Genomic DNA, 125,762 nt, shown 5'->3' with positions numbered 1-125,762 from the left:
AGTGCAACACTGCTAACAAGCTTTGACTTGTGAGGGACATCTAGTCAGGTTTGGGGGGACAGGAGCCTTGTTAAAGACGTGAAGATATTGCTTCTCAATAGAGAGGGGCATATATAATTTAAGGTACGACGGCTATGCAAAAGGCCAAACCTATTGACTTTGCCAACACTTTTTTTTTTATAACATGAAGTTATCTCTCCATGTGCCGAGCGGTCAAGTGGATTACGTAATATTTGGCACCTTCAGCCTTTTTTCTTAGCCAACAGATCCTTGAATTCTGGAAAGGTTTTTTGTTGTTGTTTTTTTTACAATTCGAAGCTTAGACACTTGAGTGAAGCATTGACCATGCACCTTCCCAAAACCCCAGGACTGGCTGGAATGGAATTCATCACTATGTGTGCCTTTGTGCACACTGAGCTCACCTGGTGCACACCCAGCTCGCCTGGTGCACACCTAGGCACACCCAGCTCGCCTGGTGCACACCCAGCTCGCCTGGTGCACACCCAGCTCGCCTGGTGCACACCCAGCTCGCCTGGTGCTCACCCAACTCACCTGGTGGCACCCAGCTCACCTGGTGCGCACCCAGCTCACCAGGTGCACACCAAGCTCGTCTGGTGCACACCTAGCTTGTCTGGTGCACACCGAGCTCGTCTGGTGCACACCGAGCTCGTCTGGTGCACACCGAGCTCGTCTGGTGCACACCGAGCTCGTCCGGTGCACACAAAGCTGTAGCCACCAGCCCCCATAGGACTTCATTCCCGTCATCATCTTGCACAACATACTGTACCCACTTCTACCCATCACACTGGACTCTGATAAAAAGGCATGGTGGGAAAATAAAATAATAAGGGAGGACGATTTGTGGGCAAAACTACTTTGCACGGCAAAAAACACCAACTCAAGTGCGTTTTGGAGAATATTAAATGGGCTAAACCACCCGCAAACCCAACTACTTCAAGCGTACAAGAAGCCGATTGGGCCACACTAATAACAGGGAGAGTCACAGACGCAGCACCTCTGAAACACCTAGAATGGAGACAGAGGACACACGTGTCGCCCAAGGAGTGCGAGGACCAACTAATCAACAACAGGAGGGCCTCACAAACAACGAACAGCTCCCCAACCTGTGGACAACCGACATTGCACAACATAGAAGAAGCGTACTTGAGAGAAGAATGGAGGGCAGTGCAAGCACCATGAATGGGCCAACGGCCTACACTGGACTACGTAGAAGAGGCACAATCGAGTGGGAGCTATAAGACAGCCGACGCATTCGGACATCCAGGCTTCAGCCAGGAAGACGTAAAAAGAACACTTAGGAAGAGCCGTAGTAGCAGGGCCCAAGATCCAACTGGCATCCCCCCAATAATTTATGAATCTGATGCAGACTTCTGGGGTGGAACACTAAAAAAAACAGTTTGATGAAGTAGAGAGAGAATGTCAAATTCCGTCAAGCTGGCAAGGCTCAGTAATTACACCGATTTTCAAAGTTAGAGATAGAACATCCCCAGGGAGCTACAGGCTGATAGCAGTTTTGGACGTGGACGCGAAGTACTATGCCTCACTACTCTTGGAAGATCTGACTACTTGGTCTGACAGCACAAAGAGAATCCAGCATTATCAAACAGGCTTCAGGAAAGGGTGGGGGACAACCAGTGGCGTCACTGGGGTTGGTGTCACCCGGTGCGGGTAACTCATGGTGTCACCCCCTCATGACTTACCGCATGGACCACCTCTGTCGGAAAAGTACAGTGCTAGGTACTGTCTTACTCCCTCTAGCTCCCTCTCTCTGTCTAGTTCACTCTCTCTGTCTTACTCCCTCTAGCTCCCTCTATCTCCCTCTCTCTGTCTTACTCCCTCTAGCTCCCTCTCTCTCTGTCTTACTCCCTCTAGCTCCCTCTCTCTCTGTCTTACTCCCTCTAGCTCCCTCTCTCTGTCTTGCTCCCTCTAGCTCCCTCTCTCCCTCTCTTACTCCTTCTAGCTCCCTCTCTCTCTGTCTTACTCCCTCTTGCTCCCTCTCTCTCTGTCTTACTCCCTCTAGCTCCCTCTCTCTGTCTTACTCTCTCTAGTTCCCACTCTCTCTCTTACTCCCTCTAGCTCCCGCTCTCTCTTACTCCCTCTAGCTCCCTCTCTCTCTCTTACTCTCTCTAGCTCCCTCTCTCTCTGTCTTGCTCCCTCTAGCTCCCTCTCTCTGTCTTACTCCCTCTAGCTTCCTCTCACTCTGTCTTACTCCCTCTAGCCCCCTCTCTCTTACTCCCTCTAGCTCCCTCTCTCTCTTACTCCCTCTAGCCCCCTCTCTCTCTGTCTTGCTCCCTCTAGCTCTCTCTCTCTCTGTCTTGCTCCCTCTAGCTCCCTCTCTCTCTTACTCCCTCTAGCTCCCTCTCTCTGTCAAGAGCCCTCTAGCTCACTCTCTCTGTCTTACTCCCTTTCTCTATCTAGCTCCCTCTCTCTCTGTCTTGCTCCCTCTAGCTCCCTCTGTCTCCCTCTCTCTGTCTTACTCCCTCTAGCTCCCTCTCTCTGCGTCTTACTCCCTCTAGCTCCATCTCTCTGTCTAGCTCCCTCTAGCTCCCTCTCCCTCTGTCTTGCTCCCTCTCTCTCTATCTTAATCCCTCTAGCTCCCTCTCTGTCTAGCTCCCTCTCTCCATGTCTTACTCCCTCTGTCTCCCTCCCTGTCTTACTCCCTCTAGCTCCCTCTCTCTCTGTCTTACTCCCTATAGCTCCCTCTCTCTCTGTCTTACTCCCTCTAGCTCGCTCTCTGTCTTGCTCCCTCTAGCTCCCTCTCTCTCTGTCTTGCTCCCTATAGCTCCCTCTCTCTCTGTCTTACTCCCTCTAGCTCCCTCTCTCTCCGGCTTGGTCCCTCTAGCTCCCTCTCTCTGTCTTGCTCCCTCTAGCTCCCTCTCTCTCTTACTCCCTCTAGCTCCCTCTCTCTCTGTCTTGCTTGCTCTAGCTCCCTCTCTCTCTATCCTACTCCCTCTAGCTCCCTCTCTGTCTAGCTCCCTCTCTCGCTGTCTTACTCTCTCTAGATCCCTCTCTCTCTGTCTTACTCCCTCTAGCTCCCTCTCTCTGTCTAGCTCCCTCTAGCTCCCTCTCTCTTGCTCCCTCTAGCTCCCTCTGTCTCACTCTCTCTCGGTCTTACTCCCTCTAGCTCCCTCTCTCTCTGTCTTACTCCCTCTAGCTCCCTCTCTCTCTGTCGTACTCCCTCTAGCTCCTCTCTCTGTCTTCCTCCCTCTAGCTCCCTCTCTCTCTGTCTTACTCCCTTTAGCTCCCTCTCGCTCTATCTTACTCCCTCTAGCTCGCTCTCTCTGTCTAGCTCCTTCTCTCTCTGTCTTGCTCCCTCTAGCTCCCTCTGACTCCCTCTCTCTCTGTCTTACTCCCTCTAGCTCCCCCTCTCTGTCTAGCTCCCTCCAGTTCCCTCTCTCTCTGTCTTACTCCCTCTAGCTCCCTCTCTCTAGCTCCCTCGAGCTCCCTCGAGCTCCCTCTCTCTGTCTAGCTCCCTCGAGCTCCCTCTGTCTCTGTCTAGCTCCCTCTCTCTCTCTGTCTTACTCCCTCTAGCTCCCTCTGTCTCCCTCTCTCTCTGTCTTACTCCCTCTAGCGCCCTCTCTGTCTTGCTCCCTCTCTCTTATTCCCTTTAGCTCCCTCTCTCTCTGTCTTGCTCCCTCTCTATCTTGCTCCCTCTAGCTCCCTCTCCCTCTATTGTACTCCCTCTAGCTCCCTCTCTCTGTCTAGCTCCCTCTCTCTCTGTCTTACTTCCTCTAGCTACCTCCGTCTCCCTCTCTCTGTCTTACTCCCTCTAGCTCCCTCTCTCTCTGTCTTTCTTACTCTAGCTCCCTCTCTCTCTGTCTTTCTCACTCTAACTCTCTCTCTCTGTCATCTTACTCCCTCTAGCTCCCTCTCTCTCGCACATTAAACCGGGGGGGGGGGGCAGGACCCCCCCCCCCTTTTACACTCTCTGCCGCTTTCATGTGGTTTCTCTTTTAAAGCTTTTCAAGATGCAAAAAGAAATCTGTGTACAAGGCACCAGCGAGTTTGTAGACGTGAGAATTTTACGATATGAAACAGCTAAAGTAAAAGCTAATTTCCAAGCGGTTAATAACCCCTCCCCGGCCCCCCCTCTTTAGCACCGTGTCTTTTTCCATATAAATGGCGGGGGCCCCTCCTTACTACACTTTTCAACCTTTAACTAATGATAACATTTCAATTCGAATAGGTGAGAAAATATCTGTTCGCTTTTGTTTTTAAAGCGGATCGAGTCTCTCCGAGGCCTTCGGGTGCGTTGCAGGGGGTGCCATGTACAGAGGCCTGCTGGGTGGGGGGAGCGCAACCAGATGGTGTCACCCCCATGTGAGGGTGTCACCCGGTGCGGTCCGCACCCCCCGCACCCCCCTAGTGACGCCGCAGGGGACAACAACAAATATTTTATCACTCTCACTGATAGCTGATAAATACATCTAAAGAAAACAACAGCGGCATCTCTGTTTCATCGACCTAAAGGCAGCCTTCGACAGCGTGGACCGTAACATTCTATAGGGAAAACTGCGCAGTTGGAACATCCTGGATAAAATACTCGGAGAAATATTGCTCTTATACTCCAACACATGGATGAGAGTAAAACTAGGAGATGGCGCAAGCCTATCATGGAAGGTTAGAACCAGCAAAGGGCTCAAGCAAGGTTGTGTCCTGCCCCCCCCCCCCATCTTTTCATGGCATAGCTCGCACCAAAGCTCAACAAGGTCCCATCCAATCCACCTAAACTCAGTACTCTACCCCTAACCCACCTATCCTACACGGACAATGTAGTTTTGATGAGCCTTACCAAGATTGGCTTACAAAGGTAAATTGCGGGAATGTCAGAATTTATAGCCAATAATAACTTAGAGATAAACAGCACAAAAAGCAAAACAATGCTTATCACTAGACGATGGACTGCCAATCAACAATTCCAACTGGAGGGCAAAAGGTTAGAAGTAGTACCCAACAACAAGTACCTGGGGTTCTACTTTGATAACTGGCACAACCATCAGCAGCAAAAAGGCTACATTTCTCAGAGAGCAAATGCCTTATCATTTGCCTTCAGGTCCTTATCAGAAAAGGTGAAGGGCCATTATTCAAACCCCTACTGGCAACAATAAAAGCCAAAACGCTACCTACGCTATCCTACGGCAGCACAGCTCTCCATGGGAAAGACGCAGACCTACTTAACAAAGCACAAGTGGCAATCTACAAAACAGTCTTTCAAATCCATCAGGATGCTTCACCAGCGCAGACCAGATTAGAATTTGGGGTAACAAACGAAACGCTGGGAAGGAAGTATGCAACCATCAAGCAATGGTACAGCTTGAAACAAAGCATAGCAGTCTCGGAACTGAATGAGGCTCTGTGGGACAAAATAAAGGAAGACGCAAAGTTCCCTTACAACCAATACCTAAAAAAGGTTCTAACAGAGAACTCTGGGAAATCAATCTGCCCTACCCGGCCTTTAAGCGATATATAAATAAATCAGCAAAGCTCCACTCGCTGCTAGCAGACAAAACCACCTTTAGCACCTGAACACATGCCTGGATGGAAATATCTAATTACAAATCGCTAACCCCAGCACCATACTTAACTATTACGTTCTTGGCCCACAGAAAACTACAACTAATGGCCCTACGTCTAGGTACATTTCCATCCACCATGGACCAGCCATCTTGGTTCCACAACGGGCCTAAAGACTGTAGACTATGAGGGAGCAGTAAAGAGGGCCTTGTCCACCTTGACTGTATTTGTCCGAACTTATCCCAAGCACGAGTCACTTTCCTAAAAAAAAGCCATGAATGCTAGAGGCATAAGAACATGCAGATCAGCAATTATGGCGACCTTGGACTCAACTGACACTCCATTGAATTGCCAACTAATAAAGTTCCTCTTAGCTCATGCACAAGCACTAAAAAGAAACCCTGTGCCCAGGTCGCAAAAAGGAAACAAGACGGCCAACTCAGAAGCAGACCGTACTCCCGAACACAACGCAGAATAATATCAGAACATTGGGAGGAACAATTTACAGAGGCTAATTAATGCTCCAGACTTACTAAACTGTATAATATACACGTTAAAATGTCTATTTTAAAAAAAAAACATACATACATAATTATAATAGAAACAAAAGGCTTTTACCATTTTTAGGAAAAGAAAAAGTGGGAAAAATAATAACTTCTTTTAATCGCAGCACTCGGTTTTAGTAAATGTATTGTAATGGTTTTATTAACTGAAACAAAAAACTTTTGATTGATTGACTCTGATAATGAACATTATCATGTGCTTCCTATGCGTATGCATGTGGGACTACATGAAAATGGGTCTCTGCAGGTGTGCTGTCTGTGTAAAAGCACACGTGTTCTATGTGTAAACCTACACAGCATGTCTCAGTGTGCATGATTCGTGTGCACGCGTGGATCTATGCTGCATGTTTCAGTGTGCAAGCTCTATGGGCACGCTTGAACCTACACTGTATGCCTCCGTGTGCATGCTGTGTGTGCACTCGTGGATCTATGCAGCATGTTTCAGTGTGCAAGCTCTATGGGCACGCTTGAACCTACACTGTATGCCTCAGTGTGCATGCTTTGTGTGCACGCGTGGATCTATGCTGCATGTTTCAGTGTGCAAGCTCTATGGGCACGCTTGAACCTACACTGTATGCCTCCGTGTGCATGCTGTGTGTGCACTCGTGGATCTATGCAGCATGTTTCAGTGTGCAAGCTCTATGGGCACGCTTGAACCTACACTGTATGCCTCAGCATGCATGCTTTGTGTGCACGTGTGAACCAACAATGCATATCGAAGCGTGCATGCTCTGTGACGACATTTGAACGTATGCCAAATGTCTCAGCACGCATGCTCTGTGTGCATGCGTGAACCAACACTGCATGCCTCAGGGTGCATGCTTGGTGTGCACACGCAAACCTACCTTGCATATGTCAGCATACATGCTCAGCCTGAATGTGTGAACCTATGCTGACTGAATGTTTCACGTCCATGCTCAGCCTGCATGTGTAAACTTATTCTGCATGTTTTACCGTACATGCTGTGTGCCCGAGTGAATCTCTGCTGCAAGTCTCTTTGAACATGCTCTGTCTGCACGCGTGAACCTATGTTGCATGTCTCAGCATACGTGCTCTGCGCACAAGTGTGAGTCTATGTTGCAAGTCTCAGTATAAATGTACAGTGCACATGCTTGAACCCACGCTGCATGTCTCGGCGTACATGCTCTGTGCGCACGTGTGAACATACGTTGTATGTCTCAGCGTACATGCGCTTTGCGCATGTCTGAACCTATGTTGCATGTCTCACCATAAATGTTCTGTGTGCACGCTTGAACCTAAGATGCATGTCAGTGTACATGCTCTGTGTGCACGCTTGAACCTACGATGCATGTCACAGTGTACATGCTCTGTGTGCACGCTTCAACCTACAATGCATGTCACAGTGTACATGCTCTGTGTGCACGCTTGAACATATGCTGCATGTCTCACTGTACATGCTCGATGCAAAATCCATGCTTGTTAGCTAATCAATGTGTCCCAAATAATCGGCCTTCAGTGGCCCCGGATAGGAGCAGTGGTGCCACAGGACAGAAACTCCCTGATGAACAGCTGAGACCACAGAAAAATAAACTGCATATTACATAAGGTCACATCAACTCTTAATGGTTTACACCACACTACAACAGCTGGCAAATCCACCACAGCGCTTTACATTGTCTCTAGCGAGCATGTTATTTGTTGGGGTTATTTACTTAAAGGTAAATGCATTCAGTAAACTAAGTTTACAAAGGGAGTGTCCAAAGTGACCAGTCCTCTGAGAAACAATGTGATGGCCCATGATATGTTTGTAGGGCTCAGGCTCTGCAGGGGTAGGCAGCAATGCAGTATTAAAGCCAAATAATGCACACTGATGCAAAGGACACAGAGGTGGGGTAGATTAAACAGATGCTATGAACTCAGGTGTATTTGTTCCCCTGTCATATGAAGCTTGGTGAGTGGGTGGAGCCGCAGAGGAGTGACAGTGTCCCACGTGCAGAAATAAGGCTGAAGAGGCTGGCTGAAGGAGGTAGAAGGGAAGGTGACAAGCTGGCATCTGTCTTCCACGTTGTAAAATGTGATACTTCCAGCCTCAAAGTTCAGAAAAACTCCCACAACCCGCGGGCGCTGTCGTGGACACAGAGGAGTGCCAGGGTAAGCTGTGGTCAGTGCCCGGTACCCATCCCACAGGCCAATCGCCCACACCCCGTTTTCAGGAGAGGGTTCAAAAACCCCTTTCCTCCTCACAGATTCATAACACACTCCAAGGATCCACTCCCTCATCTCCCCCACCTCAACCTCCCAGTAGTGAATCCCTGAGGTTAATCTTGGGAGTCCCAGGACACAAGGGGCATCGAAGCGCTCTGGAGAATCCGGCAGTCCCAGGGTGGCGCGTCCCATTATAACACTCCTGCGGTCCTCTGAGAGGCTGAGGTTGGGATGGGAGGAGTCAGGGTCCAGCACCACACCATCTAGAACAGAGAGGAAAAGAGACACCATCAGAGGAGCAGCAAACCTTCACACTATCAATCACCCAGCATCAAACCATCTACAGCCGAGAGGAAAACAAACACCATCAGAGGAGCAGCAAACCTTCAAATCATCAATCACCACACCATCTACAGCAGAGAGGAAAAGAGACACCATCAGAGGAGCAGCAAACCGTCAAACCATTAATCACCCTAACACGTCATGTACAGCAGAGTAGAAAAGAGACATCAGAAGAGCAGCAAACCTTCACACCATCAATCACCCTAACACACCATCTACTGCAGTGAGTAAAAGAGGCACAATCAAAGGAGCGGCAAACCATCACACCATCAATCACCCTAACACGTCATGTACAGCAGAGTAGAAAAGAGATAGCAGAGGAGCAGCAAACCTTCACACCATCAATCACCCTAACACACCATCTACTGCAGTGAGTAAAAGAGACACCATCAGCGGAGCAGCAAATCTTCACACCATCAATTACTCAGCATCAAACCATCTACAGCTGGGAGGAAAACAAACACCATCAGAGGATCAGCAAACCTTCACACCATCAAACACCCTAATACGTCATGTACAGCAGAGAAGAAAAGAGACACCATCAGAGGAGCAGCAAACCTTCACACCATCAATTACTCAGCATCACAAAATCAACAGCAGAGAGGAAAATGTAGACCAGAGGAGCAGAAAACCTCCACACCATCAATCACCCTAACACAGCATCTACAGCAGTGAGTAAAAGAGACACCATCAGAGGAGCAGCAAACCGTCAAACCATCAATCACCCTAACACGTCATGTACAGCAGAGAAGAAAAGAGACACTATCAGAGGAGCAGCAAACCTTCCCACCATCAATTACCCAGCATCACACAATCCAGAGCAGAGAGGAAAACAGACACCAGAGAAGCAGCAAACCTCAAAACATTAATCACCCTAACACACCATCTGCAGCAGTGAGGTAAAGAGATTCCATAGGGGGAGCAGCAAACCGTCAACCCATCAATCACCCTAACAGGTCATGTACAGCAGAGAAGAACAGACACCATCAGAGGAGCAGCAAACCTTCACTCCATCAATTACCCAGCACAACACCATCTGCAGCAGAGAGGAAAGAGACACCAGAGGAGCAGAAAACCTTCACACCATCAATCACCCTAACACACCATCAACCGCAGTGAGTAAAAGAGACACCATCAGAGGAGCAGCAAAGTCACATCATCAATCGCCCTAACACGTCATGTACAGCAGAGAAGAAAAGAGACACCATCAGAGGAACAGCAAACCTTCACACCATCAATTACCCACCATCAAACCATCTACAGCTGAGAGGAAAACAAACACCATCAGAGGAGCAGCAAACCTTCACACCATCAATCACCACACCATCTACAGCAGAGAGGAAAAGAGGCACCATCAGAGGAGCAGCAAACCGTCAAACCATCAATCACCGTAACACGTCATGTACAGCAGAGTAGAAAAGAGACATCAGAGGAGCAGCAAACCTTCACTCCAATTACCCAGCACAACACCATCTGCAGCAGAGAGGAAAGAGACACCAGAAAAACAGCAAACCTCAAACCATCATTCACCAAAACACGAGGCATATCACAAACTCTTCAAATCATCGCTCCAGCCAATAATGACTAACTCACTCTCCAAAAGCCTGGATTATAAACTCATGAAACTTCATAAACATATCATGAGCTTGAATGTCCAAAAATGGTCTAGTGCATTTTCAGTAGATCTGTGGATCTACCCTGAGGCCAAAATATTGCATGAATAAAGGATTTCATGGCAGAAGTTTGTATTCTGGTATACAGAGAACGCGAAGTTAGACAAGGCTTCCATGTGAAGAGAGAGGCGCTCATGGATTTGTACTCGTTTGGGGGGAATTCTGGGAAATAATTGTAAATGGATATGAGAAATCAGTAACAGTGTATGAGATAAATTGAACCAAGCATCCCCGAAACAAACATCACCGAAACTCAGAACCTTGGAGGAAAAGTCCTTGTTTTCTAAATGTAATTCAGCAAAAACTATAGGAACCTTTCTGGCCCTACAACGCTCAAAGACCTCAGGCTTGTTTCAGGATTTTCTTTAAAATGGGAATAGATCTAGTATTTTGGCAACTCCACCTTGGCAGTCTATAATATTTTTTTTGTATTTGTTTTTTATGTTATGAATGTTTTCAGGTTCAGGATATTTGACCTGTTTGTAGAATTGTTTTCACTAATATAGATGCTTTCTTTTATAAACAATGTATAGATAATGTATGAGAAAATGAATTTACATTATCTTAGGCATGTACAATTCTGACATCTAACACTCATGAACATCTTGGAAAACTAGCAAGTTGTATTAACCTCTTAGCTGCGTCGAACGTTCAGCATCCAGTGCTGAACGTTCAAATAACGAGCGCTGGCCCGTTGGCCAATGGTCGTGCGCAGCACTGGCAAGGTAGTGCTCGCGACGACCGTTGGCCGACGGCAGCGCTTAAGGGGTTAGCACATTAATTGTTTTGTATTGTCCACACACTTTATATTTACTGTAGCACAGTATAAAAAGCGTGTGGTTTAGCAAGTGGCTCAAGATCAGACCGCTGTGACAGGAGATGCTGTAATTTATGGGACGTGAGATCTGATGTTCACTGTTGGCGTGGGAATGTCCCTTACATGCTGTGCAGCCATGCAGGAGACATTCTAAGTGTGTTTCTGCCCAGAGTGCCCAACTACGTGTATCCTGTATTTTGATATTGGCCCTAGCCTCACATTCCTCTAGTGTGTGAGCAGAGGCTTAGGCTTGTCACTTGACACAAGTGCGGCTCTGGACCTGTCCTGTGACCCGCTGGGTCGCACCTAGCACACATCATTTGACTAATGTTCCTTTCATGGGTTTAGCACTTAGTGTTCTGGAATCCACTCTTGTGACCATATGTCTTTATTTATCTGTGTCATTGGAGTGGAGGCCTACTGGCTCACTCATGTAATGTGACACTTGAAGGTGCTTACCGAGATCCCAGCGGTAGCTTCCCAAGTACATGTGGTGCTTGTTTGTGTAAGTGGCCTGTGTGGTTTATGCATCTGCGCATGCGTGCGATCCAGTAATGGAGGCTTGTGAGATCCATTTTTTATGTCCCTGGCAAGGTGTTTACACAGGATAGGTTGGAGTTTGCATTCCCAGACGGTGGAAGTGTATTACTGACATCCCTGAAGCTGGAGGGAGAAGACCTAGACATGAAGGGAAGAAAGATATCAAAAGGCTCCTTCAGAACATCAGTAAGGCCCTATTCAGAGCATGGAGCTGCTGATTAGTCTTCTTGAAACTTTGCACTTTGGCAGCTAGTGATGGTGAAGGGTGGGTATGCAGGCTCTGCTGAGCAAGAGGACCCCTTCGGAAGACAAGCATTTTGTCTTTTCTTGCTCATCCATTCATTATGGCTAATGGCAGCCAGGTCCAGAAGGCCCAAACCTCTTTGTGCCTCTGTTGTGGGTTTGCAAGGATGGAGATTACTTGCAGTGAGAAGCATCACTCTACACAAAGGCTGTGTCTGATGGGCAGCCTGCAGAGGACTCTTGAAAGAAGATCTACCCCTACCGACCTCTGCTAGTATGGACAGTGGATACACATCTCCAGTCTGTGATTCACTGCGTAAAAAGTGGAATCCACTGACCCATATTTCTTTTCATTTCCAAGATCTCTATGATCAAGGAAGGGAGTACTCATGGCAACCAGAGCTGATAACTTCGGATAGTAAGCTTTCAAAATGTACGGGAACATCACCTTAGTCTACCCCTGGCTGCAAAAACTGTTCACCGCTCTTGAAGTCCCTAGATGCCACCCTGCCTATAGGGAGAGAGATAAATATTGCCAATTCTGCAAGAAGAGAGACTGTTCAGGAACAGTGAGGTGCAATGTGACCCCGCTGTGGGGTCTGCCATGAGAGGAACACTACGGAGAGCAATTGGTGCATGCCATAGTTATTAGAAATCTTTAATGACAGGTAATTAAAAATGTATCAATTTCCTACAAAAGTAGAAATGGCCAGTAATTTCAAATAGTTAAAGTGAAGAAGATGGAATTACAAGCAGGATGATAAAGCTTTAAAGTTGAATACAATCAACAATGTCTGTGTTTACTCATTCTTTTTAGAGAACAATGATCTAGTTGCAGCATTTGTCTACTCGTGATATGAAAATAGGCAACCTGTATTTCCAACGGTAAATGAGCTGTAGATGAAGCATTTTGTGTCAACCAATTTTCTGGGACGATCACAAGGAAATTTTTTATTGACTTATTGTGACACCGCCAACTTGATTTCATTCATTTATAGACCTCAATCAATCAATCAATCAATCATTTGTAAAGCACACTACATACCCACTCGAGTCTCAAGGCGCTGGGGGGTGGGGGGGGGGGGGGCGCTACTGATCGAACAGCCAGGTCTTGAGTATCCTCCTGAAGGTCAGCGGGTCTTGGGTCTGTCGTAGGCTCAGTGGGAGGGTGTTCCATGTCTTGGTGAGCGTGGGAGAAGGATCTTCCACCGGTGGTTGTTCTTTGGATGCACAGGACGGTGGCGAGTGAGAGGTCGGCGGAGCGTAGTTGGCACTTGGGGATGTAGAAGGAGAGCAGTCTGTTGAGGTAGGCTGGGCCAGTCTTGTAGGCTGCCTTGTGTGTGTGGTTGAGGAGCTTGAAGGATATCCTCTTGTTGATGGGGAGTCAGTGCAGGTTTCTCAGGTGGGGGGTGATGTGGGGGGTGATGTGGCCGTGCCGTGGTACGTCTTTCTTGTATCTGTCGGGATCTCTCTGTAGATCTTGCGGAGCATGCAGAGGGTGTTGAAGCAGGAGGAGGAGACGGTGTTGACTAGCTTGTCATTGAGAGCGTTGATTTGAGGATGATTCCCAGGTTGCGTGCGTGGTCGGTGGGTGTCGGGTCTTCCCAAAGTGCCATCGGCCACCAGGAGACATCCCAGGCTGAAGGGTTGGAGCGGAGGATGAGGACCTCTGTCTTGTCCGAGTTTAGCTGCAGACAGCTGGTCTTCATATAGATGGCGACGGCCTTCATTCCTTTGAGAAGGTTGGCTTTGGCGGTGATGGGGTCCTTGGTGAGGGAGAGGATCAGTTGAGTGTCATTGGCGTAGGAGATTATGTTGAGGTCATGCTGTCGGGCTACGTGTGCGAGCGTGGCCATGTAAATGTTGAATGGTGCATAAAGAACTAAAAAGGTACGTGGAGACCAACAATATCTTGCACCCTCAACAATCGGGTTTTAGATCTAGCCATTCCACAGAAACAGCCTTGATCGAGCTCTCCGACTCCATGAAAATCTTGCAGGACCAAGGAAAGAATGCCGTTCTAATCCTATTAGACCTCACAGACGGCATTCGACACCATCTCCCATACAATACTGATAGGGAGACTTAGAGATGTCGGAATCTCAGGGGTAGTATTGTCCTGGATTATTTCTTTTCTGACGGAGAGATCACAAACTATCGCCTTAGGCCCCTTCCTATCCAAGGAAAAAAAGATCTCGTCAGGAGTTCCTCAGGGCTCTATTTTGAGCCCGCTCCTATTCAATATTTACATGATCCCTCTCATTGCCCTCATTAAATCATACGGCATACTTGTTACATCGTATGCCGATGATACTCAGCTCATTGTTCCCCTGGAGAAGAACTCTACCACTGCTGAGCAAAACCTTAAGAATTGTTTGAAGGATGTGTTTCTCTGGATGGACAAAAACCATCTTAAATGCAATGTCAGTAAAACAGAGATTCTTCCTATGGGAAAACCACAACATTTCTGTCCCAGTAAATAGTGGCCTGAAGACTCTCCTGCTCCCCCACAAACCGTGACATCAACAAGAAACTTGGGGGTCTTATTTGACACCGAACTTTCATTTGACCAACACGTGAGGAATGTCGCAGGAAGCTGCTTTAGCATCATCAAATCATTAAAGAAATTCTTTGACTTCCTGCCCATCGACTCACGAAAAGCCGTCACTGTAGCCCTAATTCTCGCACGCTTGGACTACTGCAATGGCCTGATGGCTGGCATTAAGAAAACAACCCTAAAAAAACTCCAAAGTGTACAACACGCGGCAGCCAGACTGGTCCTTAAATTGCCAAGAAAATCCTCAGCGTCAGCTGCCCTAAAAACTTTACATTGGCTACCCCTCCACAAGAGGATTGTATTTAAAATCCTGATTGTTGCCTTTCGAGCTTTTCACGGTACTAGCCCGAAGTATCTTATTAAGCGTTTCCCCCATTACATTCCAACCAGGACATTACGATCAGCAGGAGAAAACCTCATTAAATTGACCAAATTCAACCTCAAAACCAAGGGGGTAAAACCCTAACCTTCTTATCCTCCAAGGCCTGGAATGCAATGCCCAAACATCTCAGACGACTCACTCAGGAAAAACAGTTCAGGAAACATCTGAAAACCTGGATCTTCAATCTTCCTGACGAGTACGTATTGACAGCCATTTAACTCTAACCCGCAATTGTTTGCACTCTGTTCTATTAGCGCCAAGATGCTCCTTCCGGAGCGATAGTTGCGCTCTACAAATTTCCAATACAAATACAAATACAAACAGTGTTGGGGTAAGAGAGGATCCCTGGGGTATGCCTCAGATGATCTCGGAGGCTTTGGAACAGAATGGGGGGAGGCGGACGCTCTGGGTTCTACCGGAGAGGAAGGAGGTGGTCCAATCCAGAGCCTTGTCTCGGATTCCTGCGACGTGGAGGCGTGCGCGTAGTGTGCGGTAGCAGACGGTGTCGAAGGCGGCAGAGAGGTCTAGGAGGATGAGTGATGCGGTCTTGCCGTTGTCCTGCAGGGTCCTGATGTCATCGGTGGCGGCGATGAGGGCAGTCTTGTGGCTGTGGATGCTGCGGAACCCTGACAGGGAAAGGTCCAGGATTCTGTTTTCTTCGAGGTATTGGGTTAGCTGTCTGTTGACGGTTTTCTCGATGACCTTGGCCGGGAAGGGGAGCAGAGAGATGGGCCGGAAGTTCTTGAGGTCTCTTGGGTCTGCCTTAGGTTTTTTGAGTACTTCAGCCATACATGTTCCACCTCTGTGAGGGTCCTAAAACAGAAGGAGAACCAACTGCATATTATCTGCATAGTTCTGGAACGCAACATCACACTTCAACAACAGCTGGTTAGAGGCTGAACTTATACATTAAAAAAAAACTAAACACGTCAGGAGCCCTTAGGGATTCTATGTTGCACAATGATGGCTTTTTCAATTTCATATCCAAAGAGGACATTAGCTTTTCTGTTAGATGGTTGGGTTTCCACCCAGCACCGTGACTTTTAGAAACTTCATCCACTGCAGCAATGCTGGGAAGAAGAGTTGGATGAGTAATGCTAGGAGGCTTTTCTCAGTTAGTTCTTCAGTCATCAGTAATTCTAGCAAGCTTCCCTCTGTTGGTTCTTCAGTCATCAGTAATTCTAGCAAGCTTCCCTCTGTTGGTTCTTCCGTGATCAGTAATTCTAGCAAGCTTCTCTCAGTAGATTCCTCACTCATGAGTAATTCTAGAAAGCTTCTCTCAGTTGGTTCCTCACTCATGAGTAATTCTAGGAGGCTTCTCTCTGTTCGTTCCTCACTCATGAGTAATTCTACGAGGCTTCTCTCTGTTCGTTCCTCACTCATGAGTAATTCTACGAGGCTTCTCTCTGTTTGTTCCTCACTCATATGTAATTCTAGGAGGCTTTGCTCGTCAATAACACTATGAAGCTTCTCTCAGTTGGTTCCTCACTCATGAGTAATTCTACGAGGTATCTCTCGGTTGGATCTGCAGTCATCAGTACTTCTAGGAAGCTTCTCTCGGTTGGTTCTTCAGTCATCAGTAATTCTAGGAAGCTTCTCTCGGTTGGTTCTTCAGTTATCAGTAATTCTCAGAAGCTGCTCTCGGTTGGTACCTCACTCATGAGTAAGCATGGGCGGAAAATCCGTTACGCTCGCGGATTTTGCGGATTTTCAGTAAATTCGCAATCCGCGAACGCTCGCAAATTTACCGAAAATCCGCAAATTTGCACGCAGCGGATTTTTTTTTCTTGCTGATACAATTTTGCTGCGTGCGGTGTAAGTTCGCAATTGCGAACATGTAGGTGCGGCGGGCAGCAACAATCTCGCACTCGCGAAATTAAAAAATTTGCAATTATGCACAAGAAATCCACTAGCAAGCAGCATAGACCTTCTGAAAATGATGATTTTTATCAGAATAACTCCTCAGGTTGACATTTGCCTGCCCTTTTTTGGATTTGAGGCCTTTTGACTTTCTTTGGATCACTTTTGGATTAGAAATAAACTTTCACAAGTAAGTTTGTTTGGGGCATTACATTTCCTGTTCTGCAGAAAAACGAGTTTTGCTAAACTGAAAGCACTCAGCAGCAGGTGCAAAAATTCAAATTCATCATTAGTAACCATTCCCTGTAGTGCTTACTGACTGGGGCCCCTCCAGAGTTCAGTTGCTAGTTGCAACAATTGTATGACCCTGCTCTGACCCTCACAGCCGGATCATAGAATAGCTACAAGTAGGCCACAAAGGTCCTGGGAAAAAAAATTGCACTGCAACAGAAAGCAAATTACAGATAAGGAAGCAGGTGCAGACTGGAATTTTAAAACAGAGACACACCTGCTGCACCAATGGAAGCAACACTCCTGAAAATTACTTTATTGTAGTCTTGTTGCAAACTCAGCACCGACCTGCAGTAAGACTATCACATCACCTTTCTACTGTGCAAATGGATTACAGATCAGTCTTGGGCGTTACAATGCTCATGTTCACAGCAAGCATGAAGTACGAAAAACAACTCCAACGAGAAGAACAGCAGCCAGTTAAACAAAAATAACGGATGATCAGATTTTTATCTTTCTCTGTTAGAAACATTCCCTGAAAATTGGAGACCTGATTCCCAAAAGTATTTCCGCATCAGAGATTTAAATGGGTCCACAAATATCCAAATTCACAAGTGCAATTTCACGTAAGTGATTAACAAAATGTGAATTTGTACTTGTAATTTCATTCAAATACCTCAAAAAACTATACAAAAAGACAGAAATAAGTATACCTCAAACAAATACACACATTATGAAATCATTTCTTTAGTTTACAAACTAAACATATATAGAAAACGACATTTTGATTATAATGGTAATGTTGGAGTTTTTCAAAATTTGGGAGCAATATACTAGGCAATATACTAGGCCACTGCATCTTTAACCACCCACCCATTGCATGGCCTGCGCGGCCAATGAAAATACCTATGCAACTCCCAACCATAACACTTGTACAAGTGTGACTCTTCAGATTATTTCAAGCCCAAAAAGCTATAAGAATGGCATGGGTGTCAGGAATTCATTGTTTTTAATGTATATTGAATTAATAAACAGCTGTTCTGCTCACCTCTAAATTACACAGACAGAGCCACCATGTGGAAGACGGTCAGTGCCAGTGTGCCCAATTAGGTGACAGTGCAGCTCACCGGAAACCACCTGCTCAAATTAGGCACTGGTGCTAAGGTTACAGGGGAGAGGGACGTTGGTTCAAGAAGGTGTGGAAGAACAAAGGGGAGATGTGAAAGATGAATGGGGACCGGAGAGGTGTAAGATACAAATAGACAAACATTTGAATGGAGAGACTTGATGTGAATGAGAAGTGCTGAGGGGCATGGGAGGTGACTGGGCCAGAGAGGCCATGGGATAAATGCGAGAGACTGTTGGAGATGAGGGCAGTGAAAAGGCAGGATGGCAAGAGGTGATTAAAGGTGAAGTGAGAGGTTGAATGGGGAGAGTTCAGAAGTTGTAAAAAGGGGTGAAAGAAAATGGCCTTCAAAGTGAGAGAGGGATCCGGGGTTGGGAGAGAAGAGAGGGATGGAAGGGAGAGGGTGAGAGGAAAGGGGCATGGATAAACTGTTTATCTCTACACTAAACCGCCAGGGTTTTAAGGGACCCCTGCTTCTCCCTGCCAGGGACAGGTGAGCTTCTATTGTGGAGCACGTATTCCTGTGGAGTGGAAGGCCCTTCACAAAGGTTTACTAGAAATCTTTCTGATGTTAATTGCTGTATTTTGGTTATAAACTGGTACTTATGGGGTGAAATCTTTCCTCACTGTTATGTGTGTAAACAATGTCAAAATAACTACGCAATGCTATCCCAAAATATACGCAGCATCACAACATTATTTACATTTTCTTCCCACACAATTTAGTCAAGCCTGTGGTGTACTCTGGTCTTCACCTGCCTCATAATTCCAGTAGCCCTGCTTACAGGTTTAGAATTTTTTGTCTGGAGGGGGTCCTTACACCTTAAAATGTTGACAGGGGGGTCTCGGCATCCAAAAGTTTGAAGACCTCTGAGCTAGGGGGACGGGTATCCTAGTTAGGAGTTCCCTCCCCCTGGAATTAGATGATACAATTCTGGATGACAGGGGACGCTATGCCGCCATCACGGGTAGGTGGGAAGAGAAGACGATCTCCTTACTCTCTGTGTATGTTCCGCCAGGCCTGCAAACAATGACCTTTACTGATTTGGGGAGAATAGTGTTGGGACTCCCTGAGGGCATTTTTGTTATGGGCGGAGATTTTAACTGGGTTGTCTGTGGTAGGGAGGACCGCAGCCCTCCCAGGGATCCTGCGAGATCGCAGTCTTGGTTGGGTGACTTCTTGGAGACACTGGGTCTGGTGGATTGCTGGAGACTGATGCACCCGTGACAGGCACAATACACTTTTTACTCAGGTGCACATGGTAGCCTAGCTAGGCTTGATTATGTCCTCATGCTGGCGGCTCAGGCCGTCTCGGTGAGGGAGATTAGGCACTTGGCCAGGGGTATCTCGGACCACTCCCCACTGTGGCTTTCTATTGATATACAGTTGGGCGCCGAAGGTCAAGTGGCCCCGATCAATCCCTGGCATCTTCGTAACCCTAAGACCCGGGCTGGCTTGGTCAAGTCTATAGACCATTATTTTGCCGAAAACGTGGGGTCTGTGTCCTCCTCAATCTCTTTGTGGGAAGCCTTCAAGACGGTAATCCTTGGTCAGGCACTGTTGTTGATTGCTTGTGCAAAGAAAAGAAAGAATGAGGAGGTGGTACGGCTGTAGGCCGAAATAACTGAGCTGGAGGGAGAATTGGAGTCTAGTATAACACATGATAAGTTGCACGTTCTTAACCTCAAACAACTTGACTATAGGGCCTTGGGGACTGATGCCGCTAAAGCTATGAATCGTGAGCAGCAGGGACGGCTGTATGATGTTGGAGACAAAGGGGGAAGCTGGTTGCCTGGTTGGATAGAAAGGAGAGATTGAGTCATGTGGTTCCCGTGATTGAGAGAATGGATGGAGTGCGAGTTGTGGACGCTGTGGAGATAGTGGAATGTTTCGCTGAACACTTTCAAAAGGTATATGCGCCAGTCTCAGACAGGCCAGAAGAAGACTCGCATTTGTTGCTACGAGATATTGCACTGCCTTGTCTATCCGATTCTTATAGAGAGCTGATGGATGCAGAGTTTTCCGACGATGAAGTAGCACTCGCCATCCGCTCCATCCACTCCGGAAAAGCTATGGGTCCGAATGGTATCTCCATCGAGCTCTACAAGCTACGACCAGACAGAATGGCGCCGTATCTCCGTTGGATGTTTTTGGAGTCGCGAGACGTTGGTTTCCTTCCCCGGGATCAACGACTTGCATCCATTGTCATGATCCATAAGGAAGGGAAACCTCGGGACCGATGTACGTCTTACAGGCCAATATCACTTTTAAATGCAGAACCTAAAATTTTAGCAAAACTGCTGGCGAACCGACTGATAAAGGTGATCAGCGATTTGATACATCCAGATCAGTCAGGGTTTATCCCGCATCGCAATACCGCATTGAACCTGCGTCGTCTTCATGGCGTCCTGGCGAGAGCGGAGTTGCTGCGTGAACCGGCCATCTTGGTCTCCTTGAATGCCACGAAGGCCTTCGACACAGTGGAATGGCCATACCCGTGGGCTGCTCTTGCAAAGTTTAGTTTTGGCCCAGGGTTTATTAGCTGGGTTAAACTCCTTTATGAGGAACCAATGGCCCAGGTTGTGGTGAACGGTAGGGTCTCGGAGTCCTTTGATCTCGGGAGGGACACGCGGCAGGGGGTGCCCATTGTCTCCATTGCTCTTCGCCCTTGCCTTGGAACCCCTAGCCGCTTGGCTGCGGTGGGAGCCATCACTTAATGGTATAAGGTGGACCCCTGATTTCGAAGATCGAATATCACTCTACGCGGATAATATTTTGCTTTACCTCACACCCCCCCGGAAGTCATTAACAGTATTGTTTGACGTGCTTAACTCATTCGGGAAGAATTCTGGTCTGGTGATTACCTGGATTAAATCCTGTGTTTATGTCCTTACTGGAGATGTGCCCCCCCTGCCGTGGGTTTGCCCGATACAGGTATCACAGATTGGTTTTAAATATTTGGGGATCTTCATCTCACTGGACCCTGCTGTCCGATATGAGCGTAACTTACTTCCCCAGCTCCGGCAGCTGAAATCTGACGTGGCGGGCTGGTGTGGCCTGCCGTTGTCCCATCTTGGGAGGGCGGCCCTTTTTAAGATGATGTCTTTGCCACGGTTTTTATACGCCCTTCAAAACACGCTTGATCTCGTACCGGCGAGTTATTTCCGTGAGGAAGAGAGTTTACAGAGGCAGGGGCGGGCATCCTCGTATCGCCCTGGCTAAATTGACATTGCCTTGGTACGACGGGGGCATCGCACTACCGGATATCAGGCGCTATTACTGGGCATCTCAATTGTGCGCAATCAATCACGCAATGTATGGCCCCATGCCAAATCCCATGTTTGAAATGGATAAGTGGCAGTTGCCAGGTGGAGATTACAACAAGGCGCTCTACGCTAAATCGGTTGAAAGGAAGCTATTAGGACCCACTAAGATTGCAGTACGAGTGTGGCATAGTGTGAACGCAGCAATGGAGTGGTCGGATAAATTGACCCGGGCGACCCCGCTCTACGTCGCTGAAAGATTGGGTAGCTTATGGAAAATGAAGGGCTTTGAGAAGTGGGATCTCATCGGTATTTGTAGGGTTGGAGATCTTTGGATTAAAGATAGGATAAAGACCTTTGAGGAGCTACAGTTGGAATATGAGCTTAGTGACAAGGAGTTTTTTCGCTATATGCAAATCCGCCATGCGCTGTGCTCGGTTTTTCCGGACGGTGTCGCGATTCCGAAATCTTCCCCTCTCGAAGATCGGGTACTGGATGGACATATTCCGGACAGCACCATTTCTTTGATATATAAAAAACGAATTAACGACCGTACGGATTTACTTATGCAACTCCGGGAGGCTTGGACCAGCGATGGGCTGGAATTGGATGATGAGGATTGGCAGGCTGCGATATCCTCTCCTAAAGAGGTCACGATCCCGGCCCGTCTCCGGCTGGTGCAACTCAAGATCCTACAGCGGATTTATATAACGGGCCCCCGTCTACTCCGTATGGGTTATTCTGTGGATGAATTGTGTAAGCGTGGGTGTGGTTCAATGGGTACTTTCCTTCATATCATATGGGAATGCCCGGAAGTGGTTGTGTTTTGGAACTGTGTACATGCAGTTATGGAAGAGGTTACAGGAGTTTCGTTGTTGCCCGAAGCCCGGCGTTGCCTGCTGAATGTCTGGGAAGAGAATGATTACAATGTTGCACAGACTCAATGGGCTACCCTTGGGAACATGATAGGTAAGAGGGACATAGCACAATTGTGGGGGTCCCAAAGAGCACCCACGGTCACAGCTTGGAAGGAAAACATGGACTGATGCATGTTTCGGGAAAAAACGGTGTATGTCGCTCGTGGCAGACCGAGGAAATGGGGTAAAATTTGGAACCAATGGAATTCATACCGGGGGAGGTGTGTACTCCCCCTTTTGTAGATAGTCCGGAAATGTCGCAGTCTCCCTAGCCGAGCATTCCTTGTACTGTTTAGGTCTTTGCAGACACGGTAGTCTACTATCTCTCTGCACCCCCCACTCTCTCTCTTTCCTTCATTTAATATTGAAACGAAAATTGTCTAATGGCGTGGTTTCTTTACCCCCCTGGAGCAGACACCCATCGATATCACTTATCTTGCCTTGTTAGTTCTTGTTTATTTATTGTTTATATTTAGATTTATATATAAAATAGAATACAAAACCTTAATTTCATCCTGTGTGTATATCCTATGCCTAATAGGAACTGTATGCTGAATCGCTGCCGAACCCCTGGGTTGTCGGCTGAAGAGCTGTATTCTACAATACCATATTTACCTATAACTTAAGTGGCGGCTGGCTCCAGTGGTTGTAGGCCTATGAATGTACTATTGCTGAAATGAACAATAAAGGTTTTTCACAAAAAAAAAGTTTTTCTTTTTTCCAGAAGCCTAATCCACTTCTAAACTCATTTATCAATTCAGACACACTTTGCAAATTAGCATATGTGTTTCGCAAATATAAAAAAAAAGCTTTTAGACTGTCGCATTTCCTTTGATTTATAAATCTTAGGGTCTTCTGGACACCTTTGATTAAAATACCAGACATCCTATGGCTACACCTGTGAGTGAGATGTCAGACATTCTGTGGCTACACCTGTGATGGAGCTCCCAGATATCCTGTGGCTACACCGGTGAATGAGAGACAAAATATCCTATGCTCCACTTATTTGAAGTCTTTGGGAATCGCAGGAGGGGGGTGGGAGCCTGGTGTATCATAAGGAATAGTGAGCCTTACCTGCAAATAGACTGCTCCGGCGCCACTCTGGAAATGAAAGAGGAAATGAGACGATCAAACCAGGAAAACAAAAATCACCTTTCGAAATATAAAATGCACAATCACGGTTAAATGACACAAACAGGTGGAGCAGAGACAAATGTCTGTACATGAAGAAAGCTTTCTTGGAGATGTTTGTTATATATGTCACAGCAGGAGACCTGAAATCCGACCCTGGCTTCCCCAGTGAACTAACCGCCTGATTTATATCTTGGCGGTATCAGTACCCTGTTGCAACAGTGACAGAGTACCTATATGGTCTAATTTGGCAGACCATAGGTTTGGTTACATCGGGCACTACTCCGTCACCGCTATAGCCAAAGTTCTTCGATGGCCCTACAGCGTAAGGGCTGTTGGAGAAATTAGGATGGGCGGAGATATAGTCACTTTTTTGTTTTTTTACTGTCTGTCACCACCAGAAAAACCCTGGTGTGATGGACGGTAAAATAGAAAAAACGCCTCCCCCACCCCTTTCCATGGCAGGCATTTATATTTTTATTTTTAAAAAGTAAATCCTGTAAGGTAGCCCAATGTCATCCTATGGGATAGGTAAGCCTTACAGTAGCGGAAAACGAATTTAGGAGTTTTTCTCTAAGTGGAAATGTAAAATGTAGCATGTCCCACTTTTTAAATACAATGCACTCTGGCCTCTGGGCTGTTCAGGGCTGACCTTAGCAGTGGTATATGTATGAAAAAGGAAGGTTTAGGCATGGAAAAAGGTTGATGTTGCCAGGGCGAAATATCTATGATAGACCTGAGACATGTTTAAGTGCTACTTTATTGTGTGGTACAATGAGTGCTGCAGGCCCACTAGTAGCATTTGATTTACAGGCCCAGGCCCTGGACACACGCAGTAGCATATACTGGGGAGATATAAGTAAAGTAAGTGTGCCAATAAGGTGTAACCCACTTTTACCATGTTTTAGGCAGAGTGCACTGCACATTAGCACTGGTTAGCAGAGGTAAAGTGCACATAGCCCTAGATATCAACAAAAACAAAGTTCAGAAAAAAGGAGGGGTGAAGGCAAAACATTTGGGGGAAGACCACACAAAGGATGTTAGGTGTCACACTCCGTTGTGTTTAGATCTTCAACAGCTAGGCAAGGCTTGTGTTTTGGATCAGCCACTACCTTTCAGCCCCTACCACACGGTTTCAAAGTGGCCTACCTTGATCACCTGTACCTCAGGTTTACCACCCTCCTTCTGCAAAGAACTGAGAGGAAATCCCTGCAACAGGGGTCTCTCTCCTCACAGGCTTTGCTAGCGCATCCTCAAAGGGCATCAGGTTGCTAGTTTGACCAGTGGTAGCCTACTGTGAGTGGCCCCACATCTCTAGTCTGAGGTAGGCTTATATTTCCTACCTGTCCAGGGTGTGCATTGTTACTTGTTTTGAACGGTATCTACAATGCACCACACTTGTCTCTGGAATGTGCTTTGCTTCACTGTTCTGAGGAGTCAGGTCTGAGGAAGCAAGTTTTGGCATGGGGATGGTATGTGACAGTGGTCGTTGTGTTAGAAGTATTGTAGGTGTGTATTTAAGTGTATGTATGGCAGGGTGTGGCGAGCAGGTGTAGCATTTGTAGATTCCAGACGTGTACATTTAGAGCGGTCTTTGTAGATGGGGGGTGGATGAGGATGAGCATGAGGATGTGGATGTGGGTGGGGTGGGGGATGTATGTTAGCAAGACCACTGAACTACCTGGTTGGTAGCACTGCTCTCCCCATGCAGCTCCACCATTGTGGGACTGCCCTGGAGACCAAGCTCTGTGTCAGGTAGGTGTTGGAGGCCCTCCTCCACCCGCAGGCTCCTTCCTGTGCCTCATCCATGGTGGTCAAATGAAAGAGCACCCTGCTCTTCTTTTATTCTGCAATGTTTTCGGGTTTCTGTGCCTGTTTTTTTTCTTTTTTCTCTTTGATTGCCCTTTTCTCTTTTACTCCTCTGTTTTGCCCTCTCTGTTTTGCTCCTTCTGTTTTCTCTCTATTGCGTTTTCCTGCACTCCCTGCTGTGCTGCCCCTGTTGCCCCTCCCCCCCAGCATCTTGCTCCCGCTCACGCCTCCCAGCTGACCACCCTCCTCCCAACCCCTACTTAATGGCAGCCGCTGCACGACAGGAAGATCAAGAGCAAGATCACTGTCAGCTCTCGTCATTGAGCAACACTCAAGGCTCAATCTCCTGCAGACACTGCTGCCGCACCTTCACCCAGCAGCAGGACCCAGCCCACCGGACATCAGTGCACATAAGTGACTGAACTTCATCCTCCTCAATGTACGCTCGCTGCAGCACAGACACGCCATAGAAATCTGGGACCTCCTTAGCTCTCACGCATCCAACGTTGCCTTCCTCACAGAGACCTGGACCAATGCCAGCTCAGCACACTGCCATCCCCGATGGATACAAGATCCTGAGAAAATACCACCCCACCTGCCGAGGATGAGGAATCTCCATCATCCACAAAGCTCCCTCTGCATGACAACCAGCAATCAAGAGGATGCCTCGCCCCACATGTAACACATCCACTTTCAGATCCAGACCAACTCCAAAACGACGCTCCACGGAACCCTCGTGCACAGACCACCTAGCCCTCACTCTTCGTTCACCAACATCATTGCTGACCTCATTGCACCCCATGCCCTCGTCTCCAGAGACTACATACAACTCACAGACCTAAACTTCCACCTGGACAACCACAATGACCCCAACACCACCGCCCTCCTAGAGAACCTCACCAACATAGGACTGAAGCAACCTGTCTCCGCCCCCCACTCACACAGCAGGCACACACTCGACCCCATCTTTACAGGACATCCATTCCTTCTTAAGTAAACACACCACACACAAGCATGCAACGTCCCTCCCTCCCAAGACCTCCACAATAGACTCAGCTCCTTTTTTCACCTCAAGATCAAGACAAGGTACGATAACTTTGACGCCCAAGACCTCTACACTGCCTCAAACCCCACTCCCAGCAATGCCACCCAACAGACTCTACTTACTTGGACCCCACTCAAGACAGAAGAAACCTTAAAGACCATGAAGAGCATCCACTCCAGAGCACCTTCAGACCCCTGCCCACCCCATATCTTCCACAGGGCCGCCATAGCCATCGCACCTGGTCTACGTCGAACGATTAACTGTTCCCTCGAGACCGCAACATTCCCAGACAACTGGAAGCATGCTGAAGTCAAACACCTCCTAAAGAAACCCTCCAAAGACCCGACGGACCTCAAGAACTTCAGGCCCACTGCTTTCTTTCATAGCCAAGGTCATTGAAAAGGCCGTCACCACCCAGCTAGAATACTTCATCGAAGCCGACAACATCCTAGACTCCTCCAAATCTGGATTCTGCAGCAACCACAGCACCAAGACCGCCCTCCTCGCTGCCACAGACATCTGTGCCCTCCTCGAACAGGGCCAAATAACAGCCCTTACACTCCTGGACCTATCAGCAACCTTTGACACTGTCTCCCACCGCATACTAGCCACCAGACTCCACGACGCTGGCATCCAAGGAAATGCCCTAGAATGGATATGCTCATTCATCACAGGCAGAACACAGAGAGTAAGGCTCCAGCCCTACCGATCAGAACCAACAGAGACCAGATACGGAGTACCCCAGGGATCCTTCCTCAGACCTACCCTCTTAAACGTCTACATGGCCCCCCTGGCAACCATCATCAGAAACCAAAGATTCAACATAGTTTCCTGTGCCTATGACACCCAGCTCATCCTATCCCTCGCCAAGGAACCTGACAATCTCCAGGCACAACTTCCAAGAAGGGATGAAAGCAGTTGCAACCAGGATGAAGAACAGCTGCCTGAAACTTACCGCAGAGAAAACAGAAGTCTTCGTCCTCAGCTCCATTCCCTCCATATGATACGACACCTGGTGGCCTCCCGCCCTCAGAAACCCACCCACCTTAGCAGACCACACAAGTAACCTCAGCATCATACTGGACTCATAGCTCACTATAAACAGCCAGATCACACTGTTTCCTCCGCATGTTTCAACACCTTCCGCATACTCCGGGAAACCTTCAAATGGATACCCGCCGATTCCAGAAAAATGGTCAAACATGCCCTCATCATCAGCAGTCTGGACTATGGCAATGTGCTCTTTGCCGGAATCAACAACAAACTTCTCTGCAAGCTCCAGACCGTTCAGAATGTTGCAGCCATACTGATCCTCAACATCCCCTGGCACAACCACGTCATCCAACACCTCGACGATCTCCACTGGCTCCCCATCGAAAGAAGAATAACTTTCCAACTGCTCACACATGCCTTCAAGACCCTCCACAACATTGCACCGCAATACTTCAACAACCATCATTCCTTCCATGCCGCCAAGAGAAACCTCAGTTCAGCCAACCTCTCCTTAGCCACCATCCCACACTCCTACTGGAGCAGAGCGGGTTGAATGTCATTCTTCTACATCGCAGCCATGACCTGGAACAACCTCTTGCTCCACCCCTGGCAAAGCCTGACACTGCAGCAATTCAGAAAAGACCTCAAGACCTGGCTCTTTTAATGACCCCAACGGAGCCACCCCCATCCCCCCCAGCTCCTTGAGGCCCTTATGGGTGAGAAGAGCGCTTCACAAACCCCTGATTGATTGATTGATTGATTGATTAATTGATTGATTGATTGATTGATTGATTGATTGCATGTGCGGGTGGGGTGGATGTGAATATGGGGGTGGAGTGTAAAATAATGTGGGGTGGGGGTGGCTGTGGATGTGGGGGTGGATGTTGGGGTAAATGTGGTGTGGATGGGGATGTAGATGAGGATGTGGGGGTAGTTTGGATGAGAATGTGGAGGTGGATGTGGGGGATGAGGATTTGGGGTGGATGTGGATATAGGGGTGGATGTGGGGGTGAATGTGGATGTTGGGGTGGATGTGTTGGTGGGTTGGAGGAGGATGTGGATGTAGATGTGGGGTAGATGTGGGATTGAATGTGGATATGGGGATATGGATGTGGGGGTGGATGTCGGGGGATGTGGAACAGGGGGTGGATGTGGCAGTGGAAACGGATGTGAGGGCAGTAGTGTATCCTGCTTGATTAGACAGTGAGCTGGTCTGCACCCTGCAGCTTCGTGGTTACGTTCAGTGATGCAGTGATAGATTCAGGTGTCGTCACCCATGTTCTGATGCAGGTAAGAGCTGCAGGAGGGTATGGCCACATGGATCAATGGAGAATGTGTAGATGTTAGTGGCAGGAGGTAGAACTACAATAGAGAGAGGTGGGTGTAACGTTGAGACTATTACGCGGTGACCTTTGGCATCTGGTGGCTGTGAATAATTCAAAAACAATCCATGGTTGGGTGAGTCATCATGGACACATGTAGGGTGCCACCACCGACAGAGGCTGACCTTGGAGTGCTTATCTACATGGGTTTGGAAACATGCTCCCAGAGAGGGCATTCCTACTAGGATGAGGGTCAAGCCAGAAGACAGGTTTATGGAATTACCAGAAAGAGAGGTGGAGATTTGGAAAGAGGTATGTCCGTTTTCAGCCTCTTGCCAAGCGCGAACAGCAAAAAAGCGCATTATATAGACAATAAAACAGTATGATCAGTTGTGTTTCGAGAGTGCACTTTGCACATAGCTCTATGAGGCAGTTTACTGGTTGTAGGGGTCAGTTTACTGTAAGGATCAGAGATTCGTCCCTGGTCCATTCCAAGACAAGCCTGCTGGTCTGTATTTAGGGTTCGTTGTTTCAGGGGCATCAGTTCCTTCGACTCTGAGAAGATGTGGTCTAGGACTGGGAGCAGGGTGGAAGTGGAACAAGTTGTGTAGCTCTTTTTCGAGACCAAGTGATGGAGCAGATGTGTCTGGAGAGTGTGGGCCAGAGTTTGTTGATTCTCAGAGTAAGGTTCCTCCTCTGGGTGGGTTGTACAACGAGCAGGGATGCTGTGGTATTCGATTGGAGACCCCGGGAGTGGAAACATCTGATGGGCTTGGGTTCCAGATTTCATTCCTTAAAAACTGAAACACCCAGATAGTTTACTTCAATTTTCTGTGTGTATTTGATGTTTAAGAGCTGCTCAGTGCTGGATAAAATGACTCACCTTGCCTGCCTTCGCACGATGCTGGCAAGGAACCAGTAAACATGTGAAAGACCAGCATTGAGGCTAGATATGCTTTTCCCAGTGCCTCAAAACAGTTTAGGATATGTTTAATAAAATGCTTATTCTGCATTGAGTGAGCATCTTCACATTACAATACGTGCTTGATCCGGGTACCACGAGGATGCTGCTCTTCGGGAAGGACCAGCTTGGGACGAGGCTCCGTACTATGCCCCATGCACTTCAGGTGGACAAAGCTGCTATCGAACCTGTCTGGGTAAATAAACATCTCTTTCCTGACAATCCTTCCATCAATTATATATGTATATATATATATATATATAGTGTCCACAAATGACATGATGTCCCAGCATCTCATGGGTTCATGACAAAGTCTAGGCCATGCCCCTCACCCACTATCCACACAGAAAGGCTTGGTTCAGATCTGAAGACCTCCTCACCCACCCTTTGAGTGTCACTGGCACATGTTGGCATCACATAGACTCGGTCTTGCTATGATGTCCACCTGGTCCCAGATTCATGACAATGCTCAAGTGGTGTCCACCATGCGGCAGGTGCACACAGGGTCTCAGCAGCTATTGCAATTAAGTTCATGGACGGGTTTTACTCACCCAAGGATTCGATGATACTTTTCTGAATCTCAGCAGATTCTTCACTGAAGTAGCGCAGGATTTTCGCATGCTCCTTCGAACCTAGTCGCTGCTTGATGTCCTTCAGCGTTTGAAATCTAAAGGAGAGAGAAACAGATGCCACAACATGAAACCATCGACATGGAGGTGAGAGAAGGAAGGCACAAGGGGGCCACTCTGGCAGGTGGCAGAAAGATGGCACAAGGGTGCACCCTGACAGGTGGCAGAAGGATGGCACTAGGGGGCACTCTGGAAGGTGGCAGAAGGGTGGCACAAGGGTACCACTCTGGCAGGTGATAGGATGGCACAAGGGTGCACCCTGACAGGTAGCAGAAGGATGGCACTAGGGGGCACCCTGACAGGTGGCAGAAGGATGGCACTAGGGTGCACCCTGACATGTGGCAGAAGGATGGCGCTAGGGGGCACCCTGAGAGGTGGCAGAAGGATGGCACTAGGGTGCACCCTGACAGGTGGCAGAAGGATGTCACTAGAAGGCACTCTGGAAGGTGGTAGAAGGGTGGCACTAGGGGGCACTCTGGAAGGTGGCAGAAGGGTGGCACTAGGGGGCACTCTGGAAGGTGGCACACGGGTGGCACAAGGGTACCACTCTATCAGGTGAAAGGATGGCACAAGGGCACCACTGTGGATACAGGAGTTTAATCTGAGATGGTGAGTTAATCTCCCCAGGGTAAGGAAGAGGAGGAGGCTCCAGTCCAATCACATGATCTAAAGCCAAGCTGGACCTTTCAACATTGGAACATTTGCAGTAACTATTTCAACTTTTTAAAACGCGTAACATCTTTTTTTAAGTTGGACATGCTTGTTTTAAAGGACATAAAAGATAATTCAAGAATTTAAACATGTTTGACAATAAATACCTTTTAAAATGTGAGTGAAAAAGAGAATAAGTACAAATAGTAAAAATTTCCCGAATGTGATATTGTTTTTGAAAGTTATAATCTGCCACCTTAGTCGACAAAGCTGTTTCTTGGTACGAGTCTGGATCAAATATGGAAAAATTCCACTTACGCACGCAAATTCTAATCTTCAATACCTCTCACAATATGGTTCTGAGGTAACGTATTCACTTGGAAATGCAAATTGACCACTGTCTTGCGGTGTCTCCGCTTTACCTGGGTGGGATTTAATCCATATTTTTTTGCCAGATTCTTTCCTTACTAGTTCTAGTTGGATATGCTGATACTTAATTGGAAGGAGAAAGAGACTGTTTTGATGGCAAGGCTGGCTAACTTGTTCATTCGGTAAACAGCAGTCATGTCTTGAATTCCACAGCTTATGCTACACAAAACCACAAACAAATAAGTAAATCAGTTCCTACCTGCGCAGAGCTCTCTGCATGTCCTAGAGGTAGAACAAAAACACAACAGAAAAGCATTAGTTACCTCCCGGTCACTTGTAATCATCCCACACACATTTCAGTCCTGATCAGCCTCTGTGAGACCCATGTGGGAGAGAGTGTTATTGTAGACTAGGTTTTACATGTCTTCCGGCTTGCGGTCTCAACACACCTGTCTCACTCACCACAACCTTCCTATCCTGAGGACGCCCCGACCCATGAGTTGAAGGTAGGCTTAGAATGCGGAGTTCTGGCTTACACGCAGCGGAATGAAGACGTGTACTACTGCTCTCTGTGTGTGGCGTGGTTATTGGCGAGTACCTGGGCTGGTCGGATGCTACACCATCCACACCAGGTGAGGCTAGAAGGGTTCATGAATGAGGAAGTAGATCCCATGTACAAAGACAGATCCCTCACTTCTGAGGGTTTGTTGCCCTGTAGATGCTCTGAAGTCACTTCAATCACTGATCGAGAGTTGTGTTCTACGAGCAAAGGGCGAATATTAAACATCAGCCCTAGTCATGCAAGTCAGCCTCAGAAAGCGCCTTGGTAAAGTGCTGTCCAAGCGCCGACACGTGCCGTGGAAGTCCAGTAGACACCAGCCCAAAAAGGACTTTAAGACCCCTTTGAATCTGATCAGGCTTTTTTTCCTCTTGAAACAAAGCAAGTGATTGCGGAAATTATTGTCCATGTGCACTTGACATCAACACCCAGAGGAACAAGCGAATCAACAACAAGAGCATCATACAGGGTAAAAAAGAGAAAGAGGTAAGTCTCTCCACCAAGAGCCAGCAGGCGCGCCTCTAAAAAAGACAGATCCCTCTCGACCAATCAGATTTTCTCTCTTGAAAGCTACTAGGGTGATGGAAAAGGGGGTGCAGCCGTCCATTTAGACTTCATGAAACGGAGTTAAGCAGCTGAGGCAGTACTGCACGAGAGGCTTAGCGACAACCTACCTCATTCCAGGCACCACTATTCCTGCCTTTTAAATATTGATAACTTGGCTTGTAACAACCTGGGTGAAATACAGTATGTGTTGAAGCTGTGCCTCATTCCCACCCTAGGTGGTCGCACACTCCCCCTGTTTATATGCGATTGTAGGGCTTACAAATGACCACTGAACTGTAATGTGAAGTATTCTAGCAGAGGAGTAAGCACCTTTAACACAGGTATTGAGGCAACAGCCGAACAAAGACGGATGCAGAGATATCTCAGTTACCTTAGTTCATTCTTAGACTGATTTACATTTGAACTTCTGTTGTCTTTTCTTCTGAAAGCTCTGGTGTGAGATGAAATGGATGTCCAACAAGGTGGTTAATCAATGAGTGATGGATAATCAATGAGGAGTCCTTGAGGAGCAATTGTAATACTGTACATTGACCAACAAGCAGTGCACATGCACCACTGAATGGTACCTTCCAAGGAAGGCTTCCTCCAGGACCCCTAGTAGCAGGAGCTCAATGAGGAGGCTTAACCGCATCGCTGCAGCGGCTTTTCCCGCTGTGTGCGGCAAAATTCAAAGAGCCGTGTTACATGACGAGCTCAGCTCGTCATCAGCACACAACCACTGTGGCTGATGACGAGCTGGGCTCGTCATCCGCAGCGAAGAGGTTAAAGTTCTGTGCACGGACACGGTTACTGCCCCGGACCTGTGTCAATAAATCACACTCCAGGCTCTGCCATGAAAAATCATGTACCCCCACATACACAAGAGCTAAGCTGACCTACGCCAAGTAGAAACTGGAGCAGAGCAGGTTACCATTACTGTGAGAAGTTCTTTTCACCCAGGGAGATACCATGATCTTTGCTTTTTAAACCCTGAGGTGTTGTACTTCTTCTGTAGAGTACTAAACATTACTTGGAAGTAAAAAGACTTTAGTAATTATATTGTCATAAAAAATAGAATGCTTCTTCACTCTCTCAAGCTCAGTTAGATGGAATTGTTCTGATGTTGGACGTGGCCATTTCTGCAGGGTAATCCTCAAACATTTCCCTTTACCTTCCACTTTTTTTTTTGCTTAACTTGTTTTTGCCAAACTTAGGACTGGTTAGCAGTAGTAAAGTGCACAAAGTGCTTGTGTTCTCTCCTTTAAACATGGTAGCATTGGCTTATCCTCAACTGCATATTTAATTTCATTAGAAGTCCCTGGTAAAAGTGGTACTGCATGTACCCAAGGCCAGCCAATTAAATTCTACAAATGGGTATGCAGCACTTATTGTGCCACCCGCTTACGTAGTCTCTTTAAACATGTCTCAGGCCCTCCATTGCAGCCTGTGTTTGCAGTTTTGAACTACCAGATCGACCTGGCAAAATATATTATTTTGCCATGCCCATAAATTGCTTTTTAATACATATGTCACCCCTAGGGTAGGCTCTAAAGATCCCACAGGGAAGGGTGCAGTGTTTAAGACTTGGGATTTTAAGTTTTACATGTCCTGGTAGTGAAAAGCCCTGAAATTCATTTTTCAGTACTGCAAGGGATACCTCTCCCTTAGGAGAACATTGGAGATACCTTAATAAATGTAATAATCTTTAATTTCCAAATAGGCGTAAGTAATCAATTCAGGTTTGGTGTCTTTGGAACTGTAATGACAATTCCTGTCTGATGGTAAAGTCAGATTTTAAATTGCAATTTTGAAAATGCCACTTGTAGAAAGTTGGCAGATATTTTCTTGCTTAGCAATTTTGTGTCTGTAGACTTTCCCTAGCCCACATGCCAGAGTGCAGCTGATAGTCGAGCTGTGTGTATTCTTCCTAGACTGCCACACACAATAGAAGTATTAAGTGTTTCTTGATGGGCCATCACCGGCAGTATGGGTAGGCGGAGCCGGGCACAGTCCTACTTACACTCGAATAGGCTGTGTCCTGCATACACACAAAGGGCTGATTCCCCCCAGTAGTTAGTCTGGAGCCAGGGCATGGATCGCAGGATGCCTGGGGACTTCAAAGGTAAACTGCTAAATGCTTGTCCCACTTGAAAGGCAGAACTGGGTATATATATTGGACCTCAGAAACCACCTCGGTTAGTATACTTCTGGACCTGTGAAAGCTGGAAGCATGCCGAAATCAACGCCCTCCTCAAGAAGCCCAAGGCCGACCCCAAGGACCTCAAAAACTTCCGGCCCATCTCCCTGTTCCCGGCAAAGGTTATCGAGAAAATCATCAACATGCAATTGGCCCGCCACCTGGAAGACAACATCTTGGACCCGTCCAAGTCCAGATATAGACGAAACCACAGCACCGATACAGCCCTCATCGCCGCCACAGACGACATCAGGCATCAACTAGACAACAGCGAAACATCAGCCCTCATCCTTCTGGACCTGTCAGCCGCCTTCGACACGGTCTGCCATCGCACTCTAAAGACACGCTTCCTAGAAGCCGGAATCCAAGAGAAGGACCTGACTGGACCACGTCCTTCCTCTCAGGCAGAACCCAGAGCGTCCGCCTCCCACCCTTCCGATCCGAAGCCACCGACATCATCTGCGGCGTCCCCCAAGGCTCATCTTTCAGCCCAACGCTGTTCAACATCTACATGGCCCCCCTCGCACAAGTGGCCCGCCATCACCACCTCAACATCATCTCCACGAGGGAATGAAGGCCATCGCCGATGGAGGTCCTCAACCTCGGACCCACCCCCTCAGCCTGGGATGACTCCTCGTGGTCGACCACACTGGGAACAGCACCAACGCCCACTGACCATGCACGCAACCTAGGATTTATCCTCGACTCTTCCCTCTCCATGTCTAAGCAGGTCAACGCCGTCTCCTCCTCCTGCTACAACACCCTGCGCATGCTCCGCAGGATCTACAAGTGGATCCCGACCGAAACAAGAAGAAAGGTGACACAGGCCATCGTCAGCACAAGACTGGACTACGGCAACGCACTCTACGCAGGAATCCCAGCCAAACACCTACGACGACTACAACGCATCCAAAACGACTCCGCCCGACTGATCGTCAACGCCCCCCACTGCAGCCACATCACCCCCCACCTGAGAGACCTACACTGGCTCCCCGTCGACAAGAGGATCACCTTCAAGCTCCTCACCCATGCACACAAAGCACTCCACAAAGCCGGACCACCCTACCTGAACAGCAGACTCGGCTTCTACACCCCCACCGCCAGCTCCGCTCCACCAGCCTCGCCCTCGCTGCTGTCCCCGCATCCAACGAACGACCTCCGGCGGCAGATCCTTCTCCTACCTAGCTGCCAAGACCTGGAACACCCTCCGTACCCACATACGGCAGACCCAAGACCTACTCGCCTTCAGAAGACTCCTCAAGACCTGGCTCTTCGAGCAGTAGCAGCACCCCCCTCCCCTCAGCGCCTTGAGACCCTCACGGGTAAGTAGTGCGCTTTAAAAGTACTCTGATTGATTGATTGATTGATTGAATACTCTGCAATGAAGGACTGCTGTGCTGCTTTGAGGACTGCCACTCTGCTGGACTGCTGCTATGAAGGGCTGCTGCCTTCTGCCCTCTTGCCTGGGTGAGAAGGACTGGACCTGAATCTCTTAAAACCAGCACCCCCAATGATTTCCTCGCAGACCTCTTCAGACTAAACTCAGACTAGTTATCCAGACAAACAAAAGGGATGATTTGTGAATTCTCAAAAGTAGTAAATGTGCACCCATATGTAGGTGTACTTTTAAGGGTGCAGAGTTACAGCTTTTATAATGAATTGGGTCCATAGTCTAATTAGCCCAAAACCTAAGTCTATAATATTCACATTCATATCCCATCAAATAATAACCCAGTAACCTTAAGTTTAAATCTAGAGAAATATAGCCAAACACCTTAAAACTTTGGTCAAACAAGTCCATGTACAATTTCAACAAAAGACAATATAGAGTGTTGCCAAGTCATCCTGGGTGCCCAATGCACCCTTTTCTTTTGTATTATGGTGCACTATGTATCAGGGTACACTTACAATTGGCATGACCTATCCTATAAGTCCTTAGTAGATAATAGGGCAGAGTGATTACAGCTCCTGAGTCATTTTAAAAGGAGCCTTCTAATATAATGTATTGTATGTAAAGTTTAACAAACTACTGGTTTAAATTAACCCTATTTCACTACTACTTCTACTACTCATACCCTGCCATGGGTGGGGGATGGGGGGGAGCGGGGAGGTGGGAAGTATACTTGCTATATGAAGGATCAGGGGACACCGGCAGAGGCTTACGGTTCCCAAGTCAGCAGTGGAGACACCATCACATTGTTCCCCACTGCCCTCTCTTTCTATATTTATGTGGCATCTACAACAGTGTGTTCACTTGTGCAGAAGGTGAAGTGGCACCGGGGGCAGAATCTTGAGGAACCCACTGAGCAGCACTTTATTTTAATATTCAAACAGCAGTCAGGTAGCTTTCCTTGCTTGCACTGGAACGCTTAACCCCCATCCTGCACCACCGAGAGATCCCCCTGACCCGCACGGGACCCATCCTTCACCACTGTGCGTGCTCCCAATCCCCCGTGAACCCCATCCTGCCCCACGAGCCTGCCCCCAATCCCGGTGAACTCCATCCTGCACCACCTAGAGAGTCCCTGATCCCCTGTAAACCCACCCTGCACCACCAAGCGTGCTCATCGATCCCCGACAACCCCATCCTGCACCACTGAGCGTGCCCCTGATCCATTGTGAACCCCACCCTGCACCATAGAGCTTGCTCCGGATCCCCGTGAACCCCATCCTGCATCACCAAGTGTGCCCCCGATCCCATGTGAACCCCATCCTGCACCACTGAGCGTGCCCCTGATCCCGAGAATACCATCTTGCACCACGGAGCCTGCCCCTGATCCCTGTGAATCCAATCCTGCACCAGAGAGCATGCCCGATCCCCTGTGAATCCGATCCTGCACCACTGAGTATGCCCCCGATCCCCTGTGAACCCCATCCTGCACCACAGAGTGTACCCTGATCCCGGTGAACCCCATTCTGCACCACTGAGTGTGCCCCTGATTCCCTGTGAACCCCATCCTGCAAAACCAAGCCTGCTTCCCGATTCCCATGAACCTCATCCTGCCCCACCAAACGTGCTCCCTATGAACCCCATCCTGTACCACCGATGGTCCCCCCAATCCCTGTGATCCCATCCTGCACCACCGAGCATGTCCCCGATCCCTGTGAACCCTATCCTGAACCACCTAGAGAGCCCCCGATCCCCTGCAAACCCACTCTGTACCACCGAGCATGCCCATCAATTCCAGAGAATCCCACCCTGCACCACCGAGCATGCCCATCAATCCCAGAGAATCCCATCTTGCAGCACAGAGCGTGCCCATCAATTCCAGAGAATCCCACCCTGCACCACCGAGCATGCCCATCAATTCCAGAGAATCCCCTCCTGCACCACTGAGCATGCCCATCAATCCCAGAGAATCCCATCTTGCAGCACAGAGCGTGCCCATCAATTCCAGAGAATCCCATCCTGCACCACTGAGCGTGTGCATCAATCCCCGAGCACCCCATCCTGCACCACTGAGCGTGCCCCTGATCCCGGTGAACCCCATCCTGCAAAACCAAGCATGCTTCCCGATTTCCATGAACCTCATCCTGCCCCACCAAACGTGCTCCCCATGAACCCCATCCTGTACCACTGATGGTCCCCCCAATCCCTGTGATCCCATCATGCACCACCGAGCGTGTCCCCGATCCCCGTGAACCCTATCCTGAACCACCTAGAGAGCCCCCGATCCCCTGCAAACCCACCCTGCACCACCGAGCATGCCCATCAATTCCAGAGAATCCCACCCTGCACCACCGAGCATGCCCATCAATCCCAGAGAATCCCATCCTGCACCACTGAGCGTGCCCCGATCCCCTGTGAACCCCATCCTGCACAACCAAGGGTGCCCCTCAATCCCCAATGGACCCCACCCTGCACCACTGAGCGTGCTCCCCAATCCCCATCCTGCACCAATGAGCGTGCTCCCCGATCCCATGAACCCTATTTTGTACCACAGATTGTGCCCCAATCACTGTGAGCCCCATAATAATAATCCACATTTGTAAAGCGCGAACAATCACCCTTAAGGGTCTCTAGGCACTGGGGGCCGTCGGGAAGATTAAGCCTGCTATTGCCCAGAGTCACATGGTGCCGGGCTAATCTGCCACCGGAGATCGAACCGTGAGCCCCGAGGTTCCGGAGTCAGTCACCCTGGCCACTACGCCACACCTCTTCCCATCCTGCACAACCAAGCGTGCCCCTCAACCCCCTGTCAACCCCATCCTGCACCACTAAGCATGCTCCCCGATTCCCTGTGAACTCCATCCTGCACCACCTAGTGTATCCCTAATCCCCTGTAAACCCATCCTGCACCACCGAGCATGCCCCCGATTACGGTGCACATCTTTTGTGCGATGAAGATGTAAAGTCCCTTCCCTTACCTTCTCCAGGTCCACCCCGGGCTGCTGATGCTTCTCCTCCATCCCTGTGATCAGCCTCTGGACAGAGGACCGCTTCTCCTTCAGCTGGACCGCCTTCTCAAGTCTCATCTTTAAAATCTCCTCTTTTTCCCTTTCCAGTCTGCTCAAAACACGCATTTTCTCCTTCTCCAGGTACAGCCGAAGTTCCTCAAACTCACAGATGATTCGGTCTCTCTGGTGCTGAACTTTTAGCTTAAAATACAAACAAAAATGAGAACAGTCACTGCCATCTGTCAAGGACCTCACAGTGATGGGTCTTGACTGTGGTGCAAAAGAGGGTCTTGAACTAATACAAACACGTCCTAATAGATCACAGAAATCAACACACAGGAAAGGAAAAGAAAAGATTGGTATATCACAGGGAAAAACACTTCAGAAAAGCTTTTATAGGAATAAGAAGTCATCCCACATAGATCCTAAAGCACATGGCCAGAGTCAAATAACAGTCAGATAGGATACTGTTAGTGCATCATTACAAATAAGATACATAGTTTACTCCTCCGTGTAGCATTAACCGAAAACCCAGCTCTTCCTAGGTTGCTTCACAAGTTGCCATGGTGATTATGTGCAATGATGCACTAACAGGATTTACTCATCTGACTGGTATTGGACTCTGACCATGTGCTTTAGGGTCTAGGTGCTCTATTCTGTTTTGTTTCTTTTTGTCTCTGCTTCTTGAGAAAATATCAACCCTGAAGAAGGGCAGAGCCCGATATGCACTGGAATAACTAAATATCAGGCATCAATGGGGGGGATTACATGGGGTCCTTAATACATTTGGTTTTGATTTCATTTTGGAATTTATATAGCGCACAATTGCCCTGGAGCGTCTAGGCGCTTTGGGGAGGAGAAAGCCGGAAGTGGTGCATTAGTTTGAGAACAGCCATGTTTTTAATAGTTTTCTGAAACCGAGCAGTGTTGGGTAGCTTTTGTTGTTTGGCTGGAGCAAGTTCCATAGCCTCACAGTGCCCAGTACAAAGCTTCCTCCTCCCCAGCTGGCTTTCTTAAATGTAGGTGTCTGGAGGAGCATGGTTTGCGCGGAGCGTAGTTGTCTTGATGGATGGTACCCAGTGAGGTGTTGTTGAAACTACGCACCCATGGATGAAATTCAAGGTATCACAGCGATGAATTACACTTCTTGAAAGATCACGCTCACGGTTGAAGAGTGTTTACTTGAAAAGGCACTGCTTGAAGTTCTGAGAAGCGACTGATGTACAGATCCTGGTTGGGGACTCAGTGATGCGCCACAGGGGCGGGCGCACTCCCAGCTTGCGAGGTGCTGCATTATTCTAGGAGTGCATTGTCAACCAACCTTGAATGGGAAGTAACACCAAAAAAGCACTGCTCTACTGGAGTCGGTGAACCCTGAAATGTCCAACTCCCTGTTAGCAGAAGTGCAAAGAGAGCGCAGTGATTGCTATTTGCACCACAAGTGCATGAATGTTACCTAATTAATGTATATGATAAGAGGATATGGTATTACATCTGGAGCTGCCGACTGTGGTACAGGGGAACCTGGCTCGCGCTTGGCATCGGATGAACATCCTGCGGTTCTTGACAAACCACTCAAGCTCCCTGGGCCTAAACAAATGAATGTGTCCTTGTGTAATGTAACTGATGCTTTAGTAAAGCTCTCCCATACTTTGAGTGGAGTTGCGCCACGTAAAACTGTAAAAAAACTATTCTAATTTTCACTGATTTTCAGCCAATTCACAAAGGCATTTATGGTTACGTAAGAGAACTCCAATTTCCTTAGTCAAAAATGCCTATGCGACTAGGCCCCTAGATGACTAAGAAGAGAGGTAAACCTTAGTCTAGCCAGGGGCTTGTTTCAATGCAATACATACAGGTACAAGACGGCTCATCGACATTTCCTCAGGCCTGCTGAAATTATGGGATTTTGTGGGTGCTGCATTTTCTGCAAAGACATGGTTTTGCCACATAATCCATCATTTGGTATATTATTTGCGCATTTACCCTAAACAAAAAAGTTCTAACTCAAGCAGATCAAAAGTTACCTAAGATCCAGCAACATCAGCTGTTGCACAGTGAAAGACCCTTCACAAAGATGGACTGTCCCCCTTGGTTTGCTCGTTTGTGAATTTGGGTGTCACAGTGGTACTAATGAGGTACAACCCTCGCCCGGGTAATACAAGCAGAAACAGTTCATCACATCACACAATGTGTCTTTTCTTGACACATCATTTAGTCAACCCTGAGGGTACAATTCACTTACAGGTGTTACTCTTAGTAACTGCTGTGTTATTGTGAATCTTGTATTCACTGGTGAGGAGTGGTGCTGATAGCTGCTCAGGTGAACACTGGCCGTACCGCCCATAATGTGTGTGTATCTGATTAGGACTTCCTCCTGTCAATCAATGGCCCTAGAGAGAGAGGAGACCGCACTAGTCCCTGTCGAAATGTAAACTCACTAGAAGTACAATCTCGGAGAATCATGAATGTAAGAAAGATAGGGGCCCCACTCGTATTGTTCTACCAACGTCAGAGCCAGAGAAGACGTGAGCCCTAATCATAGGGAGAGATGGGAAAAGAAGTGGTAAGACCCTTCTTAGGACAAGAACCCTCAGTCGCCCAAAGGTGACGTGCTTCATCACAGGGTTCCCTCTTCACACCAGGGCTGCAAGGTCCTGGGTGTGGGCTACAACTCTTCTGGAAGGTACCTAAGATGGGCCAAGTGAGGGACACGGTGCAGGAAACATTCTTATAGATTAAAACTGGCTCTGGGGGGCCACACATATTCATTATATGGTCTCCCAGGACAGGGTTAAAAGGAAAGAGGACGAGGGGTTATCAACAAATACACCCCTAAGTTAGCCAGGCGCAGCCTTCTTTGCCAGAGAGCAAAGAAGAAGGCAGCCTCTGTGTTCAGGCGCTTACTTAACATGTACATTAATTAACATTTCCACCCACAATGCTCGAGGCCACAGAACTCAGTTCCCATACTCCTTCTACATTAGTAAACATTGCCTCACTCACCTCTAGCTCTGCTGCTTGCAAACTCTCCTCATCCTGGAATCCCTTCAGCTCCTCCATCAGATCTATTTTCAAGTTTTTCAGATGGACATCAATTGTTTTCTAAGGAAAGAAAATAACACAATTGCATTCAAGGGGGCATGTGCTGTTGAGGCGGATGTGGCGGTCACAAATCACACCCTCCCCTGCAGTTATCGGTGCTTCTCCTCCCCATCCCTGATTCTGTCATGTCATTCGTCCCCTTCCTCCAGCTCTCCATCCCTCCCCCTGCTTTGTTCACTTCCTTCAGCCTTATGATAGGATCATATAAACTAGTTTATATGATCCTAAAAGTATTACTCCCCCCAAAGGCAGTAACAGTCCTGGCATCTTTGGTGTGATTTCCCCTGTCTTTTTGCTTCTGACCTCCTGTTTTTGACGGTGCGCTGCATTTTGTTTTTGCTGGTTTTAGGGCTCTGGGCACTTTACCACTGCCGATCAGTGCTAAAGTGCATGTGCTCCCTGTCTACATTGTAATAATAATCGATTCCTCCAAGACTGGCAAATTTGATTCACTAATAAGTCTCAAGTACAACGCGCTGTGTGTGCCAAGGGCCTGCAATGCAAAAGCTACTAGGGGGCCTACAACACTTATTGCTTAGTCCAAATATCCGTGCACAAAAGTAACATTTAAAATGTGAAAAACTTTTTCCCATCATAATTCTAATGTATACATAGTCGGAATGTAAGCAAGAAAAAAAAACCTTTTTTTCGACACACCCAAGCCCAAACGTTGGATCTTAAAAAATCTTTGTAAAGCCCATTAAAACAACGAGAATTGGCAACACTATTCTCTGACACCAAGAATCAGACCAGTAACATATATGTTATGCACTGTCAATAGACTGCTATGTAAAGGACTGTTATAAAATGGAATGTTGAACCTTGCCAAAAAATGAATGTTTCTGGAAAATCTTGTCTAAATCGGCATGTCTACTAAATGTCTGACATCACCTATTCTCAGAATATGTTGTCATGATGATGTTTTTACAAATTGTAATGCTAAAAAACCTACATTTTTCAAAAAGTTGAAAAATTTGAAAATTATATATTTTTTTACAGATTGAAATATTCCAGAAATCTATTTTATCACATATTCGAAATGATGTATACTAGAGAACCTAACAGAATGCAAAAAAGAAATTGAATCTAGGTATTATACTTCTTTTTGAAAAACACATATGGTGTATTGTATACACTATTGGCTCTGGGTGTTTCATTATCTTATTGTTCTCTTTCGTCCTGTTTTTTTTTTCTTCTTCTCCCTTTTCTCTAATTTCCTAAAGACCAAACAAATACGCCACTCTTCTACGATTAATGAATTCTGATAAATACTGTTGCTCCTTTAAACCTCACTCCCTTAGCCATAATTTGCACTTGTCTCTGGACTTTCAGTATAATTTACACCATCACTAAAACAGAACTGGCTTTGCTCTGTTGGTCCTACCTCTTAATTACTTCTTTTGCACTTTTCGGGCTTTTTCCTGCACTTAACTGACTCTTTTTTGGGGTCACCATCTTCAATTACTGCCTCTCTCTTAAACACACATTTTCTCTTTACAGCCTTGAGAAAGCCCTGGCGCAAACCGCCACAGAGGGCGAAACACGTGTCGGCTGTCAATGTTCAATTCTGCACCAATAAAATTCAATTTTTTCTAAAAACTGGAGCGACCTCATCATTTGAGTGACAATTGGAATCAATGATTACAGGATTCAACCTTAAAATAATACGTATACTAAACTGGAAATCATACTCTCTTTCCCCCAAAAACCACCCACATGAGTAGCCCTTTAAACATGTCTCAGACCTGCCACTGTAGTGTCTGTGTGTGCAGGTTTAAATGTCCATTTAGACCTCCCAAGTTCACGCACTTGCCTGTCCCTAACCTTCCCTTTCAGTACATGTAAGGTACCCCTAAGGTAAGCCCTAGGTAGCCCCGTAGGCAGGGTCCAGTGTATTTAAAGAGTTGGACATGTACTGCTGTATTTTACATGTCCTGGAGGTAAAATGCTGCTGATCCCATTTTTTCACTAAAGCAAGGCGTATCTCTCCCATAAATTAGCATTAGAGCATTTGCAAATATACGTTCCAATTGGGAGCTTATGGAAAATTGGACTTTGAAGACTATGGACTCAATTTAAAAATATATCTGTTAGTTGGTTTGTAAATTGCAGGCCTGAAAATGCCACTTTTATAAAGTTGGCATTTCCCTACTTTAACCATTATTTGTCTCTGCCTGTCTGCTGAATACACATCTGTGTTAGGATGACCGTTGGGCTGTTTGTGCATTCACTCTAGACAGTCACACAAAGGGAGCTGAGATGTGCTCTGGGTACCTTGATGGCCCTTTACCCGGCTGATGGGCCTTCCTGAGTTAGAGTGGTCGGGGGAGTTGTCACCGACAGCTGAATAAGGCTGTGCCTGTCCTCAAACAAAGCAGTTGTCGTGCCTTGGAGTGTATCTGAAGCCAGAGCAGGGAAAGGAAGAGTTTGGTGCACTACAAAGAATTTCCTTTGAAGTTTGCCTACTTTGAAGGCTGACATGGGTATAAGTCCTGGGCCTCTGATATCATGTACTCAGAACTCTTCGGAGTTGAGGACATTCTTCCAGGAATAGGAGCTGGATAAGGTGTCAGGAGGGATTGACACTTTGCTGTTTGCTTTGCTGTATTGACCTGACTGTGCATGAGTTTTGAGCACCGCTTCACCAACGTACTTGACGCACTGCTCTGATGCAGCGCCCGCTTGGCCCCTGGGGTATCGACGCATTGTGACTGGATTTTCGACGCATCTTCTCTGGGCACTGATTTCTTCATCGGCACCACACAGTTGTAAGGAACCAATGACTCGTGTCTGCAAATGACATATCACTTCCCCTGACTAGAAGTAAGGAACCGAAGCCTCACTTCCATTGTAGCGGTATTATTATTATTATTATTATTACATTTTATAAAGCGCGTAGTCACCCGTAAGTATCCCAGCGCTAAGATCCATACATCTAAGGGTCAGTGGGGTAAGGGGGGGGGAGTCGAATTAGGGAAAGAGGTGAGTTTTCAACCGCTTCCTGAATCGGAGATAGTCTGGTTCTGTTCTAAGGTCGCGGGGTAACGAGTTCCAAAGGCAGGCAGTGTGGACAGAGAAGCGCCTTCCACCCGTACGCGCCTTCTTAACTCTAGGGATGTGATAAGATATTCCTGATCGTATCGTAAGGATCTTGGGGCTTTGTAGGGTCTGATAAATTTTCTTAAAATAGGGGGGCCTTTGTCTTGTAGAAGTCTGTGAGCCAGACATAGGGCCTTGAACTTCACTCGTTCTCTCACTGGGAGCCAGTGGAGGAGCTTCAAGGCTGGTTTGGCCGAAGCTCTGGCAGGGGTATTGGTGAGAATCCGGGCCGCAGAATTCTGGATCAATTGTAATTTGTTCAAGGTTGCCTCAGGGGCGCCTAGATAGACGGTGTTACTGTAATCCAACCTTGATAAAATAAGGCCTTGATTAACAGTTTTTGGGAGGTATGAGGAAGTAGAGGCAGAATCTTCCTGATCGACTTAAGGAGTCCAAAGCACGTCCCAGCCACTTTTTTGGCTTGTGTCTTGAAAGACAGATCTTTTTCAAGCCAAATACCCAGGCTTTTAATCTCGGACTTCGGGTCAGGAGGCGCACCCAGACAGGGGGGCCAGATGTTCTGTGAAAGGGATATCACCTTCTGGCCAAGGAGGAGAATGTCTGTCTTTGAACCGTTAAGTTTCAAAGATGAGCTGTTCATCCATCCTTGTAATTGCGTCAGACAGTTGTATAAGTCCGCTGGTTCTTGACTTGGGTGAGATAAGGACACCACTAATTGAGTGTCATCGGCGTAGCTGACGATACTCACTCCAAACGGGTTGACAAACTCCTCCAATGGGGACATGTAGACATTGAATAATGTCGGGCTCAGGGAAGAGCCCTGAGGCACGCCGCATTGGAGGGGTGTTTCGGGGGAGCGGGTGTCATTCTCCCAGATCTGAAAAGAGCGTTGGCCCAGGAAAGAAGTGAGCCAGGTCAGCGCGGTTCCCTCCACACCGATATTCCTGAGTCGGTGAATAAGGAGCTGGTGGTTAACGGTGTCGAAGGCCGCACTGAGGTCCAGGAGGATCACTGCCACTGATCCCCCCGCGTCCAGAAGTGCTCGGGCCTCCTCCACCGCTGCGAGAAGGGCGATGTCAGTGCCCTGCCCTGGGTGGAATCCAGTCTGCGAGCTTTTAAGCAGATTGTTGATTTCCAAATATTGTGAGTTTTTTGTTCACAAGCTTTTCAGCAATCTTACTGGTTCCGGGGAGAAGGGAGATTGGCCTGTAGTTGGCCAAGTTCGAGGGATCCAGGGAGGGCTTTTTCAATAGCGCCTTGACAACCGCCGCCTTCCAGCTGGAGGGGACAACTCCCTGTTGCAGTGAGGCGTCAATGAGGGGGGGGAAGATGGTAGGTGCTACTTTCTTAAGGATGCGTAGCGGAGCGGGGTCCCTAGGAGATCGGCTTTTGATGGTGTCTAGCGTGCTTTCGACCTCTTCGACAGTCACTGATCCCCAGGAAGTTAGACGGGGAGAAGTGGGAGTAGTGTTGATTTCTTTTTCCTCGCTCAAGTTGGTGGATGGGATGGAGGCAAGGATTTTCTGGATCTTCTCCTCGAAGAAGTTGGCCAGTTTACGGCATTTTTCCTCATCTGCTTTGGGGTCTGGTGGAGTTCTAAGTCCAGAGTCTGGGACCTTTAGAAGTTCTTTTAAAATAGTAAAAGATTCCTTGCTGGAGCAAGAGGAGTTTTCTATCCTTTCTTGGAAGAATATACTTTTAGTCTTACGAAGAGCGGTCTTGTAATTTTGTAATGAGGTTTGGTAGGCATCCTTCTTGACAGTTGACTTATCCTTCCTCCAGGAGCGCTCCGTTCTTTTACATTCCTTTCGTAAAAGATTGAGCTCCGGAGTGTACCAAGGGGCAGGGCTCACTCTTTTGGTATGCTTGAGGGTGGTAGTTTTGGGAAGGAGTTTGTCCAAAGAGGATGTAAGCCAAGAGTTGAACTGTTTATCGGCGTTGACTGGATCGGTGGAGAAGGCAGGGATAGAATTCGTAAGAATGGTGGTCCATTCGCCTGGTACAAGTTTGTGCCAGCGCCGGTCAGTGACCCGGGTTTTGGGGTGTTGGGTGGGTGATATGAAGAAATACCAAGAGATGGGGATTAAGAAGTGGTCTGTCCAGGGAAGTGGAAGGGGGGGGGGCCAGTGGTGATGTCCGTGATGTTGGTAAGGACAGGATCCAGAAGGTGCCCCTTGTCGTGGGTAGGTCCTGTATTGACTAGCCGAATGTTAAATGACATAAGGTCAAGAAGGAGATCAGACGCTGTTAGATCTGTAGGGTCTGATAGGTGGAGATTGAGGTCGCCCACGAGGAGGAAGTTGGGGGAGGAGGTAGCTATCTGTGACACAGTGTCAACAAGAGCATTAAGGAATTTCCCTGGTGTTCCCGGGGGGCGGTAGATCAGCAGCCCTGAGAGGGAGTGTGCCGGGGATGTTTGAAGAGCGAAGTGGCAGCTTTCACAGTCTTCAATGTTGGAATTACTGGTTCTACAGGCAAGGTGTTCTCTGTGGATTATCGCAAGGCCACCTCCTCTGCCCCAAGGTCTATGAAGAGTTTGAATGAGGTATCCTGGGGGTAGGGCGTTGACAATATCAGAATCTGACCAAACAGAGAGCCAGGTTTCTGTAAGAAACAGCACGTCCAAACCTTGGTCCTGTATCAGCAAGTTAGTTTCGTGAGCATGCTTAGGGAGGGACCGACAATTAAGAAGGCCCATCTGTAGTCCAGGATTGCCAGTGGTCATAGCGACTGGGTTACAGCGTTCACAGTTGGTAGAAGGGTTTACCTTCTACGTAGATGTAGCGACACTCCTGATTTTTTTCCGGGTGGAGAGCCCGGAGCATGTCACTTGTATATACCAAACGGTCATTTGGTGAAACGGGCAGAGTCCCTAGGCCTGGGTCCGGCTGGGCCCGGACGGGCCCACACGGGCTTGCCTTAGGCACGCCCGCTGCGCCCGTCCGCTGCGCGTACGTGAAGTGCACATTTTTTTGTAGGCGGAGGGGGCGTGGCCTCGGGCAAGTGGGCGTGGCCACAAGACCGGCTCACTCGCTGATGGTGGAGAAGAACTAGGCGATCCCGCTGCAGCGTTTAGCTCTGCTGCGCGGCGGTGGAAAGGTAGGCGTAATGTCCCAGTCACAGTTCAGTCAAGGGAGGGAGGTGGGTTTTTAAAAACAATTCTAAACACACAAATTGTTAAAAATACAAAGCGCAACTTTCTCGTTTTAAGTGCTCCCGGCTGTGCCTCAGGAGTAAGATCTAACCGGAGCTCGCATTCAGCTCGGTTTATGTAGGCGGAGGGGGCGTGGCCTCGAGCGAGTGGGCGTGGCCACAAGACCGGCTCACTCGCTGATGGCGGAGAAGAACTAGGCGATCCCTCTGCAGCATTTAGCTCTGCTGCGCGGCGGTGGAAAGGTAGGCGTAATGTCCCAGTCACAGTTCAGTCAAGGGAGGGAGGTGGGTTTTTAAAAACAATTCTAAACACACAAATTGTTCAAAATACAAAGCACAACTTTCTTGTTTTAAGTGCTCCCGGCTGTGCCTCAGGAGTAAGATCTACCCGGAGCTCGCATTCAGCTCGGTTTATGTAGGCGGAGGGGGCGTGGCCTCGAGCGAGTGGGCGTGGCCACAAGACCGGCTCACTCGCTGATGGCGGAGAAGAACTAGGTAATCCCGCTGCAGCGTTTAGCTCTGCTGCGCGGCGGTGGAAAGGTAGGCGTAATGTCCCAGTCACAGTTCAGTCAAGGGAGGGAGGTGGGTATAGAACCAACGCCTCACCTCCACTGTAGCAGTATGGAACAGATGCATCACCTGCTTATTCTATGCTTATCCTCCCCTGCGCCTTGTCTCATCTTTGATACATTTAAGGTACTTTGTCTTAAACAGACGCATCCATTGATTTCTATGGACTAAACTTTCCTACCCTTCTCACATTGCCTCTGAGATAAATCTGACTTCTCATGCTAAGATATTAAGGGGTGAGCAGGGTTGATCTTAGGTGTGTAATCCCTTTACGCTGACTAGAGTGGGGGTCCCTATTTGGACAGAGTGCAAACCACTCAAACTAGAGACCCCATTTCTAACATTATGCAAGGAGTATAGATGCATAAAACAGAGTAGATCACAACTCGATGCCCCGTGCACCTAATATTTATATACATAAGGACAAGTTTCAGGCTTTCAGCTCTCATCAGCCAGGATAGTAGGATTTCAGTGGCATGGAGAGCATACCCGTCCCACTCGGGGTGACAAATGCAAAAACAACTGTCGATGGACAGAATGCAGAACAATGTCATACATTCACCCCAGTACAGAGATCTGGGCCTAAATCCATCGTTTTTTTGCTCACCATGCCATTCCAGTTTGGACCCAGCAATATGCAAATCAGTCTTGACCTTGTGCCTCATGGGAACAGTCCAGACCGAACTGGCAGGCCAGGTCCTCCCTGGACCAGAAACCAGCATACTAGGACCGGTTTGGGGCTTTCAGCCCTCATCAGCCAGGACAGCTTGACTCCAGTGGCATGGAGAGTTCACTGTGGTCAAGTTTGACATCAATAGAAAATTAAATGTCACCCCTACCCTCTGTGGTAAAACAGAAGGTAATGCATGCCCTGTAAGAGGCATGGACCCATGGGTGGTTAACCAACATACCTTCTCTTCCAGGACATCTTCTGAGGAGGGAAGCGCGCTGTGAGATGTGTGATCTTGTGGCACCGGACCCATGTCACGTGATGCAGTCAGGGGACCACCTTCCGCGACATCACCCACCTCCTTCCCAAGTCCTGAGCCGAGCTCGTTTCTGCTCACTGAGCAAGCATTGCTGTTGTTGTTCCCTGCGTCCGCCATAAAAGCAAAATGGCTTTTATAGGAACTCTGCAGCCAATGTGCCGAGTGATCTAGAAAGAGCCCAAGAGAAAAACATGAGCAAATGCACCAAAAAGAAAAGCCCTAACAAACAGGGCGCCGAAGGAACTCTGGCAAAAGAGGGGTTCATGGCGACAAATGCAAATCCATTTACAATGCAATACAGAGAAACATGTGACTTACATAACAAAGCATCAGCAGCAGCTTTAGGAGGCAGCATTTCTCTTGGTTTTTGTCTGGACACTTGTAGTGTTAAAATACAAACACACGTGAAGATTCTGCGAGCATTCATTATTTATGGCATCTTTTCACCAGAAGTTAAATGACAACTTTAGGGTACATTGTATCAATTCATTTCTTTGCACAGCTTCCTTCCTGTGTGTATCACGTTGAGGAAGCTTTGGATAATCTATACTACTATTATAAAGAGAGAACTTGCACCTTTTGGCCAGGTAAACTCGGGAACCACAGCACCAATCACAACACCCAATAGAGCGTTGGAAAGGGCAGTTGCAGCAGAAGGACATAGGCTATGCAGACGCCCACCATATACATTTAAAATGTAAAAGAACCGTGCCAGCAAAGTAGTCCCTTGTGGGCGTGTCTGCATTGTGCTGTGGGTGTGTGCTGGGGGCGTGATAATCGCTGGGGGCATTCCATCACGATTGTTGTTTTTTCTTCCCAGGTTCTATACATTCCTGCTCCCTTTAAATAGTAATTCATTGGTGGTCCCATTCTCTTAGAACCACCCCAAGCACAGTTATGGACAAAAATACAACTAAAAGGCCCTGCAAAGCATTATGGGATAAGCTTAGCATAATTTTTAGCATTCATGAAAGGGTTTCAATGTTTTTGAATTTTACTCATCAGGGACATCTTGGGACGACGAGGTGAACTGCAGCTTGATGTATAATATTTGAAATGCTATTGCATTTGCATCATCAGGGACATCTAGGGACATGAGGTGAACTGCAGCTTGATGTGTAATATTTTAAATGTGATTGCATTTGCCTCAAGAGGGACATCTAGGGACGGCCAGGTGAACTGCAGCTTGATATATAATATTTTAAATGCTATTGCATTTGCATCATTAGGGACATCTAGAGACATGAGGTGAACTGCAGCTTGATGTGTAATATTTTAAATGCTATTGCATTTGCCTCATCAGGGACATCTAGGGGCGACGAGGTGGACTGCAGCTTGATGTATAATATTTTAAATGCTATTACATTTGCCTCATCAGGGACATCTAGGGACCATGAGGTGAACTGCAGCTTGATGTATAATATTTTAAATGCTATTGCATTTGCCTCTTGGGGACAACTGGGGAGAACAAGGTGAACTGCAGCTCTTTGTAGAATTATTTAGATACTATAATATTCACTTCCCACTGCTAATCTCGTCCCATAATGGTTTGCAGGGGCTTGATCTCAAAATCATCACCTCTCTCACTGCTTGCTGGAAGCTAATTTCACTTTTGTGAAATGACTATATGCATTTTAGCATGTAGAAATACTTGTTATTTTACCTTGAATATATGAGGTTTCTGTTTTAAGAATTGAAATCTGACGGAACGAAATATTGCGGATTTATTGTACCAAGTTCGGGCCAATTCCGCCCACCCCTACTTTAAATACCCCTGCACCCCATAATCATAACCCACCCTTACTCTATAAAATACCCCAACACCCTTAAACACTAACCCATCTTAACCCTATAAATATACCCTGTACCCCAAAACCCAAACCTATCCCTAAACCCTAAAAATACCCCTGTACCCCAAAACCAAAACATAGCCCTGAACCCTATAAATACCCCTGTACCTCAAAACCCAAACATACCCCTGAACTCTAAAAATACCCCTGTACCCCAAAACCCAAACCTACCCCTGAACCCTAAAATACCCCTGTACCCCAAAACCCAAACCTAGCCCATAACCCTTAAAATACCCCTATACCCCAAAACCCAAACCTACCCCATAACCCTAAAAATACCCCTGTATCCCAAAACTCAAACCTAGCCCAGAACCTTAAAATACCCCTGTATCCCAAAACCAAACCTAGCCCTGAACCCTAAAAATACCCCTGTACCCCAAAACCCAAACCTAGCCCTGAACCCTTAAAATACCCCTGTACCCCAAAACCCAAACCTACCCCTGAACCCTAAAAATACCCCTATACCCCAAAACCCAAACCTAGCCCTGAACCCTAAAAATACCCCTGTGCCCCATAACCCAAAACTATATCTGAACCATTAAAATACCGAAACACCCCAAACCATATACCTCAGTACCCCAAAACATATACCCCTATACCCATACTTGCCTTATCCAAACATTTTTTAAAAACATGCTTTTACCATTCATGCATTTACAACAAATTTCTTTGTAAATGTATGCGGGGTAAAAGCATATAAAATGTAATGCCATGCATTATAATGGCATTGCGGAGTCATGGTACTTTTGGAATGAAAGTATGCGGAGTCATGGTATGCGGAAAGAAAGTTGCGGTATAATGGGTGTTTACCCTCCCCCGGTAAGTACATTGGTGGCACGGCTGCCCACATCTCCAGCAACATACTCATATTTTTTACCACCGATTTGAAAAATGCACAGGTCTCTCTCACTGATGGCCAGCACCGACATACACTTTTAGACACACCTCCTGCCACAAGTTCTAGAATTGCGAACTTTAGAGCTGGGGAGCTACGTTCGAAAATTCGGCATCAGCTCAACATCCTGTGATTCCAGGCAAATCGCTTTGTCTCCCCGTGCCTACCACAAATGAATGTGTTCTTCTGTAATGTAAATTGTGCTCATGCCATGTTGTTGAGTTTGCAATATATAATATTGCAAGGAAAATAAAGTAGGGAAACTCGAGTTCACACACTACTGAACGCGCACTTTTAAGTGCATCAGCAGGGCACTGTGAATCGGAGCGTTTCACAGGCCTGTCACAGATTAGAAATGCTATCAAAACAAAATCCAACAAAACAATATACTACTGGCCGGCAGCAATTCATACCCGGACAACGTCGGGACGGGCTGCTAGTAAACAATACAAGCATTTACTTCTGCCGACACACCGTGCACTCTTGACCCAGGAACAGATTCATCTGGTTTAGAAGGAAAAGAAGCCACAGAGCAGCAATGACCGGCAGAGGGAATGGAAGTCACAATATATTGCTGTTTTAGAGAGAGATGGATGCGTGTGCATTTGTTCTGCATGTTTTAAGGGCCTACAAAGTTTAGCACCATGAAAATCACATCTAATAGGTTGTTGATGAGTGAATTTGCTTCCTTTCCTGTGCACTGGCAGAGGCAGGTGGAGGGGCTGTCTCTCCCTTTCCTGCCCCCTCTTGTGCCCTCAGGTTGGGTTTCTGATGTGGTATGTCTCTCCTGAGCTCTGCTTGGAGGGGTCTCTGGTTTTGTAGGAGTCACAACTCTGAGGAAAGAAACATTCCTGTTGACTAAAGCCCTAGAACAGGCCAGAAGAAGCACACCCAGAACATGCGGTCACTCACTGCCTGTGGACTGCAGGGATTTTCCTGCTGGGTGTTTGCACTGCTCTAAGCAGGGGCAACGCGTCATCAGACCAGCAGGTGGTCTCACTGGCTGTGGAGTGCACTTGGTGGACTGTGAGCCGGGGTCTCAAGCGGGTACAGTGGGGGGGTATTAATATCTGCGGATACCGCTCCAGCAGACGTGTAAGGAGGGCCTATAGGATTACAAGATCCCACCCACAAAAAGAGTTAGGGAACTGAAAAAAGTACAGGTACATATGAGCACTGCAGTCTCAACCAGAACAAGGGTCAACTCTATGCATTTCGGGGCAGATTTATGATAACTGGTGCATCCCCAGGGATGCGCCAGTTATTTTGCGCCGCTGCTCCGCCACCCATGGTGCGCCGCATTTACAACGCGGCGCACCTTGGGGCAAAAACGGCTCAGATGCGTGACGCATCTGTGCCGTAAAGGTGGCGCATTGCTGGAGTTGCATCGCAAGCGCGACGCAGCTCCAGCAAGGCTCGGGGGTGCCCCATCTTTACAATGCTGCGTCAAGACCTACGCCTGCTTCAAGCAGGCGCAGGGTTTTGACGCAGCATTGGCCTGAAAGTGACTGAGTGAAATCTTATAGATTTCACTCAGCTACTTTTGTGAGGCGCACCTGTCCCGGAACGCCCACCCTGCGCCGGAACACCCACAAGTGGCGCAGAGCTTTACAACGTGATGCATCCGCCTAGATGCGTCAGGTTGTAAATGGGTCGTAGGGATGCGCCGCGTTTACGCCGCTGTTGCGTGACGCAAACTTGGCGCATTCCCAACATAAATCTGCCCCTTCATTTCCAATCCGGGCTTCGTTGAAGAGGCGAGGGGGGAGGTAGGAACTTGCTTTGGCCTGCTAGAAATGTTTTGGTTTTTTTTCAACAGATTTTATTAGAAGAGTCTTATAAGTACAGTACAGGTAGATTGAAGGCAATAACAGTGCGGGTGTGCGCCCGTGAGGTTACAATTGGCGTCTTGCTTGTTCGTGCGGCTGACAGATATACATTGAGAGAGGTTCGGCAAACTGGATCTTGACCTTGCATATTGCCCTCAAAGGGAGGAAGAGAAAAGTCAGAAAGGAGAGATAAAGCGGAGCAGACAGGGTGGTTGGTGTGTCTAGCTAGAGGCCATCCTGCTGGGGTTCATCATGTGTGTGGGGCGGGAGTATGTGCGGGCAGCGGTCTTTGTCTTTTAGCTAAGGTGGTTTGTGTGAGCTCAGATAATTGGCCATGGATTTCCACATCTCCTTTTTCGGTGTGTCTTTTGATGTTATGTTGTCTGCCCCTCTGAGGAAGGTGATCCAGTTGAACTAGCTTTTGAAGGTATCTTTCGCTGTATCTTTCCAGTTCGTTAGGATTGTTTTGACTGCGGCTGTGAATAGGATGTCTATTAGCTCGCTGTCTTCCCTAGATTGGGTCTCGTGAGTCATGAAGGCAGTCACTACTCCTGCAAAGTCAGTTTGGATTTGGAACCCTATTGTGCTACTTATAAAATCTCTTACTTTATTCCAGAGTGTTTTGACCTTGGGGCAGTGGAAGATAAGGGGTGCTTGGTTTCCTTTTTCTTTGTGGCAGTTCCAGCATAGTCGGATTTTTCCCCTTTCACTGATGCACCTATTTTGTTGGTCCTCCCAGTACCCTAATGTCTTAGCGTTTAATTTTGTTGCGGTTGGGCTGAGCAGTTTGTAGAGGTGCGAGGTTTGGTGGCCAACTTTGTTTAGGTTGGTTGAGTATTGTAGAATTGATGGGGTTTCCCTGTTCAGGTCTGCTCTGGTGAGTGCCACTCTTATTTTTAGAAAGTTATAAAATTCTATGTCTGCTAGGTTGTGAAGGTGTTTAAGGGTGTCGAAGGTGAGAGGGGTGTTGAGTTTTTCTAGTTGATTCGGGGTGGAGATGCCTCGTTCGTACCAGGAGGCCATGTCTATTATCTTGTCTCTGTATTTTATTTTTGTGTTGAACCAGATAGACTTCCATCTTGTGCCTTTTATGCTTTTCTCCATTCTTTTTTCTACTCTAAGAAGGGCGTTCCCTGGTGTTTTTAAGTATGGGGTTGCTTGCTTCGTGTTGTTTGTTGGCTGTCAGTAGGACTAGGGCGTTTAGACCTTTTAGCATAGCATTTTCTAGTGTTAGCCAAATCGGTGTGTAATCCTGTCCAGGCGATAGCCAGTGCAGACCTTGTTTGGCTAGGCAAGCTGTTTGGAAGGTTTTGAAGTTAGTGAGGTTAAGTCCACCTGGATTTCTGTTCAGCTTTAGTTTCTGGAGACTTATCCTGGGTTTTTTATCCTTCCATTGGAATTTGTTTATCAGTGTGTCTAGTTTTTTGTGGAAGTCTTCTGTGGTTATTAGTGAGAGCATACTGAGTAGGTAGTTAATCATGGGTGCTATCATCATTTTTATTGATTCAACTCTGCCCCACCAGTTGACAAATTTCGGTGACCACGTTTCAAGCTTCTCTTTTACTTTGTTTGGAAATGTCCTTTCATTGTGGTCCAGTGTCGCCTTGAGATCTCTCTCAAAGTGTATGGCAAGATATTTGAGAGCTCCTTTTTGCCATGTTAAACCGGAGTTCCCTAGTACTGCTTTAGTAGTGTGTACGTTTAGGGGTTTGCATTCTGATTTGTCCCTATTGAGTTTATAACCCGAGACCTGAGTGAATTCCTCAATGGTGGTCATTAGGGGTATGCTATTGAGGTGCCTCGGTTCTCTGTAGTTATGAGTATGTCGTCTGCATAGGCTGCTACCTTAACCGTGTTTTCCCTGATCTGGATACCTTTTATTTCTGGGTTGGACCAAATCATGCACAGCAGTGGTTCTATGGAGAGTAGGAAGAGTGCCGGGGATAGCGGGCGCCCTTGTCTGGTGCCTCTTTCTAGGAGTAGCGTCTCTGAGGAGCACCCATTTACTACCACTCGGGCTTTTGGTTCATTGTATAATGCCATCACCATTCTTCTGTAGTTTCTCCCTAGGACAAACCTCTGCATGCATTGGTCAAGGAAAGGCCACGACACTCTGTCAAACGCCTTCTCGGCATCGAGTGCTATCATTACTGCTTGTGTGCTGTTGGAGGAGGCGGGATTTATTAGGTGGCATAAACGTTTTGTATTGTCTTGGGACAGCCGGTGTTTGAGGTAGCCCGCCTGAGAGTTGTGGATTAAGGTTGGGAGTTGTGCGTTTAGTCTCGCTGCAAGGACCTTGGCATATATCTTACAGTCGACATTGATTAGTGAAATGGGGCGGAGGATTTGTGGGTATTGTGGGTCTTCCCCATCCTTTGGGATTACTATTATATGGGCCTCTGTCATTGAGCTGGTCAGTTTTCCCACTGTGGAAGCAGTGTGTGAACACCTCCTTTATTGTGGGCTTAAGTAGGCGGAGGAACTGTTTGTAGAAGCTCGCCGTGTAGCCATCCGGCACGGGAGCCTTGTTGTCTTTAAGGCCTTCAACTGCTCTCTCTATTTCTGACCCTGTAATGTCATGTTCTAATGTCATTCTCTGCTACTCTGTTAATCTGGGTAGGTTTAGCTTGGCTAGGAGACTGGCCCCATTGTCTGCTTTGAGGTTTTTGTCTTCTTTGTACAGGAGTTCATAGAAGTTTTTGAAGACTTTGAGAATCTATTTGTTTGACGTTTGTGAAGTATTATTGGTGTCAGTTATCGCTGTGATAGTGTGTTGTCTCTGTTTGCTCTTAAGGTAAGAGGCTAGCGCTTTCCCTGCTCTGTTCGCTTTACATAAGTGTGGGGATCTCTGCCCCGGTCCCTAGTGGTATGAAGGTAAGAGCGAGTCGAAGGGTATGGTTTGAAAGATTTATTTACTCTCTTAGGGGTTAAATGTTCGTTTTTTTCCATGTACCGGGTGACCTCCCAGTTACAGACCAGATGATTGAGTCTTAGGTTTGTAAGGATACCAGCTTGTAATAATAATCCACCCTTACAAAAGGGGGAACCCAGTCTTCCCCGTCACTTGCCTGTTGCCATGGTCCCTGGTGACCGTGGCTCGTGAGATCCCGCCTCCTCTGCTTCCCTCAGGGGAGCGGTCTCGCTCGCGTTGACGGGGGTCTTTTGCGCGTTGTCCTCCTCCTCCGGGCGATTCGCTGTATGTCTCCGGTCTTCCTCTCCGTCCTCGTTCTTGGCTTCCGGGTCCTCGTCACGGGATTTCGGTTCCTGCAGACGCCGCTCCTTCCCCGCGTAGCCGGCCATTTGAATCCCCAGGCCGGATGTAGACGTGGCTGTTGTCTCTTGCACTCCTGATACGTCTGGTACGCCAACCTCACTTCCAGCTTAGACCCATCCGGCCGCCATCTTGGGTTGGGTCGGGTCAGCGAAACTCTCACAATAAGTTAATGGCTTTGAATCTATTTATCAACAGGCCAGCTCTTTCGCTTAGGATCTTGTTGAGCTAATATTTTTTCCTGGTTAGTTCTGTCAGAGTGTTTTTGTCTTTTAGATCGATGTTGTAGCCTCTCTCTAGGTCTTTTATCTGGCTTTCGAGCTCTGTTACTTTTTTGTTCCTTTCCCTATTCATTCTAGACTTGATGCGGAGTACTTTCCCCCTGACTGTGGCTTTCAGGGCGTCCCAAAGGATGCCTCTGTCCATGTCTGGGCTGTCATTGAAGGCTATGTATTCTTGTATGGTATCTTCTATCTCTGCAACGTTATTCGCGTTTCTAAGTATGTCGCTATTGAACCTCCACCTCCGGCTGGTCTGTTCATTGTGGCGCCCGCGGAGTGTTAGACTGATGAGTGAGTGGTCTGATATTGTTCTAGGAGCGATGTCTGTGTGGTCTATGAGAGGAGTGTAGGGTGCGGAGATGAGGAGGATGTAGTCAATGCGGCTGTATGAGTTGTGTGGGTAAGAGTAGAATGTGTAGTCTCTTTTGTTTGGGTGTTGTAGTCGCCATGTGTAGGAGAGTAGGGTCTGCTATCCTATGGTCACCCCAATTTTTGCTTTTTGCTTCACTGGTTTTCGACTTACTGAGGTTGTGGGCCTGCTAATCAGACCTCCAGCCTGCTGTTCTCTCTCTAAATTCACATACATGTACTATAGGTACATAACCCAATTGGAAAATGGACTCCTTGTCAGCCCCTGTACCATGCACTATAGGTGCTCAGGGCATAGGTGCCACCAAGGCCTACCAGGGGCGGAAGCATAGCTTTTGCCACCCCTGGCTGGTTCTTAAATTGACACAACTGGCTGATCACTCAGCTGGGGCAAGTTGGTGTAATCACCCCTTGCTTAGATATAGTATACCTATATCTAAACCTATATCTGGACACATATAAACCTGTGAGCCACTCCTATGGAAGGCCTCATCAATCCTGGAGGCAGAGTGCGGGCTTTAATGTGAGATGGGACTCTAGCATGAGCTGAGCCTGTCTGCAGCTGTCGGGAACAACTCCCTAAGCTGTTCCGGGAAAATGCCAAACTATATACTATTAAGTGCATTATAATCCTCGCGGTTATATGTCAACTTTGGTTTGGCTTTATCAAAACATGTCGTGTAAGGTGTCATACGATTTGGAATACTATCCCCTCGACAGTTCTGTCGACGGGGATAGCATTCCACCCCTCAAGAGGGAGAAGACATGTTACTTTACTAAAACGCAGTTGATTTTTAAAAGAGCCTCACATCCACAAAATGGATGCTTCTGCCACAAACACGAGTCTGACCTCCTGCTACTGACCGAAACTCCACAGAGGAGGCCTGGACAAAGGCTTTCCTGTCACAGGGAGGTGTTACACCACCCCAGACAGGAGATAGTGGATTGTAGCAGGGAGGTTTGAACGAAACCAGACACTGCCTGGGGAGCACAAGGCTTCCCCTTGCATAATCCGGCCAAACCGGTTCTGGGGCACACCAGCCCCTGTCCCAGTGCGGCCTGGATCAAAGGAAAGGGGTGTATCCACCCCCTTCCTGGGTCCCACCCATAGGAGGGGACCTAGCAGGTAATCCAGCTCCCTAGATTGGTATAAGAATGGGAGCAGTGCCAACGCACTGAGATTATCCTGATGAAACATTTGAAATGAAACTCTGGACCCTTCGACATTCTACTCAACTTAGAAGACTGAAGAATCTCCCTTGTGGTCAAGGAGTGACCACCCTGTGCAAACAGGCACCATCCAGCACCTCAACATCTGCTTTGTTGCAGTTCCCGCCAGAACTCGAGCGACAGAGATCGGCGAGATCAAGCTTGCCTGCCTTCTTATAGCCCGATCCACAGTCCCTGCAGAGCTGAGACCCGTGGAGGCATCCGGAAGCATGGGGCACGCCATCTTGAAAAGACCACAAGACGCTGACCGTGCAGCCCACGAGTGACCCTCGAAGCTGTACACCGAGGTTTGAGAAGCCCCAACCCTGAGCTACTCTTGCACCGAAGCTCACCCCTCTACACTCGACGAGTGCTGCGTGGGGCCCTTCTGCTTACTTTGGCTCAACGCGTTGGCTCGGTCACTTGCCAGCTGGCTCGTGGCCCCTGTGCCGACGAAAACCTAAAACCGACTCACGATTCTGGTTGCTCCAGATTTGCACCAGCTCCTCTGAAAAGGAGTACCCGCTCTGACCCTCCTGGTCCGAGTGAGAAGCAATCTTCCAGTCCTGCGTGGATTGCTCTTGCCAAGTGTTGTTTGCTCCGATCTTGAAGCCGACAGCACCAACGGTGAGAGCCTGTGTGGGACAGCTCGTGACTTGCTCCTGGACGTCGCAGATGCCCCAGAGCCCACGTGGCAGCGGAGAGAAGCTCCTCAACAACCACCTGATTGCGCCCGACATTGCCTGGTTCCGTCCTGGTTCCACCCTGGTCACTGCTGAGTGACCCAGACTCTGTCCCCTCTGCTTTCAGGTACTTTTCTACTCTGATCCACCCTTGGATCACACCGGACACTTCTCCTTCACATCGCCTGCAGCATCTTCAGCTTCAAGCACCAAGAACCTGCGTGACGAAACCCAACGCCACTTCGACCCTATGCACCCGCTTCCTGTGGGTGAGGTAACATTGCAACGCCGGTGTTCCCACACTGGTACACACCTCTAGGGTCTGTGTATAAAGTTTTGTCCATCTAGGTTCAGCGGAAGTATCCTAAAACTCTATCTGTGTAACTTTTACGCACCATTGACTTTGCATTGGTGCATGCGTGTGCTTTAAGCCCTGCACCCGAATCCCGCGGGCTTTTCCCGACTTCAGCATTGCTTGTCCCGACTGCTCCCAGCGATTCCCTAGGCCCTAGGCCTAACCCCTGTTCGATTGGTATCTCTTATACCACTTTCTTAATATATGGTTTGAGTGGCCACCCGCCCTCATCCATAATTGTGCAACTTTGTATGTTATACTGTGCTTTTGATTTAACGCTTGTGCCCCTTTGCTCATAAAGAGTACTGGGGATTATTTTTAGTAATAAACACATATATTTTTATAATATATACATGTGTGGTGTCCTTTCATTTGATATTACAGGATTGTGATTGGTAAAACAGCTCGCTTAACACGACCTCTTGAGTTTAGCCTTTAAGGCTGGTTAGTCTATGCTACCATTAAGATAGCTTGTCTATAAGGTTGACTTACAACCAGACACCATAATGGATTGTTTGGACTGATATAAGGTGGTTCCAGAATTGGAAACATCATATATCAGGCCAACTTCTCACACCATGGATCTTTGAGGTTGAGCTTTGTGCACAGGTTACCTAGGATTTTGTTTCCTGCCGAGCAGTGGCTGGCTCTTTGTGGGTGCCTGTCTATCGCACTGTCTAGTGTCTGGTTGAGATCGCCTGCTACTATTAGGAGGTCTTCGTGTGGGAGCTTACTCAGTCTGTTCTCAACATTACTCCAGAATACATTGTCTTCTGCGTTGGGACCGTATATATTGGCGATGTGTATCGTGTCCTCCCCCCTCTTGAGACTCGTTATTAGGACTCTCCTGTTTTCGTCTGCATATCTATCCTGTACTGTCAGTCTCGATTTTTTTTTATGAGTGTTATGACTCCCCTCTTTTTGTGAGCTGCTGGTGAGCATAGTGTTTGCCCTATCCAGTTGGCCTTTTATCTTTGTGCGTCCTCTGCTGACAGTTTGGTTTCCTGGAGCACGCACACGTCCCCCTTGGTCTTGCTCAGGTATTCTATGGCTTTCTTCCTCTTGACTGGATGATTGAGCCCCTTAACGTTGAGCGAGACTACGTTAATAGTGGTGGGTGTTTGGTTATGTGTCATTCCTTAGCTGGGGTGTCGTTGTATGTTGTGGTGTTGTGTTGTGTTGTGTTCTTGATCGCCCCCGGTGGTGCCCTTTGCGAGCCTTTGCTGCTATTCCCTTGTGTAGTATACTATGTCCTACCTGATGGCTTAGCGAGCGCCTATGTCTGTCCGCGACTGGGATGGAGAAGATAAGGAAAGAAAAAGAAAGAAGAAAGAAGGAAAACATGGAAACCATCGATGTCTGTACTCGGAGGACCCCCCTCTCACCCTCCCCTCCCCCCGCCCCTCCCACCCCCCATCCCCCACTGTTTGCATTACGAGCGTGCAACAGCACAGTTCCTCCCCCCCTTTTCATCTGAGGTTTGTATTGAGCTAGGTCTAAGGCTTCCTATGAAGCTGACGACAATACTAGTATTAGTTCGGTTAAAGGATATGTGAGAGTTCCAGTTGTGCAGCTTCTCACTGTGAATGTCGCGATCGCGTTCAAAGGTTCAAAATATGCTTTATTCGATATTCGACAAGGAAATATCATATAAGCGTAAAATTTCATAAAATATCATACAAACATACAATTACAGAAATAATTTAAAAACAAGCAATTTGGTCAATTCATTAAGATAAGTAAATGGCAACCATTTAAAAAAAAAAAGCAGAATCTGGAGAGCCAATCTTTAGAGTGATTAAGAGTTAATTAGAAAAGGAGCAATCAATTAGGCCTTGATGCATAAGGAGCATGTACGACAAGATACATATGTACAATTGTTAAGAGCATATTTGGCTTTTTCCATTTTACATGTCTGGGTATAAGAATGATAAACACATGGTGGCCATAGTCCCCTTTCACCAAGTGTTATTGTTCATTACTCTGGGGCCCGGGTAAAAATCAAACAAGTCCCAAGTGGAAATAGGGCCACCACCGGGTTTTGGTTGGGAAAGTCTTAAAAAGGGGACAATGTTCCTGTGTTTAAATCTGATCAATATCAGGTCTCCCGAAATGTCTTTAGGCAATCTGCCTAACCACCCCACCCTCCTGACGCTCACAATTCCGCCATCTAGGGCGGGCGGCAGCGGTCTGTTGTTGTTAAGCCAAAAGATGGTCTTATTTAGCAGCTCCTCGCTTGTTTCGTGATTGCCCTGACCAAGTTCGGGCACCCCGGAAAGAACGGACACGTAGGGGGCAGCCTCAGGGGGTAAATTAATTCTATGCCTTCTTGGCTGAGGATGTCTAGAGGCTTTGAAAGGAGCACTATTATGGTTAGGAGTATTATTATGGCCCCTTGGGAAGGGTATACTCAGGGCAGGGTCTATTGTTCGAGCTTTTCTGAATTCAGTTGGAATTGGCTTGTCCGATTGTATACAGAGTGTAGAACGTGGGGAGACAGCCGAATTTACAGTTGGTGGGTGAGTCATTCTTACTATTTGTTCCACACTGGACAGCCTGTCTCCCAACTCCTTAATTTTAGTAACCAGGGGTAATAGAGCAGCATTCAACAATCGTTCAAATTCGGCCAATAGGGTCGATTGAAGGGGGGAAACAGGATTAATTGTTGTGGTGCTTGCTTTATGTGGCGTTAAAACAATTGGATTGGCAGGGAGGGATGAGGAGCTACAACACAATGGATTGGCATTTGAAGAAGATTCCTCGTTGTTAAACAGGATTAAATCAGGGGATACAGGAACAGCTTGGGTGGTACAGGTTACGGGATCAGTGTCTTTGCACACTCTGGGGGGGGGGTTAATATATCAGGGACATAGTTAGTGCCGCACACGGCATTAAGCTCTTCCCAAAAAGACATCATGGGAGGACTATGTAGAGCCCGATGACGACACTGGACGATTGAACATCAATATTTATACAGTATTAAGTCTCTGTACCTCTTATGTTGGGACCAAGTGGGGTGGCCCGCCCCGTCCTCCTCAGGTCCTCGGAGGGCCACAGAGGGCCCGCCCTTTGCCCGGGCTTCCCCCGGCGCTGCCCGCGCGCTCCCGCGTAGCGGGGGGCAGTCCTTCCTTATCAGCGCCTCAGGGCGCACACTGATTGGCTGCTTGCGGCGTCCAGCCGCTAGGGATCTTGGGGGATGTAGTTCCCTCTCCCGACGGCCGCGCTGCGATGTCCTGGCAGCAGCGGCAATGGCGGGAATGGCGGGGCTGGAAGATCGCTCGGACCCAGGAGCACAGGCCACAAGGTACTGGTCAGCTCTGTGTCCGCTGAAAACACCTCCCGCTTCTGCAAACACCTCCCGCTTCTGTGAGGGCAGTCCTTCCTTATCAGCGCCTCCGGGCGCACACTGATTGGCTGCTTGCGGCGTCCAGCCGCTAGGGATCTTGGGGGATGTAGTTCCCCTTCTCCCGACGGCCGCGCTGCGATGTCCTGGCAGCAGCGGCAATGGCGGGAATGGCGGGGCTGGAAGATCGCTCGGACCCAGGAGCACAGGCCACAAGGTACTGGTCAGCTCTGTGTCCGCTGAAAACACCTCCCGCTTCTGCAAACACCTCCCGCTTCTGTGAGGGCAGTCCTTCCTTATCAGCGCCTCCGGGCGCACACTGATTGGCTGCTTGCGGCGTCCAGCCGCTAGGGATCTTGGGGGATGTAGTTCCCTCTCCCGACGGCCGCGCTGCGATGTTCTGGCAGCAGCGGCAATGGCGGGAATGGCGGGGCTGGAAGATCGCTCGGACCCAGGAGCACAGGCCACAAGGTACTGGTCAGCTCTGTGTCCGCTGAAAACACCTCCCACTTCTGCAAACACCTCCCGCTTCTGTGAGGGCAGTCCTTCCTTATCAGCGCCTCCGGGCGCACACTGATTGGCTGCTTGCGGCGTCCAGCCGCTAGGGATCTTGGGGGATGTAGTTCCCTCTCCCGATGGCCGCGCTGCGATGTCCTGGCAGCAGTGGCAATGGCGGGAATGGCGGGGCTGGAAGATCGCTCGGACCCAGGAGCACAGGCCACAGGGTACTGGTCAGCTCTGTGTCCGCTGAAAACACCTCCCACTTCTGCAAACACCTCCCACTTCTGTGAGGGCAGTCCTTCCTTATCAGCGCCTCCGGGCGCACACTGATTGGCTGCTTGCGGCGTCCAGCCGCTAGGGATCTTGGGGGATGTAATTCCCTCTCCCGACGGCCGCGCTGCGATGTCCTGGCAGCAGCGGCAATGGCGGGAATGGCGGGGCTGGAAGATCGCTCGGACCCAGGAGCACAGGCCACAAGGTACTGGTCAGCTCTGTGTCCGCTGAAAACACCTCCCGCTTCTGCAAACACCTCCCGCTTCTGTGAGGGCAGTCCTTCCTTATCAGCGCCTCCGGGCGCACACTGATTGGCTGCTTGCGGCGTCCAGCCGCTAGGGATCTTGGGGGATGTAGTTCCCTCTCCCGACGGCCGCGCTGCGATGTCCTGGCAGCAGCGGCAATGGCGGGAATGGCGGGGCTGGAAGATCGCTCGGACCCAGGAGCACAGGCCACAAGGTACTGGTCAGCTCTGTGTCCGCTGAAAACACCTCCCGCTTCTGCAAACACCTCCCCGCGATCGCGTATTAGTCTTGTCGTTGAGGTAGGTAGGTTGTTGTGGCCTGAGGTAGTGTGGTTGCCGGTAGTCTTACGTGTGGCCGCGGAGTTGCTGCTTAAGTTCACCTTGGCGCCGTCCATTTCGGTGTTGCCTGTTGACGCTCTCCTTTTCCCTGCTCCAGCGTTCTGGGCTTCTATGTCCTCCGATGGTGGGCCTTGGAGGTACCTTCTTAGAGCATTGGGATCCTCGAAGATTTGTGTTCGCATTTTGTCTGTGACTCTAAGTTTGGCTGGGCCCGCAAAGCTGAAAGTGATGTTGTCTTTCCGCATTCTTTCTCTTAACGCTAGGAATCACTTTCTGGTTTCCACTGTTTGTCTAGAGAAGTCTTGCGTGATAATTATTTTTTGTCCTTTCCATCTTAGGTTCGGGTTCTTCCTAGCGACAGCAAAGATTGCCTGAGTCTGGTTTGCTCTCAGTGGTCTGCAAATGATTGGTTGCGGGCCACGGTCTTGGGTCAGTTTGTTTGCAGGCACTCTGTAGGCTTTGTCAACTTCAAATTGCCTGTCGAATTTTAGGCCTGTCAGTAGTGGTTCTTCTATTAAATTTGTGCACGAACCGGGCTTGTCCTCTTCTCCTTAGGGGATCCCTAGTGGTCTTATATTCCCCCTTCTATTGCGGTCCTCTTTCTCCGCTAGCTGCTTCTGCAGGGCCGATAAGGTCTTTGCGATGGAGTGCAGGCACTTATTCGATTGTGCATTATCGTCTTCTATGCTGCTGATGCGTTCTTCCGCCGCATCAATCCTACAGTTTGTTTTATGCTAATCCACCCTTGTGGCTGCTAGTTCCAGTTGCATGTTATCTATCGTTTGTTTTGTTTGTTTCATTGATTTGCCCAGCTCATTTCCTTCATTGATTTTTTTGAGGATCATGTCCAGGGTTATCTCGTTTTTTTGTTGTTTTAGCAGCGAATGAGGAGTGTCTTTCCTGTGCTTCTTGATGTCATTAGTTATTTTACTGTCGTGACCTGCCATCGCTGCGAAGCCTCTCCTGACTTGATAGCTTACTAGTCTCCCGTCTTTCTGTTGAGAGCTAACGGGGTTAGATGGAGACTTATTTTGGATTGGCGCACCACTGTCAGTGTCTTGGCTGTTCAGCCTGAACCTGCTTAGTCCCCTGATGGTTCTTGTTCTGGTCTTTGCCCCTGCCAGATCTACTGTTATTTCTTCGCTTGCATATGCTGGCTGTCTGCGGGGGTCTAGTGCTGTTGGCTGATCCAGGGGCACGCAAGCTACTTGCTCGAATTGGTAGTAGTTAGGAAAACTGCAGTTTGTGGTTGTTCCTGTTGTTCGGGTTTGCCTGCTTGCTTCCTCTGTGTCCTGCTTTTCTGGGCAGATGTAGCGTGGTGAGGCAGCGCGCGGAGCCCTCCGTGCTTGTTGTAGGTTGCTCCTGGTTTGTCTTGCTGTTGCACAGTTGCAGGGCTATCTGGCGCTTTATCTGGCTTTTCATTCCCGCTGTGCATGTTTGTATGAAACTGCCTAACTGGGGCTTGCAGCTGTCCCACCTTATAGTGGTGGGTGCTGGCTTAATGCGGCTGGTTGTTTGATAAGCTTTATCGCTTGTCTTCGGCCTTATCCTCTCCTGCCCTTTTGCACTTGTTTTGGCGTTGGTACCCCCGCCGTGCCTCTGCTACACTCTGTTCATTTGTGCACTGATCGCGGTGTGCAGCCTGAGGTCTGCAAATGGCGGCTCTCTCTCCTGTGCTTCCGGTTCGGTTGCAGACTGTTTCTTGGTTAGTGTCCTCACGCTAGGTTTAATTGGCTGGTGTTGATGCAAGAGCGTTGGGGCCCCTCTACCTCTGTCTCTTATCTCCTCTGTTGCCAAGTTGTACACTTAGGAGCTCAGTATAGCGCCCGGCCTGTTGTTCGCTACCTGTGGTGCGATGCGGATTGAGTTCCAAGATGGCGCCCCCTTGGCTGTGCTTTCGCTTTCCCCTCTGTCACGCTTATGGCACTTACTTGAAAGTTTGTTTGTTTGTTTGTTGGAGCCTTTTTCGCCGGTTACCTGATTGGTGCAGGTACACCCTGTGCTTGTTGTTCTGCGACTTTGCAGTGTTCTGCGGCCAGGAGGTGCCTTTCTATTCTCTTTCTCCACTTGTGCGCGCCACCCCCTGCTTCCTTGGATGTTAAGAGGGCGGCCCCCAGGTGTGGTTTCGCTTTTTGCCCCAGTTTCGTTTTTGCGTGTCACTAGCTCTGCCGCTGCCACACTTCGTGAGCCTGTTTATGGGACTTACTTGGCGTAGGTTAGTGACAGCCGGGTGATGGGGCTTGCTATCCGCACCTTGTGTTTCCAGGCCGGGGGGGTCCACACAGCGACGGTTCCCCTCCTTCTGCGCCTCCGTTCCACTCTCTGTAAGTTTAGGGCGCCATCTTGCCGCTTTCTCGCCCGATCTTCCTTGGGGCGGATTTCTGACCAAAACTACTTCAGTAAGCTGATAGTGGCCTTCCTTCAATGCTCTTGTTGTGCCCCTGGTGTTTCTGGTCTTCTATTTCAGGACCAAGCTCTATTCGCTGTAGAATTCGCCGTTTTTTAGCCTCAGGGTTACGGAGATACAGGCCTTGAGCACCTCTAGGTTGGGCTGTGCTAACTCACTGTACTGGGGTCTGCCGGTTCAGTAACAAAATATTGCTGTATGAAAATATCGTGACCAAAATATCAATGTCAACAATATCATCATCCTATACCTATAATGTATAAAAATATCTAAAACAAATATTTATGTAATATATACTGTTGTATTAAATATTGTTTTTTAAATATGTATAGTAAAATTATAAATATTAAATACAATAGATAGTAACATTAATTTTAAAAAAAAGAGTATATATTTCAACAAATATAACAAAAATATAATTTTAAAAAGTTAAACACAATACATAATACACATATCTACTTAAAAACAATTAAACTAATTATTTTTATTTAGAAGTTCAAAATTATATGAAATTATAACAAATATCTATATACACCATTAACATAATATAAATTATGACATGGTTATGACTACAATTTAAATTATATGAAATTATAACAAATATCTATATACACCATTAACATAATATAAATTATGACATGGTTATGACTACAATTTATAAATCATGATGTAGCAACACGTGTGAGCAATAGCACACAGATCTCAGAATGCATATTCATATATGGTATTAGTGTTTGTGATTAAGAATAGTACACTGATAATAATATTGCACTGTTGAAATATGTAATGCTATTCTTCATATGTGCCATATACATATGTAACATTTTGTACAATACTGTCATATCAGATATGGTATAATCAGAAAATACCAATAAAGATATTTAAACAAAAAATAATATAAATGACAATATATAATAAATTCTAAAATAATGTTACATATTTGCTATTCCCACTACAATTTATACAAAACTACACTAACTATTTTAGTAAATATATAAACAAATGTACTACTCCCACTTCACGCAACACAAAAATAATAAAACTAGGTAACATTTACAAATCTCCCTGCATTAAATGCAACAGTAGTAATAGTGGGGTTTGTCCTTTGGCCGTGCTGGGAGTGCTGTCCCGGTTGCCTGTTCTTTTCCGCCTGTCAAATCAACGCCTCGCGGCCCCCGCTCCGCGGGAGCCGCTCGCAGACTCAAGACTCTGCCAGGGATCTGGTTCTTGGTCCCCTGTTGTGCATTGGAGCACCAACGCGTTTACAGAAACTAACTCTCCATACACAAGCCCAGAGGCGGGACTGCGAGGACCAGCCTGCTGAGCGGTGCAGATCGGCCGCAGCTGGTCCTCTTCCCGCCCCCACCTGTCACTCGCTCAGATATTCTGTCCCAGCCACGCGCACGCGGGACGCGCGCGGGGCAAAGGCCGGGGCGAAGACCGGGCAAAGAGCGGGCCGTTGTGTGGCCGTTTGGTGCTGGTGAGGCTGGGCTGGGCCCTGTCCCTGAGACTTTGTGGCGTATACCCTGGACCTGAATTCCTAATGTTTGCTTCCTCAATGTGTTGCACCGCGCGCTTGATGTGATTGTCTAGTGGCTGTTAAGTCCCTCTAACCTTGCTGGCTGGGTAACTATTACAACGGTTGCTCTCGGTTACTTCCCATAGTTGTTTATTTTTCGTCACAATGGACATGGCCTCACCTGGGAAAGTGGGGGTAAATCCTAATAAGGGCACATTGGACAATTACTTCAAGAAATCCATCACAGAGATTGAAAGAGAAGAAGCTCTGGAAGAGAAAAGGATGGAGCGTCGTAGCTCCATCGAGGGTCATAAGGCTAGATCCACCTTGGGTACATCCCTGCTCAATCGATTACCTAGTACAGAGCTGATCACTGAGGACCCCTTTACATCTCAGGGTGTCCCAGAACTCTTAAGAGATATCTCTCCTGCGCCACTTTCTCTTGTGGATCCCCTTAGTCCACCTCCTCCTGCCCCCCCACCACCTTGTAACTCTGATGTAGCCCCGAATCCCCCGCTAGCTTTCATCCCAATTGGAAAAATTAACCCCAAAAATCTGCAGAGGAAGGTTGTGGCCCAGATAAATCATGGTCCTCCACCCAAAAAGAGAATGAGGAAGGGGGGCCCCATACAAAAAGGTAAAACTAGTCATACTGAGTTTGGCAAGGGGAAGGGGGGGGGGGTCAGCCTCTGTTTCTAAATCAACTGAAGGCATAAGACTTGATATTCCCACAGTGACTATACAAGACACACCATCTCCCACAGTAGTTACTACCCCTCCAAATGCAAATTCTGAGGAGATTCTCCCGCTCGCCCCCACTTTGGAGTATCTTGGGCAAATGCTCAGGACGCTCACTTCCCCAATCATGGACAGATTACGGGCCATTGAAGAGCGGTTAGGGAATCTGGAGCAGACCATTCTCAATAAACTGGACAACCAGATGGCTGCTCCCATATCTAGTACAGTGTCAGCTTCAGCCAGCACATCAAATAGTTTAAAACCTTCTGTACCAAAGAAGGCCCACCCAACTTCTACCAACCGAGCCAAGGCGGCTCACATAACCTCTATCACTACCACAACGGCCTCTCTCCCCGTGTCCAATCTCCCTACCAAAATAGTGGCAAACAATCTCTTGGGAACTTCAACCTCTAAAAATGACTTTAGACCTGACATGCACTCGAATGGTGCCATTCCCAAGGGCGGAAATAGTATGTTACCCAGACCAATTCAGTCGGTTGAAGAGAGGGAACCCCCTAGTATAGTACAAAAATGTAGGATCCCTCAGGTCGAACTGCCTCTGGAATCACTACCTTACGTAGTGGTGCTTACGGGTGTACCCACCCTTGACCCTGATAAGCGAGAAGGCCCACAACAACTCAAAAATAAGACCATGTATTGGCTGTCCAAGAACAGACCACTCCCGGAGAATGTAAATGGGGAAATAGTGCATGTGCGCCGACTCTCCTGGTTGGGGGGGCGGGTGAAAGACATAGAAGGCGATCTGATTGTGATCAACTTCAGGGACCCTGAAGCTGTCAGGCACATTCTGAGCTGGATGCCAGGGAACCTAGGCAAATCCATCATGCCGTGTGATCTCACCTATTTCTACCCTAGAGCTCTAGTGGCCCCCTGTCATGTCCATGGCCCTCTATGTCCCTGACAGGTATCAATGGTCCAAAACAAACCAACCACTATCTTCCTTTGCACCCTGACCCCTTGATTCCAAAGAATGCTCATAGGTGGGAATTTGTCCCTCAGAGTGGCTATGGTTCCAATTATAGGAGTTTGGACCATTCCTCCCAAATGGGGGGGATGGACCACTTGCTTCCTTTCACACCCTTGGAAGTTAGCAACAGATTCGAAGCATTCTCTGGTTTGGATTTTTGTGACTGACTCGAGGGGTGCTCCCCTGGTCATTTTACTGCAGAGGGGGCCCCAAGTGAACACAATGGTAATTCTGTTGCTCAAGCTTTTAACCCTCCCCGACAATTGCTTGGCGATGTCTATGGCATAACCCAAACCCATTCAGCTGGAAGTAATCACAGTTTATCTCCCCCCCCACGGATCTCCACCTCCCATGTATGCAGTGGTGGAGATACCTCTGAGGGGCAGGGCCCCACATTCCATACTAAGTCTAGAACCCTGAGGGTACTTTCATGGAATGTTGCAGGTATTTTTAACAAAATACAAACTGAAGAATGGGATTCCCTGATATCTAATATTGAGATTTGCCTTTTTCAAGAGACATGGGCGAGGGAACCGGTTCACAAGACTGGTTATGCTGTATTTGAAATTCCTGCTACTTGGAATGGAAGGGGGAGGCCCTCAGGTGGTCTGGCGGTGTGGATAGCATCTCACACTGGGTGCATAGCGGAAAGTATAGCCACGCTCTCCCAAGATATCCAGTGTGTTTTACTAACCTGGACGGGCGCCCCGAAGTTGGCAATAATAAATGTTTACTCCCGCCCAGTAAGACCAACGGCGGAGTCTACTACACTAGAAGACCTTGCGTCTTTTTTGAGCCAGCTGCCGTCAGACTATAAGGTGATTATGGGTGGCGATCTTAACTGTCATTTTGAACCCTTAGAGGGCTTGAGGGAAGGGGCCCTCATGGCAGAAGACGATTACTGGGGTATACCAGCGTGCCAATCCCCCCATCCCAGATCCTGGTCTCCACTTGCGGTTCAAATCATGTCACTAACTCTCAACTACGCGTTAAGAGCTTGTAATGGTCGCACACCCTCAGACACCCCCTCAAAATGCACATTTAATAGACCAAACCATGAGTCAAGACTGGACTACATTTTTGTCGATACCAGTCTGTGGCCAAAGGTTGAGGATTTTAATATAATCCCCCGCACTGATAGTGATCATAATGCCCTTTCACTTTCCCTGGCCTATCTTCCTGAGCCCACCGGACTCTCCTCCCCGGGGGAAGGAGATGAACGGGGAAACCTTGTATTAACCTCTAACAGGCGTAGGGTGAGATGGCAGAAATTCTCCAAGTCGGAAGAAAATATTGGGAAAATTTACAACTTCGTCCTCCCAAGATTTGAGGCTTTGGATGAAGTAATCAGTCGCTCCAGTGCTCAGGACCTATTCAAAATCTTACCTTCTATACATGAAGACATAGTGGGAGCTTTGGGAGTGGTCCTCTATCCAGAGGTACCTAAACCCAAGCATAAAACCAGAACCTCCACTTGGTACAACTCTGACTGCAGAAAGGCCAAATCTGAGCTCATTGCTGCAGTCAAAGAGGGTGCCCCCCGTACCAGGGTGTCCGCTTTGCGACAACTGTACAAGGACATTATGGCCCGTGCGAGGGCAGACTGGGACTGGGATAGATGGCACGATCTTTCGGCAGCACTAATAGCTAAGGATACTAGAAGATTTTGGTCCATAGTCTCTACAGGCTCAGGGGAACCCAAAGCTGCAGTTGAACCCAATATAGCTGCACATATATGGGAAGACCATTTTGGGAAACTTTATGCAGATGAACTAGAAAACACTGATGCCACTATTGCAACACTCCTCTCCCTCCCTGGAGATACTCTGGAGTTCACGTTAGGGGAAGTGGCCAGTGCAATAGATGACCTAGCAATGGGCAAGGCCCCCGGCCTTGATAAACTACCTGGTGACCTCTTCAGGTCCCATTCAGAGATATGGGCGCCCTACCTTCTCATCCTTTTCAACTCAATAGCATGTGGAATGGCGATCCCCTGCACCTGGCTGGGGGCAGAGATAGTCCCAATCTTTAAGAAGGGCTGTCCTCTGCTCCCATCCAACTACAGGCCGATCAGCCTGATAGATGTCCCCCAGAAGATTTATTCGTGACTCTTATTGGACCAACTCATGGATTGGATGGAGGAAAATGAAATTTTAAGTCCTCTCCAGGCTGGCTTCAGGAAAAATACGTCCACCATGGATCAAATCTTCTGCCTCGTTCTCCTTTACTGGAAAACGGTGACCATTGAGGGCGGGAGATTATACATGGTGTTCGTAGACCTGAGGTCAGCGTTCGACCTTGTACCACGGAAAAAACTCTGGGAGGTCCTGAGGGAGATGGGAGTACCCACCAATTTACTCCAGGCAATTATAAGACTCCATCAGGGTAATTTCGCCCAGGTGCGTTGTGGGCGGGGTGGTGCTCTGACACAAAGGTTCCCTGTTTCCCGGGGGGTCAGGCAGGGGTGCGTCCTTGCCCCAACCCTTTTTTGTCTTTATGTGAACAGTGTCATCTCGCATTTAGCCAATGTTGGGGACAACGACGCCCCGGTCCTGGCAGGCAGGAGGGTACCGGCAATTATGTTTGCTGATGACACCCTCCTGCTTTCCAAATCGCCCATGGGAATTCAGAGAATTCTGGATGGCTTTGATCTCTTCTGCAGGCAGTACGGCCTCGAGATCAACGCCGGGAAGACCAAGTATATGATCTTTAACCCCTCCTCCACAACTAGACCCAACCCATCCCTAAATTCTACGGTCTTAGAGAGGGTCAAAACATTTCAATACCTGGGCGTAACCCTCCAAGAGAATCTTTCATGGTGTCCACAGATTGCAAGCTCGCGAATAAGGCTCTCTCAACTGTCTGGGGCTATCTTGAAGATTACAAATACCTCAACATATAAACCTATAGCTCCCGCAGTTGAGATGTACAAAACCCAAGCAAAATCTGCTGCACTATACGGCAGCGAACTTTGGGGCCACCAAGCTGCAAATGAGATGGTACGTGTTGAGAATAATTTCATGAGGCGTCTTTTGGCCCTCCCAGCTGCAACTCCCTTGCTTCCCCTACGTCTTGACTTGGGCTCAGGGAGGATGCTGAACTTAATCCTATAAGATTCTGGCATAGACTCTGGTCAACTGAGGAGCTTAGTCACTACAGGCGAGATCTCGTGCATGTTATGAACCTAAACCACAATGACAAGATCCCCTGGCTAACTTTTGTCAAAAAAGAATTGTTCCGGCTAGGCTTCAATGAACTGTGGCTGGCCCCCGAAATTGGTTGCAATAAGGTCCCTCGGAAAAGACTAGTGAAAGCCTACAAGCAACAAAATCTTGTATCCCAAATGACTGCACCTAGCACTGGCACTTTAACCCACTGTTTTACCCAATCCAAAAATACCTACAAATTTGAATCTTTTTTGGATTTTATTTACCCGGTCACAGCAAGGAAGCTCTTTATACAGTGGCGGTTCGGAACCCTACCCCTTAAATCCTTTACGAGTAAATGGACCAATGGAGGGGACAAATTATGCCCTGGCTGCAATTCCTGTGATGAGGAGGAAATCCATGTTTTGTTTTTCTGTCCCACCTATAGGTCCCCAAGGAAGTATTGGTTGGTGCCTTTATGCAGAAACATGGCAATAAGAAACTGTTCAACATCGTATAGAATATTGAAATCTGATTCCTCCCCTCACATTGTTTTTGCAGTCTCAAAATATTCGTTCGCCATGTGGCGTATTAGGTCCAAGTTGATTAAGGTCATACCAACATAGGATGATAGTTCCAGCCACTGTCTCAAAATAATTTTTAGCTCCTCATGGTAAAGTTTTTACATTAAGGTCTATCTTACCTCAATTGATATGAACTGTGATGTCTCTTTTTTATCCATTTTATTTCATCTAATTTTAACTCCCAAGATTCGTTTCCATTTGCACTTACGTGTACTTAAATGTTGATTTTAAAATGTTGTATGTTTTTCTCATTCATCTTTTATGGTCTTAATGGCCGAAATAAAGATTTTTTGGATTGGAATAGTGTTGGATTGCAGATAGGTAGTGTTCACTATTCCCATTCCAGCCAGTACAACAGTAGGGAAACTGTTGGATTGCGGAGGGCTAAAATGTACTATTCCCACTCCTATGAGTCCCACTCCAGTCAGTATAGCAGTGAGGAAAGTGTTAGACTGCAGAGGGGAAACATTTCAAATCCCCATCCTATGCGTGCAACAGTAGGGAAAGTGTTTTATTGCAGAGGGGTAAAATTTACAACTGACATTCCAATAATTGCAATAGTAGGGAGAGTGTTGGATAGCGGAGGGGTAACATTTACTTTTCCTACTCCAGTCAGTACAACAGTAGGGAAAGAGTTGGATTGCAGAGGGGTAAAATGTACTATTCCCACTCCAGTGGGTGCAACATTAAAGACAAAGGGCCCCATTAGGATGGTAGGCGGACAATCATCCGCCCGCCACCCTAGCGGTACTGGGACCGTCCACCAGTGGTGCGGCAGTCCTGCACCACTAATTAGGATGCGACCGCCACCCTGGTGGTCACATTCGTATCTCTCACATTGTGACGGACCGTGCTGTAGGCAGCACCCACCGCAATGCAACAGAGGCACGTTGTGCATTGCCATGCACAACGTGGCAGGCACAGCGCGGCGCCTGCCACCATAGGCATGGCAATGCAGGGGGGTACCAGAGGTAACCCACAAGTGCAGCACCCCACCACCCTCGGGGCCTGCAGCGGGTCCCGTGAAAAAAGACTGTATGCCTTTCCATGGCGAAAGGCTGCCTATTTCTGCCATCCGAATGTGGTGGACAGTGCCTGCTAGGCATCGCCAACATTTTAGGCTCCCTGGGCCGTCCGCCAAGCAATCGGGACTATTGCTAGCGGTGGACGGTCTTTGCATCCGGTGCAGACGCATTCCTGTTCACACCGCCGCCCTAATCTGGCAGTGGGAAATATCCATTAGATGGCAGAAGAACCGACAGCCATCCAAATGGGGGGCAAAAATATCTTGAACAAAATCAATTTCAACAAACGAAATAAAAAAACTATAAATATGTTGAAAAATAAAATACAAATATAGTCAATATTTTAAAAAAAATTAAACATATTACAATGTTAAATATGTATCACAAGTACCTACAAATATTATAAATAAAAAATTCTTTTAATACAAATTAATATTTTTATTCAGAAATTATTTAACAAAAAATTGTTATTACATACATTTAATTTAGTAACCTCCCACGATATAACCCCACAAAACTCACGACCTGCAACTAAAACTTTTTTAAAAATTACACAATTAATATAAATATTTATCAAACCGATGAACTGAATGTAAATAATTATAATTATTGTAGTTCCAAAAATATACCCCCGCAAACCACGCAACACACATAAAATTAAACAGAAAATTCTCTACACAATTAAAATAATTATCAAATCAACAATTAATAATTACATTAAATGAATTTACTTCACACCCACTACCCCTACAAAACCCACAACACTAATCTAAAATCTAAAAAGAATGTCATTGCACAATTAACTTATCAATGAAAGAAATATTAATTAAAAATTATTAATTAAAATTAATTTACTTCCCAAAATGTAGCCCTATAAACCCCACAAACTGCACATAAAATAAAAAATTGTTTTCAATAATTACACAAATAAGTGTTGTCAGTTAAATAATTAATATTTAAAATCAAATTATTCATTAATTAGAATGTATTTACTCCCCACCGTTTACCCCTATAAACTCCACCTCAAAAAATGTTATCAAACAATTACCATAATTAAATATCAATTAACATTAACTATTTAGTTAAAAATAAATTACTTTTCACCCTTTACGCCTATAAACCCCAAAGCCCACATATAAAATTTACATTAAATAAATTAAAAGCGCAATTAACAATTAAGGGCCTCATTACGATGTCGGTCGGAAAGCATTCCGACCGACTCCTTGTCGGAATTGTTTCCTATCGACTCGGATTAGGTAAGTCCGACCGACCAATTACAATGTTTCCGAACCCCATGCAATCGGAGTCCCATTGAATTCAATGAGAGCCGGTGTTCCGACCAACAACACAGGCTCCCATTGAAAAAAGGGGTGGCTGTGGAAAACCTTGCACCCTATGGCGGGCACTTCATTGTGCCTGCCACATTTTGCATGGTTGTAAAGAGGGGTCCCAGAGAGAGGCCTTCTAGTGAAGGGTGGCCTGTTACAGACCCCCAAAGTCAGTTTCCGATTGCCATTTCATGTCAGACAGAACGATTCGGGAAGGCTGTCTGACCTGAGAGTACGTTGGTCGGAAATGCGGTCCATAGATTCAGCTCTGACTAAATCGGAGTCTCCGAATGCCGGTCGCAACCGAGTCAGAAAAACCTTTCCATCGTAGTCGGTCAGTCGGCAATGGTTCCAAGTCAGTCGGAAACATAGGTTCCGACACAGGTTAGGAAAATCCAAATGCTGGTCGTAGCCTTTCCAACAGACATTGTAATTGGTCCCTAAATATCAATTAAATAATATTACATTTTATAAAATCATTAATTTATTATAAATAAATTACATCTCATCCTATACTCCTATAACATCGATATTACTTCACTTAAGAATCGATATTTTTGACTTCAATATTCTTACTGTCAATATTTCCACATCACGATATTTTAGACCTGATATTCCGGTATGGCAACATTTTGTACTCTATATTTTGTCTGAATACCCTGCCTTCCTACCTCCTGAAGAGCTTGCAGCCGGTGCAGAGCGCCTCTGCCCGGCTGTTACTGCGACCCAGGAAAGCTCACATGCTGCGAGCTCTGAAGAGACCTGCTCTGACTGCGGTCAAAGAACGTCTGAGGTTCAAAGGTCAAGGTCTAACACGCAGAGCGTTTTACTCCAAAGGTCCTCGGTACTTGTCCAGCAGATTTACCTTTTGCCCACTGCCAGGCCACTGCAAGCCTTCCACTCCTTTCTGGTGGTAATTCCTCGATTCAGAAGTAAAAAGTGGGATGGCCGCTCCTACTCCTACCAGGGAGTGGACGCATACCCACTGTGGCTCCGCGCCGCCAGGGAGTGGACGCATACCCACCACGGCTCCGCGCCGCCGGGCGCATTCGTACCCTCAAGATAATCCTCAAGACATGGCTCTTGGGATCTGCTTCTGGCTCCCTTTATTAGTCAGGAACACATCTCACTGCATAGCTCCGGGACAGTCATTGAGCAGCTGCTGCGCTGCACAAATCCCCAAAAATTATAATAATTATAGCAATGATGATGTCCTTCTGAAAGACAATTGTGCATAGGGTCAGGCCGGTCTAGGACTTCACAGGGGTGCGGATTTCTGGCTGACAGGATTGGCAACATTGGCAGAGTACGCCTGGAGACCTACAACCGCTGCACGTGGAGGCATCCTGCTAGTTAGTTTTCGCATATGCGCATGTTCTTCTCTGCCCCCACACCCCCAAACAAGGGGGCTTCAGCCTCACCATGGAAAGGAATCCAACGCTGCCCTGTTCAGAAGCACTTTTCAGATCTTTTCCAGAGCAGCAAGGGGTTGGGGAGGAACTTGTGAACACCCACAATTGTCCAGGTTTGTGAGAGTTGTGAACTCACATGGCAGGCCCCTCCAGGAAGGCCAGGCCTCACGAATCCACACCTCAAGCTCTTTGTGTAAGTAAATCCTCTGACAAGGGCAGACCTATTTTTAAGGTTCTAACAGTGGATTTGTACTTGTAGAAATGCTGCATGCGTTGTATGCTAAAATGACAGATGCAAACAGTGTCATGAATAATGTATTGTGTGACTGGGGGGGAGGGGGCACCTCTGTGATCCGGCACCCCAGCTGCTATAGAGCTCATTCTGTGTATACCCTTCCCCTCTGCCCGAGGCCCCTCCCTCGCTGCTGGTACCTGCTGTGCTCCATGTTAGCAGAGGTCACTCTTTATACCCTTCCCCTCTGCCCGAGGCCCCTCCCTCGCTGCTGGTACCTGCTGTGCTCCATGTTAGCAGAGGTCACTCTTTATACCCTTCCCCTCTGCCTGAGGACCCCTCCCTCGCTGCCGGTACCTGATGTGCTCCATGTTAGCAGAGGTCACTCTTTATACCCTTCCCCTCTGCCTGAGGACCCCTCCCTCGCTGCTGGTACCTGCTGTGCTCCAGTGTCTGCTGAGGTCACTCTGTTATGTTATGTTATGTTATGTTATGCGTTTTTATTTGGCGCACAGATGCTCCAGCTAAGGAGCGTCCTGGCGCCCGACAAGGCAGCAGCACAACACAACGAAACAATAGACAAACAATAAACAACCTAAGGAAATAAGAAAGTTTTCACCGCACGGCGAAAGGAGAGCAGGTCCCTCTCAGCCCGAATCACCGGGGGCAGGGAGTTCCACAGAACCGCCGCGCGAACTTGAAACGAGCGCCCTACTCCGTTTAAAGCACGGCACAACAGCCAATTCCAGGTCCGCAGATCTTAAGGCTCGGGTTGGGGTGTAATGAGCTAGGAGAGCCATAAGAATCGTTGCTGGAGACCCCTTCAGAATCTTGTAGGCGACACAGAGGACCTTAAACTGGATCCGCTGGGCCACCGGGAGCCAGTGCAGTGAATGCAGAGTGCTAGTGGTAGGGCAGAATCTTGGTAGGCCTACCACCGCTCTAGCTGCGGCGTTCTGGACCCGTTGTAAACGCCCGATCTCTGCTTGATTCAATCCAACCAGTAGGGAACTCGCATAGTCCAGCCTAGAGATGACTGTGGCTTGGATCATGAGCTGCCTCGTGGGGGCATCGAAAAACCTAAGCACTGGACGTAGCCCGCGCAGGATACCAAAGCAGCAGGCAGCCGTCCGTTTGGTATGACACACAAACGTAAGGGTAGGGTCCAGCCAGACCCCGAGGTTCTTAAGCTCGGCGACTGGGATGGGAGCAGGACCCAACTCCCCTGGCCACCATCTCTCTCCCCAAAGATCCGGTTGTCTGCCAAAGACCATGACCTCGGTCTTACTAGCGTTCAGCTGGAGACAGTTGGACATCATCCAGCTGGCGACCGCCCGCAGTCCTTGTTGAAACCTGGGGGCGTCGACTTCGGCATCCCCGCTGATCGTGACCGCTAGCTGGGTGTCATGGGCGTATGACACCATCGTCATACTCTTTATACACTTACCCTCTGCCAGAGAACCCCTCCCTCGCTGCTGGTACCTGCTGTGCTCCAGTGTCTGGAGAGGCCACTCTATACCCTTCCCATCTGCCTGAGGACCCCTCCTCGCAGCTGGTACCTGCTGTGCTCCAGTGTCTGGAGAGGTCGCTCTTTATACCCTTCCCCTCTGCCTGAGGGCCCCTCCCTCGCTGCTGGTACCTGCTGTGCTCCAGTGTTAGCAGAGGTCACTCTTTATACCCTTCCCCTCTGCCAGAGGACCCCTCCCTCGCTGCCGGTACCTGATGTGCTCCATGTTAGCAGAGGTCACTCTTTATACCCTTCCCCTCTGCCAGAGGACCCCTCCCTCGCTGCCGGTACCTGATGTGCTCCATGTTAGCAGAGGTCACTCTTTATACCCTTCCCCTCTGCCAGAGGACCCCTCCCTCGCTGCCGGTACCTGATGTGCTCCATGTTAGCAGAGGTCACTCTTTATACCCTTCCCCTCTGCCTGAGGACCCCTCCCTCGCTGCTGGTACCTGCTGTGCTCCAGTGTCTGCTGAGGTCACTCTTTATACACTTACCCTCTGCCAGAGAACCCCTCCCTAGCTGCTGGTACCTGCTGTGCTCCAGTGTCTGCTGAGGTCACTCTTTATATACTTACCCTCTGCCCGAGGACCCCTCCCTCGCTGCTGGTACCTGCTGTGCTCCAGTGCTAGCAGAGGTAACTCTTTATACCCTTCCCCTCTGCCTGAGGACCCCTCCCTCGCTGCCGGTACCTGTTGTGCTCCAGTGTTAGCAGAGGTCACTCTTTATACCCTTCCCCTCTGCCTGAGGACCCCTCCCTCGCTGCCGGTACCTGCTGTGCTCCAGTGTTAGCAGAGGTCACTCTTTATACCCTTCCCCTCTGCCTGAGGACCCCTCCCTCGCTGCTGGTACCTGCTGTGCTCCAGTGTTAGCAGAGGTGACACATTATACCCTTCCCCTCTGCCTGAGGACCCCTCCCTCGCTACTGGTACCTGCTGTGCTCCAGTGTCTGCTGAGGTCACTCTTTATACCCTTCCCCTCTGCCTGAGGACCCCTCCCTCGCTGCCGGTACCCGCTGTGCTCCAGTGTTAGCAGAGGTCACTCTTTATACCCTTCCCCTCTGCCTGAGGACCCCTCCCTCGCTGCTGGTACCTGCTGTGCTCCAGTGTTAGCAGAGGTCACACATTATACCCTTCCCCTCTGCCTGAGGACCCCTCCCTCGCTACTGGTACCTGCTGTGCTCCAGTGTCTGCTGAGGTCACTCTTTATACACTTACCCTCTGCCCGAGGACCCCTCCCTCGCTGCTGGTACCTGCTGTACTCCAGTGTTAGCAGAGGTCACTCTTTATACCCTTCCCCTCTGCCTGAGGACCCCTCCCTCGCTGCCGGTACCTGCTGTGCTCCAGTGTTAGCAGAGGTCACTCTTTATACCCTTCCCCTCTGCCTGAGGACCCCTCCCTCGCTGCCGGTACCTGATGTGCTCCATGTTAGCAGAGGTCACTCTTTATACCCTTCCCCTCTGCCTGAGGACCCCTCCCTCGCTGCTGGTACCTGCTGTGCTCCAGTGTCTGCTGAGGTCACTCTGTTATGTTATGTTATGTTATGCGTTTTTATTTGGCGCACAGATGCTCCAGCTAAGGAGCGTCCTGGCGCCCGACAAGGCAGCCGCACAACACAACGAAACAATAGACAAACAGTAAACAACCTAAGGAAATAAGAAAGTTTTCACCGCACGGCGAAAGGAGAGCAGGTCCCTCTCAGCCCGAATCACCGGGGGCAGGGAGTTCCACAGAACCGCCGCGCGAACTTGAAACGAGCGCCCTCCTGCCCTACTCTGTTTAAAGCGCGGCACAACAGCCAATTCCAGGTCCGCAGATCTTAAGGCTCGGGTTGGGGTGTAATGAGCTAGGAGAGCCATAAGAATCGTTGCTGGAGACCCCTTCAGAATCTTGTAGGCGACACTGAGGACCTTAAACTGGATCCGCTGGGCCACCGGGAGCCAGTGCAGTGACCGCAGAGTGCTAGTGGTAGGGCAGAATCTTGGTAGGCCTACCACCGCTCTAGCTGCGGCGTTCTGGACCCGTTGTAAACGCCCGATCTCTGCTTGATTCAATCCAACCAGTAGGGAACTCGCATAGTCCAGCCTAGAGATGACTGTGGCTTGGATCATGAGCTGCCTCGTGGGGGCATCGAAAAACCTAAGCACTGGACGTAGCCCGCGCAGGATACCAAAGCAGCAGGCAGCCTTCCGTTTGGTATGACACACAAACGTAAGGGTAGGGTCCAGCCAGACCCCGAGGTTCTTAAGCTCGGCGACTGGGATGGGAGCAGGACCCAACTCCCCTGGCCACCATCTCTCTCCCCAAAGATCTGGTTGTCTGCCAAAGACCATGACCTCGGTCTTACTAGCGTTCAGCTGGAGACAGTTGGACGTCATCCAGCTGGCGACCGCCCGCAGTCCTTGTTGAAACCTGGGGGCGTCGACTTCGGCATCCCCGCTGATCGTGACAGCTAGCTGGGTGTCATCGGCGTATGACACCATCTTCATACTCTTTATACACTTACCCTCTGCCAGAGAACCCCTCCCTCGCTGCTGGTACCTGCTGTGCTCCAGTGTCTGGAGAGGCCACTCTATACCCTTCCCATCTGCCTGAGGACCCCTCCTCGCAGCTGGTACCTGCTGTGCTCCAGTGTCTGGAGAGGTCGCTCATTATACCCTTCCCCTCTGCCTGAGGACCCCTCCCTCGCTGCTGGTACCTGCTGTGCTCCAGTGTTAGCAGAGGTCACTCTTTATACCCTTCCCCTCTGCCAGAGGACCCCTCCCTCGCTGCCGGTACCTGATGTGCTCCATGTTAGCAGAGGTCACTCTTTATACCCTTCCCCTCTGCCAGAGGACCCCTCCCTCGCTGCCGGTCCTTGATGTGCTCCATGTTAGCAGAGGTCACTCTTTATACCCTTCCCCTCTGCCAGAGGACCCCTCTCTCGCTGCCGGTACCTGATGTGCTCCATGTTAGCAGAGGTCACTCTTTAAACCCTTCCCCTCTGCCTGAGGACCCCTCCCTCGCTGCTGGTACCTGCTGTGCTCCAGTGTCTGCTGAGGTCACTCTTTATACACTTACCCTCTGCCAGAGAACCCCTCCCTCGCTGCTGGTACCTGCTGTGCTCCAGTGTCTGCTGAGGTCACTCTTTATATACTTACCCTCTGCCCGAGGACCCCTCCCTCGCTGCTGGTACCTGCTGTGCTCCAGTGCTAGCAGAGGTCACTCTTTATACCCTTCCCCTCTGCCTGAGGACCCCTCCCTCGCTGCCGGTACCTGTTGTGCTCCAGTGTTAGCAGAGGTCACGCTTTATACCCTTCCCCTCTGCCTGAGGACCCCTCCCTCGCTGCCGGTACCTGCTGTGCTCCAGTGTTAGCAGAGGTCACTCTTTATACCCTTCCCCTCTGCCTGAGGACCCCTCCCTCGCTGCTGGTACCTGCTGTGCTCCAGTGTTAGCAGAGGTCACACATTATACCCTTCCCCTCTGCCTGAGGACCCCTCCCTCGCTACTGGTACCTGCTGTGCTCCAGTGTCTGCTGAGGTCACTCTTTATACCCTTCCCCTCTGCCTGAGGACCCCTCCCTCGCTGCCGGTACCTGCTGTGCTCCAGTGTTAGCAGAGGTCACTCTTTATACCCTTCCCCTCTGCCTGAGGACCCCTCCCTCGCTGCCGGTACCTGCTGTGCTCCAGTGTTAGCAGAGGTCACTTTATACCCTTCCCCTCTGCCTGAGGACCCCTCCCTCGCTGCCGGTACCTGATGTGCTCCATGTTAGCAGAGGTCACTCTTTATACCCTTCCCCTCTGCCTGAGGACCCCTCCCTCGCTGCTGGTACCTGCTGTGCTCCAGTGTCTGCTGAGGTCACTCTTTATACACTTACCGTCTGCCAGAGAACCCCTCCCTCGCTGCTGGTACCTGCTGTGCTCCAGTGTCTGCTGAGGTCACTCTTTATATACTTACCCTCTGCCCGAGGACCCCTCCCTCGCTGCTGGTACCTGCTGTGCTCCAGTGCTAGCAGAGGTCACTCTTTATACCCTTCCCCTCTGCCTGAGGACCCCTCCCTCGCTGCCGGTACCTGTTGTGCTCCAGTGTTAGCAGAGGTCACTCTTTATACCCTTCCCCTCTGCCTGAGGACCCCTCCCTCGCTGCCGGTACCTGCTGTGCTCCAGTGTTAGCAGAGGTCACTCTTTATACCCTTCCCCTCTGCCTGAGGACCCCTCCCTCGCTGCCGGTACCTGTTGTGCTCCAGTGTTAGCAGAGGTCACTCTTTATACCCTTCCCCTCTGCCTGAGGACCCCTCCCTCGCTGCCGGTACCTGCTGTGCTCCAGTGTTAGCAGAGGTCACACATTATACCCTTCCCCTCTGCCTGAGGACCCCTCCCTCGCTACTGGTACCTGCTGTGCTCCAGTGTCTGCTGAGGTCACTCTTTATACACTTACCCTCTGCCCGAGGACCCCTCCCTCGCTGCTGGTACCTGCTGTACTCCAGTGTTAGCAGAGGTCACTCTTTATACCCTTCCCCTCCGCCTGAGGACCCCTCCCTCGCTGCCGGTACCTGCTGTGCTCCAGTGTTAGCAGAGGTCACTCTTTATACCCTTCCCCTCTGCCTGAGGACCCCTTCCTCGCTGCCGATACCTGCTGTGCTCCAGTGTTAGCAGAGGTCACTCTTTATACCCTTCCCCTCTGCCTGAGGACCCCTCCCTCGCTGCCGGTACCTGCTGTGCTCCAGTGTTAGCAGAGATCGCTCTTTATTCCCTTCCCCTCTGCCTGAGGACCCCTCCTTTGCTGCTGGTACCTGCTGTGCTCCAGTGTCTGCAGAAGTCAGTCTTATACCCTTACCCTCTGCCCGAGAACCCGTCCCTCGCTGTTGATGCTTGCTGTGCTCCAGTGTCTGCAGAGGTCACTCTTTACACCCTTCCCCTCTGCCCAAAGACCCCTCAATCGCTGCTGGTACCTGCTGTGCTCCATTGTTTGCAGAGGTCACTCTTTATATTCTTCTCCTCTGCCCGAGCACCCCTCTCTTACTCCTGGTACCTGCTGTGCTCCAGTGTCTGCAGAGGTCACTCTTTATACCCTTCTGCCTGATGAGCCCTCCCTAGCTGCTGGTACCTGGTGTGCTCTGGTGTTTGCAGAGGTCACTCTTTATACCCTTCCACTCTGCCTAATGACCACACCCTCGCTGTTGGTACCTGCTTAGCTCCAGTGTTTGCTGAGGTCACTCTTTTTACCCTTCTCACCTGCTTGAACAGCCCCCCGCCAGCTGCTGGAACTTGCTTGGCTCCTGTGCTTGCAGAGGTCACTCTTTATCCCCTTCCCCTTTGCCTGAGGACCCATCCCTCGCTGCTGGTAGGTGCTGTGCTCCAGTGTCTGCAGAGGTCACTCTTTATACCCTTCCCCTCTGCCTAAGGACCCCTCCTCGTGGCTGGTACCTGCTGTGCTCCAGTGTTTCCAAAGGTCACTCTATATACCCTTCCCCTCTGACTGAGGACCCCTCCTTCGCTGCTGGTACCTACTGTGCTCCAGTGTTTGCAGAGATCGCTCTTTATACCCTTCCCATTCTGCCTGAGGACCCCTCCCTCGCTGCTGGTACCTGCTGTGCTCCACTGTCTGCAGAAGTCACTCTTTATACCCTTCCCCTCTGGCCGAGAACCCGTCCCTCGCTGCTGGTGCTTGCTGTGCTCCAGTGTCTGCAGAGGTCACTCTTTATACCCTTACCCTCTGCCCAAAGACCCCTCCCTCTCTGCTGGTACCTGCTGTGCTCCATTGTTTGCAGAGGTCACTCTTTATATCCTTCTCCTCTGCCCGAGCACCCCTCCCTCGCTGCTGGTACCTGCTCTGCTCCAGTGTCTGCAGAGGTCAATCTTTATACCCTTCCTCTCTGCCCGAGGACCCATCCCTCGCTGCTTGTACCTGCTGTGCTCCAGAGAGGTCACTTTTTATACCATTTCTCTCTGCACGAGAATCCCTCCCTCGCTGCTGGTACTTGTTGTGCTCCATTGTTTACAGAGGTCACTCTTTATACCCTTCACCTCTGCCTGAGGACCCTTCCCTCGATGCTGGTACCTGCTGTGCTCAAGTGTCTGCAGAGGTCACTCTTTATACCCTTACCCTCTGCCCGAGGACCCCTCCCTCGTGCTGGTACCTGCTGTGCTCCAGTGTTTACTGAGGTCGCTCTTTATACACTTACCCTCTGCCTGAAACCCATCCCTCACTGCTGGCACTTGCTGTGCTCCTGTGTCTGCAGAGATCACTCTTTATACTCTTCCCCTCTGCTCAAGGACCCCTCCCTCGCTGCTGGTACCTGCTGTGCTCCAGTGTTTACTGAGGTCGCTCTTTATACACTTACCCTCTGCCTGAAACCCATCCCTCACTGCTGGCACTTGCTGTGCTCCATTGTCTGCAGAGGTCACTCTTTATACCCTTCCCCTCTGCCCAAGGACCCCTCCCTCGGTGCTGGTACCTGCTGTGCTCCAGTGTTTACTGAGGTCGCTCTTTATACACTTACCCTCTGCCTGAAACCCATTCCTCACTGCTGGCACTTGCTGTGCTCCTGTGTCTGCAGAGGTCACTCTTTATACTCTTCCCCTCTGACTGAGGACCCCTCCCTCGCTGCTGGTACCTGCTGTTCTCCAGTGTTTCGAGAGGTCACTCTTTATAACCTTCCCCTCTGCCTGATGACCCCTCCATCGCTGCTGGTACCTGGTGTGCTCTGGTGTTTACAGCGGTCACTATTTATACCCTTCCACTCTGCCTAATGACCCCTCCCTCGCTGTTGGTACCTGCTTAGCTCCAGTGTTTGCTGAGGTCACTCTTTATACCCTTCTCCTCTGCCTGAACACCCCTCCCTAGCTGCTGGAACTTGCTGTGCTCCTGTGCTTGTAGAGGTCACTCTTTATCCCCTTCTTCTCTGCCTGAGGACCCATCACTCGCTGCTGGTACGTGCTGTGCTCCAGTGTCTGCAGAGGTCACTCTGTATACCCTTCCCCTCTGCCTGAGGACCCTTCCCTCGCTGCTGGTACTTGCTGTGCTCCATTGTTTACAGAGGTCACTCTGTATACCCTTCCCCTCTGCCTGAGGACCCTTCCCTCGCTCCTAGTACCTGCTGTGCTCCAGAGTTACCAGAGGTCACTCTTTATACACTTCCCCTCTGCCCGAGGACCCATCCCTCACTGCTGGTACGTGCTGTGCTCCAGTGTCTTCTGAGGTCACTCTTTATACCCTTCCCCTCTGCCTGAGGACCCCTCCTCGCGGCTGGTACCTGCTGTGCTCCAGTGTTTCCAAATGTCACTCTTTATATCCTTCCCCTCTGCCCGAGGACCCATCCCTCACTGCTGGTACCTGCTGCGCTCCAGAGGTCACTCTTTATACCATTCCTCTCTGCACAAGGATCCCTCCCTCGCTGCTGGTACTTGCTGTGCTCCATTGTTTACAGAGGTCACTCTTTATACCCTTCCCCTCTGCCTGAGGACCCTTCCCTCGCTGCTGGTACTTGCTGTGCTCCATTGTTTACAGAGGTCACTCTGTATACCCTTCCCCTCTGCCTGAGGACCCTTCCCTCGCTCCTAGTACCTGCTGTGCTCCAGAGTTACCAGAGGTCACTCTTTATACACTTCCCCTCTGCCCGAGGACCCATCCCTCACTGCTGGTACGTGCTGTGCTCCAGTGTCTTCTGAGGTCACTCTTTATACCCTTCCCCTCTGCCTGAGGACCCCTCCTCGCGGCTGGTACTTGCTGTGCTCCAGTGTTTCCAAATGTCACTCTTTATATCCTTCCCCTCTGCCCGAGGACCCATCCCTCGCTGCTAGTACCTGCTGCGCTCCAGAGGTCACTCTTTATACCATTCCTCTCTGCACGAGGATACCTCCCTCGTTGCTGGTACTTGCTGTGCTCCATTGTTTACAGAGGTCACTCTTTATATCCTTCCCCTCTGCCCGAGGACCCATCCCTCGCTGCTGGTACCTGCTGCGCTCCAGAGGTCACTCTTTACACCATTCTTCTCTGCACGAGGATCCCTCCCTCGCTGCTGGTACTTGCTGCGCTCCAGAGTTACCAGAGGTCACTCTTTATACACTTCCCCTCTGCCCGAGGACCCATCCCTCGCTGCTGGTACCTGCTGCGCTCCAGAGGTCACTCTTTACACCATTCTTCTCTGCACGAGGATCCCTCCCTCGCTGCTGGTACTTGCTGCGCTCCAGAGTTACCAGAGGTCACTCTTTATACACTTCCCCTCTGCCCGAGGACCCATCCCTCGCTGCTGGTACCTGCTGTGCTTAAGTGTTTGCAGTGGTCACTCTTTATCCCCCCCCCCCCCCCTGCCTCAGTGCCCCTCCCTTCCTGCTGTAAATGCAGGGTAGAGGAGGCTGGAGAAGCAGGGTACAGAGGCTTGGCTGGAGGGATATCAGGGTACAGGGGCTGGGGGAGAAGCAGGGTATAGAAGCTAGGCTGCGTCGCTAATGAGGAAGAGGTGGAATGGTTGCAACGTACCGAGGGTTGGGCCGAGGTACAGGAGGAGGACAAGGTACAGGGCCAGGACGGCGGAGGAACAAACACGGAAGTGGCCTCCACGGAGGGTGGGACAAGGACTGGGGTGAGGAGAGAGAGGGGGTGAGGAGAGAGAGGGAGGGAGGAGGAGAGGTTCAGGCGCGGCAGGAGGGCAGGGAGGGGGTGGTGGAAAGAGGCGGCCTCCGGCTCCAGTAGCACAGCCGGGCCCGGTGCAGCGCAGGCCCCGGGGTCCTGCCAAGAGGCCCCCCTCCTAGGCGCTAGATCCGGTCTCGGGGCTGGTCCCTCAAGGGCCTTCTACATGATCGCTTCAGTTCTCTTTCCCTCCGCTGCTCAGATGTGCCAGTCCCGGGGTTCCCTTAGCACCCCAGTGATTTCTGGGAGTTGTGGTTCCAAGTGGCGTAGCGCACTTCCTACCAAGGACTTGGAGAGAGTGTCTATGGTTTGCACACAGAAACTACATGTATGTTCAAACTAACACAAGGTATACCCAGTGCATGTCAGCGGCCCGCGCACCCCTCTATCTGGACTCATGCGTGTGTCTTGCAGCCTCCTCGAGTCCTAACCTTGCAGCTGACAGGCGCTGGAGGCTTCTTGGCGCTTGTCCTTTTGTTAGCGCTGCTGTGTGTGCGGTATGTACGGTTCTGTGAAACATATGAAAGCAGGCGCCTAGAAGCTGCAGAGTTTACCTTTGCTTGTGGATTCAGAGACAGGCCGCCCCGGATGTGTCACGTCCGACGGTCCGTCCGTCTGTCCCTCCCGGCCTCCAGTGTCCGCAGGCTGCGGCAGAAGGAAGCACGGGCGGGGCAGACAGTCCTTCACGGTGACATGTGCAGCGCACGCGTCTCCGGGCTTCTACCACTGAGTGACAGGGGTCAGTGTCACCAAACGCGAAGGGACTCATTTTATCCAAGATAAAAGGCAGAGTGAACCTCCCTGGGTTCAACCCACTGACCCACTCGTAGAGCGCCTAGAGGCAGTACTCTGATCATGCAGGTTGAGTGCACTGTTATTGGTGACTCTCCCGCACCAGTCATGAACAGTGATAGCCACAGAAGATAAGGCAAATATCATAGCAATACCGGAGCCAACTTCAGATAAACAAGCATTTGCAATTACCACCAACCGGGAGGCGCAGCAGACCCTGTGGGTAGGTGGCTAACGCCCCCGTGGGCGGCGGAAACCGGCGCAGCAGGAGCAGGGCGCCAGAGCAGGCTGAAAGAAAGGGTCCGCGAATGACCAGCGAGTTTGGGTTCAAAGGACCTAATAAGGAAGGAAGGGCGTGACCATAAACACAGCCACAAAGGCGGAGGGGACAAGCAGTCCCAAGCTCTAGTAGTTGGGAATGGGCGGAGCTAAGGGGCCAGAGGAAGAGGAGGAGCGGAGACAGGAAAGGGAAGTTAGAGTAGGGACAGGGACCGACCAAGAAGCAAAGAATAAAGCTCCTTGATAACTATATAGTCACATCAGGGCCACCAGATGTCCCCCGCCCCACAATGCCCAAACCCGCAAATAATACACAAACACAGAATTAGGTTTGGGAAAAATTGCTTCAGGTTTATTACATACACCATATGTAATGATGGTGGGTTAATTTACGGGCGATCCAGGGCAGGCCGCCTTCTCGCCACCTGCCCGCCTGTTGAGCCAATCAGCACAGTGGCGAACCACCCAACTGCTGCACAATTAACAATATATATACTGACACGCCCATTGCGGGGCGTGACTTGGCAAACACCCGGTTGCACAGGCCCACAACCGCCCGAAGGACTACTGGGGCGCCGACACGAATTCCTGCACCTCCCATGAGGTTACAGGTTAGGCTCTGGCACCCCTATGTGCCCGCTGTAGTACATCGTTTGCACCTCTCTTCTTCCGGATCGCCCAGTAACTCCGCCTGCAACGATAAAGGAACACATAAAAATTCCCCCAACAACCCCCCTCATTCTGACACTCTGGGTACGAGGAAGGGTGGGAAAAGAGTGTCCCGATGAGCCCGCGCGATGGCGTCCGGAGCGGCAAAGAGGCCCTCCGACAGGGTCCAGGAACATAAGTACCCCTGGAGGCCCCTCCCAGCCGCCCCGGACGTGCAACACCGCCAGCCTCCTCCAACCAGAGAGGAGGAGAAAGCTGGTCATCCTCCTGGGGCGGGGCAGCCCTCTGAGACTAGGAGCCCGCCCTCTCAATGGCCACTGCGTGGCCTCGGGCAAGCGCATATAAAGTGTTTGTCGGTATTGGGTTGAAGACACGACAACTGGCGGCGAGGATGGGATGGTGCAGTTGCCACCCACAGAACCCCTGAAGAAGCGTCCCGCCCCCTGCAGCGTGAAAGGAGAAGAAAAACGCTGTTGAGACACGAGGCCGCCGCCCAGATCAAGAGGCCAGCAGTAGTTGCCCCTGCTCCGCGATCCGGTAATCGCGTAGAGCCCAGAGGAAGCAAACGCCAGTGAGTGCTGGGGCGTTTTGAAGCAGTGCGCCGGGCCGCGCCAAAACGCGGCTCACCCCCGATGCGTGCAAGTCAGCACGCACTTCATGAGGAGAAGTCGGGAGCCCACCCGACTCTGCCTACCGCTCCGGTGACCAAGGAGCTTCTGCAGTGCTGCCCAGCACTTGGGGAAGTGTCCTAACGACGAGCGCTGTTGAGCGCCTAAGACGACTGACTTCGAGCGCTACTCAGCGCCAAAATCGGGAGCTCACCCCGGATGCGTGAGACTTGGCATGCGGCGGCCGAGATAGACCGCGACTGTAGAAAGTAAGTCGGGAGCCGAGTGCTGCGGTGCTGCCCAGGACATGGGGAAGTGTCCTAACGACGAGCGCTGTCGAGCGCCAAAGACGACTGACTTCGAGCGCTACTCGACGCCAAAATCGGGAGCTCACCCCGGATGCGTGAGACTTGGTACGCGCCGGCCGAGATAGACTGCAACTGAAGAAAGTAGGTCGGGAGCCCACCCCGATCTCTTACCTGGATGCTGTAGCAACGCAGGAAAGTGAGAGGCAGTGAAGAAATCTCACCACCTCCAAGACCGGCTGCCGGTGAGTCCTGAGGAAAGAATCAGCCTTGAGAGAATGAAAGGTAGATGAAGTCTTGTGTGATCTAAGAGTTCAGTAACGGTGGCGATCTTGAAGTCAGGCAGCTATCAGGACATCCCCTATGTGTGAATTACAAGCGGCCATTTTAAAGTTAGGCAGTGTCAGACATTAAGAAACAAGCATTGGTAGATGCAAACCAAGCATTGGCAAAAACAAGAAGCAAGCGAACAAGCATTGACAAGGACCAAACAAGCATTGGCAAAGACAAGAGACAAGCAATCAAGCATTCGTAAATGCAGGGCAAGCATTGGCAAAGGCAAGAAACAAGCATTGGCAACAACAAGAAATAAGCAAACAAGCATTAGCAAAGATAAAACAAGTATCAAGCAAACAAGCCTTAGTAAAGGAAGCAAAACAAGCCTTAGCAAGGGAAATGAAACAAGCATTGGTACCTGAAATAAAACAAGCATTGATAACTGCAAGTGAACAATAAAGGAACCAGCCTTGGCAAGTTTAGAGGAATGAGCATTGGCAAATGTAAATGAACAAATGTTAGCAAACGTGAAGGAGCAAGCATTGATAAACGCGAGCGAACAAGCAGTGGCAAACGTAATGAAAGAATACGCATCAGCCAAATTAAATAAGCACAAGCAAATGCCAGAGACAGATAAAGACAACCTTGAGCACAAACCGAAGAGTGCAGAATTGCAGAGGACCTGAAGAGGGCAGCCCTGCAGAAGACCCCAAAGAGGGCAGAACTGCAGAAAACCCAGAAGAAGGCAGAATCGCTGAAGACCCCGAAGAGGGTAGAATTGCAGAGGACCTGAAGAGGGAAGTCCTGCAGAAGACCCCAAAAAGGGCAGAACTGCAGAAGACCCAGAAGAGGGCAGTCCTGCAGAAGACCCCGAAGAGGGCAGAACTGCAGAAGGCAGTACCAGAAACAAGTGAAGATCGCACTGAATGTAAACGAACATGAATACAAGCAACATGAAGTGAAAGGAACAAAGGACCAATGAACACGAGCAAAGGCAAGTGCCAAAGTAAACGTTCAGCACTACGTGAAGACAAACAATTCAAAAGTAACCGAGGTTAATAAAATAATTGATCCAGAAGCATGAGCAGATGAATGTCGAGGAAGCTTTCTCTCATCAACGAAGCGATTGGAGGACCTGTACTAGTCCAGAAGAGACGCATGAATGAACAAGATGTCAATGTGCCAGTCATCATCGCGGAAGAGCCTTTCAACCACCTGCAGCTAGCATGCGACCCTAAGGAAAGGAAGCCACGAGTTACGCGCAGTGCAGCTGAGTGGTGGCCATTTTGAACTCAAGAAATCCAAGTTTCACTCACTGGCGCATACCGAGATAGTTGCGAAGCTTACCAACCTCAAAGCAAACAACCAGACCAAGGATCTCAGCTGAAGAGAGTCAGCAAAGAAGACGGGAAACAAAGTGAACGGTCCTGTGCCTGTAACAGAATCTTCCTCTCTCATGGTGGTGGGAGAAGTAACCCAACAGTCCAATCCCTGCATTGAAGTGCCGCCCCCAGTGACACAGACTGACACTCGGAGTCTGGGTCCCAAATGGAACCGGTGGCTGGAATCACTGGATGACTTTCTTGAAGCGACTGGTGAGCGAAGAGATAGAAAATGTCTGATACTACTCCTCCAGCTGGTAGGGCATGAGGGCCGACGCTTAGTCAGAACATTTCCTGAAAAGGACACAGAGACCTATAAAAAACTCTAAAAGAAACTACGTGCCCATTTCCACGCACAGGCAGACGTGGATCATGATCGCATTGCTTTCAACACAGCACGGCAGGAACCAGGAGAACCATTACCAAAATTCATCACCCAGCTACAAAGTCTGGTACAATGCTGCCAGTTCAACACATTTACAAATGAGGAAGCAGTTCGGCTCCGGATAATGGAAGGCTGTTCAAATTCTAACACGAAGCGCAAGATCCTTCGAGGACATTGGTCGCTAAAGGAAATCATCAGAAAGGCCGAAGTTGGAGTGCGGGTCAAAGCAGGAGACACATCAAGAGAGTTGCACCCGAATGTAAGACACCAAGATACCAGGAAAGAGATATCCCTCATGTCTGGGAAAAAAAAAACAAGAAGCAAACAAAACCAGAAAGAGGGAGGGTGAGGGCAGACCAGAGAAAAGACAGAGGGAGAGACAAAGGGACATGGAATACTCCGAGTCAACTATACAAAAGACCAGGACAATCCAGGATTGTGACAGTCTCACTGACACAACCTCAAGGAGTTATTCAACCTCAAGGAGTCATTCAAAGTACGGCACAAACTATTCTGAAGAGGATGAAGCATCAAGTGGGACAGATCGCACCCATAGACAAAGTAGCAGCCAGCCCAACGAGTGGGCAAGAAGAACAAACTATAGAAGATGGGACCAATCACGTCAACACTGGAAGTCGGCACACGAGCACCCCAGAGCATCCCGCTATTCGCCAAATCCTGTAGATGCGTCCGAGGAAGCATCAAGCAGTAAAACACATCACACCCATAGCACAGCTGTCAGTGCACAAAGCAAGCGGGAAGAAGAAGCCAACCGCATAAGATGGACTGATTCGCTCAGACACCGGAAAGGGGAAGACCAACACATCCATGACATCCGAGAGAACGAGGAAACTGAGAGGAGGTCATTACCATCATGTGAGAGAAGCAAATATGAAGCACCCTGGGAACAAACACAAGACATAAACATGTGGCTATCAAACAACCTCTCCAGTGAGATGACACCAAAGCCATTTCGAGAAAGGTACCCGGAGAAATGTCCCAAAGAAACTTCCGACTCTAGGAGCAGCCTGTCACGGCTTACCTATTTCAGAAATGTACCATTCAGGATACACTCAAAGGAACGTTCTCAAAGGAAAGCAACCAAAGACTCTTCCGATTCAGAAAGCACGTCTGCTTGATCCCTCGAGTCGACCGAGTCATGGTCCCGACAACGGCCATGGCGTCAACCACCCGAGCACACCAGAGAACCAAGGGGCATCCTTCCCATCAACAGCAACATGTCTCACACCAATGTCTCTGAATACTCAATCACTTCACAGGACAACTTGTCATGTCAGTCACAGGTGTCTCAAGACACAAATAATACACCATCACCCCTGATGGGGTCAGCGAGGCTGACTCAAAGGGCCTACAAAAGAAAAACAGATATAGTGGACATTACTCACCGGATGGAAAAGGACCAGCCAGTCAATCTGCAAGGAAAGCCAGACATGTCACTAGAGACAGATCATTATTGGACGAGAGAGAAGCATACATGTGCCCAGATGATCCAAGGGTTCACCAGTTCCAAACGCGAGCGGGAGTGGATGAGACAACCAGAAGCAGCAATTGAGTCCCCAAACCAAACCAAGACGATCTCTTCAGATAGCCCCTTACCGTCTGGCCTACATGACTCTGAACAGGAGGGCAGTGTTGCCCCTAACCGGACAAGACAAAAAGAAGTAAAAGTACATGCGGATGCTCGGAAAAGAACCAGAATATGTCCCCTCAGAAAGGAGATCGAACATCAATTGAACAAGAGTCACAAAGGAAGACAGACTGCCGATATCAAGCTGAGTCCTTCACAGTCACCTCAGACCCTGAAGGTGAGTGGATAACCCAGAAGCTGATTGAAGATCACCATGAATCTGAGCATGCGCAGATCACACGAGACATTGTGCAATTGCAAAAATGCACTCTTGTAGGAAAGGATGCTCCCAGCAAAGTGACAGGAAGCCACACAACGGAAACGAAGTTGCGTCTCCATAGCTCAAACGAATGGCCCGCGAACTCGTGTGGCTGATCGAGGAACATCTGCCAACACGTGTTTCGTTCTTATACTCCTCTGTCTTCATAGGAATGACCTGTAAGGGACCGGATTTTGTGTGAAGAAGAGTATTGAGTCCATGTGATTTGATAGGAAGGGTGAGTGCTATCGAACCCACTATACTATGGATATTAGTTGAGTGCATACATACTGGTGTGGTCTGGTAAAAACTAGGGTATTCATATACATAATTTTGAATATAGAATTGTTTACTAGAAGTTTATGACGGGTACATGCAAAACTTTATGAAGAATATAGATTTATTCAATTATGTTAAGGGGTATGTACTATTAATGGTGAAGACATCTGGGAAGAACCTTGAAGGCTAATGTGATATTGTGGAGGTTGTTGTATATAAGTTGAGTTTGATGATTTTTGTTTGCACTTATTTTGTTATTTAGATTGTAAACCTGGTAGAAAGAAGTGGAAGTTATTATCCTGGACAAATTAGGATATTAGAGGAGAATATCCCTTACTAACTCTAAGTTGAATTTTACCGGGCTATAATAGTATTCACATAGAACTGGAGTGCAACTTTGAATCCTAATAGAGGTATACATTTTCTTTCTTTCTCACGGAAAGTACCTACACAATTAATTGAATGAGCACGATACTCTTTGGAGGTGAAGGGTACTATACTTTCCCTTCTCTTCATGTCATATAGAGTATTTATTGTAACTATGGGCAATGTTTATTTGGTTGCAGCCCCGAGGAAGTCAATGTGATGTATTAATGCGCAACGAAACACGTGTTGGCAGATGTACCATCTATACACAGAGACTGATGTACCACCTATTGGAGTTCTGGACTTTTTGGTTCCGTCCAGAGGTGTCAGGGATAACACCCGAAGACCCCGGAGTTCTACCTGTCTCGGTGCACAAATAAACAGAAACACGGGCTTCTCGATGGTGGCGTCAAAGACCAAAGGTTTATTACTGCAGGGACACAGAAGTCACAGAAACTACACACGGGCAGATTCTAGGAGCCTGTTCGATTTGTACAAAAAGGGTTGCTCCTTATATACCAAAAATTGAGCTTGAGGAAAATTCTTTACATGTAATACATTCCCAAACCTTTGTGTCCTAAACAATAAATATTTGGTGTTGCACAGGAATCGTTGACAATATCTGATGTCAAAACATTACGAACGAGGGGTTCCCACTTTTCCATCATAATCTCATGTCAACTTTTCATTCAAGACCCGGACCGCCTCATCGTAAATTTCGTTACCTCCCCCTAATAAAGGCCCAGAAGGAAAGGAGCAGATCCAGGTGCAGAAGATAGAAAAGCAGGATAAGAGATGTTTGTGGGTCGTAAATGGGCAAGGCTACCAGCTTCGGCCGCCTAATCATGATCAGGCCAACGAACACGAGAACCAGTATAGCAGGACTGGCCTCAGGCAGAGGAGGCAGCCTTTGTCGAGTCATGCAGCCACGGCATGTTCTGTTCTAAGGTGCACGTGTCACTAGAGAGGTGAATCGCCGGCTAAGCCTACGTGTCCTTAATCGAAATGAAGTAATCAGAGGTCATTGCGTGTCCATTGTCTATGTGAGGGCAAGAAACACAAAATGGCTGCCATGATCTAAGATGGATGCCATGGGTAGATCGGAAATGTGTTTGTAACAAGAGTACTCTTGCTTGTAACATAGCGAAAACACCAGGATATGCTAAATGGACCATTTGCGGTTCGCTGATACCAAAATTATGTATTTACGACAATGTTGAAAACACGGGTTCAAATCGTCACGGAACCTCAGACCCTCCTTTTGCCCTTACATAGGCAATTACTCAGTCTATGTCAGAGTCTAACTCTATGCTCATCAGGTCAGTGACATGCTGTTGTATCATTATCCTTTCTCGCGCCTTTTATCCAAACGCAGGTGGTTTTCTGAAACAGGTTGCAGCACAGAGACTACACAAAGCGGGACCACACTGGATAATCAGGCAGCATGAGAATAGGAATACTAAGCTGACACCAATGACCATCAGAACCTTCCATCCCCACGCTGATATCAGAGTCCAAAACCACTCCATGAAGGACCAGTTTCCCTTGTCTACGTGTATAGAGTCGGAAATCTTGTGTAGCTTAGAGATCGCCTCATAGACTGTTGGAGCGTTATTGGGAATGAAGACACAGCAGCTCGATTGGATCATTCTGCATACCCCACCTCGATCTGCAAGTATTACGTCTAGAACCATACGGTTCTGTAACGTCATGAGTCGATCCGCCTGAAGCCCAGCTGTTAAGTTGCTAAGGGCACCAGCAGTTTCAGTAATAGTAGATTCAACTACCCGTGTTAGCTGACGTAGATTTCTACTATTGGCCATAAGCCCCCAAAACGGAAGGAAACCTTTGAAGAAGTCTCCAGCTTCCTGACCAGCGGTATCTTCCTTACTGAAGACACCTCTTGCTACTCTGGTCTTGTGATAGTCTGATGAAGCAGTGTACGTTGGAGGCAACAGTCGAGCAATATAACATGAACCTGAAAAGTCAGCAGGCAACCATGTATACGCTCTGTCTTGACAAATGAAGTAGGTACCCCTAGCAGTAAGGAAGGCAGGGGAAGAGTTAGACGGAAACACATAAGTCTCAACGCACTCACTCCTCCCTAGCTGAGCTCTCGGATTTCTCCCATTTCCTTGCAAACAGACCTGACCTCGGTGAGGCACGACCCAGACTGGAGTGGAGCTTTTACGCTTGCTTTCTCCCAAACTAAGGCGATACTCTGTAGAATTCCAACTCAAATATACCCGTAATTCATCTCTAGGGTAAGATGGAGTATTATTGACGTCTTTTATCATGTCAATAATTCCCTGGACTAAAGCTTTGTTGGCAGAGTTATATTTAGTGGAACGTGGTGGACGCGGAGGATAAGTCTCAAGGGCATAGGCAAAAATGGTCTGAAAGGCCTGAAATGATCCATTATAGCTAAAAGGCAAAACCAGATAGGGAATGCCTTTATCCATAGTGTGGGGTATCAAGCCACACACCCAGCAGTCTGTAGTGTTGACTACCAGTTGGTGTTGATGCAAGAGCTGTACAAATGTGTTATTGATAAATTCTGAGCGTCGAGCTTGCTCGTGTTCAGGAAACGAGTGAAAAGAATGCATAGAAGAAACAGTAGAAGTAGCAGGATCAAGGGGAGGTACTGTAGTTACTGGCATAAAAATCAAATTCACACCAAAGACGATTCCACCCACCAACGTTATCAAAACAATTAAAAACGTAACTGCACATTGCATTAGAAAACATTTGCTATGAAGAATTCTGTAAAGTCTGTTTCTGCGAACATAAATCACATTTTCTCGTTGCAGCGCAGGAAGCTCCATCTTCTACAATCCGCTCGCGACCACTGATGATGTGTACGTAGATGAAAATGCCTCTATCAGCCCTGGGAGTTCCCAGAACTAACAGAAAGATCGACCTTGTGTCTGACCCCCGCAGATTCAACTAGGCACACAGCCACGACCCTACGGCTACCCAGACGGCAAGGCAATTTTAAAACAATAAAACAATAGCAAACTTCCTGGCTGGAGACAAAGTGTTAAAATTTCAAATGTGTAAAATTAGGCAGTTTCCTGCTTTATTTGTCCATATTGCGAGACCGTAAATTGTATCTCAGTTTTGCAGGAGCTGTTTGATCTGGAAACAGTGTATTATCAGCAGAGGTTGCAATGTTCAAGTTCGCAGATGGCAAAGTTTCTTCTGATGCAGAGGGCAAGTGTTCAGGAGTTAAAGGAGTAGTTTCAGGAGGAGAGTCAGAATTCGATGTGTCAGTTATCAGTTCGGCATCGCTGAAAGGGATGAACCTGGATGTTCGTTCAAACTCAGAGGCACCAATTCCCTTCTTTACCCAGTTGTCATAAGGAAGTGGCAAGGGCACACGTTTGACGTGCGTCGTATGTATCCAGTGTTTGCGGCCGGCCACACGAATAGCAGTTCTCGTCGCCAGCAGCACTTGATAGGGGCCGACAAATCTGGGTTGAAGGTTCTTCGTCCTCGCAAAGTTGCGCACCACCACGTGGTCTCCTGGTTTCAACTGATGACCTGGACTCTCCGGTGGCTTTGGCAATGCATCAAAAACCTGTTGGTGAATAAGACTCAATTTAGCAGTCAAGTCGTGAAGGTAATCAATCAACATTGGATATTCCAGAGAACAGAATTCCCTTGGTCTTGGAACTCCCCAAACATTAGCCGGACGACCAAAGACTATTTTGTAAGGACTAAGCCCTACTCTAGAATGTACAGTTGCTCTCGTGGATAACAAAGCTAAGGGGAGTGCATCTGGCCAAGACAAACCTGTGGATGCCTGTATTTTAGCTAGTTTCAGCTTGAGGGTGCCATTGTAACCCTCAACTAAGCCAGCAGACTGGGGATGGTTTGCACTGTGAAACTTCTGTTTGATCCCTAAACCGGCACACACACTCTGCATAACTTTCCCTACAAACTCACTTCCGTTATCTGACCATACAATCCGTGGCATTCCATACCTAGGGAAGTATTCTTTGAGAAGGATTTTGGCAGTTGATAGGGCAGTGTTGTCCTTCAGTGGATATGCTTCGATCCACCTGGAGAAAGCACAAACTACCACCAGGACGTATTTTAGGTTGTTGCAACGATCCATGTGAATGAAGTCTAACTGGATCACTTCAAAGGGGCAAGAAGGAGGAGCGAAGTGACCAGCAGGCGTGGGGACTCCCTTACCAGGATTATGCATCAGGCATACCATGCAATTTTTCACCACTCTCTCTGCACACTTACTAATCCCATCATTCTTCCAGACTGGAGCCAACATCTTACAAATCCCTTTAGAACTGATATGCGCTGCTCCATGTGCCATCGTTACTACTGCAAGCACATACGCATCAGGTAACATCCAACGCTGTTGTTCTGACAAATCAATCCAACATCCACTTGAGTCCAATTTACCCGTACTCTCTTTCCATGCAAGCTTTTCCTCCTCAGTCGCCTCTTTCTGAATCTCTTTCACACTTTCCACTGTATCCTCACACATTCCAGACTCGGAAATCCATCTTGCAGACATAGCAACATACATTCTACTCATCATATTTCTAGCTGTCTGTTTAGCGATTTCATCAGCAAAAGCATTCCCACGACCAACATCATCCGTGATTGCTTTATGAGCACTGCACTTCACAATCGCAACTTCAGTCGGCAAGGTTAGAGATTCCAACAAGTCGTTAACTAGCTGACCATGTTGAATCTTAGTCCCATGGGACGTAATGAAACCTCTTTCTTTCCACAAACGGCCAAAACTATGGGCCACGCCGAACGCGTACTGACTATCTGTGAACACATTCACTCTCTTTCCCTTTGCTAAAACACACGCTCTCGTTAGAGCGATTAATTCTGCAGCTTGGGCAGAATTCTGACTCACTCTTGCAGTCTCCACAATCGTACTCAAAGTCGTTACTGCATAGGCAGCAGTCACATCACCATTCTCCAATTTAAAGCAAGACCCATCAACATACAACGTGCCATCTGGATCTGACAACGGAGTGTCTTTTAAATCAATTCATCCTTTTGTCTCCTCCTCGGTTCTGAAACAGCAATCATGAGATTCAGAATCACTCGACTCTTGATTAGCCGGCAACAATGTTGCTGGATTCAATACATTGCATCTTTTGATCTGTATATGACTTGCTAACAGTGTCAGCTCGTAGCCAGATAATCTAGCACTGGTAAGGTGTTGCGTCTTATTTCGATTCATGAGTGTGTCCACAGCATGAGGAACCATGACCACTAGCATGTTATTCATCACCAAGCCAGCAGATTGTCGAATGGAAGTTGCAGCTGCTGCTGTAGCTCTCAAACAACTAGGCAACGCTCTAGCTACCGGATCTAATGTTGATGAAAAATACGCACAAGGGCGTTGTTTATCACCAAATCTCTGTGTCAGAACACTCAATGCGCAACCTTCTCTCTCGTGAACATAGAGCGTGAATGGCTTACTGTAATCGGGTGTGCCCAATACAGGAGCTGAACATAATGCATTTCGTAATTCAGAAAAACTCTCTTGACATTCAGCAGACCATGGCACCGGACTCGGAACATTTTTCCCAGTCAAAGCTACCAATGGTTTTGCCAAAAGAGAAAAATTTGGGATCCACTGCCTACAGTACGAGGTAATACCTAAAAAGGCACGTACTTCTCTCTGTGTGCGGGGAACACTCATCTGCGTAATTGCTTTTATTCTCTCTGGGGTCAACTTCCTTCCCTCCTTTGACAAGAGATGACCAAGGTAGGTCACTTCTTGGCAGCAGTATTGCATTTTCGAAGGTGACACCTTATGATTCAAATTAGACAAATGATGCAATAACGACATTGTAGCTGCTTTGCAAGTTTCCTTGTCATCGGCAGCCACTAGAAGATCATCTACATACTGCACTAAAGCAGAACCAGGAGGAAGTACAAAGGAATCTAACTGACTTTTTAATGCCTGACTGTAAATGGATGGGCTCTCACAATAGCCTTGTGGAGCACGTTTAAATCTGAAGCTTCGACCTCCTAGAGAGAAGCCGAAAATATCTCTGCTTTCCTCGGCTATCGGAATGCTGAAAAGGCATTTTTCAAGTCGATGACTGAAAACCATGTGGCTGTTGCAGGAATCAACGTCAACAATGCAGTAATGTCGGGAACCACAGGAAACTGCGGAATCACAATCTTGTTAAACTCCCTAAGATCTCTTACAAACCTATATACTGGAGGCTTTGAAGGATCAGTACGTTTCAGAATTGGCAATACAGGGCTGTTACAGACATTTCCTCTAGTTTCTTCAACCACGCCTTTCTTAATCAAATCTTGCACAATCAATAAAAGTGCACGTTCACCTTCACTAGATATTTTGTATTGAGGTATTCGTGGAAATTTTACATTTGCTTTCAAAGTGACTACATATGGTGGAATTTCCAAAAGGCCTACATCGTTAGGACCAGGCGCCCAAAGAGTATCAGGGAGTGAACGCAGCTCTGGCGGGAGTGCATCCATTGACAAGTACATTGGAGAGGTGATTCGTTTACCTAAGGTAAGCTGTACTCCTTCTGGAGAACAGTACAATGTCGCATATAGGCGTTTTAACAAGTCTAAACCAAGCAGATTTTCATTACAACCTGTCGTCAAAATCAAGGGTGCTTTCAATTGACGGGGTCCAACAGAAATAGACAAAGGACCAGATACGGGGTTGTAAACAGGGGCGCCTGAAAAACCTACAGAAACATTTGTTAAGCCAGACAAAGGTGCACCAGGGAGTTTCGCATGAATGATAGAACTTTTTGAGGCACCAGTATCCAACAGAAACGGTTCGACTACACCTGATGTTGCTACTGCGACATAAGGCCCACTCTGATCTACTGGAACTGATACTACTCCCTCTCTTTGTCCATGGCTGTCCTAGTACTCATTTTGCTGAAATCCTTCACCAGTTTCACAATAGTCTTCAACATGATACTGCTGAGATCTATTCTGTTGAGCAGACTGTCCATTTCGCTGATCAAAATGATTAGAAGGGCGATCATTTGTCTGTGGAGGCATAGCACCTCGTCCTCGACCCCTAGAATTTTGCACAAAACCACCACGACCTCTCTGAGCTGCTGCAGCGTTGTTCTGTGCTAAGACTGGACACTCATTCTTATAATGACCCTCTTTCTTACAATACGCACATTGATTCTATTGGTATTGCGATCTCTGAGAACCATAATCTGTCCTTTGATATGACCCTTGCTGTGTAATAGTCCGATTCATGCGAGGCGGATATGCTTGCTGTAAAAGAACTTTAGTCTTTAAATCTTTCGTCTTTTTATCTGATTTCTCTTTCTCCTCTTTATCCCTATTTTCATAATACTGTGCAGTCGCAAGAATTTGCGCGGTCGTAGAGACAGCCCACGCACTTTCGGAATCTTTCAATTTATTGCAGAGCTCTGGCAGCAGATTGTGTACAAATTTATCGACAAACAATCTCTGTCCTCCTTCTGTGCTCATATCCTGACCACTGTGATCTACAAAAGTCTCTTCGAACCTCGTGAAAAAGTCGGAGACACTTTCGTCTTTCTTCTGTCTGCATGCGGACAACTTGTCCCAGTTAACTCGCAATGCTGGCATCAGAGTCTTCATTAAATCGATTATTCTACCTGGAAGATTAGCAATTAGAGGTTCGGGTTTGGAACCACCTATTTGTTGACCATCTGCCACTATGATAGCTGCCCAATCACCACCTAGAGCAACTGGATGATTCTCTTTACGAATTTTAGCCCAAATTGGCTGTGGAACTACATTCCCAAATAGCATGTCAATGTCCGCTAGATTCATCACGCAGGCCTCAACTGTCTGTGCTAACTCCTTATAGTATCCGGCAGGATTTTTACGTGGATCTGGCAAGGCCTGTTTCACTGCTAATACTTCAGCTCGCTTCCACGGAATGTGTATCCACACTCTCTGGAATTGCGCTGGAGCGGCAGCAATATTATTGACAGCATCAGCTTGCACAGCTTCACGCCATATTGGAGGAACCTCCCTCATTGGATATTGGCGATTCTGCTTCGTACTACGTCTCTCTAGCTCCCTCGGTGAACGAAGTGATGGATCATTCCTATAACTTAAAATTAGTTCCATCGCTTCTTTTATGTTCTGACCAACTATCATACCTGCAGCAAACTCTTTCTGAACATTAATCAATTCTTCTAAATTCGATTCAGAGTCATCTTCTTCTAATTCCTCACGCAAAAGGGAGCACATCTCGTCGAACACATATCGTTGTGTTGGTTCATTCCACTGCATAAATGTATCCAGTACATCTCTCGTACTATATCTCCTACTCTTCGAAATCCATCCGAGAGCCGTGGAATCTAAGATTCCCCGTTCTTCAGTACTTGGGAGTTGACTACGTCTCTGTACAGAGTCAGAGGTAGGAGTCTTAATTAAAGTTTTATAGAAGGGAGACAGAATGTTAGAGACAGAATCAGTGATTCTTCGACGAACAGAAAGTGGAGTCATAATACTAGCAGATGTAGAGAACACAGTAGCAGTTGGAACAGATAGCACAGGGACAGTAGGAGTATCAGGTAAAGTAGCTTGTGAAACAGTAGGTGTAAGCGATACAGGTATAGGCGAAGAAGTCGGCAACCCAGGAAGAGGGGGTGCCGAAGGAACATTCACATTAACCACAGGAGGTACAGGAGCTGGATTCTGAGGGGCAGGAATAGGAATACCAGGTTGGCCAGCAACCGGCAATTGCGCATTTGGTACAGGCGGAGCCGTAGCACCTTGTGCATACGGTGGGGGTGACCGTAACAAGTAAGACAACAGAGGATCATTTTCTGGGTCCTCTACTATCTTAGTCGTACTCGATGGCAAGGCAGGATAGCATTTGTCTATCGCTAAATTACGCTCTCTATTGGCCACCTCCATTGCTTTCTCAGACTCGTTGACTTGCAGCTGCTTGACAGACTGCTCTAAAGTCAACTCTTGCTCTTTCTGTTCTTTCTTCAACTTTTTAATTTCTCTCTGTTTAGATTCTTTTCGCCAGTAACGAAGAGAATCAAACATTGCCGGCCGGGCTTTCTTCTTAAACAATTTCACTTCTAAATTGTCAAGGACTTGGGGTTCAAAACTACCATGTAGTGGCCAACTAAGGACACCGTCTTTCTGCGTATATCGGACCCATACCTCATTATAAGATATAGGACCCACTCCAAACTTGCAATACAGACCATAAAGAGGAGTTCCGATCGGAGGAACCAGACATGAGTCCTCCAACCGGGAATCACTGTTGCAACCAAAACACGACAACATACAATTTTTCCGACTTACCATTTTGTAACCCGGAACACAGAACAGACAAAAACACGAACAAAGGTGTGCACTCGAACCAAGAACTTAGGCCTACCAAAAGCGAACAAATGTATCGATACCCAAACTAAACCAAATGATTATCGTAACTAGAACAACCAGTGATAATCTTACGAAACCAAACCAAACCAAGAACTAAAAGGATTTTAACAACCCTTACGAAGTAACCAACTAGCAACCACTAAATACTTAACTGAGGCACTGAAGACGTCACCAAGGAGAAACCCGTCACGTCTCGCCGTACTAAGGACTGCACCTCGGGTCCAAGACAGGGCGACGGTCAAGGCAACGGACCACTGCAGCCGCCCTGAACGGGAACCCTCGTGGAAGAGAACGTCGGGCCACTTTTGCGATATGCAGGGATCGATGAAGTGGGGCGCCTCCCTCAGGAATCTTCACACGAAGCTTCTCGAACTCTTCAGGCTTTTGGACCGGTACCGAATGACGTCGCCCCACGTTGGGCGCCAATTGGAGTTCTGGACTTTTTGGTTCCGTCCAGAGGTGTCAGGGATAACACCCGAAGACCCCGGAGTTCTACCTGTCTCGGTGCATAAATAAACAGAAACACGGGCTTCTCGATGGTGGCGTCAAAGACCAAAGGTTTATTACTGCAGGGACACAGAAGTCACAGAAACTACACACGGGCAGATTCTAGGAGCCTGTTCGATTTGTACAAAAAGGGTTGCTCCTTATATACCAAAAATTGAGCTTGAGGCAAATTCTTTACATGTATTACATTCCCAAACCTTTGTGTCCTAAACAATAAATATTTGGTGTTGCACAGGAATCGTTGACAATATCTGATGTCAAAACATTACGAACGAGGGGTTCCCACTTTTCCATCATAATCTCATGTCAACTTTTCATTCAAGACCCGGACCGCCTCATCGTAAATTTCGTTACCTCCCCCTAATAAAGGCCCAGAAGGAAAGGAGCAGAGCCAGGTGCAGAAGATAGAAAAGCAGGATAAGAGATGTTTGTGGGTCGTAAATGGGCAAGGCTACCAGCTTCGGCCGCCTAATCATGATCAGGCCAACGAACACGAGAACCAGTATAGCAGGACTGGCCTCAGGCAGAGGAGGCAGCCTTTGTCGAGTCATGCAGCCACGGCATGTTCTGTTCTAAGGTGCACGTGTCACTAGAGAGGTGAATCGCCGGCTAAGCCTACGTGTCCTTAATCAAAATGAAGTAATCAGAGGTCATTGCGTGTCCATTGTCTATGTGAGGGCAAGAAACACAAAATGGCTGCCATGATCTAAGATGGATGCCATGGGTAGATCGGAAATGTGTTTGTAACAAGAGTACTCTTGCTTGTAACATAGCGAAAACACCAGGATATGCTAAATGGACCATTTGCGGTTCGCTAATACCAAAATTATGTATTTACGACAATGTTGAAAACACAGGTTCAAACCGTCACGGAACCTCACTATACAGAAACGTCTGATTGGAATAAACTTTTGAAGATTTGAAGTGACCGAAACCATAGGAGGAGTGGACTTTGCTTATTCTGATATATATTCTGGCTTGCCATAGACTTGTTTGTGCAATAAGAGAAATAGGGGAGATATATATATTAATTATTTCTGTGTGCTCAGGGGGCGGTATACAACATTATACATGTCTGAGAGCAGTAAAGAAGTCCATGCCGGTGTGATCTCATTGAATAAATACAAACAGTGCCACTACACAAACATCACAAAGACTAAATCCAGAGCGAAACACAGGCCTCGTCTAAAAGCTTTAACGCTTTCCCAGAAGTGTTTTTGTAGCACAAATGAACAGGGGTAAACAAACCTCATGTGCAGCATGCACCTGGACTTAAAGTGCATTAAAGGGCAGACACACACACTTTTACAATTAACACCCTTTCCAAATTACTTTATATACACAAACGTACATCCAAAATAATACCAGATTTTTTTCAAAGTGCTTCATTAGAGAATGCTGTATACTTCCAACAAATTTGAATATTCATATATCATGCAAATGTGGTTTTTGTGCAGTGTAACTCAGTTAAACTAAGTATTTAATCTGTCGAAGCCACTGGAAACTGCAACATTTAGAAGAGCACAGACTGTAACCGGAAAATTTAGTTTCTAACCCATACACTAGGATCTGTGCAGGAACACAAAAATGTCTCCCTGAATTCACAGGAGGTATTTCAAAAGCAGCTGGGGCTGTACTTATTGCAGGGAAGTATTAAAGAGTGGAGTTTAACTGTTCGAAACCTCCGTTTATGCTGCAAAGGCCTAACAATTAACTGAAAGGCCCAAAGGTGATGTTATAGTTAGGTAGGGTAATAAGATCATGCCTCAGATATTGAGTAAAAAAAACAAAGGTTAAAGTTACATTCGAGGTAGGTGAAAATGTCAGAATAAAATACAAATTTTAACAAAAAACTCACCTTTTATAATTTACTGAGCTAACCATGACTTTCGCCTCTGCCGTGCATGGCTTAGGGTGTCACTTATTACATCACTCATGACATGTCCAATTACAACATGAAATGAGGGATGTAATATGTGAGGTCATAAGCAGTGCACGGGGGGGGGGGCACAAATTCTAGTTAGCTCAGTAAAGTTTACTGGTGTTTTACTCTTATTTGAAATTATATTTTATAACTGAGATTTTCACCTAATTATAGCTTCTTTTTAACCTTTGTGAATCCGTACCTTGGAATGTTGCAAGAATGGTTGAGAGTAACAGTAAAGCTTCAGAGCAAATGCAAAAAATTTGGTCTCAGCAGAATTTCAATTTCACCAGAATATTCGGAGTAATTTTGGTAAGTCAGCGTTACTCTTTGACGTGGAACTACTGATAATTACACCATTATTCCTGTTTCATAATTAATAGCCATTTGGGGAAACTCCTACTGCGAGAGCACATTTAGCGAGCAGCTGGCCGTGCTTGCTATTCGTGTTCTGCTGCATTTAGAGCTGTTTCTCAGCGCAGAACGTAACCAATCATCCATTTTGGAAACAAGGGTGCATTTGGTCCTAAGAAAATAGTGCTAAATGCCAGTAGTAAGTTGGGTGTGAAAAAGCTTGGGCTCATTTACACAATTACCCTCAACCCAACATACTTTGATAGCTGCATGAGAGGGAAAAGGGAGAACAAAATGAGGCTGCTTCAGGTGAAAATCCTACCCCAAGAGCACATTTAGCGATCACGAGCGGCTGTCCGCACTCCCTACCGATGTCCTGTTGTAATTATCACTATTTCTTAGTGGAAAATTCATCCGCGTGTCCATCTTGGGGAGAAGGCATTTTTATGACAAGAAATTGTGCTAAATGCAGAATTACTCTTCTCGCGTAATTAAAGTGTCATCTCACGGAAATCCCAGGTAATTCTACGTGATTGCGCTACACAGAATGTCCCCAGTAATGCGCCTCACTAATAAATAGACGGAGGCGAGGTGGATGCTGGAGGTCAAGGCGACCTCAGCAGGTCCACTCTGCAGGACATGGGGTCTGTTCTGTGGACCGTGATCTCCTCAGCTCTTCAGGGGGCAGCACTTTCCGAAGCAGGCTGGGAATGGGGCTCATAAACCCGCCCTACATCTACTAGTGATGAGTGCTGCAACCTGCTTATCTACTGCTTTGTTATATTTGTAATTGGTGAGTGTTTACATATCATGTTTATATTATATGTGCAGTTTATGTGTGGAGTAACATGATTGCATAAACAGTAACACTACTTAAGGGTATTGAAAATGCAGACCCCACAGCCCTCAGTTTTGACAGATATCTAAATGTTCAGCTGATAAAAAAGCCTTGATTTGGAATATTAGGTAAAAAAACTCACGCTTTTAACTCAGAAACAGAACTGTTTTTATATGTAAGTTTTGAATATTTGTGAACAAGAAGTGGCAAAGTACAGAAGAGTTTGCCGATGGGGCCTGCTTGTGAGGAAGCTACAAGAGCCTCCATGGATGCTTCTTCTAGTGAGAGTTTGTAAATACACTGCACGGGCTGGACGACCACAGCGGAGACCCACTGACTGGGTATGATTAAGAGCTCTGCAGACTGGTTACCTGCTTCTCAGCTGTGATGAATTTCCCATACGCCGAAACATACATTCCAATATATCCTATGGGATTTATATTTCGGTGGATGGGTTATCTGCGACTGTTGTGATGGAGTAACCCCTCCGCCGAGATCTAAGCCAGGCCCTCTGCCCCCCTCGGCTTCACCCACCCTGCCAACACACGCCCTACAACTTATAGATTCATAGACTCCGTGCTCCCATTAGTGGCACACAGCAGAGAATGACTACCAGCATGGTAATGAATCCACGTGGAAGGGAAGTCTTCTTTATGTAATCCTGCTCTGTATGTCATTATCCCACTTGCCCTCTCAATGCTGGCATTTCATCATTGCTTCTAATTACCCGTCAATCACCCATCAATCATGTCCTTAACGAAGCCCCAGGTGTCTATGCTTCAATGTGTGTGCATGTGGTGATTGCAGGATGGCATCTTCCCCAAATGTCTGCGATCACATAGCCCTGAGTGGGCTTTCAGGACCCTTTTCCCTCAAGTACCTTCAAATTCCCTTTTCTTTCCCATCTGCTGGGAATCACAAGTCCTCTGCCAACTTTTTATGTGTTATGTTATATGTTAATCACACACCCACAGCCAAGCTCAATGTACCTTCTATATGATATTTTTAGATCTGGTTTGAAACATAGCTAGGTTAGGACCTTTGGCTACTAATTCTTTCAACTATAAATAGAGATAGGTTTTAGCTCCACTCAGAACAGGTTACTCTCTCACCTTATTGTATTGGCTGTTCAGTGTATCACTCCACCTCATATGGAGTATTTACATTGCAAACCAGGAGGGACTGTTCGACAACAAAAAAAACTACACTGAATATTCACACATTCAGTTCTTCACCTCATGTATGTATTGTATAAAGCCATTAATAGTGTGTATAATTGTTTTACTGTAGTAGGGTTTTTTAATGTTTTGGCCAGAATATTAATGCAAACCATTACCAAAGTACATGTGTACACCATAACTACCACCAGTGTTACCACCGCCTCTAATATCATCATCAATACCAATGCAACAATTATCACCAACATTATCCCCACAGGAAGTTGTCCCTAGCTAAAAAGAACTTCTTTGATATTAGGATAGAGGAAGCAGGCCCCCACCCCAAAAAAAACCTGTGTGAAAAACCTAGGGATTTAAATCGACAGCTCCCTCTCCTCCCAACCTCAGAATCAAGCCCTTGCTGGTTCTTGCTTCAGCATGCTCCGCGTGAAAAATATTCTTACCTCTCCTATATGAGTCTGCTGGTAGAAAGGTGGTGCATGCCCGGATCACGATGAGACTCGACCTTGGGAATGCCCTTTACCTCGGTATCCCTGACTTTCTTCTCAATAGACTTCCGGTGGTGTAGAACTCTGCGACTAGACTGCTGCTCAGACTTCCACCTAGGTCCCACCAGTCTGTTCATATGAGGGCCCACCACTGGCTCCCTCTAAAAAAGAGGATTGTTTTTAAGGCTATGGTCTTAATGCATAAGGCCATGCATGATACGGCGCGGTCTATCTCAGTGAGGGGATCAGTGAATACATTGCAGCATGTACCCTGCGCTCATCCACTGCGTGCCTTACAAGAGTGCCCAGTATCAACCGCCTTGGAATAGGCGGGAGATCCTTCTCCTACATGGGGCGGCTCGACGGAAACAAACTTCCACTAGACCTCCCCTTGTTAAATAATTGTGCTACCTTCAAGAGGAAACTAAAAACCTGGCTCTTCTGACAGTCAATCTACGTGTCTTGGTCTGCTGACTTCTGCTTGAGTGCCAGGACAATCTGCAGAGTAGCCATCATCAATATCACCACCACAAGTACAACCACCATTATCACCATCACCTCTCATATCATCATCAATACCACCACCACAAGTGCCACCACCTTGATCAGCACCACCTCTCATATCATCATCAATACCACCACCACAAGTATCACCACCACCTCACAGATCATCATCAATACCACCACAAGTACCACCACCTTTATCATCACCAACCTCTATCATCTTCAATATCACCACCACAAGTACCACCACCACCTCTAATATCATCATCAATACCACTACTACAATTACCACCACCTTTATCACCACCACCTCTAATATCATCATCAATACCACCACCACAAGTGTCAGCCCCTTTATCACCACCACCTCTCATATCATCATCAATACCACCACCACAAGTGCCAGCACCTTTATCACCACCACCTCTCATATCATCATCAATACCACCACAAGTACCACCATCCTTGTCATCAACAACCTCTATCATCATCAATACCACCACCACAAGTACCACCACCTCTAATATCATCATCAATACCACCACTACAAGTGCCACCACCTTTATGACCACCACCTCTCATATCATCAATACCAACACCACAATTGCGCCAGTTCCAATTCAACCACCACAAACACCATTGCTATAATTATTTGATTTGATTTGATTTGATTTGATTTTATGTTTTCTTAAGCGCGCAGCTACCCTGGGGCATCCCGGCGCTGAAAAGACTACGGAGCTGAGGGAAGGAAGGGTCAGGAAGTGAACTCAGGGGAACAGTAGAGTTTTTAAGCGTTTCCTAAACCTGAGGTAGTTGTGTTCTTGCCTCAGGGAAAGGGGAAGGGCGTTCCATAATCTAGGAGCATTATAGGAGAACAGGCGACCGCCTGATCTGGCCTTCCTGATTCTGGGGACATTGGCGAGGGAAAGAGAGTTGGACCTCAGATGGCGACTCGACTGTTGTTGAGTCACCAGTGTCCTGAGTATGGGAGGGCCCTCGTTGTGCAGAATTCTATGGGTAATGCACAGGGTCTTAGAATTGACCCTCTCCTTCACTGGCAGCCAGTGCAGACTTCTAAGAGCTGGTTTGGCTGAGTTCCTCGTTGAAGTTCCTGTGAGGATTCTCGCCGCTGCGTTCTGCGCGCATTGAAGTCTATGGATCACCGATGCAGGGGCTCCCAGATACAGGACGTTTCCGTAGTCCAGTCTGGAGTTCACGAGCCCCTGCAGCAGGAGTTTCCTGGACTGGAGTGGCAGAAAATGTAAGATCTTCTGCGCCATCTTTATCAGGCCGAAGCAGGTTCCCGCTGTTTTTCTCGCCTGAATTTTGAAGCTTAGGTCCTGATCAAGCCAGATCCCTAAGCTCTTGACTTCGGACTTGGGGATGGGAGGAGTTCCCATGCAAGGAGGCCAAGGAAGGGAGGTGGGAATTTTGTTGGAGGTCCCTAAAAGGAGAATTTCCGATTTTTCCCCGTTTAATTTTAGCCTTGATTCGCACATCCATTGATGCACCCCCTCTAGACAGCTGCTCAAGTTGGACAGGGCATTGTCCGCCTGGTTAAGGGAGACGATCAGCTGGGTGTCATCAGCATACATTATTGATTTAATGCCATACGGCTTTACAACATCCTCAAGGGGAGCCATGTAAGCGTTAAAGAGTGTGGGGCTCAGGGAAGATCCCTGAGGCACACCACACCCGAGAGGCTGAGCAGAGGAGACGGAGTGCCCGTCCGCTACTTGGAAGGACCTGTTTCTGAGAAAGGATGATATCCAGGCCAGGGCGGAATCGGCCACTCCCATTAGGCCAAGGCGCTGGACAAGGGTTGCATGGTCCACCGTGTCGAAGGCGGCACTCAGGTCGAGGAGGATCACTGCCACTGATCCTCCTGCGTCCAGTATTCCTCTGGCTTCCTCGACCACGGCTAACAAAGCGGTGTCAGTCCCCTGTCCTGGTCTAAAGCCTGTCTGGGACCTGCGAAGAAGGTGGTTGGTCTCTAAAAAATCTGAAAGTTGCCGATTTGCTACTCGTTCAGCTATTTTACTCATAGCTGGAAGCAGCGAGATTGGTCTAAAATTGGAGGGGTCAGAGGGTTCCAAGTGTGGTTTCTTTATGAAGGCCTTGACCGTGGCTTTTTTCCAGTTCTCTGGGACTATACCTTTTTCAAAGGAAGCATTGATCAGTTTAGTAAATAAGGGAGCAATAGTGGGAGCAACTAGCTTTAATTTACTAATTGGAGCTGGGTCTGCTGGGGAACCACTTTTGACTTTCTGTAAAACGTTGAGGAACGTTTCGATGGAGATTTGGGAGAAAGAGGTTAGTCTCGGAGCGTCTTGGAGAGGGGAGGGGCCTGGTAGTGCTTGGATTGTCAATGGGGTTGGAAGGGAGGTAAGGATTTTGGTAATTTTTGCCGAGAAGAACTCTGCCATTTTATTGCAATTTGCCCCTTCCACGTCAGGGGGGGGTGGAGGGTCTTGTATTTTGGTGAGGAGTTTCACAATTCTATAGGTCTCTCTCGCGGAATTAGCAGCTGAGGCTATTTTCTCCTCAAAGAAGTTGGCCTGTGCAGTTTTTAATGCGTTTTTGTACAGTCTAATATGGGTTCTATAGTCGCTTTTATCGTTTGTATTCCAGTTTTTTCTCCAACGGCGTTCGAGCTTTTTTCCCTTTCTTCTTAATTCGCGAAGTTCCTCTGTGAACCTTGGCAATTTGGACGATTTCCTACTGGGTGGGAGAGTTTTAAGAGGTAAAACTGAGTCGAGGGAGTCTTTTATCCAGTTATGAAGTTGGATTTCAGCTGACGAGGGGTTAGGATCTACTAAGGGGGTCGTAGCCGTTAGTGTTTGATCCCACAAGGTGGTGTCAAGTTTTTTCCAGGGCCGAGAAGGGGGTCGGGGGAGGGGAATGTCAGGCAATTTGCCTGGAAGTTGCAGTTTAAAAGGAACCAGGAAGTGGTCTGACCAGGTGAGGGGAAGAGGAGTTTGTACAGTAAGGGTGGAGAGGTTGGAAAAGATTGGGTCAAGTAGTCGACCTTTCGTATGGGTGGGTTCTTTGTTAAGGAGGTGAAGATTAAGGGAAGCCAGATCGGCTTTTAAGTCCGTTGCAAGTTTGTTGCTTTGATCGTTGAAGTGGAGATTTAAATCTCCAAGGATTGTAAAATTAGGGGTCACACAAGCCCGAGAGGAGATGGCGTCTGTGAGTGAGTCTATGAAACCCCCTACCTGTCCCGGAGGGCGGTAGATTAGGGCACCAGAGAGTGTCGTCGATGGTGGTAGATGAAGGGAGAACAGGACGTTTTCACTATCCAGAATGGGGCTATCTTTAAGTTGGCATGAAAGATTGTCCCGGTAGATGATCGCAATCCCTCCACCAATACCCTTCGGTCTCTTTAGGGATTTGATAAGGTATCCGGGGGGGAGTGCTTGAATGATGTCTGGATCTGTGCTAGGGGAGAGCCACGTTTCTGTTAAGAACAGAGCGTCTAAGCCAAGCTCTGCTAGTAGTAAGTGAATTTCTGTCTGGTGCTTTGGGAGTGACCTACAATTCAGCAGGGCCATTTCGAGGTGTGCCGGTTCGGGTTGGGGGGAAGGGGATAACCTGTATTCGCAGTTTGGGCAGCCCAAAGGGTCGGTTTCTGGCATGATAGTTTCCTTACATCTAATGGTCACTGAATCCCTGAGCTGATACAGGGTGTCGAGTGAATATATTAACCTAGGGCAGTTGTAACTAGCCTGGGGTCTGGGCTCTGGGCTTGGTCTGGCGCGGACGGGCGCAGACGGGCTTACCTTAGGCGCGCCTTCGGCGCGCATTCGTCGCGCCCGCTGCGCTCGTCCGCTGCGCTTCCTGGCGAGGCACATGGTTTATCGTCAGGGGAGGGGGCGTGGCCGCCTGAGGTGGGCGTGTCTCTAGTCGCGCCTCGCCCTCGAGAATGGCGGTGGGAGTGACAAGCGTTGCAGCGAGGGGCTCGCTGTTCGTGAAGTTGCTAAGTGCAAATGAAGGTGATCGTTTTAAAAAAACAGAGTATCACACACAATCGTTTTAAAAAGATATTTGTCTCAATCTCTCCCGGCTTCCGCCTCAGGAGTCTCGTCAGTCTTTGTGTCGCGCTTTCCAGCTGCGCGCACTATTTATAGTGTGGACAGGGGGACAGGGGTGCCACCATTAACATTATCACCACCACTTATGCGACAATACCGCTGTTGCCATGGCTGCTTCCACCACCATTACCAACAACACTACCATGAGTACCACTATTGCCGCCATTTCTATTACCAGCACCTACACTACCATCACCACAATTACCAGCATTTGTACATGCCTTCGTTCGAATGCTTTACTTTATTTATTTTTATGTATTTATTTTAAAAGTTTTATATAGCGCTGGCTAGACCACGAGGTATCAGAGTGCTTTACATGACAAGATAATATAAAGCAAACATGGCATACAAGTAGATAAAAGATAATGAAGCATCATGTGGAATATACAAATCAAAATAGATATACAGGTGCAAGAGCTATACATTTCAAGTAATTAGGTAGATAATGTTCGAGAAATGGATAGATATTACTGAACAAATATAACATGGTGATTGGAGATCAGGTGCAGGTCACAGGTTAGGACCCCCAGTAATAATTGGTCCAAACAGGGAAAACAAGTAGATAAAAGATAATGAAAACACCATGCGAAATACACAAACCAAATAGATAAACAGGGGCAAGAGCTATACATATCAAGTAATTAGGTAAATGATGTTCAGGAAAATGGACAATTATAACTGGACTAGTATAACATGGTGAACCGGAGATCGAGTGCAGGTCACAGGTCAGGATCCCCAATAATAGTTGAGGAGGTAAATTTTGAGGTCTTTCTTGAAGTTGAAAAAGGAGGGGTTACAGCGCAGGTTTTTTGGCAGGGCATTCCAGATGATAGGGACGTTGCCAGAGAAGGAGTGTGATTGTGTGGATTACTTTTTATGCAGTGGTGGGATTAGGAGGAGGGTGTTGGTGCTTCTCAGAGGTCGAGTGGTGCCCGCAATGAGGAGTTTCTTTGAGAGGTACTGCAGAGTGTTTTGGTGGAGGACTTTATGAGTAATGCAGGCAGTTTTGTAGGCAGATCTGCCTTCAATAGGGAGCCATTTAAGAGATTTGAGAGCCGGGGATACATGATCGAAGCGTTTGCAGTCTGTGATGAGCCTGGCTGCAAAGTTGAGCAGCTTTGATTGGAGCGAGGTGGACCTTGGTGATTCCGTTGAGGATGGCGTTGCCATAGTCAATACGTGAAAGAACAAGTGACTGAGCTGCAAGTTTAAATTCATCGGTGGGTATAACGGGTTTTATTATCTTGAGGTGACGGAGACTGAAGAGGGCTCCTTTGGCGGAGTTTTTGATGTGGTTTTAAGCGTTAGGGAGTTGTCCGTAGAAATGCCAAGTGATTTGACAGGGCGAGAGAGCAGTTCAGTGAGTTAAGGTCAGAGATCCAGGATTGAATGGGGAGAGGGTTATTTTTAGGAGAGAAGAGAATGATTTCGGTTTTCTTAGGGTTAAGTTTTAAGTTTACCACTTAAAAGATAGACTTATTGGCTTTGGCAATGCTTGTTCTATGTTTTCCTAATATAGTTGGTGTATTTATATTTATTTTTGTGCGCGCAATTCAAAGAAAGCCAAGCCCTTCCCAATCTGTGACCTGCACTCAGAGGGGTGTGTGCTCAAACAGGCTCACCCATGGACACAATCTCCTGACACATTCCATGTGAAAGCAAACACACTAATGGTGAGCTGTGGCTGCACGTGCCCTTCCAGCACCCCCAGCAGCCCAGGATCCAGGACCTAAGCCTTATTTGCTTAGTTTGTAAATAGAGAGGGGGGGGCTGGCAGAGTCAGTCTCTGCTCACAGGGCAAGGCAGTCAAACTCCCCTCCCAGCTACAATCAGGGTCTTTCGAGCAGCAGATACTGGGAGCCGGTGAGCCTGTCCCAACCCCGGCAGTGAAAGAGTCTCTCTAACTCCCTCGCACTAGGGGGGAGATTTACAAGCCCCTTGCGCCACTTTTCCGTCACTTTTTCCGTGTTAAAAGTGACGCAAAAGTGGCGCGAGGGGCTTGTAAATCTGCCCCTAGATATTTTAAAAAGGGCCTTCTTGGTTTAGCCCTTATCCTACCCCCGGAAACCAAGGTGCAGGAACAGTAACCACCATGACACTGCACACATGCTGTAATATGTCAGGTGCTGCCTGATATATAAAAACACACACTGGTCTCAAAATACAGTTCGCAACTGCGGGCAGCATTTGTTCGACCATTGTTAAACTTAGTGAAATCACCGGCGCACAAATAGGTCAGTTGGCAAATTTCCAATTCACAGTCAGTGGGTCACGATGCACCGACCTCATGAATATTAATGAGGAAGGTTACAGATTGCAACATACTCCGCTTGGATGCATTACAGAGATGGTAGCAGAGCACCCTCCCTGTGATAACATTTAAATAAAGTAAACATGTTTTGATACAGAACGCCTCCTTTGAAAGAAACAGGGCTCTGTTTAAAAAAAAAAAGTTTTCCGTTTTTAAAAATTTGCTTGAGAGTTGCCAGCGGTCCTATGGACACTGTCTGCTCCCCTACAAACTGTGGGGCATATTTCCAAGCATGAGCGAAAAATATCGCACAGCTTGGTTAGCGGCTGAAATTATATCGCCGAGCATTGCCGATTTTTATCGCTTAGGAGCCTTGCTATTATCAAGGTGTATCTCCTAAGCGATAAAAATCGGCCGCAATGCATGAATATTGCTGAAAAGTCAGCGATATTCATGCATTACCGAGCTAATGCTCTTAGCCATGTTATCCACCTCCCATTGGATAACATGGCTAAGAACTGCTCAGGGCAGGTGTTAGCTTTTGAAGATATTCGCGCTTAGTGCGGATATCTCCATAAGTTGGTAATAAGAGATAGCGATGTTAGCGACTGTTTCCAGTCACTAACACCTTGGCACGCCCACTTTGCATGTCATTAGTGATAAATATCACTCACATGCAAAGCGGGGCCCAAGATGGTCGCTATCTCCTACTAGCTGTCGCTAACTGGTGTTAGCGACAGCTAGGTAATAGGGAGATCATTTTATCTCCGCTTTCTTGGCTTTTAAAGCCAAAGAAGCGGAGATAAACCACCTTGATAATATGCCCCACTGTTTTACATTAACAAAGAGTCCCAAGGGGCGCCCCTCGCTTATGCGAATGTGTTGACACCCCAACACGAGAGTCTGTCACATTTTACTGATTTGCGGCCAGTTTTTTGTTGCAGAATATTAATAAATTGCATAACACATTGCTGGTTGGAAGGGAGGGCCGTAACACGCCACTCAAAGAAGTAATTTGTGATGCCTTTCCAAACCTATTTTTTGAATCGCAAAAGAGGTTTTGCATACCCTCTGATGCTGCTAATCACATGATTTGTGACTATACATCGGGTCCTTAGTTCTGGAAGAACATCACATTTAGAAAGTAGTCCCTGGAGCAATGCCAAAATAAGCACTGGCAAAGTCAAAACGTCTCAGCTCTAAAATGCCATCATATTGGCCTTGCCAGTGCTTCTTCTCTAATTGGAAGCATGCAGATAAGGTCACTCACTGCTCTAAATCCTGAAATGGGGTTTCGATTAAAGAAAACCCATTCAAAGATTGCCAAATGTGCAACCATATGTCTTGGTGCAGGCAAACGCGTGGGACTCGTGATGCCTGTGCGCATGTGCCTCATGAAGCGCGCATCCTGGTGTGTCATAGAGCCTGCGTGCATCATAACTAGGGCTCCCGGTTTTATGGTATTTATTTTTTGGGCATTTCAGTCTGTATTTATCTATATTTATTTTTTGCTAATTTTATCCGTATTTATCCATATATATTTTGGGTTTTGTGAAAAAATGAATCTGAAATTTGTATATTTCCACATTTATTTGTCTGATAAATATGCACTCATGCCTGAAGGACTGACCATTTTTAGTGATATAAACACACTCAGATGATAAAATATACACAACCTTGATATCAAAATGTGCATGTTTTCTTCTACGAAAATATGTATCTTTTATTGTTTTAACCCTCTTACTTTTAGATCGACAGAGCTATTGGCCTGGTAGTCATGACTGACAGCATTTAGAATCGCTCAAAAAATGATCCATTTTCCATTTTTATCCACATTTTAAAATAAATACAGACAGGAAAATAAATGTTTTTCTGTCTGTATTTATCTGTAAAAATCAGTAAAAACGGAAAACAGGGAGCATAACCTAGGCAGCCATTATGATTTACCAATCTAAAATGGGGGCAAGATACACTGGCAAATGAAAAAGAACAAAATATATAAAAAGAGTTTGTGTAGCAAAAGTGAGGAACTGGCCTGACTGGACTTTCCTTTTGCCTGGTTATGATAAAAAAATAAATAAAACAATAACAATAAAAAATGTTCGAATATGGGGGAGGGGTGATGGGGGGAAGAAAAAAAGGAAACACTTGTACTCCCATAAACTACTTTATACCAATGAAAAAAGTCCTCTCAGGTATGCAGTGGAAGGATCCAACTCATCCAATCAGACCAATGACTCAGTAACATGACACAGTAACATGCTCCTTAATGGGCCGAGCATGTCTGTCAGCCATGCACCATGTGATCTTAGGCCCGCCCAAGAAGAAAACATTCTTGAAAAGGAGGAAGCACCAGTGGGCTCTTTGCATCTTTTCTTGAGTCTGTAGTTTGCTCGCGCCTCTATTGGGGTCTGTGTTGAAAAGGGGAAAACATTACAAAAAAAATGAACTGTGTTTGTTTACCTGTGTATGGAGTGAGTTCTTTTTTGGAGGGTGCTGAATGTTTTTATCTTCACATAGCAAATGTTTTTAGTGTTTACAAGAAGGATTGTAATGTGCGGGATAGTATTTAAGGTTTGTAGTTAGACCTGTCCGCTTAGGAGCTGAAAGGGTTTTGGGACCAAGTCCAAGGAAACATCGCACACACAGCCTCTCCCCTTCCACTCACACTGCAGTCTGAGTGACTCCTCAGAGCTGAGAGTCACCTGAACAGGGCTACCCCCCCCTCCCCACTGAAGCAGCTTAGGTTAAGATCATCCGACCACTAGGGTTAGTGTTTCCATTGGCCACAAGTCACCCAGCTATTAAGACTAGTGCTCCCATTTGTTTGAGAGCTTAGGCTTTCCATTGGACATGGGATTAAAGTGTCCATTGGTTCCAGGGTTTAGGTTTTTCATTGGTGCTAGGACGTAGGGTTTCCATTGGACCAGGGATAAAGGTGTCCATTAGTTCCAGGGTTTAGGTTTTTCATTGGTTCTAGGGCTTAGGGTTTCCATTGGTCCAACAGCCTTGGGTTCTCATTGATCCATGTAACCTGATCACTAGGGCTTCCTCTGTCACCTACGCAGAACATTAAAGGTATCCACGTAAATAAGACAGGTTAAAGGCCCTGCTTTTTTTGGTCTGTTAGGCCCTGAAAATGACCTAGAGACAGAAACTAACCACCAAATCCCACCTACAACAGGGAAGCAGGGATATGTTTTACTGAAATGAAAAGAGCTCTCTTTTTCGGCCACACACCGACTGAACATCTCTCTTATCACTCTCCCACCCCACCTAACTCCTCTAATTCCTGCGGGCAACCCAACTCACTTTCTCCACACTTCCAGCTCAAATCTGCCACTACTACAACACTAACATGACACAACTACCACCTATGACCTCGCTTTTCCATCTTCCGTCCCAGCTCTTGCCTTCCCCACTTTCACTTACTGCTTTACTTCACCCTTCCTTCAGGACTGAAGGCCTGCTAGAGGGGTGACTTATAGATTTCAAGTGCAGTGGTATTTGATATAAGGAGAATTATATCTGTCATCAGAGGTGCGTGCACCAACTCACACAGGGTGGAATGGCAGGCCTGTAGTCATAGTTTGGAGGGTCCCTCATGGGTAGCATGATACATGCTGCAGCTCATGGGGGACCCCTGGTGAACCTAGGCCCTAGGTACCCAAAGTCACATATACTAGGGACTTACTAGTCTACATTAGCAATGAGACTTACCTCTAAAACATCACCCTCCCCACAACCCTCTTATCCACTCTCCATCCCGTAACACAACGGCCCTTCATATCTCTTCAATCCTTTTCCCGCATGCCAAGCACACTCCCTACATCATATCTGAACTCCAGCACTTTCTCAACTCTTCACCAGCCTCCAATCCTCAAAGACATGGCCTAAAAGTGGGCACTCATGTCCTCCAGCACCTCGTCTTACTCACACACCCTTTACTTTCAATAAACACAGAAGAAAAATAAATTACCACTCACACATTCTCCGTCTCCCATGCTACAGCACAACAGCATTCAACTCAATTTCAAAACACCAGAACCAACTTTTACACCAACACCAGTCTCACGTATGTAGTCTCAGTCATGCTGGTCATGCCACAGACACCGCCTCACGTCTCAAACAAACCTGTGTGGGCAGGACAGGGGTTACCAGGAATGGGAGACTTCTAACACCATCAGTCCATTCACCGGTCTTACTTCCTCACCTTTGATACACAGTAGGAAGGAACCTTCTCCAACAGTAGGTACACATAACAAAGAGCTCAATGGAGGAAAACTACAGCAGCACAGACACAAAAACCTCTTCCTGCTACAGAAAACAACCCCACCTAAACTGTGTGCTGATGAACTCCCCCTTAATGAACACAAATGTACACAGTATTGTGGTATTCACTCAACTGACAGATATGGAACCAGACATGATGTCCACCACAGAAAGCTGGTTGGGAAGAGATGTGGCCAGAATACATCCTGAAACTATCCCATCTGGATATCACACCTTCACACACTTGACGAGGAAAGAAAGGAGGCGAGCCCACAGCTGTGGTCCAGATGGAACAGGTAAAACAATGTTTGGGCCAGCACTCAAATAAGTAAACTATGAGTAAAGATTGTTAGTTAACCATAGTCACAATGCAAGAAATAGAAGTCCGTCAAGATCTTCCCAATCAAAGAAAGGCACTGGTAGATTTTGATTGTAGGTACATATTTTTTTAAATTTTTTATTGGAATACAAATTCTTGAAATTCATGATCGCCAATGCATTTCGTCCTCATGCAGACTTCTTCAGGCATTGCTGTACTCAAGAATTTCTTGACATGAAGTATTAATCAGGTCAAAATTGCAGAGTAAGTTCATATCAAAGTCATGTCCCGAAATCTTAGAAGACCTGATTAGCACGTGTAGTCCTTTACCAACAGTGATGTGGGAAATGTATCTCCTGTGCTTCTGTGAGGTTGTCCGGTTCCAAAAGCAGAATCGGCATGCTATCCACCACTAAATAACTGGTTAGGAAAAGACATGGCCAGAACACAACATGAAGCTATCCCATCTGGATATATATCACCTTTACACACACCCGCCGTGGATGGAAAGGAGGAGAGCCCATAGCGGTGGTCCTGATGGAACAGGTGACAACATAAGGATGTGAATCCCTTCTTACTAGATGTAAACCCAGTCACACTTTTACTTGCACCCTCCTCTCACTCCACAAATCCCCACCTGAACAGAGAACCCTTTTTAGATGCAGTATTAGCTCTACCAATCACACTCTCCAATCTATATGTACTCAGTGACTTAAACATTTGGGTCTAGATGTAGGTAATTCTATTTTACCACTTCTAAAATACCGAAGTTTACCGATTCGGTATTTAAGAAGTGGTAAAATAGAAGGGGGCACATGTAGGTATTTCAGAATCGGTAAATACCGAATCTGTAAGATTCGGTATTTACCGATTCGGTAAATACAGAATCGGTATCCCCCATTGATTCCTATGGGCCTTGAAGCCCATAGGAATCAATGATGAATACCGAATCGGTATTAACCGATTCGGTAAATTCCGATTTTTGCAAGGGTGCAGGGGGTGTCACTTTGACACCCTCTGGCACCCCAATTCCGGACTTGTGTGCCATGTGGCACACAGACATGCCCTAAGGGCATGTCTGTGTGTCACATTGCACAGGTGTGCATGCACAGATGTGCATGCACACCCGGATTCGGTATTTTACCACCCAATTGGATTGGGTGGTAAAATAACGAATCTGAAAGGCCTGCGGCACTCAAAGATGTGCTACCTACATGTGCTTTTATAGAATCTGTATTTTTACCGAGTCTGTATTTACCGATTCGGTAATTTTACCGAATCTGTAAATACCGATTCTGTAAAGCATGCTCCTACATTAGAAAACCCTAATAACGGTCGGAAACGGCCGAAATCGGCCGTTTCCGACCGGTATTAGGGCTCCTACATTGGGCCCTTGGTTTGATAAACAAAACATGACTCAGACAAATGCAATTGCACCAGGGTTAAACACACACAGCTTACAAAAGACCGTCTGCAGCTCTATCCATGTAGCGGGTCATACATTGCGTGTCAACTTCGTCAGCCCAGAACTCATCCCTATTCAACAAATGTCAGCATTCATGTGGACCATCACAACATCACCATCTCACTCAAAATCCCAAATAAAATATTAGCTGAGCCTCATCATAAAACAGCAACTTAAAGCCACTGCTCAAAATAAAACATGCAGGAACAAACTATTGGAGGTAACCCGTTAACCCAGTTGAGACCTGGGTAATAAGTGCATACAACAAAGAACAATGTCTCAACAGGTAATATTTCAAGGCAATTATGTATAAACAAGCATAACAATTGCAAGAAAGAAGTGGAAACAGAGAGGCATCAGTGATTGTTAAGAGCACTTTACATTCAACAATAGATGTGGAAAAGTCGCACTGTATTACATTAAACTAGCAGCCCGTCCCGACGTTGTTCTGGGGAGAAAAGTAATGTGTGAAATATTAGGAATAGTAACATTATGAAGCTTTGAATATTTCCCGGTACACAACATTTTTGGTTTGATTTGATTGTAGTGTGTGCCCCTATGTATGCCTTTAAAAATAGCAAGTCTAATTAATGTTCTTGAATTGTTTAATTTTGTATTGTGAAGTTTATGTATTGTGTGAATAGTATTTTGCTTCAGAGCAAAGCACCATGAAGCTAGCATACAGCAGCGATGTGTGTTTTGATGTTAGCCCCCTGTGACAACCTTTCATGTAGGGCTAAGTGTGAAAGGGGGTTTGTGTTTGCGGTGCAATAACACAGATGACTGCGAGAAGTGTCATTGTTGACTCGTCAAGTAACGCGCACGCGCAGTAACAAATAGATTGCGGTCTGAGAAGCAAGTTTTATTGATGTTTTGACAGAGCGTTGCGAATAGGGAAAGCTCGGTGAATTATCATACAGCACGTCTGTTTCCTGGAGTGCAATGAGCCTTATTTAAATCGTCATGTTTTTCTTTCAATGTCAGCCCCTTTGTTTGCACTTTTGATGTAGTGGAAATGCTGAATGTCTGTCCGCCTATGTTTAGCAATTAGAGCGATTCCTTCAAGAACGCCTTTGTCCAGCCCCCTGCAAGACCCTTTGATGTTGGTTTAAATGGGAAAAGGGTTTGTTTTTGTTGTGCCCTGACCTTTCAGTGGCCACCAGAGGCCTGGGTGATTGGTGGCCTTGCGCAGGGGCTGGCAGCGCCGCACGGAAGGAGGCACCGACACTGTAGTGCTGTCGGAAGTGACGTGCTCCAGCGCGCGCACCCCTTTTATTGAACGCCGCAGGCCACGCCTGGCCTGCGGATGTGTGGGTGCGTGTGCGTGGTAAGCTAGACCGCTAACAGCCACTACATCCCTCCCCAACTTGCAATTGTTTTTTTTTTTTCAAACAGATAACGAGATAAACAGATTCAGTCTTACAACATGTCATATAGGAGCGCCTGGGTACTTGCGTGTCCATTGATGTTGTGCTCAAGGCACCCGCTGGCAGGCATAGTCTTTCAGCATCTGGCTCGGTGGGGGGTTAGGCCTCAGATTGTATTTTCGGGCATTGCCCCTGCCACCTTCATTAGTCTGGTAAGTGTCTCTGGTTGCAGCCGCCGGTGTTTGGGGCGCTGCCGCGGAGTCACTTTCTGCTGCTTGATCTTCCGGGACGTTGACGTTGTCTCTGCTGATTGTCGCCGTTCCGTTGGGTCGGATCTCCCCTCCTGCAGCTTCCGGTCGCTGACTGGACTCCTGCGGGAGCGCCTTGAACCACGAAGTGTTCCGTGATACTTCCTCTTCTCCTCTTTTGGCTGTGACCATGGTGCCTTTATTAGATGTGACGGTCCACGGGCCTGGTTCGTAACGGGTTTGGAACTTCCCACCTGGACGTCTGTTCCGAATGATCACCAGGGTCCCCGGGCTGAGACTCCTCGGCTGGGCCCTCCTGTACGTGCTAGCACGTTGGTTCTCTTGTCGCCTCCGTGACTGGGCCTCTTCCGTGTCAGCCGGGGGTGGCGCCCATCCTGGCGCGGTTGGGAGGAGGTCTCTCCGTGGTCCTTTGAACATCAGGGTCCACGGGCTCCTTTGTGTGGCGCAGTGGGGTGTGCCCCTGTACTCTCTTAGGAATTCGTGCAGTCTTTGCTCGGGACCGGCTTGTTCCACCAGAGCGATTCGGAATACTTTATTGAGGGTCCGCATAAACATCTCCACTTCTCCGTTTGCTTGTGGCCACTGAGGTGTAATGCGGCGGTGCCGAATTCCCCTGGTCGTAAGGAACGTGGCGGATTCTGCCC

The 125,762-nt window shown here is 47.9% G+C and overlaps 1 protein-coding gene across 1 annotated transcript; it reads right to left on the bottom strand.

Moving 5' to 3' along the window:
- Positions 1-7,661: 7,661 nt before the first annotated feature.
- Positions 7,662-89,322, bottom strand: LOC147662668 (E3 ubiquitin-protein ligase TRIM39-like). The gene is made up of 8 exons (XM_086950998.1): positions 89,193-89,322; positions 49,626-49,870; positions 41,833-41,931; positions 38,797-39,027; positions 31,386-31,408; positions 30,029-30,144; positions 23,291-23,317; positions 7,662-8,527 (listed from the first exon to the last, which is right to left on the bottom strand). The coding sequence occupies exons 2-8, from the start codon at positions 49,818-49,820 to the stop codon at positions 7,968-7,970; spliced, it is 1,251 nt and encodes a 416-aa protein (XP_086807124.1). The 5' UTR covers positions 49,821-49,870; positions 89,193-89,322; the 3' UTR covers positions 7,662-7,967.
- Between the last annotated feature and the right edge of the window lie 36,440 nt (positions 89,323-125,762).

This window comes from Lissotriton vulgaris, unplaced genomic scaffold (assembly GCF_964263255.1).
Source record: "Lissotriton vulgaris unplaced genomic scaffold, aLisVul1.2 SCAFFOLD_275, whole genome shotgun sequence".
NCBI classification, from domain to species: domain Eukaryota; kingdom Metazoa; phylum Chordata; class Amphibia; order Caudata; family Salamandridae; genus Lissotriton; species Lissotriton vulgaris.
Note: the sequence above shows the minus strand (reverse complement) of the source record. Positions and strands in the feature narration are given on the sequence as shown.

Coding starts and splice junctions, on each gene's coding strand:
- LOC147662668 (XM_086950998.1), bottom strand. CDS start 49,820: ATGGCGGACGCAGGGAACAACAACAGCAATGCTTGCTCAGTGAGCAGA. Junction 41,932..49,625: donor AAGATGTCCTGGAAGAGAAG/GTATGTTGGTTA, acceptor TTCTTTCCTTAG/AAAACAATTGATGTCCATCT. Junction 30,145..31,385: donor ATGCAGAGAGCTCTGCGCAG/GTAGGAACTGAT, acceptor TCTCTCCTTTAG/ATTTCAAACGCTGAAGGACA.